Consider the following 136,040-nt stretch of genomic DNA (forward strand, 5'->3'; position numbering starts at 1 on the left):
TACTGAAAAGGATATTCTTGAAAAAGCTGTTTGGATAAAACAACCGGGAAGACAACCGGGAAAAACAGAAACATAAAAAACTGCATTCGTTTTTGAAGAACAACATTCTCCGGAACCAGGAACAGTTCCAGTAGGATCCCATCAACCTTGGCGATCCCGTAAAGGTTTCGGGGGTGAAAGTTCGGCTAGATGAGACTCGACCTCTCTTTTAGCCAATAAAGACAGTCTTTCATCTAGTATCTGTGCTCCTTGACCACTCTGGGGAGATCCTCGCCGGTCCCCTAGGAGATATTTTCCGCTGTGGACCAGAGATTAGGAAACCCCAGTCTGACATAAATTTTTCTCCATCAGCAGGTTTAAACAAGACATGGGTGCGTTCATCTTTCCTTATCAACAGCTTCGTAGGGAAGCCCCACTTATAAGGTATTTTATGATTCCGAAGCAACAGGGTTACCGGAGAGAAGGCCCTCCTTGCTTGTAACGTAGCTTGCGAGAGATCCGCATATAAATGGACACCTCCAAATGGATCTGGTAGGGGCTGCCTTTTCCGCGCAGTGAACATCAAGGCCTCCTTGACATGATAAAAATGAATGCGGGAGATCACGTCGCGTGGTATGTCAGCCGGCAGAGCTTTGGTTTTAGGCAGACGGTGAGCACGATCAATAATCCAATCCGGAGGATGGGTGTCGGGTAATAAGGTATTAATCAGCTTCTGGAGATACCCCTGAAGATCTGCTTGTGCCACCGATTCCGGAATGCCTCGAAACTTAACATTGTTCCGCCTGTTTCGGTCCTCCATATCCGCCATTTTATTTTTCATAGCTTCCACCTCCTCTTCTAACACATAGTGCGCATCCACCAGATCATTATGAGCCTGTGTGAAATCTCCCATCTTGTTTTCCACGTGATCCACTCTAGTACCCAGATCTTCTATGGAAGTATTTAGCTTGGCAGTGATTTTGGCCATATCCTGTTGCAAAGATCCTCTGAGCGCCATTACAATGCCTTTAATAAACTTTTCTGACGCCACCTGATCTGTGGTGGGCAGATTAGATATGGGGTCTCCTTCCCTTGCAGCCTCTTCCTCCAAGACCCCTGGACTCTGTCTGTCAGGGTTTACTATAGGCCCATCTTCCTCCCTTTCCAGCCTCTGATCTTCTGCCCTGTCAGCATGTGGTATTTGCAAAGGGCTAACTGCATGCAACTCATCTCTTTCTCTCTCCTTAGATCTCTGTCTGGGGCACACTGGAGTGTGTGATGACTCACCCAGAGAAGCTGTAGGAGACGCTGGTCCAGAGCTTCTGCCACAAGCGCCGGAATCTCCTGGAGAATTCCCTCCGGCGCCATCTTGGATGTCGTCCCGCCTCATGCTGCGGGTGGAGAAGAAGTCCGTCAGGCGGTTCGGGCTGGTTTTATTGCCCTTCTTCCTGGTCATCATCTCGCCTGCACTCCGGGACTCCGGTATAAGTCAGGTAAGTCGGCTTTCGGTCGCTTATTTAGCGTCACTTAGAGGTCTGAGGACGTAGCTCCGAATCAAGCGTCCGCCACGGTCAGCATCCAGGCCACGCCCCGATTTCTGAACTGTTTGATCGCATACGGGGGGGCGAAAAAAAATTCTAAACTGGAATTGCGGGGGGCCTAAAATCTAATCCGGATTCGTCGGGGTGACGAATGGAAGACTGGCTTTAATACTCGTGATGGGCACTATGAATACTTAGTTATGCTCTTCGGCCTGTGTAACGCCCCCGCAGTATTTCAATAATTTGTCAATGTCATTTTTCGTTATCTCTTTTATGTTTGTGTTGTGGTGTATCTCGATGACATTTTGATTTTTACCCCAGATCCAGTAACTCATCAAAGTCATGTCCGCCAGGTGTTGCTCCGTCTAAGAGAGAATTGCCTTTATGCCAATCTGGAGGAGTGTGTATTTGAGAAGAAGTCTCTATTCTTCCTTGGCTATATCATCTTCGATCAGGGCCTCAAGATGGACCCCCAGAAGGTAAAGGCTGTCCTGGAGTGGCCACGCCCCCAAAGCTTAAGGGCCATGCAACGTTTCCTAGGATTCGCCAACTTCTACCGGCTGTTCATCCCCAACTTCTCATCTTTGACTGCTCCTATCTCCACCCTCACTAAGAAGAGTATGACTGCCAAAATGTGGACTCCGGAGGCTGAAGCAGCATTTGAATTCTTAAAAAAAGCCTTCACGTCTGCCTCCATTCTGTACCATCCTGATGTATCCCTACAGTTTTCGTTAGAGGTGGACGCATCCTCGGTTAATGCTGGTGCACTGTTGTTCCAGAGGATAATTAGGCAAGGCTGTGGTATGTGGCTACTATTCTAAGCTGTTTTCTTCCGCAGATCGCAACTCAAGCTGGCTCTGCAGGAGTGGAGACATCTACTGGAGGGCGCAGTTCATCCTATCCTGATCTTCACGGATCACAAGAATTTGACCTATCTACAGACGGCCCAGCGGTTGAATACTCGTCAAGCCAGGTGGTCATTGCTCTTTGCTCGGTTCCGGTTCAAACTCCACTACCGACCTGCCGACAAGAATGTGAGGGCCGACGCCTTGTCTAGATCTTTTAAAACTCAGGACGCCATGGAATCTCCACGGAATATTATTGACCCATCCTGCATCTTCTCTGTGAATCCCCTGCAAGTTAGAGATATTCCTCCGTGAAGGACTTTTGTGCGTCTGGCTGACTGAGGAAGAATTCTTCACTAGGGTCACAGTTCTAAGCTGCCAGGTCACGTAGGTGCTTGTAAGACCAAGATCTGATCAACCTTCAGGGACTTTCTACAGATTTGGCAACAGACCCGATCTTCTATCCTGTTGGCAGTGGACAGCATGAAGAAACAGGCAGATACAAGAAGACGGGCGCCTACGCAGTTCCTTCCAGGGACTAAAGTCTGGTTGTCTTCTAGGAATATCCGGCTGAAGGTGCCGTTGTACCTCGGACCCTTCAAAATCCTGCTACATATCAACCCTGTATCCTACAAGCTGTGGCTCCCCCCTACCCTCAGGATTCCTAACTCCTTCGACGTCTCCCTGCTGAAACCCGTGGTGCTGAACTGCTACTCCAGGACTCCTAGTTCCGCAGTGGTCCCTGGCGGCTCATCGGGGACTTTCGAAGTAAAGGAGATTCTGGCTACCAAGAAGGTGGGAGGAAGGACATTTTATTTAGTGGATTGGAGGGGGTTCGGCCCAGAAGAGAGGTCTTGGGAGCCAGAGGAGAACATTGATGCTCCTGTCCTCGTGAGGAAGTTTCTCTCCCGCTCTGGTCCCAAGAAGAGGGGGCGTAAGATGGGGGATACTGTAATGTCTATGGCCATGGCCTGTCGTTCTGACTCAAACCTCGACGACCGTGGCCATGGACATCTTACCTGCATGCAGCGTCGTCCTCCTGTAAGGCGCCGGCACTCACTTCCAGACATCGAGACTATCTCCGGCGGGCGCGCACGCCCACACGTGCACGGTCTTAAAGGGCCAGTGCGCGCATTTTGCAGGAAGTCTTCAATCTAGCCCATGAAGCTCTGGGCTATAAAAAGGGCTCTGCCCTCTTGCTCTTTGCCAGAGCGTTATTTGTTACCCATAGTTTGTCATGCTAATGGCCTCCCAGTGTCTTTGTTTCCCAGTGTACCTTGTTCCTGTATCCCGTATCCTGTTTCCGTGTTACCAAGTTCTAGTGTCATGCTGTGCTGTTACCGTGCTGTGCTACAGTCTCGCTTGATTTGCTATGCCTCAGCTGACGTCTTCCCGCCCCCTGGTCCAGGACATGCCTGCCTCGCTACCGTCTACGTTGCCTCAGTTATCCTCACTGAACTATTGAACTCTGTAGTTACCTGTTTGGCCAGCTGTTACCTGTTTGGGTCCACACCCCGCTTTGCGACACTCAGTACATTTATACAGCACCAGAACCAAGTAGAGTACAAAAATACTCCACCAGAACCAAACTCAGTACATAAATACAACACCAGAACCAAGCTCAATACATATATACATCCCCAGAACCAAGCTCAATACATAAATACAGCACCAGAACAAAGCTCAATACATATATCCCCACAACAAAGTTCAGTACATAAATACAATCCCAGAACCAAGCTCAGTACATAAATACACCAGAACAAAACTCAGTACATAAATACAACACCAGAACCAAGCTCAGTACATAAATACAACAGAACCATGCTCAGTACATAAATACAAAACCAGAACTAAGCTCAGTATGTCACGAAGCGGGTTAGTGGACCCACTAGGCCGTACCGCCGTAGCAGGGAGACAGCTGGCCAATCAGGAAACCCCTGCAACACAATGTCCCGCACAAGGGTACCTGGATAGTCCGCAGCTCTGGCACTGATGGAGATGGGTGCAGAAGATAACGCCAAATGTGGCGGATGACACAGGTGCCGCAGGTTGTGCCAGACGTGGCGGATTCCTCCGGCCGTGGCAGATGACACAGGACGTGGCGGATTCCTCCGGACGTGGCAGATGACACAGAACGTGGCGGATTCCTCCGGACGTGGCAGATGACACATGACGTGGCAGATTTCTTTGGACGTGGCAGACTCAATACTAAAGGCACAACATGGGAAACAGGAATAGGAACAAGGCACGGGAAACAACTGGAACGGGAAACACCAAGGGACCATTTGCAAGACAGACTGGGAAAACTAACAACGCTCAGGCAAGGATCAGAAGGCCTGGAGCCTTCTTATAGACCAGGAAATCGTGGCAGTTGATGATGATGACGATTTCCTTTGTGCGCGCGCTGGCCCTTTAAGGTCGGGCACGAGCGTGCGCACGCACCCTACAGGACACAGCAGACCGGAGCGGAAGTGAGCGCTGGCGTCTCCTAGGAAGGAGATGGGGGCCAGCGCTCACGGGTCCATGGTTGCGGGCGTCGGGAGGTGAGTAAACCCGACAGCCCGCGGACATGGACGCTACACAGTACATATATACAACACCAGAACCAAGCTCAGTACATATATATATCAGGGCAATCAAGCTCAAAACATATACACATATATATATATATATATCCATCCAAACAAAGGATAAGCAGCACCGTTTTCCAAATACGTGCAGTCAGGATGTAATATTCCCGTTTGGACACCTGACCAGTGTCCCTAGATACCAAGTACAGTCCTCCAAAATACGAGACAGCACACCTTGATAGTGGAAAAAGTGGATTTATTCACCACATGCGGCGTTTCAGCCCTACTCCATGGGGCCTTTCCCAAGCATAACAAAACATGTGTGAAGTGCACATATAAATGCCCATTTCCTGGGTTTAGATAATTAATACAAATTCCCATAAAACTTTGTATATCAATCATTGACAAGTGAAAAAAACAGTAGTACATATACCTATTAATACAGACATTCTATTCCTTCAAGCTTGTAACAAACATCGTTTGTCATTTCTTGTACATATAGTATAAAGTGCTAATTAAAACAGTGCAGGTGTTTTAAAACAACACTCAAGATTGTATTTACGTTCAAAAGCGACTCACCGTTTCCGGATACCCTCATTGATAGAACGTCCTGTGTTTGATATTGCTAAGTCTTTAGGGCGCATGCGCGGACTCAGTAGATCCGTATACGCCTACCTCATCTCCATCGTGTAACTGAGTCCTGGAACACACAGCGTGACACGCACGTCCCTCACTCATCATGTATCATACGCATGCTCAGTAGAGAATTCCGTACCAGGTAAATATTCTCCAAAATTCATACGGGGAAATCTTTTAATCCCAAACTACCTTTCTTTATCATCTGTGTTATAATGCATACGTTTACTTTAATGGAAATACGTGTTTATACAAATTACCCATAATTCAGGGAAAATCTTTCTTTATCATCTGTGTTATTGTACCTAGGTTTATTTTAATAGAAATACGTGTTTATGCAAATTACCCATAATTTGGGAAAAACTCCATTAAACCAGTCCAGATTATCGTAGTGTGCTGTTTCAAATAAACTTGCAATGTGGAACCCAGTCACAAAAAGTCGCCTAGTCGCGGCATTTATACTATGTCTACCGTTTCTACCTTAGTAACCTATATCACATATCGTTAACCATTGACTGACTCAGGGACATCTATGGAGAAGAAGTAATTCAATGACATATGAATTTATACAGGGAAAACAACCTTTTAGAATTCACACTTTCTCTTTATATATCGAGGGGATCCGTATCAGATGAGTCTTTTAATCTTGGAGATCAAACAATTTCTATCTGTAATAAAAAAGTTAAAGGGAATGTGTTGCCAGCAAAACATGTTTTTTTTTTTTTAGTTAAACAATTAGTGTGTAGGTGATTAAACATGGTTTTAATTTTTTTCACGAGTCAAGAAATATTATAAATTGGATTCAATTTATAATATTTCCCAGCACTGGTCACTAGATGGAGCAATTCCCAAAATTGCAGCATTGCATGTGGTAAAGCAACCACATTGCATTATGCTGCAAAATTGGGAAAAAATCCCTCGCTCTAGTGAGCTCTCAGAATCCCCCCCTCCTTTATCCTGGCTAGTGCCGGGAGAAACGAGGGGTTTGAACGGTCTAACCTAGTACACTGTGTGTCGCCATTTTTTGAGCTAACACACAGTGTAGAAGGTTTACATACACTAGTAAAATACACTGAAACACGAACATACATAGAAATCCCTTACCTGCTCCAGTCGCCGCCGCTCCCTCCGGTCTGTCCGCTCCGTCTGCTGCCGCTGCTCCATGTGCACAAGTCCGGAAGCCGCGACCGGAAGTAGTAATCTTACTGCCCGGCCGCGGCTTCCGGTCCACAGGAAAATGGCGCCGGACGGCGCGCATTTCAAATCGGACTGTGTGGGAGCGGCGCATGCGCCGTTCCCACACACACGGCGTACACCATAGTGGATGGAACGGGCCTCGTTCGCAGTCCCTATGGGACTGGAGCTGCCGTATTCCATGTCTGTATGTGTCGTTAATCGACACATACAGAAATGGAGAAAAAAAATGGCAGCCCCCATAGGGAAGAAAAAGTGTAAAAATAGAAAAAAGTAACACACAAACACACAAATAAATATAAACGTTTTTAATAAAACCCTAACATAAAACTGATATAAAAAAAAAATGTTGGTGACACTGTTCCTTTAAAGTTAGAATACATAACCTATTCTTTAACAATATTTCGCAGAATATGATCATATAAGAAATATGCACATGATGTAAGATCAACCCCAACACCAACATGGAGAAAATTCCCCAGAGCCAGATCTACCATCCCCTAGCCAATCCCCTTCAACTTAAAATCCACATTTAGACCATATGGCCATAGTGTATTCAATTTAAATATCCATTGTAACTCTCGTCTCTTTAATTGAGCTACCCTATCACCCCCTCGTCTTGGTTTCACTATATGGTCAATTATCCTAAAACGCAAATCCTTTTCTGTATGGCCAGCTTCAGAAAAATGTTTGGACACTGGCAAATCTAATCGTTTATTCCTAATTGTAAATCTATGGTTATTCAACCGCATTTTAAACTCCAGTGTCGTCTCCTCTATATAAAGCAGATTACAGGGGCACTGCAACAAATAAATTACATGATCCGACATACAAGTTAAGTAGTGTTTGATTCGAAATTCTTCTGCAGTGAAGGGATGTGTAAACACTTCTCCCTTCAACATATATGCGCAATTCATGCAGTTTAGGCATGGGAAGCAACCAAGTTTTTTTGTTCCCAAGAACGTCTGTCTGGTCTCCCTAATACCACCTACATCAGCTCTTACCAATCTATCTTTGAGATTATACGATCGTTTGTACGACATTAAAGGAGGTAGATCAAACTCTGGAACATACTTCAAGTTACTCTTTAAAATTGGCCAATGTTTTCGTATTATCGCAGCTACACTATTGCTTGTTTCTGTATATGTGGATACAAAAGGTATCCTTTTGCTTTTATCCATTTTGTTGTTCATTTTACTGTTCACTCTCCCAGATGAGAACTCTCTATCTATCTCCATCACCCTATCTCTATAATGTTTCACCAACTTCTTTGGGTAACCCCTAGAAATGAATTTTCCACCCATCTCTTCCAATCTGTTCATGGTTTTATCCTCACCCTCCACTATACGTCTCCTCCTCAAGAACTGGCTATAGGGAAGTGCCCTCACCAGTCGTCTTGGGTGGTTACTCTCAAACTTCAACAGATTATTTCGATCTGTTGGTTTAATGTAGATATCTGTTGTTAATCCCGTGTCACATTTTGTTATAAAGGTATCTAAAAACTGAATGCATGTTGTTGACTGTACCAACGTAAACTTAATATCCATATCTATACCATTCATATATTCATGAAACATATTCAGTTCTGCCATAGTGCCCAGCCAAATGAAGAAGATATCGTCTATGTATCGCCACCGCCTCAGAACATGTCCAAAGTGGTGGGATACATAGACCGACTCTCTCTCCAGTGTTGCCATGTAAATATTGGCATATGTGGGTGCCATATTGGCACCCATTGCCGTCCCCCTCAGCTGTACGTAAAATTGGTCTCTGAATAAAAAATTATTCTGTCTCAGGACAACCTCCAATAGAGAAAGGAGAAAATCAACACACTCAGGTGTATAATTCCCCGTAGAGAGGACTCTGTGTATTGCTGACAAGCCTCTGCTGTGGTCAATCGATGTGTATAAACTAACAAAATCGAATGAACACAACAGGGCTGTCGCGGGAATCTGTATACCTTTGATCTTGGTTAAAAAATCTCCGGTATCACGTATATAGGAGGGCACCTCCATCGTATATTTGTGAAGTATTTTATCTAGGAAAAGTTATATATTACCAAAAATTGACCCAATGCTGGACACTATTGGTCTCCCCGGTGGGTCGACGAGGGACTTATGGATTTTAGGGAGTATATATATGATAGGTGTTATAGGATATTGGACAAATAAGTATTTTCTCAAATTTTCATCAATAATATCATTCATAACCGCTCTGTCAAGCAATCTATCAATGTGTTTCCCTATATTAAACTTAGGGTCATTTATTAACATACCATATACTTGCCGGTCTCGGATTTGTCTCATAATTTCCTCTATATACTTATTCGTGTCCATCACTACAACTGCTCCCCCCTTATCTGCCGATTTAATGGTAATATTTTTATTCCCTCTTAATTGTGTAAGTGCCTCCATCTCAAATGTGGTCATATTTGGATGTTTAAACTTAGATGTCCTCGAATTCACTCTCAAGGTATCCACATCTAATTTAATAGCTGTCATGAAGGTTTCAATAGCTACCACATTGCTGAAGGGGACAAAATCGCTCTTCAGGGAGAGATCAAAATCAGCATGCTTAAGTTCCCTAGGCAACTCGACTCTAGGCTCATGGTTCTGTTCTGCAAACCAAGTTTTTAATTTAATGGTACGGAAAAAAAATTGTAAATCTAATTTTAAATTGAACCAATCAGTTTTACTCGTTGGACAAAAAGACAACCCCTTATCAAGTACAGAAACCTGCGCTTTACCATGAGTATTTTGAGTGAGAGTCCATCTTGCAAAGGGCTTGGGTTCGTGTCGTTATCTGCTTGGGTGTCCTGGGGTGTCTGACGTTTCCGTTGCTTGCAGTGTTTCCTGCCTCCACGTCTGGTTCTTTGTCGGTGGTGTATTGCTGGGATTGTCCCTTCCTCTCCTATGTTCCACCTAAAAAATCACGATCGCGAAGACGATCATCGTTGTTTGTGGAGTAGCTGATACCCCTTGTGTCTTGTCCCCCATCTGGTCCTCTTCGTCTATTTTGAGAGAAATCATTTCCAACATAGCGGCGATAATTTCTCTGTTCCAACTGCCAATTGTAGATGTTTCCATTCATATAATCATCTAGATCTCTCTGCCATTTCTGGCGTTTCGTTTCTTCTAGACCAGAGCGGAACTTGTCCAGATGAGTATTAAGTTTGGTCATATAGTCGTCAAAATCTTGGATAGATAAAGATGTTTTTAGTGTAGTCTCAATATTTACCACTTTCTCTTGTATTGAGTGTAGATCAGTTTGCAAAAACTCGATATTCAATAGGCTCAGCACATATATACAGCACCAGTACAAATACAGCTCAGTACAGAGATAATTTGCAAATTTAGTTAATCCCTGCCATATAAGTTTGTACGGACTAAAACTACAGCTCCCAGTATAGCCAGAATGATGGTAAGGATATGCTGGGAGTTGCAGTTTCACAAAAAAGAACGATACATCATCTTGCTGCAGATCATACAGTGTGTCACGTTTGGTATGTGGACCCACTGGGCCATACCGCCTTGGCGAAGGTCACAGTCTATAGTCTATAGTCTATAGTTTGTATAGTGTACCTGTGGCAGCTTGGACAGTAGGCGAGACAGGCTCAGCTGGGACTAGGCAGCAGGCAGACGTCAGGCTTGGTGTAGCAGGACAGGCATGGTATACAGCACAGCACGACTTCAGCTCAGCACGGCACTTAACCAGGATAGCACGGGATAAAGGATACAGGTACAGGAACGGGGAACACTGGGAACTGGTAAACACTAGGAGACCATTTGCTTTGACAAACTTTGGGTACGACAACAACGCTCAGGCATTGCAGGAATGGACTGGGCCCTTCTTATAGTCCAGGGTGCTCATGGGCTAATTTTGTATTAATTTCAGGTGCGCGAGCTGGCCTACGAGACCCGGCCGGGAGAAGCGGAAGTGAGAACTGGCGTCTCCTGAGGAGGAGATAGAAACCAGCGCTCACAGTTCCATGGCTGCGGGCGTCAGAAGGTGAGTGAGCCTGACGGCCCGCGGCCATGGGCATGACAGTATCCCCCTCTTACGCCCCCTCCTCTTGGGGACAGAACGAGAGAGAAACTTCTTCATGAGGTTAGGGGCATTGAGGTTCTCTTCTGACTCCCAGGACCTCTCTCCAGGACCAAACCCCTTCCAATCCACCAAATAAAAGGTTCTTGCACCCATTCTCTTGGTGTCCAGGATCTCCTTTACCTCAAAAGTCACTGATGAACCGCTGGGAGCCACTGCAGGAGTAGAAGATCACCGGCTTTAGCAGGGAGACATGGAAAGAGTTGGGGATGTTGAGGGTAAGAGGCAGCCAAAGCTTGTAGGAAACAGGGTTGATTTGTTGCAAAATCTCGAAGGGTCCAAGGAACCTGGGAGCAAACTTGTGCGATGGCACCCATAGCTGGATATTGCTAGAGGACAGCCAGACCTTAGTACCTGGAAGGAACTGGGGAGGCTCTCGTTTTCTTGTGTCTGCCTTTATCTTCATGCGGTCGAAGAATAGAAGCAGAATAGAAGATCGAGTCTGCTGCCAGATCTGTAGAAAGTCCCTGAATGCAGAGTCAGCTGCAGGCACCTGGGACGTAGTGGAAACAGGAAGAGGTATACGAGGGTGTTGGCCATAGACAATGAAGAATGGACTCTTAGCGGTGGACTCACTAGTATGGTTATTGTAGGAGAACTCAGCCCAGGGAAGCAGCTTTACTCAGTCATCATGCTGCCTGGAGATAAAGTGTCGTAGATAGTTCTCCATAATTTGGTTTATTCTCTCGACTTGACCTTTGGACTGGGGATGGTAGGCAGAGGAAAAGTCCAACTTCAGACCGAGGAGTACAAAGAGGGCTCTCCTGAACTTTGAGGTGAACTGAACCCCCCTGATCTGACACAATATGTAGAGGCAAGCCGTGCAGACAGAAGATGTGTTGAACAAAGAGATCAGCCAGTCGGAAAGCAGACGGTAGGCTGGTCAGTGGAACGAAATTAGCAATTTTGGAGAATCGGTCCACCACCACCCAGATGGTACTGCAACCAGCAGAGGGAGGCAAGTTTGTGTCAAAGTCCATAGCAATATGTTGCCAAGGGGCATCGGGCACAGGCAACGGCTGGAGCAGGCCCGCCGGTTTGGAGTGGGCAACTTTATTTGCTGCTAACACAGAGCAGGAGGAGACAAAGTCCGTGATGTCTTTGGGCAGCGTGGGCCACCAGAACAGACGAGCAATAAGGTCTCGGGTCTTACGGACACCCACGTGACCTGCCAATTTGGAACTGTGTCCCCAGCGGAGGATTCTTCTTCTGTCTGCCAGATGCACAAAAGTCCTCCCCGGGGGAATGTCTCTAACGTGCAGAGGGTTGAAATGGATGATGCAGGATGGGTTAATGATACTCTGTGGAGACTCCATAGTGTCCTCTGTCTCGAATGACCTAGACAAGGCATCAGCCCTCACATTTTTGTCGGCCGGACGGTAGTGGAGCTCAAACTGGAACCGGGCAAAGAACAGCGACCACCTGGCCTGATGAGGATTCAATCATTGGGCCGTCAGGAGATAAGTGAGGTTTTTGTGGCCCGTAAATATCAAGATGGGATGAACTGCGCCCTCTAATAGAGGTCTCCACACTTCAGAGCCAATTTGATGGCCAGTAACTCCCGATCCCCAATCGCGTAGTTGCGTTCTGCGGAAGAGAAGAGCTTAGAGTAATAGCCACATACCATTGACTTGCCCTTGGAACCACTCTGGAACAGGAGTGAACCAGCACCGACAGATGAGGCGTCCACCTCCAACGAGAACTGTAGAGAAACATCTGGATGATGGAGGATAGGGGCTGACGTGAATGCACTCTTCAGGCTATTAAATGCGGACTCTGCTTCTGGAGTCCACACCTTGGCGTTCATGCCCTTCTTGGTAAGGTTAGCGATAGGAGATGTTAGTGAGAAGTTTGGATTGAACTGTCTGTAGAAATTGGCGAATCCAAGGAAGCGCTATATGGTCCTCAAGCCTTGAGGGCGTGGCCATTCCAGGATGGACTTTACCTTTTCATGATCCATCTTGAGACGTTGATTCGAGATGATATAGCCCAGGAAGGGTAGAGCATCTTTCTCAAATACGCACTTCCCCAACTTGGAGTACAGGCGATTCTCCCCTAACTGCAGCAAAACTTGACGGACATGTCTCTGATGAGTCAATGGATCTGGAGAAAAAAATCAAGATGTCATAAAGATAGACTACAACACAAACATAGAGGAGGTCGCGGAAGATGTCATTAACGAACTCCTGGAACCACGGGAGCATTACACAGGCCGAAGGGCATTACTAGATATTCATAGTGTCCATCACGGGTTTTAAATGCAGTTTTTCATTCGTCACCCTGGCGAATCCGTATTAGGTTGTAAGCCCCACGCAGATCTAGTTTAGAAAAAATCTTGGCACCCCGTATATGATTAAACAGTTCAGAGATCAATGGCAATGGATACCTATTTTTCACCGTGATCTGGTTGAGACCCCGGTAGTCGATGCAAGGACGCAGAGAACCATCCTTTTTCTTGACAAAGAAAAACCCGGCTCCTGCCGGGGAGGAAGGCTTCCGTATGAAGCCCCACTCCAAGTTCTCTTTAACATAGACAGACATGGACAGAGTCTCTGGCAAGGAGAGAGGATATACCCTACCACGGGGAAGGGAAGCCCCAGGAACTAGGTCGATAGGACAGCCATATGCCCGGTGTGGGGGCAGCGTCTCTGCCTCTTTCTTGCTGCAGACGTCAGAAAATGCAGAATAATGACCAGGCAATCCTGCCAAGGACCGAGGCAAACGAGGCTGAGCCAAACAAATCTGTACCAGGCAACGGTTGAGGGTTGAGACACTCGGAGCCCCACTGGAGAACCTCTCCAGAATTCCAGTCCAGGACTGGGGCATGTAATCGGAGCCAAGGCAGACCCATCAGCACTGGGTTGACAGCCTTGGGCAGGACAAAGAATGAGAGGAGCTCAGAGTGGAGGTCTCCCACTTTGAGCCTCAGCGGCTTGGTCACAGCTATAACTGGGTCTAGCAGAGGTAGTCCATTTACAGATGCAACCAACAACGGCCTCTCCAGAGGTGTAGTGGGCAATTGAAGAAGATCCACCAGGTCTCTATGAATGAAATTAGCAGCGGATCCAGAGTACAGATACGCAGATAACCTAAACAAAACCTCACACCAAGAAATGGCGTATGTTGGGGTCCCTTATTGCAAGTAGACAACCTAAAAATGAACCATGAAGGGACATAGCCCTTTGAAGAAATAGTATACTAAATGATATACAAAAGTACAAAAAAATCTTTATTAAATATAATCATCAATAACATATAATGGAAAAAAAATACGCAGATACCTGATGCGTTTTACCCACTAACCCTAGGCTCTGGGGCTATTTGGGGACACAGACGCACATGATGGCCTCCGAGGCCACAGTATAGACAGAGTCCCGAGATGCGTCTCTGTTGTCTCTCCTGGGTAGATAGCTTAAACTGGTCCGTCCTTACCGACTCCTTAGGAGGATCGGCATCTAAGGACAGCAGGGGTTGCTGCAAAGTAGGGACCGGACTAGGGAGTCCTTTCTCCCAACGAGCTTCTTGGAGCCGTTCTTGGATCCTTATAACAATTCGGGCGGCCAGAAGGATGAGGTCATCCAGGGTAGACGGTAGATCTCAGGCGGCAAGCTCGTCCTTAATCTTAGGAGACAGTCCCTGCCAGAATGTAGCCACTAGGGCCTCATTATTCCACAACAGTTCTCCCGCCAGGGTAAAGAAGTGGATGGCATACTCGCCCATGGAGCTGTCTCCTTGGCGTAGGTTTAGCAAGGAGGCGGCTGCAGACGAGAACTCGTCCAGTCTCCTCAAACATGGTGCGAAATGTCCGGAGGAAAAACTGGAAGTCACGGGTCTCTGGTCCTTGTCTCTCCCAGATAGGATTCGCCCATGCAAGGGCCCTGCCAGTGAGGAGAGAGATGATGAAAGCGACCCTTGCACCATCAGACGAAAATGCCCTTGCATACAGGCTGAAGTGGATCTGGCACTGGTTCAAAAATCCATGACAGGTCCCTGCGTCTCCATCATAGAGGTCAGGGAGTGGCAAAGAAAATCGGGGATGAACACTGCCAGGAGGTGTAGTCGAGGATCAACACTGCGAGGAGGTGTAGTAGGATGAACGGCAGCTAGCACCTCCTGCTGACGTGCGATAATGTTCAAGGCCTGGAGGAGTTGGACCTGTCAAGACCGGAGGTCTAGCATATCCGCCCGCATCTCTTGTGACGTTATCTTGGTCTTGGATCGACCAGCGGGGTACCTTGGCCTGAGCGTACTGTCACGGACGGCCCGCGGCCATGGGCATGACACAGTGACTACCGTACTGAGCAGTCATAGGGAGAATAAACATTTACATTTAGTGAGTCTTCGATTCTAGTCATTCTTTTTCTCTTTACTTTTCTATCTGGTCCAGAACTCCATGATGCCTCCTGGCCATGACCCATTTCTGCAGAAATGGGTCAATTTGCTCAATCAGATGTCTTCGGAAGCTCACTTTTTCAAAATTTCTGCACCTATAAACAAAGAGCAAATTCTTGTGATGCCACACTCTATGCCACTAAATATAATTGTATCATATACTGTGTCCCCGAATATAATAGTGCTGCACACTGTGCCCCTGAAAGAATAGTACCATACACTGTACCCCTGATTATAATAGTATCATACACTGTACCCCTGATTATAATAGTACCATACACTGTGCTCCTGAATATAATAGTACCATACGCTGTACCCCTGATTATAATAGTACCATACACTGTGCCCATGAATAAAATTGTGTCAAACACTGTAAAGTAATGCACCACACACAGTGCCCCCTGTAGATCGTGAACCTCATAGAGCCCCCTGTGGATAGTGCCTCATAGAACCCTCTGTAGGTAGTGCCCCTCATAGAGCCCTCTTTAGATAGTGCTCCCAGTAGAGCCCTCTATATAAATAGTTCGCCCCACTGTAGCATTCCCTGTAGATAGTGCCCCCTGTGGCATTCACTGTAGCGTTCCCTGTATAGTGCCCCCTGTAGATAGAGCCCCCTGTGGCGGTCCCTGTACATAGGGCCCCCTTAGGCATTCCCTGTAGATAAGGGCCCCTATATAGTCCCCTGTAGTTAGTGTTCCCTATATTGTCCCCTGTAGTTAGTGTTCCCTACATAGTCCTGTGTAGTTAGTGTTCCCTATATAGTCCCGTGTAGTTAGTTCCCCATATAGTCCCCTGTAGTTACTGTTCCCTATATAGTCCCCTGTAGTTAGTGTTCCCTATAGTCCCCTGTAGTTACTATTCCCTATATAGTTCCCTGTAGTTACTGTTCCCTATATAGTCACCTGTAGTTACTGTTCCCTATATAGTCCCCTGTAGCTAGTGTTCCCTATAGTCCCCTGTAGTTAATGTCCCCTATAGTCCCCTGTAGTTATTGTTACCTATGTATAGTCCCCTGTAGTTAGTGTTCCCTATAGTACCCTGTAGTTCCTGTTCCCTATAAAGTCCCCTGTAGTTACTGTTCCCTATAGTCCCCTGTAGTTAGTGTTCCCTATATAGTCCCCTGTAGATACTGTTCCCTATATAGTCCCCTGTAGTTACTGTTCCCTATATTGTCCCCTGTAGTTAGTGTTCCCTACATAGTCCCATGTAGTTAGTGTTCCCTATATAGTCAACTGTAGTTACTGTTCCCTATATAGTCCCCTGTAGTTAGCGTTCCCTATAGTCACCTGTAGTTCATTCCCTATATAGTCCCCTGTAGTTACTGTTCCCTATATAGTCCCCTGTAGTTAGTGTTCGCTATATAGTCCCCTGTGGTTAGTGTTACCTAAGCATTGTCCCCTGTGGTTACTGTTCCCTATATAGTCCCCTGTAGTTACTGTTCCCTATATAGTCACCTGTAGTTACTGTTCCCTATAGTCCCCTGTAGTTAATGTCCCCTATAGTTACTGTTACCTATGTATAGTCTCCTGTAGTTAGTGTTCCCTATAGTTCCCTGTAGTTCCTGTTCCCTATAAAGTCCCCTGTAGATACTGTTCCCTATATAGTCCCCTGTAGTTACTGTTCCCTATATAGTCCCCTGTAGTTACTGCTCCCTATATAGTCCCCTGTAGTTACTATTCCCTATATAGTCCCATGTAGTTACTGTTCCCCATATAGTCCCCTGTAGTTAGTTCCCTATATAGTCCCCTGCAGTTACTGTTCCCTATAGTCCCCTGTAGTTACAGTTACCTATGTTTTGTCCCCTGTAGTTACTGTTCCCTGTATAGTCCCCTAAAGATAAGGCCCCCAACACTACCCACGGTGGAAGAAAAAAAAAAAATATTATATTCTTACCTGTCCCGTTCCCGCTCCGTCCTCCAGCGGCGCCAGTCCTCCTCCAGCGGAACGATGCAACGGTGCAATGACGTAATCGCGCCGACTGCATCATCACTAAAGCGCGATTTGTATTGCAAGTGATTAGCGGCAGATGAGTTTTAGTAACTGCACTGAGATGACACTCAGCCAGTCAGTTGCGGTCTACGATTTCTAAGCTGCTACTCCTTGTGCTCATCTGAATTCACACAGCGTTACTGCCGATCATACCTTGTTTGCTTCCTGCTGACGCTTTGCTCCACTGCTGGGCTACAATTGTACAGCCCAGCGGAGGAATCCCATTCGTATTGAAGGAATCAAAGATGATCACTTGCAATACAAATCTATGAGCACAGTGTGAATTCCTCTTTGTTCTGGCAATTATTATTATTTATACACAGATAGCCCATACCTTAATTTCTGCACAAAAGGGCTAAATTTGACCCTTGCCTGCAGGAACATACCTACTGTGTATAGATTGAATGGACTCAATGATAAAAATATTCACCTCACTCCAATGTTTATTATCAACCATTGGTGATCTGGAATTACCAACAAACAGCCGGACTGAGGAAATTCAGGGAATCATCTAACAGTATATTACAGGAATCCAATTTTTACTTATACATTACTGAGTATCTTCAATTTATTAGACATCATCTTGTCTCTAGTGCCGAGTGAGGGGACATAGGTACTGTTAATTATTCTCTTACATGGCTCATTTTAATAGATATAGAATTATTACTAAAACTTTTTTATTTTTTGTATCTGTCAATAAACCACACCTGTTTTCCCACTGTCCCTTCCCCATTTTCTACATACATGTTTACCTTGGTGGTGTACACCTAGTGTGGTTCTCTTTGCTCTAAATATTTAAAATTATTTGTGAGAGGACATTCATCTACTACATATCTTAGGTGTATGATTAACCAATTCTAGCAAACAAGTGATAATGATCATCATATGTAGGTTGAAACAGTCATCAAGTGTAACAGAAACAGCTGTGTAGGAGGCTTAAAACTGGGTGAAGAACAGCCAAACATTGCTATAAAGGTGAGGTTGTGGAAGACAGTTTCATGTCACAGGTCCACAATGCAATACTGAGCACAGCAACAAGACACAAGGTAGTTATACTGCATCAGCAAGGTCTCTCCCAAGATTTCAAAGCAGATGTGCTGTATAAGCTCTTTTGAAGAAGCACAAAGAAACGGGTAACGTTGAGGACCGTAGACGCAATTGTCGGCCAAGGAAACCATGCAGTAGATCAAAGACACATCATGCTTACTTCCCTTCAAAATCTTAGGATATCCAGCAGTGCCATCAGCTCAGAACTGACATAAACTAGTGGTACCCAGGTACACCCATCTACTGTTTGGAGAAGTCTGGCCAGAAGTGGTCTTCTTGGAAGAATTGTGGCCAAAAAGCCCTACCATCAACGTGGAAACAAGACCAAGTGACTCAACTATGCATGAAAACATAGGAACTGGGGTGCATAAAAATGGCAGCAGGTCCTCCGGACTGATGAGTCAAAATGTGAACTATTTGGCTGTAACAGAAGGCAGTTTGTTCGCCGAAAGGACAGAGAGTGGTACAATAATGAGTGTTTTCAGGCAACAGTGAAGCATGGTGGAGGTTCCTTGTAAGTTGGGACTGCATTTCATCAAATGGAGTTGAGGATTCGGTTGTGTTCTCAATGCTGAGAAATACAGACAGATACTTATCCATTATGCAATACCATCAGGGAGGCATCTGGCTCAAAATTTATTCTTCAGCAGGACAACGACCACAAACATACAGCCAATGTTATTAAGAACTATCTTCAGCGTAAAGAATAACAAGGAGCCCTGGAAGTGATGATATGGCCCCTACAGAGTCCTGATCTCAACATCATCGAGTCTGCCTGGGATTACATGAAGAGACAGAAGAATTTGAGGAAGCCTACATCCACAGAAGATCTGTGGTTAGTTCTCCAAGATGTTTGGAACAACCTCCCTGCCGAGTTGCTTCAAAGACTGTGCACAAGTTTTGAGGCCGGGTTCCCACGGGTCATATACGCTGCATGAAATCTGTGCAGCCTACCCGACCTAGAACCAGCAGCATCTTCCGTCCGAAAAACTGCACCACATCGTGGTGCGGTTTTTTTAACAGAATATCCGCTGCGGAATACAATGCTGGAAGAAAAAAGTCCATACTTACCTCCTCCCTCTTTTCTGCATGTAGTCCGGCCTCCTAAGATGACCTTGTAGGCCATGTGACGCTGCAGCCTGTGATTGGCTGCAGCGGTCACATGGGATGCAACATCATCCCAAGAGACCGGACTGAAGGAGAAAGTGCTGGGTAAATATGATTTTTATTTTTCCTGAGTTGCGATTTTTGCAGTGTAATTGCAGCGATTCCGCCGCAAAAGTCGCAACACTTGGCTTTCTGTTGCAGGTTTTGCATCCCCATTGAATTCAATGGGGAAAACCTGCAATAGAAAATCGACGAAAACGCAGCATAAATTGACATGCTGCCAATTTAAATTCTGCATCGCAGGTAAATTTATTAACGTTTACGCTACGGTATTTTTTCAAGTATTAAAGCATCCTCATTAGTTTATACTGTGGACAGATAATTTAAACAGTGTTATAAACAGGGTTATATATTACAAAGCAAGTTAAAAAAAAGTCTCTGCAAGGTATATGTCATAGAGATATGTATGCCCTTGTACTAATAGTGTTTGCACAGCGATAATGTAGGGCAGTAATGAACTTAGTCCTATCACTTAAACACTATATGAAGTATTCTGTTCTGTCTTACCCTTCTGCTTATCAACATGCATATACTAACCTGACAAGAGGTCAAACTTCATTTTCCCACCTTGCTGTAAAGAAGGAACATATATGACTGGTGTAGAGAAACCTTTTTAGTGTACTTATTCTTCATTCGCAAGTCTTTATGGGTTAATGTCCATCAGTGTCTTTGAAGCTTGTTTTACACTCATAATAAACAGATGCACAACACCACATAAGAAACACAAGTTTACATAATAATAAGTGATAATGATACCTTATAGTCGTAAGAATATAGAGCGGGCTCACTGGCTGAGCCCGCTTCATACGCCGCGAGTGTCAGCTGTATATTACAGCTAAGATAACTAGGATCCCGGCGGTGTAACTGCTTAGATGCCACGGTCAATAGCGATCATGGCATCTGAGCCATTAGACAGAGGCAGGGATAATTAGGAGATAGCTAAAAGCACAGTACACTATAATACAGTACATTAGTATTGCAGCATATTGTTAAAGTGATCCAATGATCGCATGTTAACCCCTAGGCGCACGAGGACGCAACTGTACGTCCATGCGGCCAGTGTCTTAAGGCACAGGGACGAACAGTTACTGCGTAGTTCCCGGTGCACACTGTCGGCGACAGTGTGCACCGGGAACCGGGAGGCCAGCTGTCCCTGACAGCTGACACTCCACTGTATGCCGATCAGCGGCTTATTTCCGCTGATATCGGCAATTAACCCCTTGATTGGGGTGATTGATTGCAATCACCGCATTCAGGGGTTTCTAGCTCATCGGCAGACCTCACGATAAATCGTGAAGTTTGCAGATGGCTAGCATGGCGATTGGAGGCCAAGTAATGGCCTCCGTGTCTGCCATGTACGGAAGCCTATCAGGATCAGCCTCCTGATAGACTTCCTGTCAGAGTGACAGGACGTCACTGCCGTTCGCGATTCACACTGTCTACGAAATTCTGCAAAAGACCTGTGTGGTATAAATGCTTACTATACCCCTAGAAAAATTCCTTGAGGGGTCTAGTTTCCAAAATGGGGTCACTTTTGGGGGGTTTCCACTATTTTGTTCCTTCCAGGGAGTTGCAATCGCGACATGGCACTGAAAATCAATCCAGCAAAATCTGTGCTCCAAAATCCAAATGGCGCTCCCTCCCTTCTGAGCGCTGCCGTGGGTCCAAACAGCAGTTTATTACCACATATGGGGTATTTCCGTAATCGGGAGAAGATGCTATACAAATGTTGGGGTGAATTTTCTTCTTTATTCCATGTAAATATTAAAAATGTCTATGTTATTTCAGAAAAAAAGTAGATTTTCATTTTCACAGACTAATTCCAATAAATATAGCAAAATACCTGTGGGGTCAAAGTGCTAACTATACCCCTAGATAAATTCCTTGAGGGGTCTAGTTTCCAAAATGGGGTCACTTTTGCGGAGTTTCCACTGTTTTGGCACCACAAGACCTCTTCAAACTCGACATGGCGCCTAAAATATAATTTAAAAATAAGCAGGCCCCAAAATCCACTAGGTGCACCTTTGCTTCTAAGGCCAGTGTTTCAGTCCATTACAGCACTAGGGCCACATGTGGGATATTCCTAAAAACTGCAGGACCTGGGCAATAAATATTGAGTTGTATTTCTCTGTTAAAACCTTCTGTGTTACACAATTTTTTTTATTACAAATGAATTTCAGCAAAAAAAGGAGAAATTTGTAAATTTCCCCTCTACTTTGCTTTATTTCCTGTGAAACGCCTAAAGGGTTAAAATACTTTCCGAATGCTGTTTTGAATACTTTGAGGGGTACAGTTTTTAAAATGGGGTAATTTATTGGGGTATTCTAATATGTAAGGCCCTCAAAACCACTTCAGAACTGAACTGGCCCCTGTAAAAATCGCCATTTGAAATTTTCTTGAAAATGTGACAAATTGCTGCTAAAGTTCTAAGCCATGTAACGTCCTAGAAAAATAAAAGGATGTTCAAAAAACAATGCAAATATAAAGTACACATATGGGAAATGGTAACTAGTGACTATTTTGTGTGGTATTACTATCGGTTTTAAAAGCAGATATATTTAAATTTAGAAAAATGCACATTTTTGCACATTTTCTCTACATTTTGTGTTTTTCACGAATAAATATTGAATTTATCCACCAAATTTTTCCACTATCATAAAGTACAATATGTCACGAGAAAACAATCTCAGAATCGCTTGGATAGGTAAAAGCATTCTGGAGTTATTACCACATAAAGTGACACGTCAGATTTGAAAAAAATCGGCTGTGCCACAAGGCCAAAACCGGCTGCGTCCTAAAGGGGTTAAAGTCCCCTAATGGGATTTAAAAAAAACTTACAATTAGTTAAATAAAGTCTTTAGGTATATATAAAAAAAAAACATTAAATGTAAAAAATAACTTTTTTCCCAATTTTTCCCAGGTAATCTAAACAATAAAAATAAACCCTATTGGTATTGCCACATCCGTAACAATCCAATTTATTATAATATAACGCTATTGATTCTGAGCAGCATTTTTTGGTTACCCTGAATCCCAAAAAAATGGAATAAAGAGTGATTAAAAAAAAAAGTCATATGTACTCCAAAATGGTACCAATAAAAATTACAGCAAGCCCTCCCACAGCTCCATCGACAGAAAGATACTAAGTTATGGGTCTCAGAATATGGTGACACAAAACAAAATTGTATTTTTTAAAAATAGTTTTCATTTTTTTGTTTAAAGTAGGAAAGCTTAAAAAACCTATATAAATTCGGTATTGCCGTAATCGTATTGACTGGCAAAATAAAGTTAACATGCCATTTTTACCGCATGGTGAATATTGTAAAAACAAAACCCAAAAAAACAATGGAGGAGTCACTGTTTTTATTCCATTGGATCCCCAGAAGGAATATTTAAAGGTTTCCCTGTACAATAAATAGTGGCATTAAGAACTACAACTCATTCCACATAATATATTTTATGTCGACAGAATTTTTTTTTTTTTTATGTTGATGATTATGGCTAGAGATGAGCGAACTTATGAAAAGTTCGGTTCGGCAGGTTCGCCGAATTTCATGAAAAAGTTCGATTCGGACCGAACTAGTTCTGACCGAACCTGTAATACAAGAAAGCCCCTAAAAATCGTGTATAACACTGTTTAAAAGCCCTAGAAGCCCTGTATAAACACTCTTAGGTTAGTGTCAAAGTTACGCCAACATGTATGGCTATAGAAAAACGGATGGGACACGGTGATAACTAACAGAAACCACTTCACTTGTGCATGTTGTATGCTTAATGCATTGTTAAAAAAGGTACAAAAATTAACCATTTTTGGCGGCAGATGCCTGACAGGGTTCATACATATAAGGTGGTAAAAGAAGAAGCAATGGCTTTTGACAAGCCCTGAAAAAATTTACCCTTTATGGTGGCAGATGCCTGCCGGGGTTCATCCATACATGGATGTAAAAGCAACAAGCAATGGCTTTTCACAAGCCCTCCAAAAATTTACCCTTTTTATTGTCAGATGCCTGCCGGGGTTCATCCAAACATGGATGTAAAAGCAACAAGCAATGGCTTTTGACAAGCCCTCCAGGCCTGCTTGTACCAGACGGGCGGCAGTGGAGGTGTATTGGTGGTAGTAGCCAACACAGACAGCAAGGGTGGTAGACGGTAGTAGTTGTAGTAGCAGCACATTAAAAAATGAGACTGGACGACAGTCACAGGACAAAGCCCTGTGGTGGGGCAGGCCTCAGGCCTGCTTGTAGCAAACGGCAGTGGAGGTGTATTGATGGTAGTAGAGGTAGCCAACACAGACAGCAAGGGTGGTAGTAGTAGTAGCAGCACATTAAAAAAAAAGAGACTGGACGACAGTCACAGGACAAAGCCCTGTGGTGGGGCAGGCCTCAGGCCTGCTTGTAGCAGACGGCAGTGGAGGTGTATTGGTGGTAGTAGAGGAGGTAGCCAACACAGATAGCAATGGCGGTAGTAGTAGTAGCAGCACATTAAAAAAAAAGAGACTGGACGACAGTCACAGGACAAAGCCCTGTGGTGGGGCAGGCCCGCTTGTAGCAGACGGCACTGGGGGTGGATTGGTGGTAGAAGTAGTAGCAGCACCAACAGCGGCACATTAAAAAAAAGAGTGGACAGGACAGAATCCCGTAGTAGCAGGCGGCAGTAGCAGGCGGCAGCGGCAGCAATGTCAGATCTAATCAGTGGCATCAGGCACAGGGGTTTTAAAATCCTCACCGTTCCACGCTTGATTCATTTTCAGAAACGTGAGATTTTCCAAGCTGTTGGCGGACAATCTTGTTCGCTTAGGGGTGACGAAGCCCCCTGCCGCGCCGAATACCCTCTCTGACGCTACACTGGAGGGTGGACAAGACAGTACACCCATGGCAAACTGGGCCAGTTCTTGCCAATGATCCAATCTGCTGACCCAGAAGTCCATGGGGTCTGGGATCAGCATTTCTGACGGAGAAAGGGCACAGTCCAGGTACGAGTGAACCTGGTTGTTTAGGTGCTGCACCTGGTGATGGTGAACATCCCTTTGGTGACTACGATGTGTGTCAGGTCGGGGTATTGGATGTAAAAATGTTGTCATCATATTTTCCAAACTGAATTGGCTGCTGCTGCTACTGCTACCGCTGCTGCCGCCTATTGGAGAGGTAGCTCTGCCAGAGGCGGTGGAACGATGAGACAGTGGGGAGCGGAGAGTGGCCCCCCGGTCAGACATGCTTGCAGCAGGTGTTTGCCGTTTGAAAGCCGTGACAAGCTGGCTGCATAGCTTCTCTGGATAATAAGCCAATTTTGCCTCCCTCTCGGAAGGCGCAAAAAACTCCCCCATTCTGGCTTTATACCGAGGGTCTAAAAGTGTGGCTATCCAGTACTCATCTCTTTGCTTCATGCTAACAATATAACAGTCAGCGCGCAAGTAACAAAGCATACAGCTCGCCATCCTGGACAGCGTTTCAGAGGGCCCGGTTGGTTCCATCTCCGCCCCATACTGCCATGGTTGTCCATCATCAAGGTCGTCGTCAGACTCGTAATCACCATCACTGTCATGTTGTGAGGCTGCCTCGTCCCCTATCCCTTCCTGTGATTCCATCTCCAAATCCAGCTCCTCTTCAGGTCCTGTTTCCTCATCCACATCCTCCTCCTCCTCAACATCCATAGCCAGATGTGATCCTTCCTCCATCCTTTGCTGAATCATCGATGTGAGCGTTTGCTCCATAATGAATATCAGTGGCATAACATCGTTCATTCCGCTAGCGTCACGGCTCACAAATCGCATGGCCTCTTCAAAGGGCCTCAAAACGCGACATGCGTCTCTAACCAGCTGCCAGTGCCTGAGCTCGAAATTACACTGGCTCCAAACGCTGCCCGTCTGCTGCATCAGGAAATCATTCACGGCTTTCCGCTGTTCGTACAGACGGTCCAACATGTTCAGGGTGGAATTCCAGCGTGTTGGAACGTCGCAAATCAGGCTGTGTTCTGGGAGATTGTTTTGACGCTGCGAGTCCAGGAGGGCGTGCTTAAATGCATACGAACGTCTAAAGCGAACGCAAACCCTCCTGGACATGGCCAGCACACCCTTCAAACCAACATATGACTTTAAGAAGCGTGTTATGACCAGATTGATCACATGTGCCATGCAAGAAGCGTGTGTCAGGTGACCTAGACGCAGTGCAGCCACAACGTTCTTCCCTTTATCAGAGACAACATTGCCCAGTGTGAGTTTCAGAGGAGACAGCCAGCGTGCGATTTCCTGCCCTGTGTGGCTTTTCTTGCGCAGGCTCAGCAGGAGTAAGACAGCGTTGTGGCGCTTCACCTTGCACCTATGAATAGAGGAGGGAGGAGGAGTGGAAGATACGCTGTGTCCTGTCGGGGACGGGAAGACCTCCAAGGAGGAAGGCAAGGAGGAGGAGTAGGGGGATGGTAGGCGCCTGGTGTCCGGAGTTGAACCAGAAAGATACAAGCGTGGAGGTGGTAATGCCTGGCATTGCTGCGGTGGTGCATCGGACTGAAAAATATTGACCCAGTGGGCTGTGAAAGACATGTACTGTCCCTGCCCATAGTTGCTGCTCCACGTGTCGACGGTGGCATGTACCCTGCTGCACACGGATAATTGCAAGGACTGGCACACCTTTTCCTCCACATGCTTGTGCAAGGCAGGGACAGCTGTTTTGGAGAAGTAATTTCGGCTAGGTATTCGCCACCTAGGCTGAGCGCACGCCATCAATTGCTTGAAGCCGGCGGAGTCGACCAGGTGGTACGGCAGCGACTGCACCACCAACAACTTAGCCAGGTGTGAATTAAGCCGCACGACAAGTGGATGACTGGGTATATATTGTTGCTTATTGGACAACGATTCCGTAATGGATAACTGACGGGACGTAGGAGAAGCACTAGATGACAGTGATGATGATGATGACAATGACATGGTGGATAAGGCCTGGCTACTACTTAGATGACAGGGACTCGGAGCAGCAGCAGCGGCAGAGGGGTCTTCATTAGATGTACATGATGATGGTGGGGCATGTCGATTGTCCCACATGGCCTTGTGATGCCGCTCCATGTGTTTACGTAGAGCGGTAGTTCCTACATTGCTACCCTGTCCACGCCTTACTTTCTGCTTGCAGATACGGCACTGTGCCATGTTTTCGTCCTCCGGGAAGGTACAGAAAAATTGCCACATGGCAGAGTACCATAAAGAGGTAGTACCACGTCCACCACCAACACCACTACCACCACCACCCGAGCTTGCCCCTTGTCTGGCAGGCTTTTTTCGGGAGCCTACACCAGCATCAGTGTCACCGTCACCGGCTCCTGAGCTGACCCTACCGCTGCAACGTTTTGCAGATTGACTTCTGCCCCTACCTCGGCTTGGCTGTTTATCACGGCCAGTGCCGCCACTACTACCCTCCTCCTCTGACGCCGTCATCACCTCGTCACCTGGTTCCCACGTCCTGTCTAACACAACATCATCATCATAGCCTTCCTCATCATCCCCGCCACTTCTGTCACTGTGTTGTGAATGTGATGTGACATCATGGCGGGCTCCATGCCCCCCCTCATTACTGCGTCTGCCACCATGGCTACCACCACCAACACCCCCACTACCGCAGCTATGCATCTCGGACAACGCTTCCACCTCCACCACCGCCGCAACACACTCCGTTGGCTGACTCGCGGAAAACAAATCATCATCATCACTATGTTGTTCAGTATCTTCCTTCGCACCCGAGGAGATGTCTCTTAGGGTATGTTCACACGCTAGCTGGCTTTTACGTCTGAAATGACAGCCTGTTTTCAGAAGAAAACAGCTGCGTCGTTTCAGCCGTAAATGCTCCTCCTCGTAATATACGAGGCGTCTTTGACGCTCTTATATCTTGAGCTGCTCTTCATTGAGTTCAATAAAGAACGGCTCAAATTACGTTGCAAAGAAGTGCTCTGCACTTCTTTGCCGAGGCAGTCAATTTACGCGTCGTCGTTTGACAGCTGTCAAACGACGACGCGTAAATTACAGGTCGTCTGCACAATACGTCGGCAAACCCATTCAAATGAATGGGCAGATGTTTGCCGACGTATTGTAGCCCTATTTGCAGACGTAACATGAGGCATAATACGCCTAGTTTACGTCTGAAAATAAGTCGTGTGAACCCAGCCTTAGGACTCTCAGGAAAGATGGCTTCCCGCTAGGAAGGGGGAGCGAAGACATAGATGATGGAATGGAAATGCTAGAAATACCTATATTACTACTGTCACTGTGCCAAGGAACTGTAGAGGATCTGGAATCCAACGAAACCTGGCTTGAAGCCAGATCGTCAGAGTCTTCCTGCTGAGATGACCGCGTGCCAGCCAACCAGTCCACAATGGCCGTATTGTCTAAATTAACCCGCCCACCGGAGGAGATGGACAAGTCTGGCTTGCTGATACTGCTACTACTACCAGCAGGCACATGGCTGCTGCTACTAGTGGAACTGGGCACATGTCTTGTGCCACAAATGCTGGTACTGGGTCTGGCACCAACAGATCCAACATTTGGACTGGAAGAGGAGACGGCATGGGTGTTTTTTCCTCTACCCCGTCCTATCACAACCTTTTTTTTACCAGACATTTCACTGCTGTAGTGCAGCAAGTTGAATCAAAACCCGGGGGATGAGCCCCTTCTAAAAGCGTATTCACACACTGACACTGGCTTGGCAAATGGCAATGAATGAGAATTTCTATCAGCCACTGTGCACTGACTCAGGGAATGCTGGGCGTTGTAGTACTACAAAGCCTGCCTGTATTGCAAGTTGGATGCAACGGAGATGAGCCCCTTATAAAAGCGTATTCACACCACGGCTGAGTAGTGGATGAGCCCCTTCGATTGCTGGATTCCTGCCTTTTAGATTCCTAAAGCTTTCCCATACTGCACAGAGATGCTGTCTCTAAAATGGCCGCTGAGCTCCGTGCATAGACTTTTATTGCAGGCTTGAGCCCGCCCCTATGCTGCCTCCCGATTGGCTGGGAGAGCCGTTTGCAAGGCATTATGGGGTAGCCTGATGTCAGGTGATCTTGTGAAATCCTCCATTTTAGATGTAACATGTGGCAGGCGCCAAAATGTAGCCGGGTTCGGTCAAAACGTGTTCGGCCGAACCCGGTGAAGTTCGGATTCGCTGTGAACCGAACTTTTCCGGAAGTTCGGACCGAAACCGGGTTCGGTTGTCCCGGTTCGCTCATCTCTAATTATGGCTAACAGATAATGAAAACCCAAAATGTAGTGTTTCAGAAAATGAGAATATTATATAAACCCAATTTCAAAAATTATTTTTAATAACGAAATGTTGGCCTACGGAAAAGTATGTACAGTATATGCCCCCAATACTTGGTCGGGACTCCTTTTGCATGAATTCCTGCATCAATGCAGCGTGGCATGGAGGCGATCAGCCTGTGGCACTGCTGAGGTGTTATGGAAGCCCAGGTTGCTTCATCACTGTCTGTGTAAAGGAGCACCTTGTGGATTTTGAGGCCTCATTTTTATTAGGCACCATGCCCGGTTTGAAGAGGTCTTGTACTGCCAAAACAGTTGAAAACCCCCCAAAGTGACCCTATTTGGCAAACTACACCCCTCAGGGAACTTATGGAGGGGTATAGTGGGAATTTAGATGCCACAGGTTTTTTGCTGCATTTTGTGGAATTAGGCTGTGCAATTGAAAATCACATTTTTACTATAAAAGGTACAAATTTTTAATTTTGACAAGGAATAAAGGAGAAAAAGCACCCCAACATTTGTAAAGCAATTTCTCCTGATTACGGCAATACCCCATATGTGGTCATAAACTGCTGGTTGGACAAACAGCAGGGCTCCATGTAGATTTTGCCGGATTCGTTTCTGGGCGCCATGTCGCATTTACAGAGTTTCTGAGGTACAAGTACAGGGGAAACGCCTAAAAAAGACCCCATTTTCGAAATTAGACCCCTTGAGGAATTCATTGTAGTTTTCTTGGGGTGCATGCGACTTTTTGATCAGTTTATCAGTTTTATTCTATTTTTAAGAGGCGTGGTGACTAAAAAACAGCAATTCTACTATAGTTTTTTTATTCCTTTTTTTTACAGCATTCACCGTGCAATATAAATGACATATTCACTTTATTCTGCGGGGCGATACGATTACGGCGATACCAAATGTTTATCGTTTGTTTATGTCTTATGGCGTTTGCACAATAAAATACTTTTTTTTTTAAATAATAAACTTTTTGTGTTGCCTTATTCTAAGAGCCATAACTTTTTTATTTTTCCATCAAGAAAACGGTGCGAGGACTTGTTTTTTGTGTAACGAACTGTAGTTTCAATCAGTACCATTTTTACGTATACGCGACTTTTTGATCTCTTTTTATTCCATTTTTTAGAGGTGACCCAAAAATTGTGATTCTGGTATGGTTTATTATTATTTTCTTTTATGGCGTTCACCGCGCGGGATAGATAAACTAAATAATTTTGTAGTTCAGGCTGTTACGGATGCAGCGATAACAATTATGTATAGTTTATTTATTTGTTTATTTAGTAATTGTTATTAATAATAAAGGACTGATAAGGGAAAAAGGGGGATTTTTACTTTTTTTTTTAAATTCTGTTTTTATTTATTTATTTATCAAAGGTGAATGACAGAGAAATAACACATTTCACAACTCTGGAAAACATAGATATGACATGAGAGCACCAATGTAAATTATTCAGTCATAGAGAACACAAAAGAAAGAAAGGGAACCGGATAGGTGAAGGAAAGAGGGGAGGGAAAGAAGGGTATTAAGGGGGAACTTATCCTCAGGGTCCGCCCCATAATCAGACGTCTCAGCAGAGGAACACGAAAATCCAATAACGCACTATTAGGACATTATATCAAGATACTCCGAAGAATTCTCAAAGCCTACCCACGTAGACCACACACGCATAAACTTATCATGAGTGTCCCGTAGGGAAGCCGTAAGCTCCTCCATCCGGGATTTTTACTTTTTATTACTTTTAAAACTTTTTTTTATTTTTACACAACTTTTTTTTTACTTTGTCCCACTAGGGGACTTGAGGGCAGGAGGCCCTGATCGCAATTCTAATGCACTGCACTACATGCATAGTGCAGTGTATTACTGCTGTCAACTGCTCGCTGACAGCAAGCATAGTGGGTCCTGACTTTGTCAGGACCCACTAGGCTTCCGTAGATGGCATAGCCGGAGGCCATTACTAGGCCTCCTGTTGCAATAGCCACCATCGCTGTCCGCTATCATGTAGAAGGCCCTCGATGGTGGATTAACCACTAAGAAGCCGCGATCGCTATTGAACGCGGCTTCTAAGGGGTTAATCAGCGGGGACACCGCAATCGGTCCCCGCTGAAGGAGCTGCGGCAACTGCTGTACGAGACCGCAGCTGTCACAGCTCCTGTATGTATCGGGAGGACAGCCGAAATGGCCGTTCTTCCCGTGACGTACTATTAGGTCATGGAGCGCGAACTATGCAGTTACCATGACCTAATAGTACGTCCAGGAGCGGGAACGGGTTAAAGTTTATATGGTAAAAACTTTAATAAAGGTCGTGGACAAAATTTATACCACAAATCAGCCCGTTATTCGTTTTATTTATAGTTTAACCCTTTAATGACCAGCCTATTTTAAACCTTAACGAACAAGTTTTTTAAGTTTTTCCATCGTTGCATTCCAAGAGCTATAACTTTTTTATTTTTGGTCTTGTTTTTTGCGGGACAAGTTGTATTTTTTAATAGCACCATATTGGGGTACATATAATTTATTGATTATCTTTTATTAACTTTTTTTGGGGGGGGGGAATAGAAAAAAACCCAGAAATTTTACCACTCTTTTTTGCTTCCTAAATCTACGCCGTTTACCATGTGGTATAAATAACACAATAACTTTATTCAGCGGGTTGTTATGATTGCAACGATACCAAATATGTATAGATTTTGTATGTTTTACTACTTTTACACTGTTTTTAACAGTATTTTTTCAAAATTATTTGTTTTTGTGTCTCCATATTTGAAGAGCCATAACTTTTTTATTGTTCCGCTGATGCAGCTGTATGAGGGCTTTTTTTTTGCGGGACAACTTGTAGTTTTTATTGGTACCATTTTGGAGTAGATGCGACTTTTTGTCACATTTTTTTTAAGGCAGGATTCACAGAAAACAGCAATTTTTCCATTGTATTTTATTTTATTTTTTACGGCATTCACCTTGCGGGTTAAATAATGTAAGAGCTTTAAAGTTGGGGTAGTTACGGACGCGGCGATATCAAATATGTGTAACTTTTTAACTTTATTTCGTTTTTTTTAATAGTAAAGCATTTTGTAAGGTGAAAAAGTGGGGTTTTCATTTATTTTTTTTTATTAACTTTATTAAACTTTTTTTTACTTTTTTACTTTTTTACTAGTCCCACTAGGGGACTTTAATATGCGATCATTCGATTGCTTTTATAATACACTGCAATACTTTTGTATTGCAGTGTATAACTGCCTGTTCGTTTAAAACAGACAGGCATCTGCTAGGCCATGCCTCTGGCATGACCTAGCAGGCATTCACTACAGGCAGACCCGGGGGCCTTTTTTTAGGCCCCCCAGCTGCCATAGAAGACACAGACACTGGGCGATCTTATCGCCGAGTGTCGGTGGGAGAGGGAGCTCCCTCCCTCTCTCCAAAACAACTCAGATGCGGCGCTCGCTATTGAGCGCCGCATCTGAGGGGTTAAACGGGTGAGATCGATACTTATGTCGATCTCACCCTTTCGAGCAGAGATGCCCCCATCCCTCAGCTACCTCTGGTAGCTGAGAGCAGGGAGATTTAACCCCTTCCCGCCAAATCACGTACATTTACGTGATTAAAGCTGGTGGCTTACCGCCTTTTCACGTAACTGTACGTCATGGAGATGAAGCTGGCTCAGGAGCTGAGCCAGCGACATCACCGCCGGGTGACAGCTGTATGTTACAGATGTCACCCTGAGGTATCGGCCAGGACCGGAACTAGCATCCGATCCGGCCGATTAACCCCTCACATGCTGCGTTCAATAGAGATCGCAGCATGTGAGGAGTTTATAGCCACCGGCACCCCAACTGAATCCTCCTATGCCCCATCTTCGGCGGGGCCTAGGAGGCTTCCGGTATCATCGGCAAGATGGCGCCGGCTCAGCTTCCGGCTCAAAAGCTGAGCCGGCGTCATCAGCAGTGGGTGTCCGCTGTATGTTACAGCGGACATCCCGATCTATCGCCAGGAACCGGAGCTAGCTCCGATTCCTGGCATTAACCCCTTCGATGCAGCGATCCATTGTGATCGCTGCATCCTAGAGGTTTGTAGCAAATCGGCAGCCTTGCCACGCGATGGCAAGGCTGGCGACTGCTACTATGGCAACAGGAGCCCTAACAATGGACTCCTGTCTGCCATTACGAAAGCTGATTAGGCCCCACCCAGAGGCGGAGCCTGATCGGCTTGCTGTCAGTGAACAACTGACAGTTCCAATACATTGCACTACATAGGTAGTGCAATGTATTAGAACATCAAACAAACAGTTGGACAATCAAGTTCCCTAGTGGGACTAAAAAAAAGTGTAAAAAAAAAAAAGTGTAAAAAAAGTAAAAATAAAAGTTGTAAAACATACAAAAAAAGTTTCAAGTAATAACAAGTAATAACACAAAACACAATCGCCCTTTTTCCCTTATCAAGTCATTTATTATTGAAAAAATATCGCAGCGACCGTAACGACCTGAACTATAAAAATATTATGTTATTTATCCAGCGCAGTGAACGCCGTAAAAAAAAAACTCAAAAACACTGCCATAATTACTGTTTTTTTGGTCAACGTCTTCCAAAAATTGAAATAAAAAGTGATCAAAAAGTCGCATGTATCCAAAAACGGTACCTATAAAATCTATACCTCGTCTCGCAAAAAACAAACCCTCACACCGCTCCATCGACGAAAAAATTTAAAAGTTATGGCTCTCACAACATCGCGACAGAAGAAATACATTCTCTTTCCAAAAGTAATTTTATTGTGCAAAAAGTTATAAAAAAGTTCTATAAATTAGGTATCGCTGGAATCGTACTGACCCGCAGAATAAAGGTAACATGTAGTTTATAACGTATGGTGAACGCTGTATATAAAAAAAACAAGCTATGGCAGAATTGCTGTTTTTTTGTCACCTTGCCTCCCATAAAAAGGATAACAAGTGATCAAAAAGTTGCATTCCAATATGGTACCAATAAAAGCTACAGCTCGTCCCGTAAAAAAAGAGCCCTCATACCACTACGTCTATGAAAAAATAAAATAAGTTAAGGCTCCAATAATTCAGGAAAGAAAAATATCCGGTTGTGCCGGCCCGAGGGGAACATTTCTTCTGTTTCAAAAGGCGATGTATCAAGGCACTAAAATTAGGGAACCAGGAAGGGGAGAGCCCAAACATATCCGCTGGAAGCGAGGGCGTCCGTATTATACCAGGACAACACTTTCCCGGCAAAATTCCCCAAACTGCAAAGGTGCAGAGTGTGGACCAAAAGGGGGATAAGGAAGGACGCCAGGAATCAGTGCGACACCGGCCTGTGCAGAAAGGATCGATCACAGCGTAACACACATCTATGGATCATTTTATTATATTTTTTACCTTATTATTATACCACCTGACTATGCCCAGATGTACTCTGCCCAGCTCACATATGCCCCACATTATAAACGGAAACAACAGTGATACTCCAAACAAAACTATTACCAAGCAAATTCCACGCTCCAAAAGCCAAATGGCGCTCCCACCGATCTGAGCCCTACAGCATGCCCAAACAGCTGTTTATGTCCACATATATGGCATCGCCATACCCGGGAGAACCCTTTTAACAATTTTTGAGGTGTGTGTCCCCAGTGGCACAAGCTGGGCACGACATATTTGACAATGAATTGGCATATCTAGGGCAAAATTTTAATTTGTACCTTCGGCAGCACAATCATTTATGGAAAAGACACGTGGGGTGAAAATGCTCACTACACCCCTTAATAAATGCCTTGAGGGGTGTAGTTTCCAAAATGGGGTCACTTCTCAGGGGTTTCTTTTATTTCACATCTGAGCCTCTGCAATTGTGAAACAATACTTTATATGTCGCCAAATTAGGCCTCAATTTTACATGGTACTCCTTCACTCCTGAGCCCTGTCGAATGTCCAGGCAAAAGATTAGGGCCACATGTAGGGTGCTTCTAAAACCGGGAAACACCGCATAAAAATTGAGAGCTGTCTTGTTATGGTGGCACAAGCCGGGCACCACATATTGGCGTATCTAAGGAAAAATTCCCATTTTCACTCTCCCACATCGTGTGCACACAAATTTCTGCAAAACACCTGTGGGGTTAACATGCTCACTACACCCCTAGGTGAATACCTTGAGGGTGTTGTTTCCAAAATGGGGTCACTTCTGGGGGGGGACTGTTTTGTTTCCACAGGGACTTTGCAAATGCAACATAGCGACCAGAAACCAAATGCAGCAAAATCTGTACACCAAAAGCAAATGTCGCTCCTTCCCTTCTGAGCCCTGCCGTGTGTCTAAACAGCAGTTTATGACCACGTGTGGGGTATTGCCGTACTCCAGAGAAGTTGCTTTACAAATGTTGGGGTTCTTTTTTTCCTTTATTTGTTGAGAAAATTAAAAATTTTGAGCTAAAGCTACGTCTTATTGAAGAAAAAGGATTTTTTTATTTTCACTGCCCAATTCTAATAAAATCTATGAAACACCTGTGGGGTCAAAATGCTCACTACACCCCTAGATGGATTCCTCAAGAGGTGTAGTTTTCTCAATGGAGTCATTTTTTTGGCGTTTTCACTGTTTTGGTCCCTTAGGGGCTTTGCAAATGCGACATGGCCTCCGCAAACCATTCCTGCTAAATTTGAGCTCCAAAAGCCAAATGGCGCTCTTTTCCTTTTAAGCCCTGCCGTGTGTCCAAACAGCTGTTTATTACCACATGTGGGGTATTGTTTTACTCGGGAGAAATTGCTTTACAAGTGTTGCGGTGCTTTTTCTCCTTTAGTCCTTGTGGAAATTAGAAAAAATTAGCTAAACCTACATTTTCTTTGAAAGAATGTAGATTTTAATTTTCACGGCCTACTTCCAATAATTTCGGAAAAAAACCTGCGGGGTCAAAATGCTCACTAGACCCCTAGATAATTTCCTCAAGGGGTGTAGTTTCCCAAATGGGGTCACTTTTGGTGGATTTCCACTGTTTTAGCACCGAAAGAGCCCTTCAAACCTGACATGGTGCCTAAAATATTTTCTAATAAAAAGGAGGCCCAAAATCCACTGGGTGCTCCTTTGCTTCTGAGGCCTGTGCTTCAGTCAATTACCACACTAGGGCCACATGTGGGGTATTTCTAAAAACTGCAGAATCTGGGCAATAGATATTGAGTTGCGTTTCTCTGGTAAAAACTTCTGTGTTACAAAAAAAATAGATTAAAAATGAATTTCTGCAAAAAAAAAATGAAATTTGAAAATTTCACCTCCACGTTGATTTAATTTCTGTGAAACATTTAAAGGGTTAAGAAACTTTCTAAATGCTGTTTTGAATACTTTGAGGAGTGAAGATTTTAAAATGGGGTGACTTTTTGGCGGTTTCTAATATATAAGGCCCTAAAAGCCGCTTCACAACTGAACTGGCCCCTGTAAAAATAGCCTTTTGAAATTTTCTTGAAAATGTGAGAAATTGCTGCTAAAGTTCTAAGCCTTGTGACGTCATAGAAAAATACAAGGACGTTCAAAAAACAATGCAAATATAAAGTAAACATATGGGGGATGTTAATTAGCAACAATTTTGTGTGGTATAACTGCCTGTCTTACAAGCAGATACATTTACATTTAGAGAAATGCTAATTTTTGCAATTTTTCACAAAATTTGGGTGTTTTTCACTGATAAATATTGAATTTATCGACCAAATTTTTCCACTATCATAAAGTCCAATGTCTCACGAGAAAACAATCTCAGAATCGCTTTGATAGGTAAAAGCATTCCGGAGTTATTACCACATAAAGTGAAATATGTCAGATTTGAAAAAATGGGTTTGGTCCTGAAGGCCAAAATGAGCTTGGTCCTGAAGGGGTTAACGGCTCCCTGCTCTGTTTATTTATTCTAATGCAGCACCGTGAAAAGGTGTATGCATCAGAATAAAGCCCATTAGTGGCCGCCGTGAAAAGGCGTATTGGTGGTCACTAACGGGTTAAGTATGATTTGTAATACCATAACAACACTGCAGACTGGACAAATTATTGAAATACTGATCAGACTCAGTCAAAAGCAGAATAAATAATTACATCCAGTGACTCACATGTGACGTCTTCTCTGATTGGAGTCGTTCACTTTTTCCATCTTCTCCATCTGGCCCGGCGACTTCTTCCAGCTACGACTCATATCTGCAGGGCTTGCAGCACAAAAAAAAAGCAAAAGATGTTTACATTTACATCATGCTGTTTCCACAAAACATTGCCAGATCAGTTGTACGATGTATATCACTAAGACCCAATGGACCCTATAATGGAGTCCTTTGGCTTCCGTTTTGACAGAAAAAATAGCGCTGTATGCAGAACTATTCTTTCTATCCCCTGAAGGAATCTGTACAGATGTGAACGATTCGCGTCCGAGCCCGAGTGCCGGCCGGTAAAATCGGCCATTCTGCCCGGCCGGTTTGCATAAAGTTATGCATCCGTGCCGGGCCGGGCAGATCCGGACAGTGACATCAGCGGCAACTCCTGAAGGGGAATCCCCATGTTCGGGGATTCCGCTTCAGGAGTTTCCCCTGATGTCACTGCCCAGATATGGACAGAGACATCAAGCGCTCTGTCCAGGAGCGGAATCCCCGAACACACGGGGATTCCGCTCCTTCAAGGAGCTAAAGTGCGGCTAGCACATAGCAGAGCGGGGAGATACCTCCCCGCTCTGCTATAGTGGCGTCGCTACAGTAGTAGCAGCAGCAGCTGCTACAGCTGCTAGCGGCGCCATCAAAGGTGTCGCCGGGCCAGGGTGCTTTTAAAACAAGCAGGAGAAGGGAGCCAGCGCAGCGCTCCCTTCCACCTGCTGTACACCCCGGCCCTGCCACACCGTGTACAGCGATGCCATTCGTCAGAATGGCATCAACTCCTCCTCCTCACATGCACTCTGCGCTGTGAGGAGGAGATAGAGCGCAAGAGCCGGAAAACCCGGCCGTCACTCGGGACACATCCCGGTGATGGCCGGGTATTACCCGGCCCCATAGACTTCTATGGGAGCCGGGCGGCCGGGTACCCGGGCGAAAATAGAGCATGTCCTATTTTTTGACGGGCGGTTTTCCCGGCCGTCAAAAAATCGGTCGTGTGAATAGCCCCATTAGGGGTCTATTATTCCTAATGCAGCCGGGTGCCGGCCGATTTATGAACGTCCGGCACCTGGCCGGGAAACCCTGCCGTGTGAATGAGGCCTTAGTCTTGATTTGTCCTCTCCTGTCAGGTTGTTAAAAATTCAATTCAGCTGTTCCTTAATCATGTGTTTGTGGAAAAGTTGGATGATAACAAATATGTCTGCCATTACAGCTGCTGCAGGGTTTGTCATTCATCTTTCCAAGTAACCTGAATGGTAAAAGTGCAATCCTACACAGTATCTCACAAATTACTTTTTAACTGACTTGCTGTTCAGAAATATGAGACTGCTGTTTGAAGCTGTAATAGTGGACATGTCATCCAGATTTCCCATAAATGTGATATGACTAACAACTTGATGCCCAGGGTCTCGGGGTGTACTGCCACAGGGCACAGGATGCTTTTGTGCAGAAGAGCAGTTTACCTCAGCGGCTAAACAACAGGATGTGCCCTTACCCCCAGAGTTAGACTGGATTCACACGAGCGTGTGCCTTTTGCGCACGCAAAAAATGCAGCATTTTGCCTGCGCAAAAGGCACTTAACAGCTCCATGTGTCAGCCCTGTATGATGCGCGGCTGCGTGCTTTTCGCACAGCCGCCATCATTATGACACTCCATTTGGATGTTTGTAAACAGAAAAGCACGTGGTGCTTTTCTGTTTTCATTCATCCTTTTGACTGCTGTTGCGCGAATAACGCTCGTCCCACGGAAGTGCTTCTGTGTGACATACGTGGTTTTCACGCACCAATTGACTTCAATGGGTGCGCGATGCATGAAAAACGCAGAAATAACGGACATGTCGTGACTTTTTCGCCACGGGCTCACGCAGCGTAAAAATCACGCACATGTTTGCACGGCCCCATAGACTAATATAGGTCGGTGCGACGCGAGTGAAAATCACGCGCGTTGCACGGACGTATATCCCGTTCGTCTGAATAAGCCCTTAATTGGCAGCTTCAGAAAGAGTCGTCCCCCGTCCCCCCCCCCTAAAGAGATAGCGTCCTGGGAAAAGGAAAGTGAGTGATGGGTCTGTACTGCAACACAGCAAGGAGCCTCTGTACCAGAGTGCTCGTTTAACACGTTAAATGCCCCCTGTAAACGCTAATATAGTGACTAAATAAGAGAATAAGAAAACTTTTTTGAAATTAGTTTTAATTACTTTTTTAAATACTATAATATTACAAGTCCACCAGTAAAATAGACAGTTATAAACACCAATTATAGGCATCAAAGCAAGAATCCCTTATTACACCACTGTCCCTATGGATGGCGCCACACAGACCCCCCTGTAGATAGTGCCACACACACACACACACACACACACACACACACACACACACCCTGTGGATAGCACCACACAGAGACCCCTGTAGACAGCATCACACACACCCCCTGTAGATAACGCCACACAGCCAACCCTGTAGACAGCATCACACCCCCCTGTAGATAGCGCCACACAGACCCCTGTAGACAGTGCCACACAGCCCTTTCCCTCTTGTAAATATTGTCACACAGCCCCCCCCCCTTGTATATACTGCCACACATGCGTATCAAAAAAATGTAGATACATCTCAAGAAGCATGCCTTGTAGAAAAAGTACATATAGCACATAACAAGGATGTTTTAAAGAAAAGACATTAAAATTATTTTATTACAACATTTAAAGGAACAGTGTCACCCCCAAAATTTTTTTAATATGTTAAAGATGTTAGTGCTTTATTAAAAACGTTTGGATTAATTTGTGTGTTTGTGTGTTACTTCTTTTTATTTTTACACTTTTTCTTCCCTATGGGGGCTGCCATTTTTTTTCCCATTTCTGTATGTGTCGATTAACGACACATACAGACATGGAATACGGCAGCTCCAGTCCCATAGGGACTGCGAACGGGGCCCATTCCATCCACTTTCGCTCCCACACAGTTCAATTTGAGATGCGCGCCGTCCGGCGCCATTTTCCTGTGGACCGGAAGTCGCGGCCGGACAGTAAGATTACTACTTCCGGTCGCGGCTTCCGGACTTGTGCACATGGAGCAGCGGCAGCAGACGGAGCGGATGGACCGGAGGGAGCGGCGGCGACTGGAGCAGGTAAGGGATTTCTATGTATGTTCGTGTTTCAGTGTGTGTTTACTACTGTATGTTAACCTTCTACACTGTGTGTTAGCTCAAAAAATGGCGACACACAGTGTAGGAGGTTAGACCGTTCAAACCCCTCGTTTATCCCGGCACTAGCCAGGATAAAGGAGGGGGGGATTCTGAGAGCTCACTAGAGCGAGGGATTTTTACCCAATTTTGCAGCATAAAGCAATGTGGTTGCTTTACCACATGCAATGCTGCAATTTTGGGAATGGCTCCATCTAGTGACCAGTGCTGGGAAATATTATAAATTGAATCCAATTTATAATATTTCCTGACTCGTGAAAAAAAAAAAAAACATTAGAACAATGTTTAATCACCTATACACTAACTGTTTAATTAAAAAAAAAAAAACATGTTTTGCTGGCAACACATTCCCTTTAATAAAGATCATAATGTTATTAGAAGTGCATTGCAAAAACACTGGAATGTACTTTTAAACGATCCGATTTTAAATAAAATGATCCCTATAAAACCAGGGATAACATTCCGTCGAGGGAGAACTATTAAAAATATATTAGCACCTAGTAGGTTGAAGACGAATATCCCCACCTCTACCCAAGATCATTATTATAAACCAGCAGGGATCCATAAATGTGGGAAAAGAAACTGTTTGTGTTGTTTTAATATTAACAAAGGAAAAACTCAAGTTACATCAAACGTAACACAAGAAATATTTGAAATTGATACTTATATGAACTGTGAAACTGATTATGTAATTTATATGATTGAATGCGAGTGCGGATTGCAATATATTGGAAGAACAACCCAAACACTAAGAAAGAGATTAAATGGTCACCGCTTTAATGCAAAAAACGGTTTTCTCAAACATAGCTTATCAAGGCATTTACTATATAACCATTCATCTGATTTTTCTAAAATAAAAATTTCCCCAATCGAACAAGTAAATGTTAAAACACACAACAGAATCTCTACCCTGAACAAAAGGGAGTCCTTCTGGATATTTAAATTTGGGACCTTGAGCCCAAACGGACTCAATGAAAAAATTGATCAAGTGTAGTTCGAAATATCAAAATGAATGAGGTGGAATTGCATAAACAAATAAAAATAAAAATAGAATTAAGTTTATGTCTGAAATATATATATTTTTTTAAAAAATCTGTACTGTAATTTATGAAAAGTATAGGTAATTTTTTGGACTCCAGGAAAGTGAAGGACTAGCGAACTATATGGAATTATAATAGAACGATCTATTAAAATACAATGACATCTGTATTCAAAATGATAGGATAAGATTGAGTGTGATACACCTACAAAGAACAAATAATAATGGGAACATTTCTCTTCTTAAAATCAAATATATATATATAAAAAAAACAGGAGCGCCCGGCTCCCGACAATTAGATTCAAACGAACAGCAATGAAACTAGAAGCATTTTTACTAGTAACTTAATTATCTTAGTTAGAATAAAGGATAGCATCAAAACTATTAGAAAGAATAAACACAATTATCAAAGAAACTAAGAGTACTAACACTGTCTGTCAGCGGCGAGAATACGCGGACAATGATGATTTTTTTGAAGCATACGGTCACCTGCATATAAACATATATATATATATATATATATATATATATAAAATTAATCTTCTTCTATAATAAAGCTAAGAATATCTATCATTTGGTAGAAAATAGTTGGTTAAAAGGTAGAAAAGAGGAGAAATAGCAATTAAGAGAAAATTAGTGTGAGAAAAAGAAAAAAACATACACACACCTGTGCTGAAACGCCCATGATGAACCTTCACCTTGCCAGTTTAACCTGGAAGTGAAGCATATGATACAAGTATATAAGATGATGTATTGTAACCAAATTTATATGCCTGAGGAAGACCACAGTGCGTGGTTGAAACGCGTTGCAGCAATCTAATTTTATATTGTTTTAATAATAAAATCGTTGAAAATAAACCCTGACGATTTTGTGAAGATACCAGTACAATCTACACCTGAGCGCCCGTTCAGAGGAGCAGCTTTTTCTTCCTAACTGCAATACTGCCACACAGCACTCCCCCCTTGTATATATTGCCACACAGCCACCCCCCCCCCTTGTATATACTGCCACATTGCCCCCTCTCTTGTATATAGTGCCACACAGCCCCCCCCCCCCCCCGTGTATATCCGATGGATAGGTCATCAGTTGTCAGAAGGTGGAAAACGCATGCAACATCAGAGGGGCAAGTAGTTACTGCTAGAGCCAAGAAGGATCACAGGATTTTCTGTATTCTACCTAAATCTGAAAACTTTACTACTAGGAAACGAAGAACAACACAAGATTAAAATCACCGCCATTATTGAAACTATCAAAAGATTTTGGGGCAGATTTATTAGGACTTAAGTTGCATACTCCAGTCCTAACATAAAGAGCGCTGGAGTGACGCATGCCTCTTAATAAATTAGGCGCATCTCTGGCTTTCCGTGTGCCAGAAAAGGATACCAACGCCAGCTATGGTGCAATAAATAATTAATTTTTAGGACCGCTATTGGCAATACCTCTAATGCAAGAACATCAACCATGTAAGAAATAGTTCCCATTAAGTCAGACGCACACTTTTTTTTTTTAAAAAAGGACAAAATTCTCAAAACGTTTTTTGCGCAAATTGCGATTTTTCTATGCCAGAAAACTGGCATTGAGGGCATGATATCTTGCCGTATATGTACCATCCATTATTATCATAATTGTTGTTTTTTTTCTTTTCTGTTCCAGGTATCATGCATTCAATAATATTATGCATTGGATGCAATTCTGAAACAATGGCATGTACCTGGACGTGTGTGCACAAGGCCTAATCTGGGGCCGATTTTTTTCATCCATTGCTATTTTCCATGAAAAGAAGAGGCTGTAACTTTTTTTTCATTAAGGTTTTCTACTACTATTCTGCTCAGAAATGCTATTCATTCGTCCCACAGATTTCATCAACCTCCATATACAAATCAGAGGCACAGAAGAAACCATAGCATTCTATGGTCGTGAGCATGAACCCCCATGTGTGAACCTGGTCTTAATAACACTTGCAGAAAGTATCTGCTGTAACGTGACGTTGGCTTACAATACCTCTAAGGGTATGTTCACACGGCCTATTTACGGACGTAAATCGGGCGTTTTTGCCCCGAATTACGCCCGAAAATAGCGCCTCAATAGCGCTGACAAACATCTGCCCATTGAAAGCAATGGGCAGACGTTCGTCTGTTCACACGAGGCGTATATTTACGCGCCGCTGTCAAATGACGGCACGTAAATAGACGCCCGCATCAAAGAAGTGACCTGTCACTTCTTTGGCCGTAATTGGAGCCGCTATTCATTGACTCCAATGAATAGCAGCGCTAATTACGGCCGTAATTGACGCGGCGTTCAAGCGCCTGCACATGCCGGAACGGCTGAAATTACGGGGATGTTTTCAGGCTGAAACATCCCCGTAATTTCAGCCGTTACGGACCCCCGCCGTGTGAACATACCCTAAAAGGCTTCGTTCGCATCTGCGTCAAGATTCCGTTCCGATGCAGATGTGAATGAAGCCTTTTAACGCAAGCACATCAACCATATAAGCAATAGCATACAGACACACCAACAGGTGAGCAATGAAGTATAGGCACACCAACAAGATGACGTACAGGCACACCAACCATGAAAGCAATGACGTACAGACACACCAACCATGAAAGCAATGACGTACAGACACTCCAATCATGAAAGCAATGACGTACAGACACTCCAATCATGTCTGCAACGCCACAGATTTCGCTTATACGTATATTCCCAAGTACGTGCTGGGCTGCAAGCTGACAGAGTATTATTTCCCGAATGTAAGGAGGCAGGTAATCTGAATATAAGCAGCATATACTATGACGTACAGGAGTTTAAATGAGCTGCATCGCTGATTGCCGCTGTTCATGTTAAAAGCCACGGCTACTGAGTGGTGATTTCAGCGCATGCCCAGTAGCTTCCATACCCACACAAGTTTTGCTGCTGATGCACTCTGCTGTGCTGCGAAAACGGTTTGCGCCGATACTTCTTACTAGACAAGCGACTTCGATATAACCACAGCTTCTTGAGTTTACAGTAGTTGAAAGGTAAGAAGCACTGTAAGGAACCGCTATAGACGTCCACTAAAGGAAACTCACGCATGCGCATATTTTAGAGTATGACGTAATGGAACAGCCTACAGAAGAGAGCTAAAAGCAACTGTTTTGTCCAAGAGCCCGAGTAGCTCGCCGTGATCGTATAGTGGTTAGTACTCTGCGTTGTGGCCGCAGCAACCTCGGTTCGAATCCGAGTCACGGCATTGTGTAATAGCAATGACACGGCAAGTGGGCTTGGTTTTTAATTATTAAATTTTAATTTTATTATTTAATTTATTTTTAATCTTTTTCAGGATGTTTTAGCTGAAATATTTGTGTTGCTGTGGTAATTTAGGGTACTGTAAGGATGAATGCTTGTAACATATATAAATCGTTATTATATTTGATACACTATTTAGAGTAGTGTATAATTATTGCATATGATGTATTTGGGATTTTACACGCGTAACCTTTGAGGAGCGATTCAGTTACAGAATTTAGGTAGCTGGCATGATACAATTGAACACATTTAATGAACTGAAATATATATGACATCATTTTGCTCTGTATGTGAAAAACAGTTTGGCAGGGGGCAGGACTTCGGTGCCCGAGTAGCTCGCCGTGATCGTATAGTGGTTAGTACTCTGTGTTGTGGCCGCAGCAACCTCGGTTCGAATCCGAGTCACGGCATTGTGTGAAAACAATGGCACGGTAAGAGGGCTCATATTTTTGTTACTGATTATGTTTATTTTGGTATGCTATACATTGCTGTTTTAATTAATCAGGAGAATATTTTTACAACAAATCATACAGTATAGTTATGTGGCTGTATGTGTGTCTGGCAGCACATTACTGTGTTACAATACGTGTATATACTGCAGAATTTATTATTTGTATACATATATTTCATATCACATGTATAGTTAGTATATGCAGATGTTACAATGTAGCACAGTCATGTTTTTGCAGACGTTTTGTAGTTCATTCGTCAACTGTTTATAAGCAGGGACACAAGCATTGTATAATACTATTCAGACTTAATTTGAAATGCAGTAATAACTGAAGCTTTCAAAAACGCTTAGAAACAATAATCGTGACGTCACTATAGTGAAAGGCTCAAAAGCAGTGTGATAGGGGCTGGCGTTCAGAGCCTGAGTAGCTCGCCGTGATCGTATAGTGGTTAGTACTCTGCGTTGTGGCCGCAGCAACCTCGGTTCGAATCCGAGTCACGGCATTGTGTAAAAACAATGGCACGGCAAGTGGGCTCGAATTTTTTATTTACTGTTTATTTTTAACTTTACACGTTAAGGAGATTGGTTAAAAAAGTTAAATAGAAACTTTTTTATTTTTTCATGTGGGGTGTTAAACAGTGACCACATTATACATTGAGATAAAGTGTGATGTAAGATTCATATATGCAAATTGTATTTTCCTTTATATAGACAAATGTACTTTACCTACGCTGTTTCCGTAATTCCCATTCACTTCAATGGGAGTTACAGTAAAACCGTAGCACAGCTGTTCCTGGAAAACCGACCATCACTGCCAGTGGCTGTCTTACCAGGTGGGGACAGGGTTGGGGATCCTGATTCTTGAGATAGAAGCAGGGAGCGTCGGAGGACCAGAGGATCCACCGATGGGCCAAGTAAGGCTGGGTTCACACGAGCACATTAACGTCCGTAATGGACGGACCTATTTCGGCCGGAAGTCCCGGACCGAACTCAGTGAAGGGAGCCGGGCTCCTAGCATCATAGTTATGTACGATGCTAGGAGTCCCTGCCTCTCTGCAGGACAACTGTCCCCTACTGTAATCATGTTTTCAGTACGGGACAGTAGTTCCACGGAGAGGCAGGGACTCCTAGCATCGTACATAACTATGATGCTAGGAGCCCGGCTCCCTGCACTGAGTTCGGTCCGGGACTTCTGGCCGAAATATGTCCGTCCATTACGGACGTTAATGTGCTCGAGTGAACCCAGCCTACAGAACTGCTACTCTCTGGTGACGCGATGATGTCACTGCGCCGGACCACGGACAACAGGCAGAGGACAACAGGCAGAGGACCTATCGGCTCGTCGTGGGAACGGAGTCATGTGAGTTGTTTTTTTTTGTTTTTTTTTTAATGAGCGCAAATGGGAAACTAACTTTATGGGGGGGGGGACAAAGGAGGCCTAACAACTATATAGGGACACAAATGGTACCTAACTACTAAAAGGGCTGCACACAGGGGCTCTTACTATTATATTGGGCCCAAAGGGGGCGCTTAATACTATGGGCACAAAGAAGTCCTAAGACCTTAACTGGGGCCAAAGTGGAAGTAACCAATATATAGGGGTACAATAGGGGACCTAACTACTATTTGGGGGCACAAATGGGTCCTAACTACTATATAGGGCACAAAGGGGGGGCTAACTACTATACAGGTGCCAAAGGGGTCCTAACTACTATATGGGGGCCTAAAGAGGGATGAACTACTATATAGGGGGACTAACTAGTATATGGTGTACAAAGCGGACCTAACTATTATATTGGGCATAAAGGTGTACAAACTACTTTATAGTGGCAAAGGGGGGCCTATCTACTATATAGGGGCACAAAGAGGGCCTAAGTACTATACAGGTGCCAGAGAGGTCCCAGCTACTAATTGGGGGCCTAAAGGGAGACTAAATACTATATAGGGGTACTAACTACTATATAGGGGTACAAAAGGTGACATAACTACTATACTATATGCGAGCACAAAGGGGTCCTAACTACTATATAGGGGCACAAAGAGGGCTTAAGTACTATACAGGTGCCAAAGGGGTCCTAACTGCTAATTGGGGGCCTAAAGCGAGACTAAATACTCTATAGGGGTACTAACTACTATATAGGTGTTCAAAGGGGACCTAACTACTATATTGGGCACAAAGGGTTCCTAACTACTACATAGGGGCACAAAGGGGGCCAAACTACTATATAGAGGCCAAAGTGGTCCTAACTACTATATGGGGAACCCAAAGGGGGTGCCAACTACTATATGGGGGCACAAAGTGGACCTAACAGCTTTATAGGGGCACAAAAGGGGCCTATCTAATATATAGGGGCACGAAGGGAGCCTAGCTACTATATAGGGGCACAAAGGGAGCCTAACTACTATATATAGGCACAAAGGGGATTTAACTACTATATGGGGGCCTAAAGGGGGGTGCTAACTTTTATATGGGGGTACAGAGGGTACCTAACTAACAAAGGGGCACAAAGGGGATCTTACTACTATATGGGGGCACAAAGGGGGCCTAATACTATAAGGGGCACAAAGTGGACCTTACTGCTGTACGGGGGCAAAAAGGGGAACATTGCTACTATATGGGAGCACGTACGGAGGCATTCCTTTGTAGGGAGTACAAAAGGTCACTATTACAGTGTGCACCTGGGGGACTATAAATGGCGATTATTTGTGGAGGGTGGGGAAGAGGTGGGAAGAGTGCTGGAAAAGTGAGGAGCCAAAGATGTCATTGCAAATTCTACAGAAGCGAAGGGGGTCTAACTACTATATGGGGCACAAAGGGAGTGCTAACTACTATATATGGGCACAAAGAGGACCTAAGTACTTTATAGGGGCCAAAGTGGTAGTAACCACTATATAGGGGTACAAAGCGGGACCTAACTACTATATAGGGGTACAAAATGGGACCTAACTACTATACTATATGGGGGTACAAAGGGGTCCTAACTACTATATAGGGGCACAAAGAGGGCCTAAGTACTATACAGGCGCCAAAGGGGTCCTAACTACTATTTGGGGGCCTAAAGGGAGACTAAATACTATATAGGGGTACTAACTACTATATAGGTGTACAAAGGGGGCCTAACTACTATATTTGGCACAGAGGAGTCCTAACTACTACATAGGAGCACAAAGGGGGCCAAACTACTATATAGAGGCCAAAGTGGTCCTAACTACTATATGGGGAACCCAAAGGGGGTGCCAACTACTATATAGGGGTACAAAGGGGACCTAAAGACTTTACAGGGGAACAAAAGGGGACTATCTAATATATAGGGGCACAAAGGGAGCCTAACTACTATATAGGGGTATGAAGGGGTGATATCTACTATATAGGGGCACAAAGGGTGCCTAACTACTATATATAGGCACAAAGGGGATCTAACTGTTATATGGGGGCCTAAAGGGGATGCTGACCTCTATATCGGGGCACACAGCGTACCTAACTAACAAAGGGTCACAAAGGGGACCTTACTACTATATGGGGGCACAAAGGGGGCCTAATACTATAGGGGGCACAAAGGGGACCTTACTACTGTATGGGGCAAAAAGAGGAATATCGCTACTGTATGGGAGCACATACGAAGGCATTCCTTTGTAGGGAGTACAAAGGGTCACTATTACAGTGTGCACCTGGGGCACTATAAATGGCGATTATTTGTGGAGGGTGGGGAAGAGGTGGGTAGAGTGCTGGAAAAGTGAGGAGCCAAAGATGTCGTTGCAAATTCTGCAGAAGCGATTCGCAGCTGGAAGAAGTCATCATGGTGTTCTGGGCCAGATGAAGAAGAAAAGAGAAAGTGAATGACTCCAATCTGTGAAGATGTCACCAGCGGGACAGTCCCAGATTCCGGGCGGTGTCCCGCTGTTTCGGGCGGCCGGAGGTAGGTCCCGCTGTCAAACCATCAGCTCCCTGCTTCAGAATTAGTTCATAGAGGAGGAGCAGAGAGAGCTCCTCCGCTTGCCGAGAACTCCCCAGGCACAGCGCTACTGTGCTAGGGGAAGCAATTGACGTTACTGTCCATATATGGACAGTGACGTCAGTGGCTACTCCTGGAGCGGCATCCCCGGCCAGAGTCGGCAACGGGGATTCTGCTGAAGGAGTAGCCACTGACGTCACTGTCCTTATATGGTCAGCACCGTCAAGGGCTTCCCCAAGCACTGCGCTTAACCCCTTTTGACCTTCCTGACAGAGCCTCATTTTTCAAATCTGACATGTTTCACTTTATGTGGTAAGAACTTCGGAATGCTTTCACCTATCCAAGCGATTCTGATATTGTTTTCTCATGACACATTGGACTTTAATTGTGAAAAACACCAAAATTTTGTGAAAAATTGCAAAAATTAGCCTTTTTCAAAATTTAAATGTATCTGCTTGTAAGACAGGCAGTTATACCACACAAAATTGTTGGTAATTAACATCCCCCATATGTCTACTTTAGATCTGCATCGCTTTTTGAATATAGTTTTATTTTTCTAAGACGACACAAGGTTCAGAACTTTAGCTGCAATTTCTCACATTTTCAAGAAAATTTCAAAAGGCTATTTTTACATGGGACAGTTGTGAAGTGGATTTGAGGGCTTTATATATTAGAAACCCTGAATAATCACGCCATTTTAAAAACTTCACCCTCAAAGTATTCAAAACAGCATTTAGAAAGTTTCTTAACCCTTTAGATGTTTCACATGAATTAAAGCAAAGTAGAGGTGAAATTGCCAAATTTCCATTTTTTTTTGTTGCAGAAATTCATTTTTAATCCATTGGTTTTGTAACACAGAAGGTTTTACCAGAGAAATGCAACTCAATATTTATTGCCCAGAGAGTGGCCCTAGTGTGCTAATGGACTGAAGCACTGGCCTAATAAGCAATGGAGTACCTAGTGGATCTTGGGGCCTCCTTTTTATTAGAAAATATTTTATGCACCATGTCAGAATTGAAGGGCTCTTTCGGTGCCAAAACAGTGGAAATCCCCTAAAAGTGACCCCCATTTGGGAAACTGGACCCCTCAAGAAAATTATCTAGGGGTATAGTGAGTATTTTCATCCCACAGGTTTATTGCAGAAATTATTGGAAGTAGGCCATGAAAATTATAATCGACATTCTTTCAAAGAAAATGTAGGTTTAGCTAATTTTTTTCTCATTTTCACAAGGACTAAAGGAGAAAAAGCACCACAACATTTGTAAAGCAATTCCTCCTGATTAAAACAACACCCCACATGTAGTCCTAAATGGCTGTTTGGACACACGGCAGGGCTTAGAAGGGAAAGAGTGCCATTTGGCTTTTGGAGCTCAAATTTAGCAGGAATGGTTTGTTGAGGCCATGTCACATTTGCAAAGCCCCCGAAGAGACAAAACAGCAGTGGAAACCTCCCACAAGTGACCCCATTTTGGAAACTACACCCCTCAAGGTATTCACCTAGGGGTGTAGTGAGCATTTTGACACCACAGATGTTTCATAGATTTTATTAGGATTGGGCAGTGAAAATAAAAAAATCCTTTTTCTTCAATAAGACGTAGCTTTAGCTCAATTGTTTTCATTTTCTCAATAAATAAAGGAAAAAAAGAACCACAATGTTTGTAAAGCAATTTCTCCTGAGTACGGCAATACCCGATATGTGGTCATAAACTGCTGTTTGGCACACGGCAGGGCTCAGAAGGGAAGGAGCGTAATTTGGCTTTTGGAGTGCAGATTTTGCTGGATTGGTTTCTGGGCACTATGTCGCATTTGCAAAGCCCCTGTGGGACCAAAACAATGGAAACCCCCCACAAGTGACCCCATTATGGAAACTACACCCCTCAAGGTATTCACCTAGGGGTGTAGCGAGCGTTTTAACCCCGCAGGTGTTTTGCAGAAATTAGTGCGCACTCGATGTTGTGAAAATTTTATTTTTTCCATACATATGCCAATATGTGGTGCCCAGCTTGTGCCACCATAACAAGACAGCTCTCTAATTATTATGCTGTGTTTCCCGGTTTTAGAAACACTCTACATGTGGCCCTAATCTTTTGCCAGGACAGGGCTCAGGAATGAGAGAGTACCATGCGAAATTGAGGCCTAATTTGGGAATTTACACAGTATTGGTTCACAAATTGCAGAGGCTCTGATGTGAAATAATGAAAGAAACCACTGAGAAGTGACCCCATTTTGGAAAATACACCCCTCAAGGCATTTATTAAGGGGTTGTAAACACATGAGAAAAACGGAGTCATACACTATTTAATATAATTATGAAAAATATCAAAATCTTTATTAATACAAAAATACTGGATAAAATCACATAATGAAGAGGATCCCATACATATAGAACTATACAAAGGCTAGACAATCAATATCAGAGTTGTATACAATATAATGATGTGTTCCATATGGGCAAATAGTAAGCAAAACCAAGAGTATAAGCTAAAAAGTTAGCAATTTATAATGTATATCCACATAGGGAGAATGGTAGTCAGTGATTACGGTATCAAAGCAGCAAAATCACGCTGCTAGAGTTGAATGTCCGAACGTACAATAGTGAAAACACTAGTGACAAAAGATGGAAAAAATTACACCATTACTTCCTATAGTAGCTTACCCATATGTACTGAGATGTCAGAAGAGCCCAAGTATAGCGCCCTGCCCCTACTCGCGTTTCGCGTTTAATCGCTTTTTCAAGAGGTACTGACGATTATGTTCAAGTGTATGTCTTTTAAACACAGGTAAGGATGTCATGTGATGTTAGGTTGGCCAATAACCATCCCGGTCAACGGCGCGTCAACCATGTGTAGTGGTGGTTGAGGTATATTGACGATCTCCTTATTATCTGGCAGGGGACCAAATTTGAATTAACCAAGTTTAGGCTGGGTTCACACGACCTATTTTCAGACGTAAACGAGGCGTATTATGCCTCGTTTTACGTCTGAAAATAGGGCTCCAATACGTCGGCAAACATCTGCCCATTCAGTTGAATGGGTTTGCCGACGTATTGTGCAGACGACCTGTAATTTACGCGTCGTCGTTTGACAGCTGTCAAACGACGACGCGTAAATGGACTGCCTCGGCAAAGAAGTGCAGGACACTTCTTTGCCACGTAATTTGAGCTGTTCTTCATTGAACTCAATGAAGCACAGCTCAAGATTTACGAGCGTCTCAGACGGCTCGCAAAATGCGAGGAGGAGCATTTACGTGTGAAACGAGGCAGCTGTTAACAGTCTGTCTTTTCACACGTAAATGCCTCTCATCGTGTGAACATACCCTTATGCAGCAGCTAAATATTAACGAATTTAACATCAGATTAACACACAATTATGAGAAACAGAGAATTGATTTATTAGATGTTACTATCGAGGTAGACGGAGCGAGACAATTACAGACGGATGTCTTCCGCAAGAAAACGTCTGTAAACTCGTTGCTGCATGCTACATCAGCACATATTCAATCCACGATTAGAGCTGTCCCGGTTGGTCAATTCCTCAGGATGAGGCGAATCTGCTCGTCCGATGTAAAGTTTGAGAGTCAGTCAAGCGACTTAAAAACTAGATTTCTTGAGAGAGGCTATAGCCACAGAAATGTCAAACGTGGCTATAGACGAGCCAAAGCCACAGAACGTAAAACATTATTACATCCTAGTAATCGCAAAGATAATGGAAATAATTCAATCAGATTAATATCCACATTTAACAATCAGTGGCAGGCGATGAGGTCCGTACTAACAAGACATTGACCCATCCTACAAACGGAACCCATCTTGGTGACAAGTCTATCCCAAACGCCTTTAATGACAGCTAGAAGAAGTAGGAATTTAAAGGATATGCTTGTAAAAAGCCATCATTTGGCTAAACAGCAAAATCCTTTTGGGTTAAGTGGTCCAATGCGGGGATGTTACCCATGTGGGGACTGTGTGGCATGCGCTAACATAGTCTGCACAACCTCGTTTGAATCAGTGGGAGATAGGAGACAATTCGAAATTAGACCTTATATATCTTGCAGCACCACATGTGTCATATATTATACCACCTGTGGTTGTGACAAGGTATATGTTGGCTTAACTTCACGCCAACTACGTATTCGGACCCGCGAGCATGTACGAGATATTATTGCTGCTGAAGAAGTCAAAGACCTGACACTTCTCAATACTGTACGAAAACATTTCAAACTATTCCATGAATGTGATCCGAAAATATTTGAAGTCCGAGGGATCGATAAAATAAACTGTGGCATTTGAGGAGATGTGAGGAATTTGCTTGCCTGAAGAGAGTGTAGATGGATAATAACTCGAGGGACAATGGTACATTTGGGTCTCAATGAGAAGTTAAGTTTTGCCGCATATTTGTAGTCCCTTTCTGTCATTTTTTAACTTTTATTTATGTACTAATTTCTGTGTTTATGTTCAGTTTTATTCCACAGATTCCACAAGTATGTCCTAATGAAAATGTGCCAGGATGTCAGGCAAAAAAAATCTTTGGCCAAAAAACCGCATGATTTTGTCATATCTCTGGGTAATTTGCCCTTGAGATTTATGATATTGATTAATAATATGGCGATATGCCATATATATAAACCTGTCTTTACTATACATTTTTGTATTTTATACTCTGTATTGTGTTTATTTTTTTATTTTTGCATAATTTATGTTGGTTTAAACTTTATCACCTATGTGAGCCTTTTTTTTTTTATGCTCACCGTCATGTATTAATAATTTAATCAATTTATTACACATATGTCAACAAATAGAACATGGCATAACAAGTATTTTCATTACTATTATATGTTTATTTTTATAATCTTTATTCACTTTCTTTGAATGTAATATATTTTTTTCACAATTTATTTGTGCTGCATATATAATATTTTCTTTTTTTGCACTATTGTGTTCTTTCTATTTTTGCAACAAAGTTCATGATTCTCACTGGTGATTAGATAATTGCACGTATGCAATCTAATATAACATTATCCACATGGGTAGTATGGCAGGTTTCTATTGACAGTGGGAAAAATTTGCCTTCCAAATAAGCATTGTCTAGATTTAATAAACATAACACTTCACTTCATGCTCCGCCTCCATGGTGACGCATCCCGGAGTTGGCGCATGCGCAGTTAGTGCCCGGATGACTCGAGGTGGCAGTCTCGCGATATGCCGATTGATCGCGCACGCGCCGTTGACCAGGATGGTTATTGGCCAACCTAACATCACATGACATCCTTACCTGTGTTTAAAAGCCATACACTTGAACATAATCTTCAGTACCCCTTGAGAAAGCAATTAAACGCGAAACGCGCGTCAGGGCGGGGCGCTATACCTGGGCTCATCTGACATCTCAGCCCATATGGGTAAGCTGCATCTATAGGAAGTAATGGTGTAATTTTTTCCATCTTTTGTCACTAGTGTTTTCACTATTGTACGATTGGACATTCAACTCTAGCAGTGTGATTTTGCTGCTTTGATACCGTAATCACTTGATACCGTAATCACAGACTACCATTCTCCCTATGGGAATATACATTATAAATTGCTAACTTTTTAGCTTATACTCTTGGTTTTGCCGACAATTTGCCCATATGGAACACATCATTATGTTGAATACAACTCTGATATTGATTGTCTAGCCTTTGTATAGCTCTATATGTATGGGACCCTCTTCATTATGTCATTTTATCCAGTAATTTTGTATTAATAAAGATTTTAATACAAATAAAGATTTTGATATTTGTCATAATTATATTCAATAGTGTATGATTCCTTTTTTCTCATACGTTTACAATTGATTATGTGGAGTTTCTATTGTTACGATTTAACATACTTTGGAGGTGGTAAAAACTTTTTTTATAGAATATAACCTAGGCAAAGCGTTACCTGCTCTAGGAGCAATTTGTTTATGGTGTTTCATTTGTTAAGGGTTGTAGTGAGCATTTTCACCCCACAGGTCTTTTTGCTTGATAGCAGTTTTGTTTGGAGTTTTACTGGTATTTCAGTTTATAATGTGGGTCATATGTAAGCTGGACAGAGTATATTAGGGGCATAGTCAGGTGGTATTATAATGGGGTAAACAATAAAATAATCCATAAATATTTTTTACGCTGTGAAGCAATCCTTTCTACACAGGCCGGTGTTGCACCGATAAATGTCCTTTCTTATCTCCCATTTGGTCCACACTCCGCACCTTTGCAGTTTGAGGAATTTTGCTGGGAAGTGTTGTCCTGGTATAATATGGGCACCCTTGCTTCCAGCAGATATAGTTGGGTCCTCCCCTTCCTGGTTCCCTAATTTTAGGGCCTTGATAAATCGCCACTTGAAAAAGAAGAAATGTTCCCCTCAGGCCGGCACAACTGCATATTTTTCTTTCCTGACTTATTGGAGCCTTAACTAATTTTATTTTTTCATAGACGTAGTGGCATGAGGGCTGTTTTTTTGCGGGACGAGCTGTAGTTATTATTGGTACCATTTTGGGGTATATGTGACTTTTTGATCACTTGTTATTCTTTTTTTTGGGAGGCAAGTTAATAAAAAAAAACAGCAATTCTGCCATAGTTTTTTTTCATACAGCGTTCACCACGCGTCATAAATTACAAGTTACCTTCATTCTGCGGGTCAGTACGATTACAGTTGATACCTAATTTATAGAACTTTTTTATGTTTTACAACTTTTTGCACAATAAAATTACTTTTGTAAAAAGAATGTATTTTTTCTGTCGCCAAGTTGTAAGAGCCATAACTTTTTAATTTTTTAGTCGACGGAGCTGTATGAGGGCTTGCTTTTTTTCATTTTCTCAATAAATAAAGGAAAAAAGAACCACAACGTTTGTAAAGCAATTTCTCCTGAGTACGGCAATACCCGATATGTAGTCATGAACTGCTGTTTGGGCACACGGCGGGGCTCAGAAGGGAAGGAGCGCCAGTTGGCTTTTGGAGTGCAGATTTTGCTGGATTGGTTTCTGGGCACTATGTCGCATTTGCAAAGCCCCTGTGGGACCAAAACAGTGGAAACCCCCCACAAGTGACCCCATTTGCGTGACGAGCTATAGTTTTTATAGGTACCATTTTTGGATACATGCGACTTCTTGATCACTTTTTATTTACATTTTTGGAAGACAAAGTGACCAAAAAAAACCCAATTCTGGCATTATTTTTTAGGTTGTTTTTTACGGTGTTCACTGCGAGGGATAAATAATATTATATTTTTATAATTCAGGTCGTTACGGACACGGCAATACTAAATATCTATGGTTTTATTTATTTTTTTCAATAATAAATGACTTGATCAGGGAAAAAGGGCGATCGTTTTTTATGTTATTACTTGAAACATTTATTTTTACAACTTTTATTTTTGCTTGTTTTTACACTTTTTTTTACACTTTTCTTTAGTCCCACTAAGGGACTTGAAGGTCCAACTGTTTGATTGATGTTCTAATACATTGAACTACCTATTACTACCTCAGTTATTCACTGACTGCAAGCCGATCGGGGCCTAATCGGCTTCCGCAATGGCAGACAGGAGGCCATTGTTAGGCCTCCTGTTGGCATAGTAGCAGTTGGCAGCCTTGCCATCGCATGGCAGGCTGCCGATTAGCTTCAAACCACTTTGATGCAGCTATCGCATTGGATCGCTGCATCGAAGGGGTTAATGGCAGGAATCGGAACTAGCTCCGGTTCCTGCCGATACATTGGGTTGTCCGCTGTAATATACAGCGGACACCCACTGCTGATGACGCTGGCTCAGCTTCTGAGCCGGAAGCTGAGCCGGCGCCATCTTGCTGTTGGTACCGGAAGCCTTTGAGGCCCTGCTGCCGAGTGGGGCATAGAAGGCTTCCGTTGCTGGCAGACTGGGAGGTAAGTATTAGGCCTCCGATCGCCTTTGCAGCCACCAGCAACCCAGCGATCACGTTGCTGAGGTGTCGGTGGCTAAAAATACCTCACATGCTGCGATCTCTATTGAACACAGCATCTAATGGGTTAATCGGCCAGATCGGATGCTAGCTCCGGTCCTGGCCGATACCTCGGGGTGCCAGCTGTAACATAGCCGGCGGTGATGGTGCGGGCTCAGCTCCTGAGCCCGCAATATCACCGCGACGTAATGGTACTGCGCTTTGCGGGAATCGCTGCCCAACAGCGCAGTATATATACGGCGGATGACGGGAAGGGGTTGAAGTAGCGCTCTGCCGATGGTTCCCTGCTTCAGAATTAGTGGCAACTCCTTGAGCGGAATCCCCGTTGCCGATGATTTGGCTGGGGATTCCACTCCTAGAGGAAACCCCTGAGGTCACTGTCCATATATGGATATTGACGTCAGTGGCTCCTCCAAGAGCAGAATCCCTGGCCAGAGTCGACAACGGGGATTCCGCTCACGGAGTAGACACTGACGTCACTGTCCATATATGGACAGTGACATCAGGGATTCCCTCCAGGAGCGGAATCCCCGGCCTATGCTCTGGCTGGGGATTCCGCTCCTAGAGGGTCCCAATGGCGCTATCTACAGGGGGTCTGCGCTATCTTCAAGGGGGTGTGGCACTATCTACATGGACACTGTGGCACTATATAGGGTCACTATCTACAGGGGACACTGTGGCGCTATGTACATGGGCACTGTCTACATGGGCACTGTGTTACTATCTACAAGGGCACTGGCACAAGGGGCAGCTAAGGGGGCATTATACTGTATGGGGTCAGCTATGTAGAATTATGCTGTATGGGAGAATTTGTTTGGCCATTATACTGCATGAGGGCGTCTGTATGGGCATTATACTGCATGGGAGAATCTGTGTGGGCATTATACTGTATGGGGCCATCTGTGTTGGCTTTATACTGTATGGATGCATCTATGGGGCATTATACTGTATGATGGCAGCTATATTATGTGGGGGCAGCTATTTGGTATTATACTGTGTGGGAGGCACTATGGGAGCATGATACTGTGTGGGCTGAGATGTATGGGCAGGGATTGGGTGGGATTAGAGGCGTGGTTTAAAAGAAAAAAAAATTGTCCCTCTTTGTGAGGTCAAATAGTTCAGGTGTTTGGATGCCTATAGAGGACGACAAACAGACATGCACTATAATGGCTGATAACGGAGAACAACAGCAAGGTTTGTACATTCACAAAAACCTTCCTGAACACCCGATGTACCTGTGTGCCAAATTTGGGGTCAAATGGTTCTGTCCTCTATATGCGTTTAGATGCCTATAAAGGACAGACAGACATTCGCTTTTATAATATAGAATAGCCGAGTTCCCCGGCTTCACACTGGTCTATTTGTTTGTTGTTTGTGTGTGTGTTTAAAAACTTAATTTCCTACTGATATGAAGCCGACATATCTAATAAAGTGCAGGGTTCCTTTTTAGAGGCATGACTGGTCTGAAAGGGGTTAAATTTATGAGAATGCGGAAATCCACGGGCTTGGTTTTGTTGAGAGATTTCAGCAGCTCGAGCAGCAGCCATGCGCTTTGCCACAGGAGTCTTTAGTCTTAGTGCAGGTTCCTTTTTGGAGGCATGACTGGTATGAAAGGGTTTCAAATTATAAGAATGCTTAAATCCAGTATAGGTACAGTTCGTTTACAGTGAGTAAAACGTAGAATAAAGAAAAATGGCTTGGTTGTTATGGAAACCTGGTCTAAAATTGTGTTTATGTGCGTGAGGCTAAGGCTGGGTTCACACAACCTATTTTCAGACGTAATGCAGGCGTTTTATGCCTCGAATTACGTCTGAAAAAACGTCTCCAATACGTCAGCAAACATCTGCCCATTACTTTCAATGGGCTTTAAGGCTGGGTTCACACAACCTATTTTCAGGCGTAAACTGACTATCGCCCTGCATGTAAGTTCCATTTTCTAGGACTAGAGTGTACCTTAACTAGAATAGCGGTATCACCACTTCTCTCCTTATGTGCACAAAGAAATTGTCACCAATATGAACTAGTTATCTTTATGCTCTGCAGTAGATCATTACTGTGCCTAAAATACTGTTAATTTTATTGTGTTAGTACATATCTGATTAACTCTTTGGCGACATGCCACGTACAAATAAGTGGCAGCCAGGAAGGGGGAAGTATGGAGCGGGCTCTTGGGTTTAGCGCGCTCCATACTGAGCAGATGTCGGCTGCATGTTACAGTCGACACTTCACTGCACTGCAACGGGTGAGCGCAGCATCTAAGCCCTTAGAAAAAGGGGGCGGCCTACTCAACTGCCCATTGGTGTTGATGGTTGTCATAGCAGTCTGGGGGCCTAATGAAGGCCCCCATGAATGCCATCTTTGTGCACCTAGTAGCAGGGCTTTGTGCACCTAGAAGCTGGGCTTAATAGGAGCCTGTAAAAATCACAACATATTGCAAAACATTAGTATTGCAGTATATTGTGCAAGAGATACAACGTTTACTGGTTCAAATTCCCTAGGGGGATTAATAAAAGCCATAATAGACAGTTAAATAAATAGAAATTATGTACAAAAAAAATTAAGTATTAAAAGTCCCAAAACCGCCCTTTTCCCATTTTACCCCCAAAGTATTATTAAAAAAAATTAAAAAGTTAACATAACTGGTATCGCCGCATACGTAAAAGTCTGATTTATCCGAATATAACGTTACGTAACACACATGGTAAGCGCTGTAAAAAAAAACAAACGCCAGAATTGCTGAACCTGTCACCTAATTAAACTGCCCTCTCTCAGATCAACATGCCTGCTGTTTTGTACAGTGCATCTCCTATGTATGAATATGGTGTAATTTGGCTAAGGCTGGGTTCACGCCTGCGTTGTGCTCTTCCGCTCCATCAGAGGAGCAGAACAAGGGCACAGAACCAACTTTTTCGTTGAACACCGGAACCCGCCAGTTGCCGATGGAACCTATTGACTTTAATAGGTTCCGTCGGCTCGTGCGTGATTTTACCGAACACAATAGAGCAGCATGCTGCACTATTGTCTCCGGTAAACCTTGCCGGATCCGTGACGGAGGCCTCTAACGGAGCCTCCGATGCAGATGTGAACAGCGCCTTACATTTTATTAGTTGCACCACACAGTGCACGCTGTGAGCCTGGAGTCCTTAGCTGCTCATTGACAGCCTTCTCCTTATACACATACACAGCAATAGGGAGAAAGCGATCAATTACTGCTGGGGTTTTCTTTTGCTTTCCTCTGGATCAAACAGCCAGGTCTTGGAAAGGTTCAACTAGAGAATGTATCCTTTGGCAATCTATGTAACTACTATAATCTTTTCTAATAATATGTCTTATGATAGTGTAATATCATATGGAAGTTTCATTTGCTTGTAACGTCTCTGTTATTGCTAAAAAAATAAAATAAATGTATCGTCATGACATGGATGTTTTTAGTCCATGGCCCTCAAAATTTTACTTTGAGCATACAGGATCAAGGATACCCCACGAGGTGAGATTTTGAATGGAGCCCCAGATCGATGTCGATTGACAGTCATTTTGTATGTCTTCCATTTTCTTACTATTGCACCAACAGTTGTCTCCTTCTCACCCAGCGTCTTACTTATGGTTTTGTAGCCCATTCCAGCCTTGTGCAGGTCTATGATCTTGTCCCTGACATCCTTAGAAAGCTCTTTGGTCTTGCCCATGTTGTAGAGGTTAGAGTCAGACTGATTAATGGAGTCTGTGGACAGGAGTCTTTTATACAGGTGACCATTTAAGACAGCTGTCTTTAATGCAGGCACCAAGTTGATTTGGAGCGTGTAACTGGTCTGGAGGAGGCTGAACTCTTAATGGTTGGTAGGGGATAAAATACTTATTTCTCTGTGCACAATGCAAATAAATATATATCATTTTGACAATGTGATTTTCTTTTTTTTTTTTTAATATAATCTATCTCTCACTGGTAAAATTAACCTAGCCTAAAAATTCTAGACTGTTCATGTCTTTGACAGTGGGCAAACTTACAAAATCAGCAAGGGATCAAATACTTATTTCCTTCACTGTATCTTTTTTTGGAAAATGAGGAATGCAACCGCTGACCGGCAGAATAGCGTACCATTTTAATATGAAATGTTGGAGAATGTAAAACAATGTTCATTTTATTTGTAACTGTTTCTTCCAAACTTCTTTATTTTAGCATTTTTTACAGTTTTATCCTCAACAGAGGAAAGGTGCAAAAAGCACCAGAGAACAAAAGAAAGACAAAACATATATACAGGGCCTAATCATATATCAGCTTAAAAAACTTGGGGAGGGAAGACAAAAAGCAAGAAGGGGAAAAAGGGGGAGGGAGGGGGAACAACCCACCTCAAAAGAAAGCTAATATTGTTTCTTAAAAGTAATAATAAAAAAAAATAAAGAAAATAAAACTGTCATGGGTGTCTGGCAGAGAATAGTAGAGAGCCAGTAGCCAAAGAATCTCCATGTCCGTTGAAACCATCTTCTGCCGAGGAGTCCTACTGTTGTGACCAAATAGCCCCGCATCTCGAAACTTTATCTTCTAAAGTCGCTATAATACGTTCAAAACCCAGAATATCTCTGAACTTTAGAATAGTTTTCTGAAAGAGGATTGATTGAGACTTTCAACTTATAACAATAGTCCACCTTGCAGTGGAGAGATAATGAACTCTTTAATATACTCTATTTTAAACAAAAGTGTCATGTACATGGGCAGCAAACACAAACACATCCAATAACGATCTATCAATACAGGAGGGGGCAATAAATAATACAGAGCCACACAAGACATAACATTTCTTCAGGAACATGTTTTTTTCAGTAACAAAGATCAAAACTGATAGGTTTGCACATTTTTGTCACGAAAGGTTATCACTAAACATTTGAGATTATGACATTTTCTTAGGCAGGATCATCATCCGCCAGCGTATACCCATTCTAGAACGTACTCATCACGCGAACGTTGGTGGTTCTTTACGCCATAGCTGTCATATAAGAATTTAAAGGTGCTTAAAGCTGAGCAGTGTTTGTTGAGGTTCCTGTGTCTTTTTCTGTGGGAATACATCTACTATCTGGAGACCGTAAAACGTTGATCAGTAATTGGTGCAAAACGTCCTTATTTAAAGGGCAAGAACTGGAATGGCAGGCATTTAGCTTCCTGTTTAGTATCAGTGTCGGGTTATTAATCAGGGTATATGCTAAATGCCATTTTGTCCTTCTTTGTTTATTCCTGCAGTCCTGGAGCACATCTGAAAAATAAAATAATTACATGTATAATTAAATGAGATTATTGCCTGTCCCTGGAACATTGCGATTCGACAGGGTGGAGGATAGCGTCATCCTTCTGAAGATTAGCAAGTGGGAAGCGCTTTTTATTTGCTCCTTAAAGGGAATGTGTTGCCAGAAAAACATGTTGTTTTTTTTTAAATTAAACATTTAGTGTGTGGGTGATTAAACATTGTTCAAATTTTTTTTATTTTTTTCACGAGACAGGAAATATTATAAATTAATTCTAATTTATAATACTACCCATTTTTGGTCACTAGATGGAGCTATTCCCAAAATTGCAGCTTTGCAAAATTGGGTAAAAAGCCCTCGCTCTAGTGAGCTCTCAGCATCCCCCCCTCCTTTATCCTGGCTAGTGCCGGGATAAACGAGGGGTTTGAACGGTGTAACCTCCTACACTGTGTGTCGCCATTTTTTGAGCTAACACACAGTGTAGTAGGTTTACATACAGTAGTAAACACACACAAACACGAACATACATTGAAATCTCTTACCTGCTCCTGCCGCCGCGGCTCCCTCCGGCCCGTCTGCTCCGTTTGCTGCCGCTGGTCCAAGTGCACAAATCCGGAAGCCGCGACCGGAAGTAGTAATATTACTGTCCGGCCGCGACTTCCGGTCCACAGGAAAATGGCGCCGGACGGCGCCAATTTCGAATTGGACTGTGTGGGAGCGGCGCATGCGCAGTTCCCACACAGACGCCGTACACTGAAGTCAATGGGACGGGAGCCGTTCGCAGTCCCTATGGGACTGTGGCTGCCGTATTCCATGTCTGTATGTGTCGTTAATCGACACATACAGAAATGGAACAAAAAATGGCAGCCCCCATAGGGAAGAAAAAGTGTAAAAATAAGAAAAAGTAAAACACAAACACACAAATGAATATAAACGTTTTTAATAAAGCACTAACATCTTTAACATATAAAAAAATAATTTGTGATGACACTGTTCCTTTAACAATATATACAGTAATTCTTGCCCGAGTATCAGATTGGACCATCTACTCGAGTCTGAATTTAAATATGCACTACTATACAATAGTAAATACATTCAAATTACTTAAAACTGCATTTAAATGGAAATAGTCTAACAAATGTGATATTTTAATTCTCTCTCTTTTTGGTGCAGCACTCCACTTACATGTTAACTGAACCATTGCACCATTACATATAGTTTAGGACACACACTTGATGAAGTTATATACAGATGTAGCAAACTTAATTAACGTGTTAAATACACAGTATGTACTGGTTGGGTGGGGACCATCAGTGGACGGACATTTTCAGGTCCCTCCAAAGATGTTCGATTGGGTTCAAGTCAGGGCTCTGGCTGGGCCACTCAAGGAGATTCACAGAGTTGTCCCTAAGCCACTCCTGTGTTGTCTTGACTGTGTGCTTATGGTCATTGTCTTGTTGGAAGGTGAACCTTCGGCCCAGTCTGAGGTCCAGAGCACTCTGGATCAGGTTTTCATTAAGAATATCTCTGTACTTTGCTCTATTCATCTTCTCCTCAACTCTGACCAGTCTCCGTGTCCCAGCTGCTGACAAACACCCCCACAGCATGATGCTGCTGCCACCACCATGCTTAACTGTAGGGATGGTATTGGGCAGGTGATGAGAAGTGCCTGGTTTCCTCCAGATATGATGCTTCGAAATGAGGCCAAAAAGTTCAATCTTGGTATCATCAGACCACAGAATATTGTTTCCCACAGTCTGAGGTTCTTTCGTCCCCAATTACTTAGCTTGGTGAGGCAGCCAGCTCTAGGAGGAGTCCAGCTGTTCCAAACTTCTTTTATTTAAGACTTATGGAGGCCACTGTGCTCTTGGGAACTTTCGGTGCAACAGAAATTTTTTTTGTACCCTTCTCCAGATCTTTGCCCCCACACAATGCTGTCTCTGAGCTCTACAGGAGGTTATTTTCTCCTTGTGGCTTTGTTTTTGCTCTGATTCCGATGGTCAGCTGTGAAACCTTATATAGACAAGGGTATGTCTTTCCAAATCATGCCCAATCAAATTAATTTACACAAGAGGACTTCAATCAAAGTGCAGAAACATTTCAAAGATGATCTAGAAAAATCGGGGGCCCCAAGAGCTAAATTTCAAGTTTTATAGCAAAGGGTCTGAATAACTTATGTCCATGCGAAATTTGAATTTTTCCATTTTTAATGAATTTTCCCAAATTTCTAAATCTGTTTTCACTTTGTCATGGGGTATTGAGTGCAGAATAATGGGGAAAACATGATTATTATTATTTTTATTTTAGCACAGGGTCCCCACATAATAAAATGTTCCAAATGCACTGTACTACATATAAGAGTTCAGAAGCACTGTTACATTTTTAGCTGGAGGTACCCTTTAAAGAGACTCTGTCACCACATTATAAGTGTCCTTTCTCCTATATAAGGAGATCGGCGCTGTAATGTAGGTGACAGTAATGCTTTTTATTTAAAAAAACTATATTTTTTTCACAACGTTAGGAGCGATTAAAGTTTATGCTAATGAGCTTTCTTAATGCCCAAGTGGGCGTTGTACAGAGGAGTGCATGACGCTGACCAATCAGCATCATGCACTCCTCTCCATTCATTTACACTGCACTAGCGATATAGATATATCGCTATGTGCAGCCTCATACACAAGCCCTAACATTACTAGTGTCCTGATAATGAATACACATGAAATCCAGCCTGGACGTCATGTGTACTCAGAATCCTGACACTTCTGACTCTTTTCTGTGAGATTCCAGCAACGGATACGAAATCTCGTTTAGCTCCGAGATCTCGCGAGATTTCGTATCCGTTGCTGGAATCTCACAGAAAAGAGTCAGAAGTGTCAGGATTCTGAGTACACATGACCTCCAGGCTGGATTTCATGTGTATTCATTATCAGGACACTAGTAATGTTAGGGCTTGTGTATGAGGCTGCACATAGCGATATATCTATATTGCTAGTGCAGTGTAAATGAATGGAGAGGAGTGCATGATGCTGATTGGTCAGCGTCATGCACTCCTCTGTACAACGCACACTTTGTCGAAAGTAAAAGTACGCCCACTTGGGCATTAAGAATGCTCATTAGCATAAACTTAAATCGCTCCTAACTTTGTGAAAAAAGATCGTTTTTTTTAAATAAAAAGCATTACTGTCACCTACATTACAGCGCCCATCTCCTTATGTAGGAGACAGGGCACTTATAATGTGGTGACAGAGTCTCTTTAAGTATTCACAATTTTCAATGTAGACTTAAGTAATGATGGTTGCACTATAATATCTGTCTTATCTTTTTTTTTTAATTAGGCCTTTAACACAGGGTATGGGTCCTTTTACACTGCCGGACGTGGGCCTTGTAAACGAGCACCAATCAACAAGATAGCTCGTTGATCGGCACTCGCTTGCTCCTTTCACAAGGGTCAATGAATGGGGACGAGCAAACTTTACAATGATCGCTCTTCCCCATACATTTCTATCCTGTCGGCAGCACATCTCCCTGTTTATACAGAAAGATGTGCTGCCGACAAAGATAATATTTCATGCTCGTTAATCAGCTGATCGTTGCCCTGTTTACACAGGGCAATGATCAGGAAAGAGCGTTCATAGGAATGCTCGTTTGCCCGATAATTGGCTCGTGTAAAAGGGTCTTACATTTCATTACCCAACAAAAACAGTCCCTAGGCGTTTTACATATAATAAAATAGTAATGCCATATAATGGGGCAGAATACCTGGACTCATGTAGTGTTTTCTTGACTTGGTTTCTTGTGTGAGCATGTGGCAGAAGGACAGAACAAGGGGATGAGTATGATACAGGTCTACTTGAAGCATTCCAATCCATGTATTGTGTCCTATAATGTAAGAGAGAATTTAATAATCATTAGTCGATGTCAAAAGTGCCCTCCAGAGGTCATCACGTCTGTTTGATTAATCTTTAAATTCTAAATATTTCATATATATATATATATATATATATATAGTGCGTTCGGAAAGTCTTCAGGCCCTAAAAGGACCCGCAGACTGTGAGAAACAAAATTCTATGGTCTGATAAAACCAAGATTGAACTTCTTGGCCTCAATTCTAAGCGTCCGGTCAGGAGGAAACCAGGCACTGCTCAACACCTGCCCAATATTCTTAATGACATATTATTAATGAAATCCTGATGCAGAGTGATCTGCATCTCAGACTAAGCCAAAGATTCACCTTCCAAAAGGACAATGACCCTAAGCACACAGCCAAGACAACACAGAAGTGGCTTAGAAACAACTCAGTGAATATCCTTGTGTCAGGGCCGATGTTAGGGGGGGGGAGCAAACTGTCCAATTGCCCAGAGCCACCATCCTCTCAGGACCCCCTGCCCACTATAGCAGCCATAGCGGCTGATACGGGGCCCGTACCGCCCGGCACATAATCCAGCACATAACATTTATGGGCAGGGTGGCACGACCCTCTCAAGCCCGGTGGCATTGCTAGCACCTGGTGCTAGTGATTGCCCCATTCAATTGTATCTGCATCCTCGGGATACAGATACAATATAATAATATAGGCTGCAGAACCACGTTAAGCCTGAAGTATATAAACACTGACAGAATCCCTGCACAGGCAAGCGTGATGACGTCACTTCATCATGCTGGCCTACGCAAGAGTTCCGTCTGGAGGCTGAGGAGTGCTCCTTCCAGTGCATAAAAAGGGGCCAGGTAAGTAGAATTTTTTTGGGGGCGGTGTATCTAAAACGGTGGCAATATCTACAAGGGAAGCTGTGTGTGGCACTATCTACAAGGGGGCTGTGTATTTGGAACTATATACAAGGAGGGCTGGTTATTTGGCACGATCTACAAGCAGGGCTGTGTATTTGGCACTATCTAGAGGGGGCTATGTGTGGCGCTATCTAGAGGGGGTTGTGTGTGCCGCTATCTACAGGGGGCATTATTACTATGTCGGGGCACAAAGAGGGCACGGTTACTAAGGAGCCACTTTTATTGTGTAGTGCACTAAGGGATTATTATTACCATCTGGGGCACTGTGGATTACGAGTTTGTTTAGAGGATGGGGTATAGGTGGGGAGGATACGGAAAAAGCAAGAAACCAACATGTCTGTGTATCATATTCTGCAGAGAAGAGTCGTGGCCAGATGAAAAAAAAAAAGGGAAAGTGAACGAATAATCAGAGAAAACATCACCTGTGAGTCACTGAATATAAATGTACTGTAATCACGTATATCGTCTGCAGAGCTCCAGTGTATAACTGGCATCTACCACTATATGGTCACTACACATGGTGGTAATATTGGTCTTTGTATAGTGGTTTTTATGCAGTAACAGTATGGTGGTATTATTCAATCACTATGTGGTTATGGTGTGGCGGTATTATTCAGTATCAGTATGGGGGTATTATTCAGTAACAGTATGGTGGTATTATTCAGTCACTATGTGGTTATGGTGTGGCGGTATTATTCAGTAACAGTACAGGGGGTATTATTCAGTCACTATATGGTTATGGTGTGGCGGTATTATTTGAACCTTGTGTTATTATTGGTAATATTGGTCTTATAATAATAGTGAGTTGTATTCAGTAACAGTATGCAGGTAATATTTAATCTGGTATAGTGGTATGATTTAATAACTGTACATGCATCATTTTTTGTGTGAGAGGGGGGAAACATGCTTTAGGGCTTGCAACACTCCTGGAAGCGCTAGACATCAGCGATGCAGTTCTCTGTACCCTGCATTCTGAATTGACTGCATTAATTCAGCATTTGGAGCCCCACTTTAAACTTTGCCCAGGGCCACACTTTGTCTAAAACTGGCCCTGCCTTGAGTGACCCAGCCAGAGCCCTGACTTGAACCCAATCGAACAACTCTGGAAAGACCTGAAAATGGCTGTCCACCGACGCCCCCATCCAACCTGACAGAGGTTGAGAGGATTTGCAGAGAAGAATGGCAGAAAATCCCCAAATCCAGGTGTGCAAAACTTGTGTCGCCATACCCAAGAAGACTGGAGGCTGTTATCTCTGCCAAAGGTGCTTCAACTAAGTACTGAGTAAAAGGTATGAATACTTACGTCAATGCAATATTTTAGTTTTTCCTTTTCAATAAATTAGCAAAAGATTACTAATATTCTGTTTTCACTTTGTCATTATGGGATATTGAGTGCAGAATGATGGGGACATTTTTATTTGATTTTAGCACAAGGCCTCAACATAACAAAATGTAAAGAAATTGAAAGGGTATATATTTCACACCTTAGAAAAAAACAATAGGATTAAGATATGGGTAGTAGTTTGAGTTCATATTAGGAGTACAAAGCAAGAAAGTTGGGTAATTCTTTGGGATCACAACACTTGATTCAGAGACATTTCAATGTAAAGATCACGATTACTCACCCATATCAGCACCCTCATATCCTTTTGGAAACAGTGGACGGTCAATCCTTGCTAGCAACCAGCTCCCCAGGAATACATTAAAGAAGACTCTGAGCAAACATGCACCAAACCCAAGAATAGCAGAGTAGAACATGAAAAAATAGCTGAAATTCTGAAATCCTCTCCTAGGAAGAAAACCAAGCGTCAAGTAGAGAATTGTGCACTCTTAAAAGGGTTTTCCCGGATTAGAGAAAAAAGGGGTCTGCTGTTTTTCCAGATCCAATCTTGTCCGCTCTGTCTATTATTGCAGCTCAGACCCATTAAAGTGAACGCAATAGTAAGCACAGCCCATGGACAAGAGTACCTCTGTTTCTGGAAAAAGAGCAGACCCTTTTTCTATAACCCTGGACAACCCCTTTAATGTGAGATTGTGAAAGTTCCTTCAGCTACCCCATGGTTCCAAATATTTTTGCACACTATTCATGAATGATGGGAGAGGAAACCTGCTGGTCTTGCCTAGTAAGTCCACAAATTAGTTACATTTGAAAAAAAAAAAAATTGAAGTCACCAGATTTAAAAATTCATTTGGGACAAAAAAAAGTTAAACATTATGTGCACTGATATTTATCAAATTTGGATCAGACTAATGTCGGACATTAATTATATGTCACATAATATCTTGCAACTAAATAAACATGGAATACTATAAATGATTTCTAAGCAAAATGAAGTGCAGAAGTAACAAGACACCCTTGGATGAAGCTTAACAGTAGAACTTCAGGTAAAAAAAAAATTAAATCTAAGTTTATTGCTTCCAAATATTTCAAAATTCAACTATTCAGAAGTAATAGGCAACAAGGTGTTGTCTAAGTGGATGGAGAAATCTTGTTCTTGTAAGTCATTAGCATGTCTCAAATAAATGTATTATTATATGTAAGTGTTGTATATCATAAACAAGGCATAAATAGTACACACATTCTTAGTGTTCTCCCGTTTCTTGAGAAATACAGACAAACCCATTGAATGAAATATTAGCATAAACAGAATATATTTAATAAAAGGAATCACTTGTTATTGACGTTAAGGCAATACATAATCTCACTACTCGAACTTTTGAAACACAAGCACAGCCCTTAGTGCCAAATAGTCTATCTACCTAAGGTAGATGTATCGATATCACAAAGGTTGTGTTGCGTCCACGGCCGAGGACCACCGTTCCTACTCAACCCTCGGCGGCCACGGCCATTGATCTGTGAGTGCTGGCCGGCATCTCCTTCCTAGGAGATGCCAGCACTCACTTCCGCTCCGCTCGGCTGTGTCCCAAAGGGTGTGTGCGCATGCTATTGCCCAGCCTTAAAGGGCCAGCACGCACACATGAATTCTATTACAAATTAGCCCTAATCACTCTGGACTATAAAAGGGGCCCTGCCCTTTCACTCCCTGCCTGAGCGGTTTGTATTGCTCATGTTAGTCTTAGCAAATGGTCCCTCCATGTTATCCTGTTCCCAAGAGTTCCCCTGCCCTACTACCTGTTCCTGTATCCTGTGCTGTGTTGGTTCCTGAACCCTATTGAGTGTTGGAGTCGTGTTCTGCCAACGGTCACGCCTGCTGTCGTACACCATGTCTGGTGTCATCTGCCACGCCTGATATCCTCCGCCATGTGGGGCATCCTCTGCCGTCAAAGTTCCATCTGTGCCTGGCCACTGCGACTGTCTGGACTACTGAGGTACCCTTGTGCTGGACTTTGTATTGTTTGGGTACTCTGTTTGGCCAGCTGCCTCCACGCTACGGCGGTGCGGCCTAGTGGGTCCACATACCCACAGATCATGACAGTACGCTCAGGCCATGGACCCTGCTGGTCAACTCAAGACCACGACGACGTAACAAGCCATGCAGGCAGAGATGCTTGACCTCCGGTCACGACAGGACCAACTCCTCCAGGCAGTGATCATTATTGTGCATCGGAAGGAAATGCAAGCTGCAACCTTCCCGGTACCTGCTTCTATTGCTCCTCCTACTACACCTCCTGGCAGTACAGATTCGCTATTCTCTCTGCCACTGCCTCCCCATTACGACGGAGACGCGAGGACCTGCAGGGGATTTCTGAAGCAGTGTCAGATCCATTTCAGTCTACATGCCAGTGCATTTCCTTCTGATGGTGCAAGGATCGCATTCATAGTTTCTCTCCTTACTGACAAGGCCCTGGCATGCGCGAACCCCATCTAGGAACATCAGGGACCATAGACCCGTGACCTACGGTGTTTCCGACAGACTTTTTTTGCATTCTATTTAAGGAACCTGGGCGAATCTCTTCAGGAGCTGCATTCCTGCTGAGCCTTCGCCAAATAGACACACCATTCAGCTCCGTCCCCTTGCAGCAGAGCTGATCAGGAACGAAGAGGCATTAGTGACTAGATTCTGGCAAGGTCTTTCCTCCGAGCTTGCCGCTTGAGACCTACCCTCTACTCTAGATGACCTCATCCTTCTAACCACCCAGATTGACATGAGGATCCAGGAACAGTCTCCAGAGATTCAACAGGTCAAGAGATCGCCCAGGCTCGCTCCTACATTCCAGCAACCCCTGCTGCCCTCATCAGGTGTCCAATCAGAGGAGCCTACGCAAATAGACCATCTCAAGTTGCCTGTCCAGCAGAAGCAGTGCAGACGCACTTCAGGACTCTGTCTGTATTGCGGCCTCGGAGGCCATTTTGTGAGTCTTTGTTCCCAAAAGCCTAAAAAGCTCCAGAGCCTAGGATTGGTTGGAGAGACAACCCTAAAAGGAAAAGGACTAAATAATAAACTTTCTCGCAAATTGTCCATTCCGTGACCATAGTGTACGGTGAAAAGACGCACTGCGTCTCTGCCTACCTGGACTCTGGGTCAGTGGCAAACATCATCCAACAGGACTTAGTGGATCAGCTCCAGTTGCCGACGGTTCCCTTGTAGACACCCCTGGCTGTTGTCTCGGTGAATGGACTTCCTCAGTACGACCCCATCATGTCCGGGACTAAGCCACTAAAGCTCCAAGTGGGAGCACTTCATACCGAGCAGATTAACTTTCTTGTTTTGCCCAAAGCCATCAATCCGGTGTTGCTGGGTCTGCCTTGGCTCCGGCTTCATGCTCCAGTCCTGGACTGGAATTTCGGAGAAATTCTCCAATGGGGCTCCAAATGTCGCCACCGCTGCCTGCAACAGGTTCTGCCTCCTATGTCCAAGTCGTTGACAGGACTACCTACTCATTTTGCACAGTTTGCAGACGTCTTTGGCAAGAAGGAGGCTGAGAGACTTACCCCACACCGGGCATATGACTGTCTGATTGAACTGGCTCCCGATGCCTCACCTCCCTGTGGTCGCATATACCCCCTCTCCTTGCCAGAGACTCAGTCCATGTCAGCCTATATCAAGGAGAATCTGGGGAGGGGTTTCATACGAAAATCCTCCTCCCCGGCCGGTGCCGGGTTCTTCTTTGTGAAGAAAAAAGATGGATCTCTTCGACCCTGCATTGACTACCATGGTCTCAACCAGATCACGGGCAAAAACAAATACCCTTTGCCACTGATCTCAGAATTATTTGATCGCTTACGAGGAGCCAAGATTTTCTTTAAGCTAGACTTGCGTGGGGCCTACAACCTAATCCGTCAAGGTGACGAGTGGAAGTCGGCATTTAACACTCGAGACGGGCACTATGAATACCTGGTGATGCCCTTTGGCCTGTGTAACGCTCCCGTGGTCTTCCATTAATTTTTCAATGGTATCTTCCGAGACCTCTATGTCTGCGTTGTAGTCTATCTGGATGACATTTTGATTTTCTCAACAGATCAGACGACACATCGGAGACACGTCCGTCAAGTTTTGCTGCGATTAGGGGGGAATCGCCTATATGCCAAGTTGGAGAAACGTACCTTTGAAAAGGATTATTTGCCCTTCCTGGGCTAGATCATCTCTGATCAGGGTCTCAAGATGGATCCTGAGAAAGTAAAGTCCGTCCTGGAGTGGCCACGTCCTAAGGGCTATACAGCGTTTTGTGGGATTCGCTAACTTCTACCGGCAATTTATCCTAAATTTCTCTTCACTGACAGCTCCCATCTCTACCCTTACTAAAAAAAAATATGAACGCCAAGGGGTGGATTCAAGAGGCAGAATCAGCATTTAATAGCCTTAAGAGTGCCTTCACTTCAGCCTCGATCCTGCATCATCCTGACATGTCTCGACAGTTCTCGTTGGAGGTGGATGCTTCCTTTGTTGGTGCAGGTGAACTTCTGTTCCAGCGGAGCTCCAAAGTAAAGGCAGTAGTATGTGGATATTACTCAAGACATTTTTTCCCCCTGCAGAGCGCAACTATTCTATTGGGGATCGGGAGCTACTGGCCATCAAATTGGCTCTGGAGGAGTGGAGACATCTGCTAGAGGGCGCAGCTCACCAAATACTGATATACACCGACCACAAGAACCTCACCTATCTGCAGTCGGCTCAATGGCTAAACCCCCGTCAAGCCAGGTGGTCGCTGTTCTTCACCTGTTTCCAATTTGTGCTCCACTACCGTCCCGCTGACAAAAATGTGAGGGCCAATGCCCTGTCCAGGTTGTTTGAAACAGAGGACACGATGGAGTCCCCTTAAAGTATCATAGACCCATCCTGCATTCTCACTGCCAATCCTTTGCAAGTTAGAGACATCCCTCCGGGGAGGACTTTTGTTCGGTTGGCAAACAAGAGAAGAGTTCTCCGCTGGGGACAAACCTCTAAACTGGCTGGGCACGCTGGGTGGTGGTGGACCGTTTCTCGAAGATGGCACATTTTATCCCGCTGACCAGCCTTCCGTCTGCTCCTCGACTGGCAAATCTCTTTATCCAGCACATCTTCCACTTGCATGGCTTGCCCCTACACACCGTGTCTGATTGTGGGGTTCAGTTCACCTCGAAATTCTGGAGAACCCTCTGTAAACTCATGGATGTGAAATTGTACTTTTCCTCAGCCTATCACCACCAGTCCAATGGTCAAGTCGAAAGGATTAACCAGATCATGGAGAATTATCTCCACCACTTCATATCCATGCAGCATGATGACTGGATACAGCTTCTTCCATGGGCCGAGTTCTCATACAATAATCAAACAAGCCCCCACTTCCACACCATTCTACATTGTGTACGGTCAACATCCTAGAATCCCTCTTCCTGTGTCAGCTACATCTCAGGTACCCGCTGCTGACTGTGCATTTGGGGACTTTCTGCAAATCTGGCAACAGACCCGGTCCGCTACTATGCAAGCAGTTGATCGCATGAAGTGAAAAGCGGATATAAGAAGAGAGCCGCCTCAGTATCTTCCAGGTACCAAAGTCTAGCTGTACTCATGGAATATCCGTTTAAAGGGGCCTTTGTACAAGTTTGCTCCCAGGTTCCTCGGACCCTTTGAGATACTACAACAGATAAACCCGGTCTCCTATAAGCTTCGGCATCCTCCTACCCTCAGAATCCCCAACTCCTTTCATGTGTCTCTCCTGAAACCAGTGGCCCTGAACCGCTACAGTAAGACTCCTAGTCCCTCAGCTGCTCCCAGCGGTTCATCTGATGTTTTTGAGGCAAAGGAGATCCTGGACTGCAAGAGGGTAGGAGGAAGGACTTTCTATTTGGTGGACTGGAGAGGGTTTGGTCCTGAGGAGAGGTCCTGGGAGCCAGAAGAGAACCTTAATGCCCCTACCCTAATTAAGACATTTCTCTCTCGCTCTGGTCCCAAGAGGAGGGGGCGTAAAATGGGGGGGGGGATACTGTAGTGTCCACGGCCATGGACCGCCGTTCCTACTTCCTGCTGTGTTGGTCCCTGAGCCCTATCGGGATTTAGACTCATGTTCTGCAATGTCTGGTGTCATCTGCCACGCCTGATATCCTCCGCCACGTGTGGCATCCTCTGCCATCAAAGTTCCATCTGTGCCTAGCCACTGCAACTATCTGCACTATTAAGGTACCCTTTTGCTGGACTTTGTATTGTTTGGGTAGTCTGTTTGGCCAGCTGCCTCCCCGCTACAGCGGTTCGGCCTAGTGGGTCCACGTACCCATAGATCGTGACAGGTTGTAGCGGTATTGTAAAAGAAATTGCAGTTGCTCAACTTGATGGAAACAGGTCTGGAACTACACGTTTTTAGTAGCCATTCGAAGGGCTGCCTTATGCAATCTCAAATGAGTATATCAGCATGTATTTCATATTAACGCGCTGTTGAGCTGCAAATAATATGTATAGTGAACATAGTGTTAAAACTTTAAGACATCTTTAACAAAAAGGAGCCTTTCATTATACTCACAAATTGTAGAGAAAAATAGCGCTTTAAACAGTAAAACACGTGGCACGACATTCAAAATTTGCCTTGTCTACTTCTTCCGGGGCATGTCCGGGCGATACCGCAACAGTGATTGAGATACATCTACCCCAGGTAAAAGGAAAGACACTATTTTGCAATAGGTGCTGTGTTTGTGAAACCAAACATTGAGCAGTGGGATTACATAACGCTTTTATTCTACATTGTGAGAACATTTGCTGACTTGTACCCCCCGTTAATGTCACCTGCTACGTTGCGTTATTTACTAATCCTTGATTGTGCAGATCTTAAATTTACCTGTTATTGATGGCCAATGGCTTATTTTTATTGTTTGGTGAGATTTTATCTTGTAGGAAAAGGAATTGAGCTGCCAAGATCTGAGCGACAATCACAGCAATCATGATGACTATTCCCAACCTACAACACATATGACACATAGCTATAAACACCAGCACCATTCAAGGACATCAGTATTGTAATACATCCCTGAACCCACTAGTTACATGTTAAATGGAATTAACCTAAACACAGTTTTTAATGTTAAGAACAATCATGAGAATCTAAACATTTAATCACATATAATTCTTGTACACCAGATATCACGAAGTGGCCTTTTGATAGAATTGTATGATGGATACAAATCTGGTTGTACTATTCAGCTTCGAGGATTCAGTTATTTGTGCCCAAATGAGCAACTCCATCTGCAGAAATACAGCTCCAGACCTTCAGGGCTTGCTCCACTTTTGGCTGCAGACACTCTTCAAATCTAGTATGGATTTCCTTCACTATATTTCTGGTTCTCAACCTGGTCCTCCTTCTTTGTGCTCTGTCAAGAGCTTGGACAGCATATCTGGTCTAAAATAAAATCTATTTTTGGGAGGTATCTTGCTAATGCAAGATGACCGCCTTGTGCCACATTTCATTAAAAATTGAACTTTATTCTAACTAATACAGGCAGATGGTATTTTAGTTTCTTCAGATCATTATCTAGAATTCATGGGAAAAACTCATCAAAATGTGTTTAGTAGGGTTCTTACACTGTATAACCGAAGATCTGAAGAATGACCATCCCTTTCCCCTCTTTGATTGGGATGTCTAACCAGAATGTAATAATCAGACTTATCAAGAAGAACATGATGTGTAGTAGGAAGTATCCTAAAAAAAACACATAGAAGATACATGAAATGGTGCATTTCTGTGCACATAGAGCAATGGGTATCATTGAATGTCAGATGCAATGCAGTGTGTATACATTTTTTATTACAGGTTTTATATATATATATATATATATATATATATATATATATATATATATATATATATACATACATACACCAGCATGTGTGACTAGAACAAGTGATTATTATAATATGGTATTATAGATTTTTTTTTTAGCAAAACCTAATGACGAGTCACCACCTTTGCCTTTGATAAATCATAGTTATAAGTATTTCCTCAATGGCTCCCTGGGTGGAATGTATCATCGACTCCACTAAATCTTTCCTTAACAATATGTACTTTTACATATACTTTTGAATACTAAAATGTTCATTGATAATTTAATGTAACAAACAGTACAAAAATCTTTTTTTACCTACCCCACAACAAATATGCAATCTGATTCCCTGTATATCGGATACTGGCTGCCTGAAATAGAAGCACAATAAATAAATGGAAGAAACGTGTTAATGTGTGCATTTTCTATATTTTCAAGGCAGTATCCATAGTACTTATCTAGGCATTCCATGCAATCCATCCCAAAAACTTTTTCAAGACTCCCACTTGTAGAGGGACTCATTCGGATAATAGGAGCAGTATATCCAAGTTTGACAACTCCAAGCACATCAGTTACTACATTTATCTATATGCTACGTACATAGTGCAGTAAAAATCAGGTACCAGTGCCACTACCAATGCCAGTATAACCAGTATTATTGGATCTACATAACATAAAATACAATAAAGAAAAATTTTAGTCAGTTCCAGTGCCGGTCATTTGGTTTCTTTAAAACTTCTGAGTGACCTGAACAGTTTGTACATTTTTCACTAGTAAAACCAATAAATCCCATTAACAGTTAACAGATAGGAAGACAAATCTAGATTTTAAGAATTCCTGTTTGTTGCCCATTTCACCATTTCCTTGGTTTTCTATTTTATTAGTAAGTCAACTGATAAAAGGAAAACTACAGTCAAAAATTGAAAGTAGGAAATAATTTAGTGCTAGTAGTTAATACCTACACATTGCTTACACACACATTATATATATATATATATATATATATATATATATATATATATATATATATATATACACACATACATACATACATACATACACACACGGTTAGGTCCGGAATGTTTTGGACAGGGACACAATCTTCATGTTTTGGGCTCTGCATGCCACCACATTGGATTTGAAATGAAACAACTGAGATGTAATTGAAGTGTAGACTTTCATGTTTAATTCAAGGAGTTTATATCCTGTAAAACGTTTAGGAATTGCAACCATTTTCCTACACAGCCTCCTCATTTCAGGGGCTCAAAAGTAATTGGACAAATTAACATTACCATAAATAAAAGGTGTTTTTCTTTAATACTTTGTAGAGAATTCTTTGCAGGCAATGACTGCATGAAGTCTGGAACCCATGGACATCGCCAAACGCTGGGTTTCCTCCTTTGTGATGCTTTGCCCGGCCTTTACTGCAGCTGTCTTCAGTTGTTGCTTGTTTGTGGGTCTTTCTGCCTTAAGATTTGTCTTAAGCAAGTGAAATGCATGCTCGATTGGGTTGAGATCTGGTGATTGACTTGGCCATTGCAGAATATTCCACTTCTTTGCCTTAAACTCCTGGGTTGCTTGCACAGTAGGTTTTTGGTCATTGTCCATCTGTACTGTGAAGCGAAGTCCAATCAACCTTGCTGCATTTGGTTGAATCTGAGCAGAAAGTATATCCCTGAACACTTCAGAATTCATCCGGCTGCTTCTGTCTTCAGTCACATCATCAATAAACACTAGTGACTCAGTGCCTTTGGCAGCCATGCATGCCCATGTCATCACACTGCCTCCACCATGTTCTACGGAGGATGTGGTGTGCTTTGGATCATGAGCCGTTCCAAGCCTTCTCCATACTTTCTTCCTCCCATCATTCTGGTACAGATTGATCTTAGTTTCATCTGTCCAAAGAATGCTGTTCCAGAACTGGGCTGGCTTCTTTAGATGTTGTTTGGCAAAGTCTAATCTGGCCTTTCTATTTTTGAGGTTGATTAATGGTTTGCACCTTGTGGTGAACCCTCTGTATTTGCTCTCATGAAGTCTTCTCTTTACGGTAGACTTGGATACTGATACACCTACTTCCAGGAGAGTGTTCTTCATTGGGTAGATATTGTAAAGGGAATTTTCTTCACCATGGAAAGGATTCTGCGATCATCCACCACTGTTGCCTTCCGTGCACGTCCAGGCCTTTTGGAGTTCATAAGATCACCAGTGCTCTCTTTTATTTATTTTTTTTTTCAAGAATGTACCAAACTGTTAATTTGGCCACTCCTAACATTTGTGCTATCTCTCTGATGGATTTCTTCATTTTTTTCAGCCTATCGATGGTCTGTTTCACTTGCACTGAGAGCTCCTTTCACCTCATGTTGCGGGTTCACAGCAACAGCTTCCAAATGCAAATGCCACACCTGGAATCAACTCCAGACCTTTTACCTGCTTAATTGATGATGGATTAATGAGGGAATAACCCATGCAACCCATTAAATATCTTTTAAGATAATAGTCCAATTACGTTTGGTCCCTTGAAAAAGAGGCAGCTACATATTAAAGAGCTGTAATTCCTAAACCCTTCCTCAAATTAGGATGTGAATACCCTCAAATTAAAGCTGAGAGTCTGCACTTTAAGCCCATATTGATTATATAACTATATATTCAATATGTTTTGGTAAACAGCTAAAATGCCAAAACTTGTATCACTGTCCAAATAATTCTGGACCGAACTGTATTTATATTTACGTTATATATACACGTGATGATTGGAGTTCTTCTTAAAGGTGACTAGTACTTCTGTCTGCAGAACTGCATCCACATAAAGTAGTGATGTAGATGGTGGTCACACATGGTCATCTTCGAACACAGCTATACGAATATTTTAGTGTGTCCCTAAAGCAACGCCACAGCTAATGCGGATTCATTTATAAAATAAGGATCCTTATTAGATCTGATTGGAGGATGACCAGCAAACGCTCTTATTGTGCCATCTATGTGATCACCTTTCAACTCGCCAGACTAATGGTACGGTGGTCAGTTTGCTGGTCTGGATGCTCCAGGTACAAAGAACTATAAATGACTAACATTTAGCATAGTGATGTGTGTCACAAACAAGAGAGAAAACGTATGTAGGAAAAAATTATTGTGATTGAAAATATTGATTGCCTACTAAAAAAAAAATCTGATGAGCTGCTTCCTGTGTGGGCAGAATAAACAAGCTTTAACTAGGTGTGTTTGTGCACACACTGAAACCATGCTGCTTCAGAAACAATTTTTCAATGAAAATTACAATTGCATTTGTCCCTTATCTCTATAATGGTTTTGTTGCACAAGAACCTGTTCTACGAAAGCTCATGATTGTAACACTACAAATTACGAGCATTGCTGATATTGTGGAGGATCATAGCATTACCAGGACAACAGCAGGACGATCCGCACTTGAGATCTCTGAGCCGCCTTTATAAAGTTTCTTTATTTCTTTTCTAAAACAAACATGAAAACGTTGGCAGTGATTTTTCTAAAGGCTACAAAACAATATTAGGCCTAGTTCACACTGAATTTTTCTGTGTGAACTGGGCCTTAGAGTGCGTCTTCATTTACTGCTTCTCCTATCATATTTTACTTATATTGTGTCCTCATGTAATTAAAGAGAACCTTTCACCTCCCCAAACATGTGCAGCTGAGTGCAGCATGTTATAGAAAATGCTTCACAAACCCTGTCTCACGTAAAATAATTTTTCTAACTCCCTCCGTTATTTACATATCGGTGCCGTTATATTTGGCGCCCGATATGTAAATAAGCCCCTGAACAGTCAATGGGGCGTTTCTAACTAACTAAAAGGCAAGGGGGCGTGATGTCTTCGCTCTGACACTGTCCAATCAGATGATGACAGTGTCAGGGCGGCTAGCGCTGTGTTCTCTCCCGCGAGAACACACATAGACTTGGTTGTGCTGCAGGTAGATTAGGCGCGCACGGCTGTTCGCGTGCACATCGACGGATGTAAGTAGATCTCGTCTTTCTCCTCGTCTCTGCTTCTTCTCCTCGTCTCTTCTCGTTTCGTGGCGGCGGGAGTGGTGACGTCGAAGTGCGAGCGAACGGGCGTGCGCACGCTATCTGCAGCACAAACATGTAAAATCACATTAAAATCCACAAATGAACTATTTAGGATAGCTTGGAATAACCAGAGCCATGTACAGATGTAAATGGTTGCAATATGTTAGCTGAGAAGTTGCTGTGATAGCCTCTGCACCAACTTCCCCACAAAATAATGCTTTTTGCCCTGGCAACATAGTAAATGCAAAATAATCTATTTTTTTATATTTCAGAAAGTGGATTTTTAAGGTTGTTTATTTATATCTACACAACACTTAGGATACCCCCACTCGTAAATATGGCTACAGCAATGGTAATCGTACTTCTTTATGAGAAACTAGCATCAATAGTGGTGGACACAAGATAAGAATTAGGATACCTGTAGCTTGAGAGCACATGCAGGACATAGATAACACTTGTGAAGGCAGAAGGGAAGGTCGAATAAAACCAGCACTCTGTAGAAATACGATCACAAGATAAGTATTGCTGCACGTTACTACTAGCACAACTACAAAAAGTCAAACTGGCAGATAATAACATTCGGTAACTAACCTCGTAACAGTAGTAACACCCCTTTTGTTTGGTTAGAAAAGGAAAGGTTAACGGTTTGTAGTATCCAACTGTCCAGGCCTTTCACAGCTTTGGGCGAGTAGAATAAATCTACAAGGAAAAACTTGCATGACAAAAAGAATATGATTAGTTGTACCGAGTAGAACATTGGCCATAGGTTGACTACAAAATGCCACCTTCCGATTTACAATATTTTTTTCCTTCTTTGGCATGTTCTTTCTCCTGAATCTCAGACTATCCCCTTTATTACACCGCGCCATTCTGAAATAACAATTACCAGCAATATAGATGGGCACAGTTTGTATGTAACATACATTATACAAACAGATCAAACACAACACCGATGTCACTATCATCCTGGTGGGGAACTTAAAATGTGAATCCCATGCATAAATCTTCCATCTGTGGGAAGGATGCTGCTCATTCCTACATAGGAAGAAAAAAAAAAGATATTTGGGAATCCAGCACATTTTAGAGGATAGACATGTAACGAAATGCCTGAGGCTAGATTCCATTGTATTCTAATGTGCGCTGCACCACTGCTCATAAATATCAAGAAGATGCTACTGAATAGTTATACAATTACATCAGTACAGGGTGACTATAGACACCAAGGGGGAGATTTATCAAAGTGGTGCAAAGTAAAAGTGGAGTAGTTGCTCATAGCAACCAGATTTCACCTCTCATTTTATGGAGACCATTTGGAAAATTAAAGCTGAAATCATATTGGTTACTATGTCTAACGTTTTCACTTTTTGACTGATGGATGCATACTTTAAAAATGCCTTCTACCAAATGGAGACTGTAAAAAGGGAGCCTGTGTGTTTTTGATGGCTCTCCGATTCTGGTTTGTCTGGGAATGCTGCTACACCAAAGCCCACAATATCATGTATAATAGTTATTTGATGAAAACCGGGTTCCTCTGACACATTTCTAGATAATATATATTCTAAATAACTTTTATTCTTTTAATGAAGAAACTTTAAGGTACCCATAAATATGAGAAGGATGTTCCAGACTAAAATCAGTCAATGCTCAGGTCCAATTCTGGACATGAATGCACTTTTTCACTGTGGAGACCATCAGAAGATCATTTTAGCACAAGTTGAGGATATTAGCCAGACTTTCTACATGCACACTCACATTTCAGTAGATTTTAAGAGATGTCTGACATAGTTGGTCAAGTGCTGCGGTAACAGAGGTTCCTCTTCCTCCTATGATGAGACCATTTACAAACCACATGTTTGACATACGAAAACAGAATATGATAAATGTTTGTAGAAAACCTGACATAAGAGAAGTGAGGATGGAGGGAGCAGACCTACTAAAGACATAACTTTCAAACTACCTTTCTTTCCATCTGTCTGTAAAGCGAGAGAGCTGCCACTATCAATAGTTGTAAAAATCTTCCCACCAGGAACAGGCAGCACGCTAGAGATGGAACTGGTGTGAAGATGAGTATGATGGAGTCCTGCAACGGAGATAACGCTCTGTGTTTAATGAACCATTATGAAGTGCATGCAATAAAAGTTAAATGCTATTTCACAGATCATTGTCTAATCAGATAATAATATATTCCTTCTGTATGATGGTTTGTTTCTATGGGATCATGACTTTGGTGACACTGACTACACATAAAGAGTGGAGAAAACTCACTTGAGCTAATCTCTGACATCGAAGAATATCTGCCAGTTGCACACAAAACCTGCAAAGATATTAACATAATGCATTTGTTTTCAGCTTTTCATACTGTAAGACAGACATATACACATAATAACATCTTAACAAACCTTGCCAGGACATAGTAACAATGCAAAAACAACAACAGTAGTTACTGTGGTATATAAATAAAATGTCCTTCAATAGCTAAAATGAAAAAAGAAAAACCTTTCTCCACCTTGTTTGTTGGGGCTGGTTCATGTCTCCTCAAGCCCTAATCCCAAAATATTATGGCCTGATCCTTGTTCAACACTCCTTTGCATCACTTACAGACAAAGATGGCAGTATAACCCATGTATTGGATCCCCTCAACCTCCCTGATGTGTCCACCTTAGCTTGGCTGTTCTGTAGGCAGGCTTCATATCACCCACAGTGGTTGTCTCCATGGCATGAATACCCTTGGCTAGTTAGACCACTTGGACACAAAACCTGTACTAGAACTAGCATGTCCACCATTATAATTTGTATAATGATCTTGTTTTAAGCATCTGATCAATTTGATACAAGTGAAATTCCAGTGAGTAAGTAAATTTCTTTATCGTTATATTCTTATATTATGGGAATCTTGCTTACCTTTATATTAGTTAGCATTCTATAAAGTCTCATTCGAAAGTGACTGAGAAATTGTTGGTCACAATTTTTTTTGCGTTACTATACTAGGCCAAATTTTAGCAGTTATAATAGACTTCGTGATCACTTACCAGCAAAGGGAGTAGCAGAATCCTAGGGTTGAACCTATAAGTCTGTGGTCTGTTGATAAGCAGGCAAAGAAAGGATAATAATCCATCCCAACCTCCAACGCAGAGAGAAGATAGACTAGAGCTAAGGAGACATTGGTAGAGAGAGGTTGAAAATAATGCACTGTACTATATACATACAAATAATTGAAGATGCTGACTTTTCTAATAGAGCCTTAAAGGGAAACTGTCACCAGCATTTCACCTATTGAACTTTACTTACCCCTCACTGGCCGCTGCTATCAAAAGTTAATTGCCGTTATCCCCTCTCCTAAACTCCTCCTCTGACTGTAAATAACGGTCTGCAAACATTTTGCGCCTTTTATCGTAATAATCCGGTGTCCTGTTGTACGAACATACCAGAATAGGACATCAATGCGCAAGCTCAGGATTTTGTGTAGCGAGGAGCTGTCAATCAAATGTAAGGTGGCGGGGTAATCTCGGAAAGACGTGAGGAATGAAAATAGGACTCTTTTCAAAACGAAGATTTGACTCTTTTCTGCTCATTAGCATACGGTGTGGGAACACTAAAAAACTGAATACTAAAGCTAAAGAGCCGTCTAAGAAGATAATTATAGGTTATATAGAAATGATTTTTCACCCACTACCACCTGGTATAGCCAGTTTAATAGGTGAAATGCTGGTGACAGGTTCCCTTTAAGGATTAATCACCCATACATTTTATTTATGAACTTAGACAATTATTTATGTGGTGAGTTGACAAAGACATTTAAAGGGGGTCAGGGGCGTAGCTAAAGGGCCCCAATGCAAAGGTACTTCCTCGGGTTCTGTCGGAGGTTGATCTCAATGGTGACGGAAACGGAACGGGTAACGGAACCCTGTCACAACGGTGACAAACAAACCTTTAGCAATGTTTCTGTCACCATTGAGATCAATGGTGAGGGAAACGGAAGCGGAGGCTTCAGTTTGCCTTTCCGTTGAGGGGTTACCCGTCGGAAACCTCCGACGGATCCCCTCAATGGAAGGGCAAAGGTGATGTGAACACAGCCTAACACATATGGTAGGCTTAGATACAGGGCCCATGTGGATGTGTGATACTGTTTGTTGGACCCTGTATTTAAGCCTACCACATGGTAGGCTTAAAGGGGTTGTCCAGTCCCTCAGGATAGGCCATCAATAGCTGATGGGTCGGGGTCCGACTCCCGGGATCCCCGCCAATCAGCTGTTTTGAAGGGGGAGCAGCGCTCGTACAAGCGCTGCTTCCCCTTCATTTCCTTTACTTGCTCATACTGTGAATCGCTGACACGTCTGTGTCGGCGATTCACAGTGTGAGAAAGTGACCGCAAAGAAGGGGAAATAGTGCTCGTACGAGCGCTGCACCCCCTTCAAAACAGCTGATTGGCGGGGGTCCTGGGATTCGGACTCCGACCTATCAGCACCAGCAGACAGTGGTATTAAACGTACCCTTCTCTTCTGCCGCAGTGGTCCTGACTCCATCCAGGGTCGGGATGTTATGCGCTGCACACAGCGCTGTGACATCAGGACCTCCGCTGTGCTCCGGAACGAGGAAGGTAAGTACTGTCAGTTTCTATAGTAACGGGTGCCCGTGTAGTTTATTACATAGGCCCCAGTTACTATAGTAACTTTTCATTGATATGGTGCGGGGGGCCGCAGACCCCCCTGGCTTCGGGCCCTTGTCGCAATTGCGACCCCTATAGTTACGCCACTGAAGGGGGTTAGGTATCTTCCAAGTCACTTTTAATCGATTACATAGTTGAGAAGGTTGAAAAAAGTTACAGGTCCATAAAGTCCAACCTATAATCCTACCATGTTAATCCAGAAGTAGGCAAAAACCCCATGAGACAAATTGCAATTGCCTCATTAGGGGAAAAATTCCTCCCTGACTTCAAATATGGAATTCAGAATAAATCCCTAAATGAACATCCCATCTCAAGATTAAAGATTCTAGTTCTCATAACTTGTAGTATTACATTTTTCAAGAAAAGCTTCAAGGCCCTTCTTGAATTTGTTCACAGAATCAACCATCACAACATCCTGTGGCAGTTCCATAGTCTCACTGCTCTCACAGTAAAGAATCCCCACCTGTGATGGTGGTGAAACCTCCTTTCCTCGAGATGCAGAGAATGCCCCCTGTCATGGTTACAGGCTTAAGTGTAAAAAAGGTAGACAGATTTCTGTACTGTCCAGTTATATATTTGTACATTGTAATTAGATCGCCCCTAAGCCATCTTTTTACTAAAAACTACCCCCAAGTTTGATAACCTTTCTTGGTACTGCAATCCACCCATTCCCTTAATTGCCTTAGTCGCCCTCCTTTGCACCCACCTGTCCTTATACATAGGTGCCCAAAATTGTACACAATATTCTATGTGTGGTCTGTCATGTGATTTGTACAGAGGCAAAACGATATTCTTGTCATGTACATCAATGCCTCTTTTGAAGGCATCCCATGATATTATTTACCTTGGCAGCAGCTGCCTGGCACTGGTTGCTAAAGTTACGTTTACTGTCCACCAGTATCAAAGTTTTTTTCAGTGTCAGTTTTACGCAGTGTTTTACTATTTAATACATAACAGTAGAATGTATTTACTCGGTCCAAGTGCATAAACTTACATTAGTCCACATTAAACTTCATTTGCCATTTCTCTGCCCATGCCTTTAGCTATCCATCCGTAACAATATATTATCCTCCTCAACGTAGATTAGTTTACAGAGATTAAATAATGAAATTATACTCTGTAAACCCTCTGCAAAATCATTAATAAACATATATAGATTTTTTTTATTTTTAAAAAGAGTACCCAATACTGACCCCTGCGGAACCCCACTGGTTACTGCGACCCAATCTGAGGATGTACCATTAATAACCACCCCCTGTTTTCTATCACTGAGCCAGTTGTTAACCCAATTACACATATTTTCTTCAAGTCTCAGCATTTTCATGTTACACACAAGGACTTAAAGAAGTACACATACCTTTGGCCCAGGTTGGTGCCGTGAAGTCAAAGTAATTTGAATACTCATCGAAGAACAGGAGAAAAATTGTTGTAGCGGTTGCTCCACACGCAGCCCCGTAAGACCATCTGTTTGAGTAACTGCTTATGAAATTCACCGGCCTAAAACATAAAGCATACTTACAAGACATCCTCCTCTAATAACTCATAACACGCATTGACATTAATGAATAACAACGCACTATGGCCAAAAGAAGGAGTAAAAAAAAAACCTACACAACAATGCCAAATCTCTTGCTAAGTGGTATTTTTTCTATAGTTTTTTCGTGTTTTGCGTGTCGTTGTAGATAGGATAATGTAATTGTAATTAGAACCTAAAAAACATAAAAACAGGTTACAGAAGTATTTTTTTATATTTAGATTTGTCATTTTTATATGTTTGCTCTAGAGAATGTGTTTAATAGAGCAAGGCTTCAAATTAGAATATCATATCTATGGTTTTAATAAAGAATTAGGTTACATGGTATAGAATATAAAAATAATTTTAATTAGAGAAATGAATTGTATATTGTGTACGATAATTGGTTAAGATCATTTCTATTTACTGTATGATGTAATTGTTTAGCATTCCTGTTAATAGAGAAGTTGAATTGCATGTTATTGGGAGAATTAGAGATTATACAGATGACCGCTAATGTCTATGGCCACCTAAAAAAATCCTCCTATCATAAAAAATGAATGCATTTTGTTAGAATATAACTTATGATCGATGTGGGTTTGACCTCTGAAACCCCTGCTGAACACCTGACTTAGAGAAAGAAGCTCCTTTGGCTGCAATGCTGCTGACCACCGTTGTGCTGGGGGCAGTAACACACAATAGGGCTGTCTTGCAGTTCTCTGCCCAGTATGTGCCCAGGAGCTTCTGTGTAGGGAAAGTCTTTGAAGGAGCGACAGCATTTAAGCAACCCTGCAAGCCCCTATATTGTGAGGATTGTTGAGGGTCAGATGGACTTCCACCAATCGGGAAATTATTGCACGTTCCAAGCAACATTCCATCACTTTTTATCTAAAGTGAATGTCCGTTGATCTTTTAAAACCCTTTAACTTTTAGATACAATATTCTTTGCTGTTCAATTTCATAATATACTGTATCTTTATAGGAGTAGGCGCTCAATTTTTCTTATACAGATAAAGTTCCAATTCTGACTTACTGCAGCCACCACTAGGCTTTGTGCTAATTTATTATTAAAGAGACTCTGTCACCAGATTATAAGTGCCCTATCTCCTACATAATCGAATCGGCGCTGTAATGTAGGTAACAGCAGTGGTTTTTATTTTGAAAAACTATCATTTTTGAGCAAGTTATTAGCAATTTTAGATTTATGCTAATTAGTTTCTTAATGACCAACTGCGCGTGTTTTTACTTTTTACCAACTGGGCGTTGTACAGAGGAGTGTATGACGCTGACCGATCAGTGACCAATCAGTGACCAATCAGCATCATACACTTCTTATTCTTCCAGCTCAGCTTCTTGCACTGCACAATCACGCTGTAACAATGGGCTGGAACAATGAGAAGTGTATGATGCTGATTGGTCACTGATTGGGCAGCTTGATACACTCCTCTGAACAACGCCCAGTTGGTAAAAAGTAAAAACACGCCCAGTGTCTATTAAGAAATGAATTAGCATAAATCAAAAATTGCTCATAACGTGCTCAAAAATGATAGTTTTTCAAAATAAAAACCACTGCTGTTATCTACATTACAGCGCCGATCACATTATGTAGGAGATAGGGCACTTCTAATATGGTGACCGAGCCTCTTTAAATACCATGTACTAAGTAGACCTCACTGTATTCAATTCAAGGTGACCCAGGTAGCGTGCTAACTCTTATGTGATATAAACCTGAAATGCAGTATGGGTGCGGAGCATGTGACACACAATGGTCTTTTACATTGACTTACCGCAGGGATCAGTGAATAGTGGACAAAGAGGTCCATTCGAAAATATTTGAAACAAGTGCCCAAGGTTTGCATTTTGGTGTCATTAGAGGTGGTCAAGCTTAAGGAGAAAAAGAATTGTACATATTAAATGTAGTAATTTGTAACGTGTCATATTAATGTCCAATTATTCATCTGCAGCAATATTTTTTATAGCTTCATCAACTAGAAATAAAAAAGATAAAAGCTTAAACATGAGACTTATGAGACTAATCTGATGATACGTCCAGAACTTGCAGTCTAATTAATTCCAATTGGAAGTTTTTGTAACAATTTTAAGGCTGTTCATCGCACATAAAGATTGCAGATAGTGTATATCCTATACAAGTTTTGAAATATTTTTACAGTGACACCTTTACCCAGGGGCGTAGCTAAAGGCTCATGGGCCCTGATGCAAAAGTTCTTCTTGGGCCCCCCCAAAATTCTCTTTATGACCTTTCAGCTGCATCGCTGCAGCACTAGCAGCCAGGGGCAATAGCAATATTACATAAAGTGGCTCAGCAAACTGTATTACATATGATAGGATTAGATAAATGGCTCAGAAGAAAGTATCACGCACAATAGTTTTACATACAGAGCCCAGCAGACCGTATTACACACGATACGCATAGCAACAGGGCCCAGCGGACAGTATTACACATAATTAACTTAGATACAGGGCCCAGCATCACACATGGTTGGCTTAGATACAGTCAGGGCCGTATTTAGAGTTGATGCTGCCCTAGACACTTTGTGCTGATGCCCCCTATAACTCCCGAAGATACGGAAACCGCGTAGCTTGCTCCAGTGCTGCACACAGGAAAGGTAAGTTTAATAATTGTTCTGCGTTCTTATGTCTTAATTTATTTTTAGTGTGTTTTTTTTACAGGTTTGGTTGCTGGACTACTTCTGATTCGAGGACTACTTAGATTCCGACAGTTTTTATTATTCTCAATAAAAGAGTTAATGAGGGTTGTGATTTTTTTTATTTCAATAAAATAATTTTTTCTAAACTTTATTACTACTGTCTTAGTAATGGCCACTGGCTGATTGACAGCGTCCATTAGTAAGGCGAGGATCAGTGTTAGCAGGTGAAAACGTTAACACTAACCCCTCATTATTACCCCGGTACCAGGGGTGCCCGGAAGATACAGTACCATCTGTAGTGATGGTCAGGTACTGTGGCAGCTGCAGGCTGGTGTTATTAGGCTAGGAAAGGCCAAAAACCCGTGGTCCTTCCTACCCTGGTAATGCGAACCTGTGCTATGTTGTATCTGGCTGGTTATGAAAAATAGGGAGGACCCCACATGTTTTTTTTAAAATAAATAATTGGAACAAAAACAATGGGAGAATAACCCGACATCGCATCCAGCCGCGAGATCATGCTCTGCTGCGACTAAAGCTGGACATGAATGAAGAGTCAGCGTCATACACTTTTCTTTACAACGCCTCCTTGGTTAAAGTAAAAAAAAAAACGCCCAGTTGGGCGGTTACAAAAAATTTGCATAAGGGTATGTTCACACGTCTTAACAAAATATGTCTGAAATTACGGAGCTGTTTTCAGGCGAAAACAGCTCCTGTATTTCAGACATATTTTGAAAGTGCACGCGTTTTTTGAGGCGTCCATTACGGACGTAATCGGAGCTGTTTTTCAATGGAGTCAATGAAAAACGGCTCCAATTACGTCCGAAGATGTGACATGCACTTCTTTGAGGCGGGCGTCTTTTTACGCGCCGTCTTTTGACAGCGACGCGTAAAATTACACCTCGTCTGAACAGAATATCGTAAGACCCATTTGCAAGCAATGGGCAGATGTTTGCAGACGTATTGGAGCCGTCTTTTCAGGCGTAATTCGAGGCGTAAAACTCCCGAATTACGTCTGAAAATAGGCCGTGTGAACATACCCTAAGGGGGAATTTACACGAGCATGTGCGTTTTGCACACGCAAAAAACGCGGCGTTTTGCGTGCACCAAAAGCACTTAACAGCTCCGTGTCATCGCATAGGATGTGTGGCTGCGTGATTTTCGCGCAGCCGCCATCATTATGACACTTCGTTTGGATGTTTGTAAACAGAAAAGCATATGGTGCTTTTCTGTTTTCAATCATACTTTTAACTGCTGTTGCGCGAATCACGCGCGTCCCACGGAAGTGCTTCCGTGTTGTGCGCGTGATTTTCACGCACCCATTGACTTCAATGGGTGCGTGATGCGCGAAAAACGCAGAAATATAGGACCTGTCGTGAGTTTTACGCAGCGGAGTCATGCAGCACAAAAATCACTGACAGTCTGCGCTGCCCCATACACTAATATAGGTCCGTGCGAGGCGCGTGAAAATCATGCGCGTTGCACGGACGTATATCACGTTCATGTAAATCCGCCCTAAATGTTAAAATGATCATAACTTTGTCACTAATAAACGTTTTAAAAAAAAAACAAAAACAACAACACAGTAGTTATCTACAACACAGAGCCTATTAGATTAGGTAGGAGATTGGGAAGTATGAAACTGGTGACAGAGCCTTTTTAAAAGGGTTTCCAAATCTTCCACAGAATATGCCATAAATGACTGATAGATGCAGGTCCCGGCTCTGGGTCCTGCCCAAATCTCGAGATCAGAGGTCCCCGAACTCATCTAGTGAGGCAGCGGCTGGCCGTATTCAGGCGGGTAATCAGTTGCAAGGTGGCCTAGAATTATGGAAACAGCCTACTTTGCTGAGCTACGCTGTTTCCGTAACTCACACAAAACCTAATGGAAGCTATGCATAGTGAGCTGCGCGGTTTCCGGAACTTGGGTACTACGGAAACAGTGTAGCTCGTGGTGCTATGGTATTTCCGTAAATCCTATTCAATTCTAGGGTTTATCTTTCCAAATAATCTTGTTCCAGAACTATTTTAGATGTTTTTTGTTTTTTTAAGTCTAATCTTGCCTCTCTGTTCTTAAGATAAACCCTCTGTATTTCAATTCCCGAAAGCATCTCTCGATTGTAGATTTTGACAATGATACATCTACCTCCTCGAGAGCAAAAGTTTTATTGGTTAGATACGATTTTTTTGTATTAAAAAACAAAAAGATTTCATACACACACACACAAGAAATGGTTCGAATTTAGGGTTTACACAGCTTATTTTTTCGGGCCATAAACGGCGCAAAAAACTGCTGAATATACAGAAGCTGAATGCCTCCAAACATCTGCACATTGATTTTAATGGGAAAAACGGTGTTTCGTTTCCGAATGGCCGTTTCTTTACACAGCCGTTTGAAAAAACGGCACATAAAGAAACCCCCCGTAAAAAGAAGTGCATGTCACTTCTTGAGCTGTTTTTGGAGTCGTTTTTCATTATGTCACTAGAAAAACAGCTCTAAAAACAGCAAAAAAGAATAAAAAAACGTTTGATGCTTAAAAAACAGCTGAAAATCAGAGGCTGTTTTTCCTTAAAAAACAGCTCCGTATTTTACAGCCGTTTTTTGTTTAGTATTTGAACATACCCTAACAGCCTACATTATATTTGTGCAAGCGTTACACAGACAGAACATAAGAAAAGACAATCATGGACTGTGAAGTTAACCCATTCACGCTCAGTGACGTATTATTCCATCATGGTAACCATAGCGGTCGCGCTCCATGACGGAATAGTACGTCACGGGAGGAACGACCATTTTGGCCATCCTCCCGACACATACAGGTGTTGTGACAGCTGCTGTCTCGTACAGCAGTTGCCACAGCTCCTACAGCGGGAACCGATCGCGGTTTCCCCGCTGATTAACCCTTTAGAAGCCGCGTTCAATAGCAATCGCGGCTTCTTAGGGGTTAAACTACCATCGTCGGCCCGCTACACGATAGCGCCCGGCAATGGTGGCTATGGCAACCGGACGCCTAATAATGGCATCCGACTATGCCATAGACGGAAGCCTAGTGGGTCCTGACAACGTCAGGACCCACTATGCTTGCGGTCAGCGAGTAGATGACTGCTCTAATACACTGCACTACGCATGTAGTGCAGTGTATTAGAATAGCGATCAGGGCCCCCTGCCCTCAAGTCCCCTAGTGGGACCAAGTAAAAAAGTGTTAAAGTAAAAAAAAGTTGTGTAAAAATAAGAAAATAAAAGTTTTAAAAGTAATAAAAAGTAAAAATCCCCCTTTGGCCTTATCAGTCCTTTATTATTAATAAAAAAACAGATAAACAAATAAACTATACATAAGTGGTATTGCCGCGTCCGTAACAACCTGAACTATAAAATTATTTCGTTATCTATCCCGCATGTGAACGCCATAAAATAAAATAATAATAAACCGTACCAGACTCACAATTTTTTGGTCACTTCACCTCCCAAAAAATGCAATATAAAGAGATCAAAAAGTCGCATGTACCTAAAAATGGTTCTGATCTAAACTACAGTTCGTTACGCAAAAAACAAGTCCTCGCACGGCTTTCTTGATGGAAAAATAAAAAAGTTATAGCTATAGCTTATAATAAGGCAACACAAAAAGTAAATGATTTTTTATAAAAAAGGATTTTATTGTGCAAATGCCATAAGACATAAACAAACCTATAAACATCTGGTATCGCCGTAATCGTATCGCCCCGCAGAATAAAGTGAATATGTCATTTATAGCGCACGGTGAATGCTGTAAAAAAAAAAAAAAAAAAAAAAAAGGGGTTTCCCCTGTTCTGGTACCTCAGAAGCTCTGAAAATGCAACATGGTGTCCAGAAACCAATCCATCAAAATCTACATGGAGCCCTGCTGATTGTCCATCCTGCAGTGTATGACCACATATGGGGTATCGCCGTAATCAGGAGAAATTGCTATACAAATGTTGGGGTGCTTTTTCTCCTTGTCAAAATTAAAGATTCGTAACTTTTATTGGAAAAATTTGATTTTCAATTGCACAGCCTAATTTCACAAATTGCAGCAAAAAAAACTGTGGGATCTAAATGCCCACTATACCCCTCGATAAGTTCCCTGAGGGGTGTAGTTTGCCAAATAGGGTCACTTTTGGGGGTTTTCATCTGTTTTGGCACCACAAGAACACTTCAAACCGGACATGGTGCGTAATAAAAAGGAGGCCTCAAAATCCACTTGGTGCTCCTTTGCTTCGGAGGCATGTGCTTCAGTGCATTACTGCACTAGTGCCACATGTGGGATATTTCTAAAAACTGAAGAATCTCGGCAATAAGAATTGACTTGCGTTTCTCTTGTAAAACCTTCTGTTTTACAGAAAAAAATGGAATAAAAAAAGGATTTTCTGACCAAAAAATTTAATTTGTAAATTTCACCTCTACTTTGATTTAAAATCCTGTGAAACACCTAAAGGGTTCATAAACTTTCTAAATGCTGTTTCGAATACTTTGAGGGGTCTAGTTTATAAAATGTGGTGTTTTATGGGTGTTTCTAATTTATAAGCCCCTGAAAGCCACTTCAGAACTGAACTGTTATTCAAAATATGAGAAATTGCTGCTTATGTTCTAAACTGTGTAACGTCCTACAAAAAAAAACAAACAATGTTCAAAAAATGATGCCAACATAAAGTAGACATATTGGAAATATGAACTAGTCACTATTTTGTGTAGTATTACGATCAGTCTTACAAGCAGATGCATTTAAATTCAGAAAAATGCAATTTATTTAAAATTTTCTCTAAATTTTACTATTTTTCACAAATAAACACTGAATATATCGACCAAATTTGACCACTAACATAAAGCCCAATGTGTCACGAGTAGAGATGAGCGAACTTATGAAAAGTTTAGTTCGGCTGGTTCGCCGAATTTCATGAAAAAGTTAGATTCGGACCGAACTAGTTCTGACCGAACCTTTAATTCAAGAAAGCCCCTAAAAATCGTGTATAACACTGTTTAAAAGCCCTAGAAGCCCTGTATAACACTCTTAGGTCACCCATGAGTTTATCCAAGTACTTTTGAGCTGTCTTTAAGGCAAAGTTAGTGTCAAAGTTACGCCAACATGTATGGCTATAGGAAAACGGATGGGACACGGTGATAACTAACAGAAACCACTGCACTTGTGCATGTTGTATGCTTAATGTATTGTTAAAAAAGGTACAAAAATTAACAATTTTTGGCGGCAGATGCCTGCCAGGGTTCATACATATAAGGTGGTAAAAGAAGAAGCAATGGCTTTTGACAAGCCCTCAAAAAATGTACCATTTATGGTGGCAGATGCCTGCCGGGGTTCATCCATACATGGATGTAAAAGCAACAAGCAATGGCTTTTCACAAGCCCTCCAAAAATTTACCCTTTTTATTGGCAGATGCCTGCCTGGGTTCATCCATACATGGATGTAAAAGCAACAAGCAATGGCTTTTCACAAGCCCTCCAAAAATTTACCCTTTTTATTGGCAGATGCCTGCCGGGGTTACATAGTTACATAGTTACATAGTTAGTACGGCTGAAAAAAGACACATGTCCATCAAGTTCAACCAAGGGAAGGGAAAAGGGAAGGAAAAATTTCTACACATAGGAGCTAATATTTTTTTGTTCTAGGAAATTATCTAACCCTTTTTTAAAGCCATCTACTGTCCCTGCTGTGACCAGCTCCTGCGGTAGGCTATTCCATAAATTCACAGTTCTCACTGTAAAGAAGCCTTGTCGCCTCTGCAGCTTGAACCTTTTTTTCTCCAGACGGAGGGAGTGCCCCCTTGTTTTTTGAGGGGGTTTTACAAGGAACAGGATTTCACCATATTTTTTGTATGTGCCATTAATATATTTATATAAGTTAATCATGTCCCCCCTTAGTCTTCTTTTTTCAAGGCTAAATAGGTTTAATTCTTTCAATCTTTCCTCATAACTTAAATTCTCCATGCCCCTTATTAGATTCGTTGCTCTTCTTTGTATTTTTTCCAACTCCAGGGCATCCTTTCTATGAACTGGAGCCCAGAACTGAACTGCATATTCTAGATGAGGCCTCACTAATGCTTTGTAAAGTGGCAATATTACATCTCTGTCCCGCGAGTCCATGCCTCTTTTAATACACGACAATATCTTGCTGGCCTTTGAAGCAGCTGATTGACACTGCATGCTGTTATTGAGTTTATGATTTACAAGTACACCCAGATCCTTCTCAACAAGTGAATCCGCCAGTGTAGCGCCCCCTAGGACATATGATGCATGCAGGTTGTTGGTACCAAGATGCATAACTTTACATTTATCTACATTAAACTTCATTTGCCAAGTGGACGCCCAAACACTTAGTTTGTTTAAATCTGCCTGTAATTCATGAACATCTTCCATAGTCTGAACTATATTACATAGCTTGGTGTCATCTGCAAAAATAGAAATAGTGCTATTAATCCCTTCCTCTATATCATTAATAAATAAGTTGAATAATAGTGGTCCCAGCACTGAACCCTGGGGTACACCACTTATAACCGGGGACCATTCAGAGAAGGAATCATTGACCACAACCCTCTGGATACGGTCCTTGAGCCAATTCTCAATCCAATTACAAACTATATTTTCTAAACCTATAGTCCTTAATTTACCCATTAGGCGTCTATGGGGGACAGTGTCAAATGCCTTTGCAAAGTCCAAAAACACTAAATCCACAGCGGCCCCTCTGTCTAGACTTCTGCTCACCTCTTCATAAAAACAGATTAGGTTAGTTTGACAACTTCTGTCCTTAGTAAAACCGTGCTGGCTGTCACTTATAATGCTATTTATTGTCACATAATCCTGTATATAGTCCCTCAATAGCCCCTCAAACATTTTCCCCACAATTGATGTTAAGCTTACTGGTCTATAATTACCCGGGGAAGACCTAGAGCCCTTTTTGAAAATAGGCACCACATTTGCCCTGCGCCAGTCCCTAGGCACTATACCAGTCACTAGAGATTCTCTGAATATTATGAAAAGGGGGACAGAAATAACTGAACTAAGCTCTTTAAGAATTCTAGGGTGTAACCCATCTGGTCCCGGAGCCTTGTGCACATTTATTTTATTTAATTTAGCTTGGACCATATCTACATTCATCCAATTCAGTATATCAACTGATATATTAACAGCACTGGCACCGACTACATCAGCTGCTCTTGGATGGATGTAAAAGCAACAAGCAATGGCTTTTCACAAGCCCTGCAGGCCTGCTTGTAGCAGACGGCAGTGGAGGTGTATTGGCGGTAGTAGAGGTAGCCAACGGACAGCACGGGTGGTGGTAGTAGTAGTAGTAGTAGCAGCAGCAGCACATTAAAACTGACTGGACAGTCACAGACAAAGCCCTGTGGTGGGGCAGGCCTGCTTGTAGCAGACGGCAGTGGAGGTGTATTGGTGGTAGTAGAGGTAGCCAACGGACAGCAAGGGTGGTGGTAGTACTAGTAGCAGCACATTAAAAGAGACTGGACAGTCACAGGACAAAGCCCTGTGGTGGGGCAGGCCTGCTTGTAGCAGACGGCAGTGGAGGTGTATTGGCGGTAGTAGAGGTAGCCAACGGACAGCACGGGTGGTGGTAGTAGTAGTAGTAGCAGCAGCAGCACATTAAAACAGACTGGACAGTCACAGACAAAGCCCTGTGGTGGGGCAGGCCTCAGGCCTGCTTGTAACAGACGGCAGTGGAGGTGTATTGGTGGTAGTAGAGGTAGCCAAAGGACAGCAAGGGTGGTGGTAGTAGTAGTAGTAGCAGCACATTAAAAGACACTGGACAGTCACAGGACAAAGCCCTGTGGTGGGGCTGGCCTCAGGCCTGCTTGTAGCAGACGGCACTGGGGGTGGATAGGTGGTAGAAGTAGTAGCAGCACCAACAGCGGCACATTAAAAAAAAGAGTGGACAGGACAGAATCCCATAGTAGCAGGCGGCAGTAGCAGGCGGCAGCGGCGGCAGCAGCAGAATTGTCAGATCTAATCAGTGGCATCAGGCACAGGGGTTTTAAAATCCTCACCGATCCACGCTTGATTCATTTTCAGAAACGTGAGATTTTCCAAGCTGTTGGCGGACAATCTTGTTCGCTTAGAGGTGACGAAGCCCCCTGCCGCACTGAATACCCTCTCTGATGCTACACTGGAGGGTGGACAAGACAGTACACCCATGGCAAACTGGGCCAGTTCTTGCCAATGATCCAATCTGCTGACCCAGAAGTCCATGGGGTCTGGGATCAGGATTTCTGACGGAGAAAGAGCACAGTCCAGGTACGAGTGAACCTGGTTGTTTAGGTGCTGGTGATGGTGAACATCCCTTTGGTGACTACGATGTGTGTCAGGTCGGGGTATTGGATGTAAAAATGTTGTCATCATATTTTCCAAACTGAATTGGCTGCTGCTGCTGCCGCCGCCTATTGCAGAGGTAGCTCTGTCAGAGGCGGTGGAACGATGAGACAGTTGGGAGCGGAGAGTGGCCCCCCAATCAGACATGCTTGCAGCAGGTGTTTGCCGTTTGAAAGCCGTGACAAGCTCGCTGCATAGCTTCTCTCGATAATAAGCCAATTTTGCCTCCCTCTCGGAAGACGCAAAAAACTCCCCCATTCTGGCTTTATACCGAGGGTCTAAAAGTGTGGCTATCCAGTACTCATCTCTTTGCTTCATACTAACAATGCGACAGTCAGCGCGCAAGTAACGAAGCATACAGCTCGCCATCCTGGCCAGCGTTTCAGAGGGCCCGGTTGGTTCCATCTCCGCCCCATACTGCCATGGTTGTCCATCATCAAGGTCGTCATCAGACTCGTCATCACCATCACTGTCATGTTGTGCGGCTGCCTCGTCCTCTATCCCTTCCTGTGATTCCATCTCCAAATCCAGCTCCTCTTCAGGTCCTGTTTCCTCATCCTCATCCTCCTCCTCCGCCTCCTCAACATCCATAGCCAGATGTGATCCTTCCTCCATCCTTTGCTGAATCATCGCTGTGAGCGTTTGCTCCATAATGAATATCAGCGGCATAACATCGTTCATTCCGCTAGCGTCACGGCTCACAAATCGTGTGACCTCTTCAAAGGGCCTCAAAACGCGACATGCGTCTCTAACCAGCTGCCAGTGCCTGAGCTCGAAATTACACTGGCTCCAAACGCTGCCCGTCTGCTGCATCAGGAAATCATTCACGGCTTTCCGCTGTTCGTACAGACGGTCCAACATGTGCAGGGTGGAATTCCAGCGTGTTGGAACGTCGCAAATCAGGCTGTGTTCTGGAGATTGTTTTGACGCTGCAAGTCCAGGACGGCGTGCTTAAATGCATACGAACGTCTAAAGCGAACGCAAACCCTCCTGGACATGGCCAGCACACCCTTCAAACCAACATATGACTTTAAGAACCGTGTTATGACCAGATTGATCACATGTGCCATGCAAGGAGCGTGACAGGTGACCTAGACGCAGTGCAGCCACAACGTTCTTCCCGTTATCAGAGACAACATTGCCCAGTGTGAGTTTCAGAGACAGCCAGTGTGCGATTTCCTCCTTGATGCACAGCAGCAGCTCCTGCCCTGTGTGGCTTTTCTCGCCCAGGCTCAGCAGGTGTAAGACAGCGTTGTTGCGCTTCACCTTGCACCTATGAAAAGAGGAGGGAGGAGTGGAAGATACGCTGTGTCCTGTCGGGGACGGGAAGACCTCCATTGAGGAGGGCAAGGAGGAGGAAGAGGAGTAGGAGGAGGAGGATGGTAGGCGCCTGGTGTCCAGAGTTGAATCAGAAAGATACAAGCGTGGAGGTGGTAATGCCTGGCATTGCTGCGGTGGTGCATCGGACTGCAAAATATTGACCCAGTGGGCCGTGAAAGACATGTACTTTGCTGCTCCACGTGTCGACGGTGGCATGTACCCTGCTGCACACGGATAATTGCAAGGACTGGCACACCTTTTCCTCCACATGCTTGTGCAAGGCAGGGATAGCTGTCTTGGAGAAGTAATGGCGGCTAGGTATTCGCCACCTAGGCTGAGCGCACGCCATCAATTGCTTGAAGCCGGCAGAGTCGACCAGGTGGTACGGCAGCGACTGCACCACCAACAACTTAGCCAGGTGTGAATTAAGCCGCACGACAAGTGGATGACTGGGTATATATTGTTGCTTATTGGACAACGATTCTGTAATGGATAACTGACGAGACGTAGAAGGAGCACTAGATGACAGTGATGATGATGACAACGAGATGGTGGATAATGCCTGGCTACTACTTAGATGACAGGGACTCAGAGCAGCAGCAGCGGCAGAGGGGTCTTCATTAGATGTACATGATGGTGGGGCATGTCGATTGTCCCACATGGCCGTGTGATGCCGCTCCATGTGTTTACGTAGAGCGGTAGTTCCTACATTGCTGCCCTGCCCACGCCTTACTTTCTGCTTGCAGATACGGCACTGTGCCATGTTTTCGTCCTCCGGGAAGGTACAGAAAAATTGCCACACGGCAAGGTACCGTAAAGAGGTAGTACCACGCCCACCACCACCACCCGAGCTTGCCCCTTGTCTGGCAGGCTTTTTTTGGGAGCCTACACCAGTAGCAGTAGTGTCGCCGTCACCGGCTCCTGAGCTGACCCTACCGCTGCAACGTTTTGCAGATTTACTTCTGCCCCGGTCAGGTCCGTATTTCACACCGAATAACCACCTCTGTAAATTGAAAGCTGAAGGCATGCCTGGAGAGAAGTACACCACACAAATGTCTGAGGTACAGCTTCAATGTCAGCCAGGAGGAACTGAACTTTATTCAGAACAAAGAAACACACACAGAGAAGACACATGCCCCTCCCTATAGATGTGGGACTTGCTTGAATCCCATTGGCTCTCCTGCTGTAAGTCTTCCTATACATTCTTCTGCACACTCCTCTTTGCATTCCAGGGGGCAGTGTCTTCCATATGTGTGTCCGACATGAACAAAGAACTTGTTATATATATCAGTATATTACACAAAGAACTGAAATGTATATACATATGTGTGAGGATAATATTTTTCAAACAATATACATAGTATTGATCCCTCACACCCCTACCTCGGCTTGGCTGTTTATCACTGCCAGTGCCGCCACTACTACCCTCCTGCTCTGACGCCGTCATCACCTCGTCACCTGGTTCCCACGTCCTGTCTAAAACAACATCATCATAGCCCTCCTCATCATCCCCGCCACTTCTGTCACTGTGTTGTGAATGTGATGTGACATCATGGCGGGCTCCATGCCCCCCTCATTACTGCGTCTGCCACCACGGCTACCACCAACACCCCCATTACCACAGCTATGCGTCTCGGACACCGCTTCCACCTCCACCACCGCCGCAACACACTCCGTTGGCTGACTCGCGGAAAACAAATCATCATCACTATGTTGTTCATTATCTTCCTTCTCACCCGAGGAGATGTCTCTTAGGACTCTCAGGAAAGATGGCTTCCAGCTAGGAAGGGGGAGTGAAGACATAGATGATGGAATGGAAACGCTAGAAATACCCATATTACTACGGTCACTGTGCCAAGGAACTGTAGAGGATCTGGAATCCAACGAAACCTGGCTTGAAGCCAGATCGTCAGAGTCTTCCTGTTGAGATGACCGCGAGCCAGCCAACCAGTCCACAATGGCCGTATTGTCTAAAGTAACCCGCCCAGCGGAGGAGATGGACAAGTCTGGCTTGCTGATACTGCGACTACTACTACTACTACCAGCAGGCACATGGCTGCTGCTACTAGTAGAACTGGGCACATGTCTTGTGCCACAAATGCTGGTACTGGGTCTGGCACCAACAGATCCAACATTTGGACTAGAAGAGGACATGGCATGGGTGTTTTTTCCTCTACCCCGTCCTTTCACAACCTTTTTTTTACCAGACATTTCACTGTTGTGCTGGAGTGCAGCAAGTTGAATCAAAACCCCTTCCCCTACTAGAGGAATGAGGCCCTTATAAAATATTATTGGACTGGCTGAAAATGAGTGACTGTGAATAGGTGGCAGTCAGTGTATGCTGTGACTTGTATAATAGCACCAAAGGCACCGGCTGTACTTAATTAGCACGTTGAATTAAACCCTTAGACAGAAATGAGGCCCTTTTAAATTGTTATTCGGACTGGCGGAAAATCAGTGACTCACAAGGTGCCAGTCAGTCGAGGAATGCTGGGCGTTATAGTACTACAATGGCTGCCTGGAATGCAAGTTGGATGTTAACCCATGCAACGGGGATGAGCCCCTTCTAAAAGCTTATTCACACACTGGCTTGGCAAATGGCAATGAATGAGAATTTCTATCAGCCACTGTGCACTCAGGGAATGCTGGGCGTTGTAGTACTACAAAGGCTGCCTGGATTGCAAGTTGGATTGTTAACCCATGCAATGGGGATGAGCCCCTTCTAAAAGCTTATTCACACACTGGCTTGGCAAATGGCAATGAATGAGAATTTATATCAGCCACGGTGCACTCAGGGAATGCTGGGCGTTGTAGTACTACAGCTGACTGCCTGGATTGCAAGTTGGATTGTTAACCCATGCAACGGGGATGAGCCCCTTATAAAAGCTTATTCACACACTGGCTTGGCAAATGGAAAATTTTTTTTATGCAATTTGGATGTTGATTGTTGAGAGTAGAGTAGACTCCCGCTGTAGTAGATAGCCCCTTCGATTGCTGGATTCCTGGCTTTTAGATTCCTAAAGCTTTCCCTTACTGCACAGAGATGCTATCCCTACAGCTCCTGTCTCTAAAATGGCCACTGAGCTCCGTGCATAGACTTTTATTGCAGGCTTGAGCCTGCCCCTATGCTGCGTCCTGATTGGCTGGGAGAGCCGTTTGCAAGGCATTATGGGGTAGCCTGATGTCAGGTGATATTTTGAAATCCTCCATTTTACATCTAACAAGTGGCAGGCGCCAAATTGTAGCCGGGTTCGGCCGAACCCGGTGAAGTTCGGATTCGCTGCGAACCGAACTTTTCACGATGTTCGGACCGAAACCGGCTTCTGTTGTCCCGGTTCGCTCATCTCTAGTCACGAGAAAACAATCTCTGAATCGCTTGGAAAGGTTTAAGCATTCAGAAGTTACCACATAAAGTGAAATATGTCAGATCTAAAAACTAGGCTGCGTCCTTAAGGGGTTAATAATATAATTTTCCTTTTCTTCTAATTAACTCGCCCAGGCCCTATATGGACAAAGTAAACAATTAGTGCGCAGTCACATGCCACAGATTTTGTTGCAAAAAATCAGTTTCATTTATCTGAATGGAACTTGCAGAAATCCCTACACCTTCTACAAAAACAACCCCATTCATATAAATCAAACTGATTTTCAGTCACAGAAATTTCTGCATCAAAATGGCAGTATTCGGGTCAAAACATAGAAGAGGTGCAAATGTTTTCATTATAATTTTTTCTATATAGTTTCCATTCCTGGTTTTAGTCTGCAAATACTGATACAAAATATTGACCAAAAATACCTTTATGTGAAAGCAGTCTAATTCTTTTTTATTTTTATATAACCCCCTTGGCGACATGTCCGTACTATTACGTTGCTGTTTCCAAGGTCTTAAGGCAAAGCAACGTAATAGTATGTGAGGATGATGGTGCGGGCTCAGAAGACACCCAGCTGAATGGCGAGGACCGGCGCTAGCCTCTGACCTGGCCGTTTAACCACTTAAATGCAGTGCTCAAAAGCGAGCGCTGCATTTATGGGGTTTTACCAGCAGATCGGAACCCAGCGATGTAATTGCGGGTTTCCGATAGCTGCTTTGGCAGACCGGAGGCCTAACAGTGGCACATGGCTACGGTCGTGTGCATGAGGCCTAAAGGGGGGTTTTACACAGGACGATTATCGGGCAGACGAGTGTTCATATAACCTGCTGCTGAGCAGCTGACTAAGGGGGAGGGGTTAGCTGGTCCCAGGTGCTATAAATCAGGCCTCAGTACTCTGTAGAGCCTGCTCTGTGGCTTGAAAAAACAAGTGGGTTGTAGATCAAGTGGAGTTCCAAAAACCGGAGTTCCGAAAAGAGGAGTTAAAGTCCCAGTAAGTGCTCTTCTACTTCTTTTTCTTTTTGATTAACAACTGTTCGCTGTTTTTTTTTGTAACTTGGATAATGGATAGCAAGATTGGAGGTTTTCTTCAGTGCACAGTTTGCCATATGTATGCACGACTGGAGCCGGAGTTCCAGGGTGAATATCTCGGTGGCAGATGTGAGCATGTTGGTCACCTGGAAGCTCGTATTAGAGATCTGGAGGAGCAGAATGCAACACTGAGGAGGATAGACAATCTTGAGCTGAGCTTGCTGCTCACGGAGCATGCAGTTATTGGGTTAGAACTGGAGGGTGAAGACATGGGTGAGCAGGATCAGGTAAGTAGCTGGGTTAATGTAGTTAGGGGCAGTCGAAAGGGGTCAAAGAAAAGGAAGGCCGATCCGGTTTCTGACATTCCAGGCAAAATTGCCAAGTTGGGTGATGATGCGAGGGTGTCAGTCTCAGAAAAGGCAGCCCTAGTGGATACTGATCTCCCTAACAGCCGGGAGAACAGCCCAGCTAGTAGTCGGCGGGATGGTAATGCAGGTAAGCCAAGACAATTGATAGTCGTAGGGGATTCTATAATCAGGAAGACGGATAGAATAATTTGTCGCCAAGACCACCTCAACCGAATGGTTTGCTGTCTCCCTGGTGCTAGGGTTCGGCATGTGGTGGAACGGGTGGACAAATTGCTGGGAGGGGCTGGTGATGATCCAGCTGTCGTGGTCCATGTCGCTACCAACGACAGAATAAATGGTAGGTGGAGGAGCCTTAAGAATAATTTTAAAGAACTAGGCTACAAGCTGAAGGGAAGGACCTCCAAAGTAGTATTCTCAGGAATACTGCCTGTGCCATGCGCATCACAGGAAAGATAGCGGGAGCTCAGGGTGTTAAATGCATGGCTGAAGTCTTGGTGTAGAGGAGAAGGATTTGGGTTCCTAGAGCACTGGGCTGACTTTTCATTGGGGTACAAACTGTATTCTGCAGATGATTTGCATCTAAATGGAAGGGGGTCCGCTGTGCTGGGGGAGAGAATTCTAGCTGGGGTGGTGGAGTATTTAAACTAGGGCTGAGGAGGGAGGTCAATGTAGGAAAAAAAAAAAAAGGGGTAGCCAGGTTAGAGAGGGGTCAGACTATATTGGTGGGGGGGAGAAACAGAATGTGGGGAGAGGACTAGACAACAAGATAAGGAGATCCTTTCGTTACAAAACATCAGTGTAAATAAAAAGGCCCAATTAATGTCAAATCACATTTCTGATAATAAAAGTGAAAAACTGACAGGCAAGTTAAAATGTATGTTCACAAATGCCAGAAGTCTAGCAAGCAAAATGGGGGAGCTGGAGGCCTTGATACTGGAAGAAAATATAGATATAGTTTGTGTTGCTGAAACATGGCTGGACTCTTCACATGACTGGGCTGTAAATCTACAGGGTTTTACACTTTTTCGGAAAGACAGGAAAAAATAGGAAAGGTAGTGGTGTATGTCAGAAATGATATGAAGGCGAGTGTGAAAGAGACAATAGTGGGTGAATACTGTGAGGAGGTTGAAACCTTGTGGGTGGAACTAGAAAGGGAGGTAAACACTGAAAAAATTACTTTTGGTGTAATCTATAGACCCCCCAATATAACTGAGGAGATGGAAGTTCAGCTATATAAACAGATGGAGCGGGCTGCACAGGCGGGTACTGTAGTCATAATGGGAGATTTTAATTTCCGGGATATTAATTGGTGTCATGGTTCAGCTTCAACTGCAAAGGGGAGACATTTCCTCAACCTGTTGCAGGAAAATTTTATGGGCCAGTTTGTGGAAGACCCGACTAGAGGTGAAGCTCTTTTGGATCTGGTAATTTCTAATAATGCAGATCTTGTTGGGAATGTCAATGTTCGTGAAAACCTCGGTAACAGTGATCATAATATAGTTACATTTTACCTATACTGTAAAAAACAAACCCAGGCTGGGAGGGCAAAAACATTTAATTTTAAGAAAGCCAATTTCTCCAGGATGAGGGCTGCAATTCAGGATATGGACTGGGAAGAACTAATGTCAAATAATGGAACAAATGATAAATGGGAGATTTTCAAATCTACTTTGGGTTATTATAGTGCAAAATTTATTCCTATAGGTAACAAGTATAAACGACTCAAATTAAACCCCACATGGCTTACACCTTCTGTGAAAGGGGCAATACACGACAAAAAAAGGGCATTTAAAAAATAAAAATCTGAGGGTACAGCTGTAGCATTTGTAAAATATAAAGAGCTTAATAAAATCTGTAAAAATGTAATAAAATTAGCAAAAATACATAATGAAAGGCAGGTGGCCAAGGATAGTAAAACAAATCCCAAAAAATTCTTCAAGTATATAAATGCTAAAAAGCCAAGGTCTGAACATGTAGGACCCCTAGATAATGGTAATGGGGAGTTGATCACAGGGGATCAAGAGAAGGCAGAGTTACTAAATGGGTTCTTTAGCTCTGTATATACAACAGAAGAAAGAGCAGCTGATGTAGCCGGTGCCAGTACTGTTAATATATCAGTTGATATACTGAATTGGATGAATGTAGATATGGTCCAAGCTAAATTAAATAAAATAAATGTGCACAAGGCCCCGGGACCAGATGGGTTACACCCTAGAATTCTTAAAGAGCTTAGTTCAGTTATTTCTGTCCCCCTTTTCATAATATTCAGAGAATCTCTAGTGACTGGTATAGTGCCAACGGACTGGCGCAGCACAAATGTGGCGCCTATTTTCAAAAAGGGCTCTAGGTCTTCCCCGGGTAATTATAGACCAGTAAGCTTAACATCCATCGTGGGGAAAATGTTTGAGGGGCTATTGAGGGACTATATACAGGATTATGTGACAATAAATAGCATTATAAGTGACAGCCAGCACGGTTTTACTAAGGACAGAAGTTGTCAAACTAACCTAATCTGTTTTTATGAAGAGGTGAGCAGAAGTCTAGACAGAGGGGCCGCTGTGGATTTAGTGTTTTTTGGACTTTGCAAAGGCATTTGACACTGTCCCGCATAGACGCCTAGTGGGTAAATTAAGGACTATAGGTTTAGAAAATATAGTTTGTAATTGGATTGAGAATTGGCTCAAGGACCGTATCCAGAGAGTTGTGGTCAATGATTCCTACTCTGAATGGTCCCCGGTAATAAGTGGTGTACCCCAGGGTTCAGTGCTGGGACCACTATTATTCAACTTATTTATTAATGATATAGAAGATGGGATTAATAGCACTATTTCTATTTTTGCAGATGACACCAAGCTATGTAATATAGTTCAGTCTATGGAAGATGTTCATGAATTGCAGGCAGATTTAAACAAACTAAGTGTTTGGGCGTCCACTTGGCAGATGAAGTTTAATGTAGATAAATGTAAAGTTATGCATCTGGGTACCAGCAATCTGCATGCATCATATGTCCTAGGGGGAGCTACACTGGCGGATTCACTTGTTGAGAAGGATCTGGGTGTTCTTGTAAATCATAAACTCAATAACAGCATGCAATGTCAATCAGCTGCTTCAAAGGCCAGCAGCATATTATCGTGTATTAAAAGAGGCATGGACTCACGGGACAGGGATGTAATATTGTCACTTTACAAAGCATTAGTGAGGCCTCATCTAGAATATGCAGTTCAGTTCTGGGCTCCAGTTCATAGAAAGGATGCCCTGGAGTTGGAAAAAATACAAAGAAGAGCAACGAAGCTAATTAGGGGCATGGAGAATTTAAGTTATGAGGAAAGATTGAAAGAATTAAACCTATTTAGCCTTGAAAAAAAGACGACTAAGGGGGGACATGATTAACTTATATAAATATATTAATGGCACATACAAAAAATATGGTGAAATCCTGTTCCTTGTAAAACCCCCTCAAAAAACAAGGGGGCACTACCTCCGTCTGGAGAAAAAAAGGTTCAAGCTGCAGAGGCGACAAGGCTTCTTTACCGTGAGAACTGTGAATCTATGGAATAGCCTACCGCAGGAGCTGGTCACAGCAAGGACAGTAGATGGCTTTAAAAAAGGGTTAGATAATTTCCTAGAACAAAAAAATATTAGCTCCTATGTGTAGAAATGTTTCCTTCCCTTTTCCCGTCCCTTGGTTGAACTTGATGGACATGTGTCTTTTTTCAGCCGTACTAACTATGTAACTATGTAACCCTCGTTGCCGATAAACAGGGGGACAATGAGCAGATGACCGAGCAAATGCTCGATCAACTGCTGATCTTATCCTTTTTAAAAAGTGAAATATCGTTATCGGCAGCACATCCCCTGTGTAAACAGGGAGACGCGCTGTCGACATGATAACGTATGGGGACGAGCGATCGGAGAAACGACCACTCTTCCCCATCTATAGCTCCATGTGACCGCAGCAAATTATCGCAGATCAACGATGTCTCGTTGATCGGCGCTCGCTGCACCGGCTGCTTATTGGCCAGTGTAAAAGGGCCTTTACTCTCAGATTCTAGACCAGACCAATTCGCACATTCAATCACTCACACACTCTAATCACATTCACCTCAAAAACGTCTCCAGAATCCACCCTTTTCTTACGGATTCACCCTGGTCTTGACTACTATAGCGCATTACTAATCAGTCTTGACATCAATGGGAGGCAGAGAAAGCGTATTTCGCGGCGTTTTATGCCCGCGGCGCTCAATGGCCATGGGCAAAAAACACAGCGAATATCGGCGTGCAGGGAGAGGAAAATCTGCCTCAAACTTCCAAACGGAATTTTGAGGCAGAGATTCCACCTGCAAAAAACTGTGTGAACATAGCCTAATGCAGCAGCCAGGCTCATCTTTCTGACCAACCGCTACACCAACACCTCTACCCTGTGCCAGTCCCTGCACTGGTTGCCCATCCCCTTCAGAATAAAATTCAAACTTATTACTCTCACCCACAAAACTCTCCACAGTGCTGCACCTCCTTACGTCTCATTCCTCATCTCTGTCTACCACCCTACCCGTGCTCTATGTTCTGCCAACGATCTAAGATTAACATCCTCCATAACCCCAACCTCCTACTCATAAGACTTTTCTCGTGCTGCACCAGTCCTCTGGAATGCGCTACCCCGGACGATCAATTACCAGCATTCACAGTTTTTAGCATGCCCGGAAAACACATCTTTTTAGACAGGCCTATAACATTCCCTAAAAGAACTACTTTCCCTTTTACATTAGTCATGAGAACTTGACCCCCTCATTCAGCAGTACCCCCCAAATTGTCACTATTTAATGTCTGATATTGTCTTTACATGTTCCCTCTGAATTGTAAAGTGCTACGGAATATGTTGGAACTACAGTATATAAATAAAAACTATCATTATTATTATTAGAACAAGAAAGAAACTAGCCAAGAGGTGGAACTAGCCATTTGAATGTGTGATCCACTGAAGGTGAATCTGAGAAAGTTCTTCTTTTCTTAAACCCCATAAAGAGGCACATTTTTATTGCCAACCTGCTAGCGGGTCTGAAGCAGTGAGATATTTGGGTATTTATTGGGCCTCTTAAAAAATACTGATCTTTCATAGTGTCACCATCTTATTTTATGTTTTATTGCGGTTTTAAACAAACACATCACATCAGTACAGTAGGGACGTTCATCCTCTCCTTGTACTTCCAATATTGCCCGCAGAAGCGTGAAAAAGAAAGCCGCCATTGTCCTGCAATTTACACAGAGAACCTCTTCTGATGAGCTTTAATGCAGGATATTGCTAGTAAAGAGGGTAATTAACTTTAGATAAAACTTTACGCTTGGGAAAAACTAGTCGGTTTCTAGTAACAACTCCTACGTGACGCAGTCTGTTTTAATGGCTTGTCTCGTGAACAAAACTTTGTTTATCTTCATGCCAATCTATTTTAACTGTTTTACTACTGGATTGAATGAGGAACCAGCAATCGTTTTAATACAGATTTCAGAGATTCATGGTTGGATACATTACATGTTGAGAAGAACATTAGTTTAGGTGATACAGAACATTGTTCCCATGTGTCATTCTGAGCACAAGGCTCAAGGAAATTAATATCTCTTATTTATTTTTATTTTTTTAATATTTAATTATTTATTTTTTTTGCAGAAAATGCACGTACGCCCATGACCGTACGACATTAGGGGAAGAATGTTATGTGTTAATGAACATCTATTTGAACTCAGAAATGGTGTCGTCCATATATTGCTGCACATGTATAAGGGGTACATCACATTGGTACAGTAGATGACAACCTTGCTGGACGTTCATATAGTTACGTGAAACAATTCCGATAAGCTAATGATTTGCAATCACTGACCCCTGGTAATTGTTATGGTCATTACGTGTTTACACCACTACAACTATCATATATTAGGGAAAATACCATACACATATTTGATCATAGCACCAGTACAGTCAAAGTATAACCATGTGCATTTTACATGTACTAGTTACAAGCACAAAATTAATAATTACAATTTTAATACATTAAAGGCGTAGTCTGGTTTCAGCAAGCTCTACAAGTTTTCAATATACTTTGTGTGTCAATTTCTCACTGTAGTCAAGCTCTCTGCTTGCTTTCAGGAACCTTCATTGTTTACTCTCAGGGGATAAAAATCAGTCCTGGTCATGGGATGATCACACCGATGCTGGGATCATTAGGGTATGTGTACACAGCAACGCCAAATACGCCTGAAATTACGGAGCTGTTTTCAGGAGGAAACAGCTCCTGAATTTCAGACGTTTTTATATGTGCACGCGTTTTTCGCGCCGTCTTTTACTGACGTAATTGGAGCTGGTTTTCATTGGAGTCCATAAAAAACGGCTCCAATTACGTCCCAAGAAGTGTCCTGCACTTCTTTGCCGCGGACGCAATTTTACGCGCCGTCTTTTGACAGCGAGGCGTACAATGACAGCTCGTCTGCACAGATCATCATAAGACCCATTGCAAGCAAAGGGCAAATGTTTGCCGACGTATTGGAGCGTATTTCAGGCGTAATTCGAGGTGTAAAACACCTCCATTACGTCTGAAAAGAGGTTGTGTGTACATACCCTTAGAAAACACTGCTCTGATACACATTCTGTAACTGATCAGACCTGCACCTGTGTTTCCATCACATGATACGGACAGATTTATGTCCACTGAGAGTAAACAATAAAGCCGGGCTCCCACGTAGCATAAACGCTGTGGAATTGCCGCAATGGAGATTCCACAGCATTTACAGTAGAAGCAAAGTGGATGAGATTTAGAAAATGGGAAAAAACCACGTGGGGAAAAAAAAACCACAAAAAAACGCAGCGAAAAAGTTCATAAATTGACCTGCAGTGCAGATTTTAAATTCGCAGCATGTCAATTTATGCTGCGTTTTCGTTGCTTTTATGTTGCAGGTTTTCCCAATTGAATTTAATGGTGATGTAAAACCCGCAACAGCATTATCCCAGGAGGCCGGACAACGAAGGGATGCGTCGCCATGAGTACAGCCCGGGGTAAGTATGAACTTTTTTTTTTTTTTTCAGTGTGGGGTGGTTTTTCAAATGAAATGTGCTGTGGGCTCTAGGTCTGATATGCTGCGTAGTTTTACACAGCATATCTGACCCATGGGAACCTGGCCTTAATGCTCCTATTGAATGACAGCTAGCCTACATCTTGAAAACCAAAAATGTTAAAACTTAATTAAAACAAAGAATAACATACTTGCTGAAACAGTAATACCTCTTTAATAATAAATTGTCATCAATGATAAACAATACTCATAGTTTAGCATTGATCATCTTGTACAATTACACTGTGAGATTATCGATAAATTTACCTTAAATCGCTAGATTCGGAATGATAATCTGTATGAGTAAACTGGAATTTATATAGCCTACTGGGCAATTTACTAGGCCTTATTGTCTAGATAAATAAAGGCAAAACTAAGACCTTGATATATATTATTAAAGAGGCTCTGTCACCAGATTTTGCAACCCCTATCTGCTATTGCAGCAGATAGGCGCTGCAATGTAGATTACAGTAATGTTTTTATTTTTAAAAAACGAGCATTTTTGGCCAAGTTATGACCATTTTTGTATTTATGCAAATGAGGCTTGCAAAAGTACAACTGGGCATGTTGAAAAGTAAAAGTACAACTGGGCGTGTATTATGTGCGTACATCGGGGCGTTTTTACTTCTTTTACTAGCTGGGCGTTCTGACGAGAAGTATCATCCACTTCTCTTCAGAACGCCCAGCTTCTGGCAGATCACGCTGTGACGTCACTTCCCCAGGTCCTGCATCGTGTCAGACGAGCGAGGACACATCGGCACCAGAGGCTACAGTTGATTCTGCAGCAGCATCAGCGTTTGCAGGTAAGTAGCTACCTGCAAATGCCGATGCTGCTGCAGAATCATCTGTAGCCTCTGGTGCCGATGTGTCCTCGCTCGTCTGACACGATGCAGGACCTGGGGAAGTGACGTCACAGCGTGATCTGCCAGAAGCTGGGCGTTCTGAAGAGAAGTGGATGATACTTCTCGTCAGAACGCCCAGCTAGTAAAAGAAGTAAAAACGCCCCGATGTACGCACATAATACACGCCCAGTTGTACTTTTACTTTTCAACACGCCCAGTTGGACTTTTGCAAGCCTCATTTGCATAAATACAAAAATGGTCATAAATTGGCCAAAAATGCTCGTTTTTTAAAAATAAAAACGTTACTGTAATCTACATTGCAGCGCCTATCTGCTGCAATAGCAGATAGGGGTTGCAAAATCTGGTGACAGATCCTCTTTAAGTAATCCCCGATACGACTTTTTACTGAGGCCACTACGGGGGTATTAAGATGAGTACGCCTTTTCACGGTGGATCAGGTTAAGCCCGGGGGAGCGGGTGCTTGGCTGTCTGATGACAGCTGGGCTCCTTCTTTAAAGACCGCGCTGCGACTGTGGCATCTAAGGGATTCACAAAGGGAGGGGGCTCAGTCTGTCACCCATCGATGGCTCACGAATGCAATCACGGTTCGTTGATGGGTTTCCATGGCAACTGGGTGGGACTAAAAAAAAGGTCCATAGGCCTGCCATGAGAGGCAGTAATGCTTTAGTATACCAAAGCATTATAGAGGCGATCGGCAGATTGCATAATAAAGTCCCCTAGTGGAAGTAAAAAGAATAATCAATTCATGTAAAATAAATTTCATGAAAAGCACACATATATGGTCAAGCTGGGATTGTAATGATCCAAACAATAAATTGAACACATTATTTAAACCACATGGTAAATGGCATAAACAAAATATGCAATCAATAAATCCCATGTACCCCCACAACATGGTACCAATGAAAACTACATGTCATCCTGCAAAAAACAAGTCTTATATGGCTACATCGACAGAAAAATAAAAGTTATGGCTCTTTGAATATGACGACGTAATAACAAATTTGAAAGAAAAAGGTTTTTTATTGTTTAAAAGTAGTAAAAATATATATATTTGGTATCTTTGTAATTGTACCCAACCATAGAAAAAAAGTAACATGTTATTTATGCGACACGGGGAACGGCGTAAATTTAAAATGCAAAAAACAATGATGGGATTGCTTTTTTTTTTTTCATTCCACCCCAAAAATGGAATACAAGTTAATCAATAAATGATGTGTACCCCAAATAGTGCCATTGAAAAATACATCTCATTCCACAAAAAAAACAAGACATCACACAGCGATGTCAAAGGCAAAATAAAAAAAATTATGGCCGTTGGAATGTGACGATGAAAAAAAATTTAAAATATTGCATTGTCATTTAGGGCCAAAACAGGCTGGTTATAAGGGGTTAATGTACTGATGGAGTGTGAGATGTATGTGTATTTATGATAGCGGTGCTAGATTTGATTTACCAAGAAAAAAAGAGAACTCATATTTGTAGGTATAAATGATACTATGATTATATACGATTTATATAAAGACACATGGACACAGCATGTTTCTTATGTTAGATTTACTGGATTTGATCTCATTAGAACCTAGGCAATGTAACATACACCGCTCTCACTTGGATGGTCTGCTATGTAGACAAAGGAGAACAGTTAAAATATTCACAATACAACTGTACGTAATTTACTATTCTTCGTTCTACATCAAATAAAACTGCACCAACAATTCTTAATACAGTCCACATAATATCATCTTGTTTTGGGATAAATGCAGAACACATCATATGGAGTAAGAACCAGTCATCTTCAGCACGGAGCGTCATCTCATAGAGCATACAGGGAAGGCTCCTGCTCTTTCCTAACCCTCTTTACTCAACCTGTCCAAGTAATATACACTAAAACTGAATAAATTTAGTCTATGTAACATCTGGAAGGTTCCATCACAATACCAATGTATACGTCATTCACAAAACTCTACTCACATTTCATAGGTAGGAACAGACTCCATGGGTCTTCTTAGGTGGCTGCTGCAGTAATGGGCTATAAGGTGTAAGGTGTGCCTGCAATATGCTTCCAGCCAGGTGAAAAGTAAAGGACAGGGAATGTGTTATCAGCCAGAACCAATGGAAACATTCAGGATTGGCACTTTTTACGTGTGCCTCACATGTGCTTAGTGTCTTCTGGTGGTAAGATTAATCAAGTAATATAAAGTAACTCAAATAATAAATTTATGTAACAGATCGACAAAGCTAACAAGCCATAGGAAAGGAGCAGGTGTATCTAGAACACATATAACCCACTCCACCCCTTAAACTGTTCATAGACATAAAGGCAAAAGATCTCATGTTGCTTCCATCATTATGTTAAGGCTGGATTCACACGAACGTGGCGTTTTTGCGCACACGCAAAAACGCGGCATTTTGCGTGCGCAAAAACCACTTACCAGCTCCGTGTGGCAGCAGCATATGATGCGCGGCTGCGTGCTTTTCGCGCAGCCGCCATCATTATGTCACTCCATTTGGATGTTTGTAAACAGAAAAGCACATGGTGCTTTTCTGTTTACATTCATCCTTTTGACAGCTGTTGCGCGAATCACGCAGCTCGCACGGAAGTGCTTCCGTGCGGCATGCGTGGTTTTCACGCACCCATTGACTTCAATGGGTGTGTGATTTGCGCAAAACGCTGAAAGAACGGACATGTCGTGACTTTTTTTCAGCGAACTCATGCTGAGTAAAAATCACACATATGTCTGCACGGTCCCATAGACTAATATAGGTCCGTGCGACGCGCGTGCAAATCACGCGCGTTGCACGGACGTTTTTCCCGTTCGTCTAAATAAAGCCTAACTTTGAAGACAATCAGTGGCTGCAACATACTTCTACCAGAAAGAAAAATAATTTTTCCAATGTATCATTCCCCCAAGGTCAGCCATTGAAAGAGTCTGTCAGCGTTCATAGATCTAGATTATCAACAGGATCTATAAAAAAAATATCTGATGTATATAAGCTTTAGCAACCCCTCTCGTCTATTATTGTAGTTTTACCGAATAGATGCATATGGCTATAAAATGCTTTATCTGTATTCCTCCTAAACTGTTGCTAGGTTGAACTAAGTACTACAACCTATAAGTTGACCCCAGTACTACAACCTGTTGTGAACTGTAAACCCATAATTTTTTCGGCGCAGATTTTCAAGCGGAAACCACGTTGGAATCAGTGCCGAGAAATGGCCCAAATTGCCCCCGATTGATTTCAGTTGAAAGTCCATAAATCTATTGCAGTGTTTAAAAAAAAAAAGTGACGTGTTTCGAGACCGGACCGGTCTCTCACTCAGGCTAAAAACAAAAATCACATGACCAGTCCCGTCTTGAAGTGCGTCACTATTTTTTAAACACTGCAATAAATATATTGACTTTCAAATTGCAAAAATCTTATTTTGTTCATGTGATATCATCCACTCGATAAATCGAGAAAAGACTGCTACAAAAGATTTACTAAGAGGTACAGCGCCAAGAACGGATTTCTTTTTCTCCTTTCTCTTACAACGGAACTCTAGGGGTCCCCGTACGAATCCCGGCCTGCAGTCCTCTTCATATAGATATACGCATCGGTACGTTGTGCTCCTCAAGCACAACTCAAGCACCCCTAGGCCTGTTTTCAGAAATCCTTTGGATGATGCACTATGTGAGCCATGTATTTTTTTTTTTGTCTTCTTTTAAACAGTTACCACTTCGAAGGCATGGAGAGAGTATATAGTGTGCATTTTAAGAAGGTATGCAATGCATAGGGATAGAAATATACCTCAAAATAGCTTTAGAGCACCCGTCAGCTCTCCCTCCTTTTATAATGTGCCACAGTTCAAGAGAACTCCCCTTAAAGCGGCTCTGTCACCAGATTATCAAATCCCTATCTCCTATTGAATGTGATGGGCGCTGCAATGTAGATAACAGCAAAGTTGTTTTTTTTATTTTTTAAAAACGATCATTTTTGCCCAAGTTATGAGCAATTTTATATTTATGCAAATTAGCTTTTCAATGGACAACTGGGCGTGTTTTCTCGTTTTACCAACTGGGCGTTTTGAAAAAACGAACAAACAACAACTTTGCTGTTATCTACATTGCAGCGCCCATCATATTCAATAGGAGATAGGGATTTGATAATCTGGTGACAGAGCCGCTTTAAATGTGGTCCCTAATAGATGCTAATAGCAGCCATTTTAGTGCCCCTTTCCCTATCTTATGGTCACAGTAATTTTACTATCTCTGTAATTCTGGCATTCTATCAGCCAGTAAGCTAATGCCAAGCAGAACTTCAATTTTCCCAAAGATAAGCGTGCAGTGATGGTCTTCAATGTAATTCTGTATTTGTGATTGGAATTTATTGGGAGTGTTCTCGTTCCCTTTACAAATAAAAAAAATTACTCAATAGATGGCAACATTGGGAAACTTCTTTTAAACTAAAGTTTCCCCATTAGAATGATCCATTAGGGAGTTCTTCACACTATCAGGCAGTTTCTGTTTGCTATGTAGTCTGTACAATGTTATCACCTGTTTGCAGAAAGAACGGATATGCATAACTTTAGAGCACTAAGCACATTTCTATATTTATTCTTCTATTAAGGGGAAAAAATACAGCACTGGTTTGTTTGACTAATTGAATGACTTAAAACACCTTTTCACAAAAGTCAAAACAGGATTGATAAATTCAGAAAAAACTACAAAGGAAACATGTTACAAAGTGTTGTAAATGGCATGTTCACCAAAGACGAATGTGGTATTCATGTTTACATTGTGGAACACGTGCTACCCATGTTACTAGAAAGGCAGCACAAACGCTACAATCAGTACTTACGGGGCCACTATTCCATTGTAAAACATGCACATTTAAGAAGAATTTTTCATCCTACAGCATGTACTGTATTTAAAGCTTAGACTCGCCTATGTTTATGCTAGGGGACTGCCTAGGCAGAAATTACATAATATAATAATCTTTCACGGTTCAATAATTTCACCTACAATGGTCCTTCCTCGACCATTTAAGGCTGTGTTCACACAGAGTTTTTTGCAGGAGGAAAATTCTGCCTCAAAATTCCGTTTGGGATTTTGAGGCAGATTTTTACCTTCCTGCACGGCGTTTGCCACGATTTTCGGAGCGTTTTTTCGCTCGCGCCCATTGAGTGCTACGGGCAAAAACCTCAGAGAAATATGCTTTCTCTGCCTCCCATTGATGTCAATGGGAGGTCAGAGGCGTAACCGCGCGAAGATAGGGCATGTCCCTTCTTTCTCCCACGAGGCGTTTTTACCGTTCGCGGGAGAAAACCGCCTCCGCCTCCCATTGAAATCAATGGGAGGCATTTTTGGACGGTTTTTGACGAGTTTTGCGGAGCGGTTTCCGCGCCAAAAACCTCATCAAAATACTCTGTGTGAACACAGCCTAAGGCTATGTTCACACGGAGTATTTTGGGGGAGGAATATCTGCCTCAAAGCTCCAAACGGAATTTTGAGGCAGATATTCGTCCCCCAAAATACTCCGTGTGAATAGCAATTATCGCGCCGTTTTTCGCCCGCGGCCATTGAGCGCCGCGGGCATAAAACACGCTTTCTCCTGCCTCCCATTGAAGTCAATGGGAGGTCGGAGGCGGAAGCGCCCGAAGATAGGGCATGTCGCTTCTTTTTCCCGCGAGGCAGTTTTACTGCTCGCGGGAAAAAGACGCCGACGCCTCCCATTGAAATCAATGGGAGGCGTTCTCGGGCCGTTTCTGCCGAGTTTTGCGACGCGGTTTCCGCGTCAAAAAACTCGGCAAAAGACCCCGTGTGAACATAGCCTAAGAGAGAGAGAATCTTGCTCTACAACGGTGCTAGTATTTTAGCTGGAACAAACCATAATGTGCTAGTTTACACCATATCTCTAGTCAGAAGTTACATAGTTACATAGTTACATAGTTAGTACGGCTGAAAAAAGACACATGTCCATCAAGTTCAACCAAGGGAAGGGAAAAGGGAAGGAAAAATTTCTACACATAGGAGCTAATATTTTTTTGTTCTAGGAAATTATCTAACCCTTTTTTAAAGCCATCTACTGTCCCTGCTGTGACCAGCTCCTGCGGTAGGCTATTCCATAATTTCACAGTTCTCACTGTAAAGAAGCCTTGTCGCCTCTGCAGCTTGAACCTTTTTTTCTCCAGACGGAGGGAGTGCCCCCTTGTTTTTTGAGGGGGTTTTACAAGGAACAGAATTTCACCATATTTTTTGTATGTGCCATTAATATATTTATATAAGTTAATCATGTCCCCCCTTAGTCTTCTTTTTTCAAGGCTAAATAGGTTTAATTCTTTCAATCTTTCCTCATAACTTAAATTCTCCATGCCCCTTATTAGCTTCGTTGCTCTTCTTTGTATTTTTTCCAACTCCAGGGCATCCTTTCTATGAACTGGAGCCCAGAACTGAACTGCATATTCTAGATGAGGCCTCACTAATGCTTTGTAAAGTGGCATTATTACATCCCTGTCCCGCGAGTCCATGCCTCTTTTAATACACGACAATATCCTGCTGGCCTTTGAAGCAGCTGATTGACACTGCATGCTGTTATTGAGTTTATGATTTACAAGTACACCCAGATCCTTCTCAACAAGTGAATCTGCCAGTGTAGCGCCCCCTAGGACATATGATGCATGCAGGTTGTTGGTACCAAGATGCATAACTTTACATTTATCTACATTAAACTTCATTTGCCAAGTGGACGCCCAAACACTTAGTTTGTTTAAATCTGCCTGTAATTCATGAACATCTTCCATAGTCTGAACTATATTACATAGCTTGGTGTCATCTGCAAAAATAGAAATAGTGCTATTAATCCCTTCCTCTATATCATTAATAAATAAGTTGAATAATAGTGGTCCCAGCACTGAACCCTGGGGTACACCACTTATAACCGGGGACCATTCAGAGAAGGAATCATTGACCACAACCCTCTGGATACGGTCCTTGAGCCAATTCTCAATCCAATTACAAACTATATTTTCTAAACCTATAGTCCTTAATTTACCCATTAGGCGTCTATGGGGGACAGTGTCAAATGCCTTTGCAAAGTCCAAAAACACTAAATCCACAGCGGCCCCTCTGTCTAGACTTCTGCTCACCTCTTCATAAAAACAGATTAGGTTAGTTTGACAACTTCTGTCCTTAGTAAAACCGTGCTGGCTGTCACTTATAATGCTATTTATTGTCACATAATCCTGTATATAGTCCCTCAATAGCCCCTCAAACATTTTCCCCACGATGGATGTTAAGCTTACTGGTCTATAATTACCCGGGGAAGACCTAGAGCCCTTTTTGAAAATAGGCACCACATTTGCCCTGCGCCAGTCCCTTGGCACTATACCAGTCACTAGAGATTCTCTGAATATTATGAAAAGGGGGACAGAAATAACTGAACTAAGCTCTTTAAGAATTCTAGGGTGTAACCCATCTGGTCCCGGAGCCTTGTGCACATTTATTTTATTTAATTTAGCTTGGACCATCTCTACATTCATCCAATTCAGTATATCAACTGATATATTAACAGCACTGGCACCGGCTACATCAGCTGCTCTTTCTTCTGTTGTATATACAGAACTAAAGAACCCATTTAGTAACTCTGCCTTCTCTTGATCCCCTGTGATCAACTCCCCATTACCATTATCTAGGGGTCCTACATGTTCAGACCTTGGCTTTTTTGCATTTATATGCTTGAAGAATTTTTTAGCATTTGTTTTACTATCCTTGGCCACCTGCCTTTCATTTTGTATTTTTGCTAATTTTATTACATTTTTACAGATTTTATTAAGCTCTTTATATTTTACAAAGGCTACAGCTGTACCCTCAGATTTGTATTTTTTAAATGCCCTTTTTTTGTCATGTATTGCCCCTTTCACAGAAGGTGTAAGCCATGTGGGGTTTAATTTGAGTCGTTTATACTTATTACCTGTAGGAATAAATTTTGCACTATAATAACTCAAAGTAGATTTGAAAATCTCCCATTTATCATTTGTTCCATTATTTGACATTAGTTCTTCCCAGTCTATATCCTGAATTGCAGCCCTCATCCTGGGGAAATTGGCTTTCTTAAAATTAAATGTTTTTGCCCTCCCAGCCTGCGTTTGTTTTTTACAGTATAGGTAAAATGTAACTATATTATGATCACTGTTACCGAGGTTTTCACGAACATTGACATTCCCAACAAGATCTGCATTATTAGAAATGACCAGATCCAACAGAGCTTCACCTCTAGTCGGGTCTTCCACAAACTGGCCCATAAAATTTTCCTGCAACAGGTTGAGGAAATGTCTCCCCTTTGCAGTTGAAGCCGAACCATGACACCAATTAATATCCCGGAAATTAAAATCTCCCATTATCACTACAGTACCCGCCTGTGCAGCCCGCTCCATCTGTTTATATATCTGACCTTCCATCTCCTCAGTTATATTGGGGGGTCTATAGATTACACCAAAAGTAATTTTTTCAGTGTTTACCTCCCTTTCTAGTTCCACCCACAAGGTTTCAACCTCCTCACAGTCTTCACCCACTATTGTCTCTTTCACACTCGCCTTCATATCACTTCTCACATACAGACATACACCACCACCTTTCCTATTTGTCCTGTCTTTACGAAAAAGTGTAAAACCCTGTAGATTTACAGCCCAGTCATGTGAAGAGTCCAGCCATGTTTCAGCAACACCAACTAGATCTATATTTTCTTCCAGTATCAAGGCCTCCAGCTCCCCCATTTTGCTTGCTAGACTTCTGGCATTTGTGAACATACATTTTAACTTGCCTGTCAGTTTTTCACTTTTATTATCAGAAATGTGATTTGACATTAATCGGGCCTTTTTATTTACACTCATGTTTTGTAACGAAAGGATCTCCTTATCTTGTTGTCTAGTCCTCTCCCCACATTCTGTTTCTCCCCCCACCAATATAGTCTGACCCCTCTCTAACCTGGCTACCCCTTTTTTTTCTACATTGACCTCCCTCCTCAGCCCTAGTTTAAATACTCCGCCACCCCAGCTAGAATTCTCTCCCCCAGCACAGCGGACCCCCTTCCATTTAGGTGCAAATCATCTGCAGAATACAGTTTGTACCCCAATGAAAAGTCAGCCCAGTGCTCTAGGAACCCAAATCCTTCTCCTCTACACCAAGACTTCAGCCATGCATTTAACTCCCTAAGCTCCCGCTGTCTTTCCTGTGATGCGCATGGCACAGGCAGTATTCCTGAGAATACAACCTTGGAGGTCCTTCCCTTCAGCTTGTAGCCTAGTTCTTTAAAATTATTCTTAAGGCTCCTCCACCTACCATTTATTCTGTCGTTGGTACCGACATGGACCACGACAGCTGGATCATCACCAGCCCCTCCCAGCAATTTGTCCACCCGTTCCACCACATGCCGAACCCTGGCACCAGGGAGACAGCAAACCATTCGGTTGAGGCGGTCTTGGCGACAAATTATTCTATCCGTCTTCCTGATTATAGAATCCCCTACAACTATCAATTGTCTTGGCTTACCTGCATTACCATCCCGCCGACTACTAGCTGGGCTGTTCTCCCGGCTGTTAGGGAGATCAGTATCCACTAGGGCTGCCTTTTCTGAGACTGACACCCTCGCATCATCACCCAACCTGGCAATTTTGCTTGGAATGCCAGAAACCGGATCGGCCTTCCTTGTCTTTGACCCCTTTCTACTGCCCCTAACTACATTAACCCAGCTACTTACCTGATCCTGCTCACCCATGTCTTCACCCTCCAGTTCTAACCCACTAACTGCATGCTCTGTGAGCAGCAAGCTCCGCTCAAAATTGTCTATCCTCCTCAGTGTTGCATTTTGCGCCTCCAGATCTCTAATGCGAGCTTCCAGGTGAACAACATGCTCACATCTGCCACAGAGATATTCACCCTGGAACTCCGGCTCCAGTCGTGTATACATATGACAAACTGTGCACTGAAGAAAACCTCCAATCTTGCTATCCATTATCCAAGTTACACCAAAACAGCGAACAATTGTCAAAGAAAAAGAAGAGTACTTACTGGGGCTTCAACTCCTCTTTTAACTCCGGTTTTAGAACTCCACTTAGTTCACAAGCCACTTAAACCACCAAGCTCAGAAAGAGCAAGCTCAAAATGAGGTCTGCTGACTAATTTATACCACCTGTGTCCAGTTAACCCCTTTCCCCTCGTCAGCTGCTCAGCTGGAACGAATCTGCAAGGGAAAAAATTTACAATTTACAATTTTTTTTTTAAAATTGTGTGAGTTTTACATTGCATTCACAAACTGGGCAATGATGTCGGAGAGTGCCCAAAGGCCACATAAGAAGTCACCTGTGTTATAAACGGGTCATGGTAGGTGGGGGTAGCTTTATAGAGGTTGTCCCACCATAACTTATCACCTATCCACAAGATAGGTGAGCAGTGTTTCAGCCGGTGTATAGGTGGGACAACTTTTAGTTACGCTTCTTTTCCCAGTAATCCCGGTTTCTCATACAATGTATTGTAATGCATATTATTACTACTTGTTTTATTTTGTTGTTTTCGATTTTAATTTAGGTATTTTTTCTTACTTTGGGGGTAACATTTTAAGGGTATGTTTACACAGAGTTTTTTTGCAGGCAGAAAAATCGGCCTCAAAATTCCTTCAGGAATCACGGGGAAAAAAACGCCTCCACCTTCCTTTGCGATCAATGGAAGGAGATTTCGGAAGTTATTTGGCGTGATTTCCACGTCAAAAACAGCACAAAAAACCTGTGTGAACTAAAATTTGAATTTTGTACTCGTCATAAAATCCTTTTCTCTTTGCATTCAATGGATGGACACAGCCCCTGGGTATAGGCCCTGACACTACCACAAATAGGAATTTCCTCTATAGGAATCTATTTGAACATAGATATGTAGGTAAGGGATAAGTATCGAGTAGAGGGTAGTAATATGAAAATAAAAGTTTAGATATATCTTAAGGCCTTGTTCACACAGAGTTTCTTGCAGGTGGAAAAATCTGCCGCAAAATTCCTTCAGGAATTTTGAGGCAGATCTTGTCCTGCCTGCACTCTCTTTGCCGTATTTTTTGCAGTGTTATTCACTGCGTTTTTCAGCCACGGCCTTTGAGAACTGCGGGCAAAAAACTTAGCGAAAACGGCTTTCTCTGCCTCCCATTAATGTCAATGGGAGTTCAGAGACGGAAACACCAGTAGAAAGGGCATGACTTCTTTTTCCCACGAGCGTTTTTTTACGCTTGCAGGAAAAACCGCCTCCGCCTCCTATTGAAATCAATGAAAGGAGTTTTCTGACTTTTTTTGCGCGGTTTCCAGGTCAAAAAATGCACCAAAAAAGTGTGAACCTACTATGTCAATGAGAAAGAAAAAAATACCCATCAGGAGCTGGCGTGTGGTGCCTGTTGGGAAATAATGGGGTGAATGGTTCCCTTATGTATAGCCATCCCACATAAATGAATATTGGTTTAAACCCCCTATTCTTGGCAAAACTTATAACACAGAGTTGTGGACATTTAGAGTGTGTCCAACTAATTTGGGATGTGGGATACTTCGCTCAGGTCCAAAACACTTGACATATTATATAGAGTGTACAGTGTGTAACAAACAAATTGGTTTATTAAACGGTTTATTATACTGCATTTTGATGCAGTGTTATGAGTTACATAACTGGATTACCAGCAGTGCTGTACAATTTCTCCCAGTCACTGCTGGTAAAATGAAGCTATTAGATGCATTAAAGGGGTTTACCAGTCCCTAAAAATTCAAGACATAGGCCATTAATATCAGATTGTCCAGGGTCCGACTGCTGGGACCCCGCCGTTCAGCTGTTTTGTAAGGGGCCACAGCGCTTGTACAAGCACCGCTTCCCCTTCATTCGGGCCACTGCTCATATTGTGAATCGCCGACACAGAGGATAGGCCATCAATTTTTAGGGCCTGGAAAACCCTTTTAAGCTAGGGCTGTTTGCCTTCTTGTAATTGTGGAGGCAGGTGTTATGCTTGTTAACCTCCCAAATCACTGGCACGGGACGCCTGCCACCAGTGAAGCAAAGACACTAAGGGCTTTCTTGAGGGCAAGAATTTTAACCAGATAGAATGCCGCAGTGCAATAGAAGTGCACCATGGGTATATGCCCCTACCACTACAAGACAGACACTTAAAAAAAAAACAAAAAAAAAAAAAACACAACTAAAAATAAGTCACAAGGGGAGAGAACAAAACCTGGACCGCAAATCCACTTGGTTATACTTGATCTAATGCAGCTCAGCAAAACATGAGGCTCTTAGTTTACATTTTGATCAAACTGTATAAGCCCACTTGCCACTTCACGGCGACCTCTTAAGTGGGTCGCTACTCTACCAAGTGCAATACGGCATGTCAACACAGTACCTGTAGTGGGAGCAACCCAAGAGACTAGCAGCTCCCATGCTGCCAGTCTATGCCACCTTGGCTCTGGGCCACGTCCCCCCACAGATACAGCACTACAGCAACAAAGACCATCACACACACCACAAAAAAAAGTGAAAAGATGGGTACGGTGAAAAACCCCAGTACCACCTGGTAAAACAAGAGCAATACACAAAGAAAAAAAACAGGATGGGACCTGTGTCCACTGAATTTAAAGAGACTCTGTCACCACATTATAAGTGCCCTGTCTCCTACATAAGGAGATGGGCTCTGCAATGTAGGTGACAGTAATGCTTTTTATTTTAAAAAAACGATCTTTTTTCACAAAGTTAGGAGCGATTTAAGTTTATGCTAATGAGCTTTCTTAATGCCCAAGTGGGCGTACTTTTACTTTCGACCAAGTGGGCGTTGTACAGAGGAGTGCATGACGCTGACCAATCAGCATCATGCACTCCTCTCCATTCATTTACACTGCACTAGCGATATAGATATATCGCTATGTGCAGCCTCATACACAAGCGCTAACATACATCCTGGGAGCAGGCATTCAGCGCAGATCGGGTCAGACTTGCCGCACGGGATATTTGCTTGCACCCAGTGCAATTCAAAGTGTGCGATAATCCGGGGGGTGGGTTAGGCTTTTCCCCTTGTAGACATGAGGTGAAATGGAAGGAGCCCTGAATAAAATATAGCAGACAGGCTAGTCTACCTGACCCTTGGAACTGTGTCCACAAGCCAACGATGCAGAGGGGATGCTGCCGTTGCTGCTTGAATAAGCTGCCAGGATGCTTTGCTGGAAAAAAAAAAAAAATAATCACTGCTGCTGCTGAGAGATATCAGACTCTGGAGGAGCATGAAGAAGGAAGATAAGCCGAGCCCACTTTGCAAGGTGATTGAAAGCCAAGAGCATGTGACTAGAGCCCGCCCTTTTGACCAATGAAAAGCAGATAATGCCAGAGACTGAAGGAAAGGGAGCATGACTAAACACGGCCTAGGCCTGCCGCGAACAGTGCACCCCTGGCGCGACGGAAGAACAGAGGCGCCGAAAAACTGAAGGGGGAACTGTCAAATAGACATGTGGAGCTCTGGAGGCTGTATCCTTGCAGTAGAGGTAAAGGCGAACTCAGACAACAGCCCAGGACAGCAACATAGAAACAAACAGCCCAGCAGCAGCAAAAACGCAGCATCCCAGGGGGAATCTCAAAGGGGGACCACATGGTGAGACGCCTGAGGGGGAAATGTAGAACTCACCCATCTGGCGTATTGAGGTGCATGGCTGGTCACACCTTCGGTGGTCTCACAGTGAATGGTGGGTCAACCGGCATTCCCGCCACCGCTGTGGCCACTGGGGACTGGGTGACCTAAAAGGTGGGGAAAAGATTACACCCAGCACCTGAAGGGGGGTACAACTAATGTGGCATACATTGCGCTCTAGTCGACTGCTATTGTTTCCGTGAAAAAAAAAAAGGAAATCTTGCGGAATGGAGAAACGGAAACCATTAGCAATGGAAGCATTACCATTGGAATCAATGCTACGGTTTCCGTTTGCCTTTCCGTTGATGGGTTCCTCCGACTGAAAGGTCAGACGGAATCCATCAACTGAAACCGAAAGTTGATGTGAACACACCCTTAGGCCTTATTCACACGAACGTCGAATACGTCCGCGTGACGGCCGTTAAAACAACACGGACCTATGCAATTCAATGGGGCCATTCAGACAGTGTTTTTCACACAGCGTGTTTCCGTTGCGTGAAACTCACTGCATGTCCTATTCTTGTGCGTTTTTTATGGATCATGCACCCATTGAAGTCAACGAGTGCGTGAAAATCACGTACAGCACATGGACGCAGTTCCGTGTGCTGTCCGTGATTCACGCCACAGTTCCAGGAAATACAAAGAATAAATAAATTAAAAATAAAGAAATGTGCCCCATCACTGACAGGAACTGATGCCACACGGAACAAACACTGCTGGCACGCAGAACTGCAACGCATGAAAAAGGTGTCAGTTTTTTGCGGAAACAATATGTAAATGCTCGTGTGATTCTAGCCTTAGAAGGAGAAAAAAATAAAATCAGGAATTTAAATTAGAAACCCATAGCAAGCAGAATATAGACAAAAATATTAGTAAACATAGTGATAATGATGAACTTACGGATACTCATACGAATGGCTTATTTACACAACCAAAGTATACCTCCGTGTAACGGCTGTTAAAACAGCGGCCGTCACACGGACGCATGTATTTCAATAAGGCCGTTCACATGGCCGTTGTTTTAACAGGCCGTGTGAAGGGTCCGTGGAAAAATAGGACGTCCTATTTTCTTCAGTTTTCACGGATCCCTCAATAGACTCAAGTCTATGAGGTATTTGTGAAAACGGGTCTCGCACGGGTGCTACTTGGACGTGAAAAAGCCCTTAAAACGGTTATTTCATACGAGAAGAGGATGACGAGAATTCAACATATTCTCGTAGATATTTACTCTTGATTGGACACAAGACCTGTAAATAAATGTTGTTTTTTTAAATCAGATTTATCAGTTTCAAGAAGGGATGATTATTGGCAGGGCCGGCGTCAGCACCCGGCGAACTCGGGCAAGTGCCGGGGCCCACTACACTCAGGGGGGCCCACTCGGCTGCCGAATGCTGATGCAGCCGCCATGGCTCTAGTCATGGCTGCTGTCCTGGCTTGCCTTGGGAGTCCAGGGGCACGGGATGGGCCGGTGCCCCCCGGACCGGTCCCCCAGTAAACTTTTAGGGCCGTTCTCCATATTTTTTTCCCTACCCTCTCCACCGCCTCGGTGGCACTATTCCTTTCATATCCCTTATCTAGCAGGCGTACCGCGATAGGCACGTCTGCTAGAACACACCCCTCCTCTCCCCTGATGCTACCTGCACTGCCAGAGCGGAGCAGGAGCGCCAGAGAGTAGAGACTGAGGTGAGTGCTGTCTTAAAACCGCTCACTGCACTCAGCCTCCGGCCCCTTATTAAATTATAAAAGACCTCGCTGGCCGATGCTAGGGATTGGGGGGGATTTGGGCTGTTTGCGTGGTGGGAGTTTCGCGGTTAGCAAGGAGGGGGGTTTGACTGTTAGCAAGCATAGTTTTGGCTGTTAGCAGGGCGAGATTTTGGCTGTTAGCAAGGGGAGGGGTGATTTTGGCTGCTAGCAAGGGGAGGATTTGGGCTGTTAGCAAGGGGGGGGGGGGGTTTGGCTGTTTGTAAGGGGGGGGGGGGGTTTGGCTGTTAGCAAGGGGGGATTTTGACTGTTTGCAAGGGGGGATTTTGGCTGTTTGCAAAGGGGGGTCTAAGCATCTTGCTGAATACAAAGGGCTCTATGGGGAGGCTTATCTGCAAGGGGGGTGTCTGAGCATCTATGACTGCTCAGAGCCCGCAGCAGTCAGACCCCCACACTTGCAGTATACTTCTTCCCCATAGAGCCCTCAGTCAGATGTTCAGACCCAGGGCCGGTATTAGCACCCGCTGCCCTTTGGGGGGCTCACTTGGCCGCCGGGTGCTTCCTTATGCTGCCATCATGGCTCCTCCAGGAACGGAATCCCCGGCCAGAGCGTTGCCGACCCTCTTGCTGGGGATTTCGCTCTTGGAGGAGCCCCTGACATCACTGTCCATGTATGTGTTTGGCAACGCTCTTGCCGGGGATTCCACTGTTAGAGGGAGCCCCAATGGCGCTATCTACAGGGGGTGTGTGTGGCATTATCTACAGATGTGCTTGTGACATTATCCACAGGGGGTTGTGTGGCATTATCTACAGGGGGCTGTGTGTTTACTATTATCTACAGGGCGTGTGTGGCATTATCTACAGAGGGCACTGTATATATGGGGGCCTAAACTGGGGGCATAAACAAGGCCTAATTTTTATATGGGGCACAAACTGCCATTTTACTGCAGCTTTAAGTGAGTTCCCCCACAAAGGGGCCCACTAAGTCTGTGTTGCCCAAGGGCCCACATAAACCTGAAGCCGGCCCTGATTATTGGCTTTCGGGCCAAGGGTGGTAGTATTTCTCAAAAAGGCATGTTTGTGAACTGTTCTCGTGCTGCTGTGGCGAAAGCGTATCGCGAGTGGACAAATGGCACCATTGGGAATAACACACGTGGAAACTGCGGACCACCACGTGCCATCGTTGTGAACAGGACACGTCAGCTAAAAAGGTTCGCGAGGGCCAAACGACACGCTACAGTGGAGCAGCTCACCATGAAAATCAACCAGTGGGCTACCAGACGTTTGTCCAAACCAGTTCAGCAAAATAGGGATCTGATGGATGGTCTCTGCTCCTATGCTAACAAAGGTGCATTAGAAGAAAAAAAAAAAAAGGCTTCAATTTGCACGTCAGTATCGGATTTGGACCACCGATGATTGGCGAAGGGTTGCTTTCTCCAAAGAGTCACATTTTCTGCTTCATCGAACAGATGGACGTTGGTGTGTCAGACGAGAAACCTCAGAGAACAATCACACGGCAACCATTGCTAGAAGACCAGAAGCTGGTGGCGGCAGCATTATGGTCTGGGGAATTTTTTCATGGCATTCTCTGGCCCCACTCATCCATATGGAAGGCACCTTGAACCGATTTGTCTTCCCTGGGGCAGATGGACTCTTCCAGCAAGACAATGCGATATGTCACAGGGCTAGAAATGTCCAACAGTGGTAGGAAGAACATTACAGACTTCCAAGTACTTTCCTGGCCCCCTAATTCGCCAGACTTGAACCCAATTGAGTAGGACCACCTCGATAGTCTTGTTCGCTCTATCGATCCTCCCTTCGGCAAATGTGTGATGCACTGCAGTCAGCATGGCGCCAGATACCTCAGACAACCTACCAGCACATTATTGAGTAACTCCCAGAATGTCTAATTTCAGCAACGTCATTAAGCCCTCCTGGTTGTACGCAGGACAATTTATAAATCCGGAATTTTTCCCGTTGTATTTTTGAAAATCTATTCGGTACGTTGGCTGGTATTTGCTCAATGGGGGTAACAGACAGGTTTCCAAAATTACAAATGTGTACTGAAGCACAACGGCGTGACAGTGTTTTTGGAAACCGCAGTTAATATTTTAACTAAGTTTGTTTACTATACATTGCAATTGCTGTATGGTTCTGCCAATGTACAGTAAATTACAGGGGCATTGTAATAGGTACACAACGTAATCACCATCATAGTTCAGGAAGGTTTTGATTGGAAAAGTTTCGAAGGTTGCAGTGGCTGTATAGGTATTAGTTGTGTGTCTAATATTAGTGTAACATAGGCATCTCGAGTGGCCACAGCAGTATAATCCAGAGATAGTGGGGAACATCTTAAGTAATTTTGGCTTCGTTTCACAAAGTCTACTGGGGGCTAATAAATTCCATAACGTTTAAGTGATCTCCGATGGGTGATTTGTGGCATATTGGGCAAAAACCTTTAAATGATAACTAAACTTTCAGAAAACTTCTGACATGTCGGAAGTATGGCGGCCTGTTAGGTCTCGCCCAGAGGCGGGGCTTAAAAGGCTTCCGGCCGCAGATGAAAGATGGCGGCGGGCTCAGAAGCTGAGCCTGCGCCATCAGCCTGAAGGATGTCAGCTGTATGTTACAGCTAACATCCTGCGGTAACGGCAGGGAACGGAGCTAGCTCCGCTCCCTGCCATTAACACCTTAGATACCACGATCAAAAGCGATCGCGGCATCTTAGTTGTTTCCAGGAGATCGGCATCGCTGTGATGTGGTCGCACGGATGGCGATTGTTACTATGGAAACCAGAGGCCTACAGTGGCTTCCTTGTCTCCCACGTACGGAAGCCTATTAGGTCCCGCCCGGAGGCGGAGCCTAATAGGCTTGCTGTCAGTGAATAGTTGACAGCTCTAATGCATTGCATTACGTGGGTAGTGCAATGTATTAGAATATAAATGAGAGGTGCAGGTCTTCAAGTCCCCTAGTGGGACAAAAACAAAGTTAGAAAAAAGTTCAAAGTTAAAAACTGACTTTTGCTATAACAACTCTTATTATAGGAAAAAAAATGAAACGTTAAAAAAGTAAACATATTTGGTATCACCCCGTTCGCAACAATCCAAACGATAAAACTGTAATGTTATTTTTCCCGCATAAAAATAAAATAGAAATGCCAGAATCACTATTTTTTTGGTCACCATCCCCAAAAAGTCGCACCTACCCCAAAATATTACCAATAAAAAACAAGTCCTTACACAGCCTCGTCAACGCAAAAATTAAACAAAGTTATGGCTCTCAGAATTTGGGGACACAAAAAATAAATTATTTTTCAAAAAAGGGATGTTTTTGTGCAAACGCTGTAAAACATAAAAAAAAATATACATATGGTATCGCCGTAATCGTACCGACCCGCAGAATAAAGTAAAATATCATTTATAGCGCACGGTGAACACTGTAAAAAAACAAACAAAAACTGTCAGGATTGCTGGTTTTTGGTCACCTTGCTTGCCAAAAAAATTGAATAAAAAGTGATAAAAAAAAAAATTGCGTGTACCCCAAAAATGGTACCAAATGAAAACTACAGATTGTCCCGCAACAAATAAGCCCTCTCAGCTCCGGTGGAGAAAAAATAAAGCTCTGTCTCTCAGAATATGCGGACGAAAAAAGTGTTCAAAAAGCGGATAATATTGGGCACCAATTATCAGTGCGACACTGGCCACACATCTGCGGATTATTTATTTACCGCATTATTATACCGTCATGTACTCCGCACAGATTACACATGCTCCCACATTATAAACTGAAATACCAGCAAAACGCCAAACAGAACAACTGCCAAGCAAAATCTGCGCGCCAAATGTCGCTCCCTCCTTTCTGAACCCTGCAGCATGCCCAAAAAGCAGTTTATGTCCACTTACATGGCATCACATACCCGGGAGAACTGGCTTAACAGTTTGAGATATTTGTCTTCAGTGGCACAACATATTGTGCAATAAATTGGCATATCAGTGGAAAATTGCAATTTTCACTTTGCACAATCTGCTGGGCACGAATTTCTAATGTAAAATCACCTGTGGGGTGAAAATGCTCACTACGCCCCTTAAAATGCCCTAAGGGGTGTGGTTTCCAATATGGGGGTCACTACTTGGGGGTTTGTTTTACTATTTGACTTCCGAGCTCTGCAATTGTGGGCCAATGCTGTGAAAATCACCAAAATAGACCTGAAATGCGCATGCTCATTTGTCCAGGCAAATGATAAATGCCATGCAGTTTCCAAAATGGGGTCACTTCTTGGGGCTTCCACCGTACTCTGATACCACAGGGGTTTTGCATATGCAACATGGTGGCCAAAAACCAATACAGCAAAATCTGCATGCCAAATAGCGCTCCTGCCATTCTGAGCCCTGCCATGTGTCACATATGGGGTATTGCCGTAATCGGGAGAAATTGCTTTTCAAATGTTGGGGTGCTTTTTCTCCAGTATCACTTGCGAAAATTTCAATAAATTCTGCAAAAGACCTGTGGGGTCTAAATGCTCACTATACCTCTAGATAGGTTCCTTGAGGGGTATAGTTTCCCAAATGGAGCCACTTTGGGGGGGGGGGGGGGGGTTTCCACTGTTTTGGTCTCTCATGGGCTATGCAAATGAAACATAGCACCTAAAAAACGATCAAGCATAATTTGAGCTCCAAAAGACAAATGGCCCTCCTTCCCTTCTGAGCCCTGCCGTGGGTCCAAAGAGCAGTTTATTACCACATATGGGGTATTGCCGTACTCAGAAGAGTTTGGTTTCCAAATGTTGGGGTTCTTTTTCTCCATTGTGATAATGGAAAAATCTGAGCTAAAATGACTTATTAGAAAAAAAACGTAGATTTTCATTTTTAGAGCCTAATTACACTAAATTCAGCAAAATGCCCACTATACCCCTTGATAAATTCCTTGAGGGGTGTAGTTTGCAAAATGGTGTCTTTTTTGGGGTGTTTTCTTTGTTTTTGCCCCACAAGACCTTTTCAAATCTGACATGGTGCCTAAAATACATTCTAATAAAAATAAGGCCCCAAAATCCACTAGGTGCTCTGTTGTTTCGAAGGCTGGTGTTTCCATCCAGCAGCACGCTAGGGCCACATGTGGGATATTTCTAAAAACAGCAGAATCTGGGCATATAAATATTGAGTAGCGTTTCTCTGGTAAAACCTTCCGTGTTAGGCCTTATTCACACGGACGTATAATACGTCCGTGCTACGCACGTGATTTTCACGAGCGTCGCACGGACCTATGTAACGGAATAGGGACCGTTCAGAGGGTCAGTGAATTTCACGCAGCAGACCTAAGTCCGCTGCGTGAAACTCAGGACATGTCCTATATTTGGGCGTGTTTCGCGCAGCATGCACCCATTGAAGTCAATGGGTGCATGCAAATCGCGCTCGGCACATGGAAGCACTTCCGGGTGCTGCGCGTGATTCGCGCAATAGCAGTAAAAACAATGAATGAAGACAGAAAAGCACCACGTGCTTTTCTGTTTGTAAACATAGAACCAGAGTGTCGTCATGACGACGGCTGCGCGAAAATCACGCAGTCGCGCACCATATGCGGATGACACACTGACCTTTTGCGCATGCAAAATGCAGTGTTTTTTGCGTGCGCAAAACGCACACGCTCGTGTGAATCCTGCCTTACAGAAAAAAATTGATCAATACTGATTTTTTACAAAAAAAAAAAAAAAAAGGACATTTGTAAATTTCACCTTTAATTTGCTTTAATTCCTGTGAAACGCCTAAAGGGTTAAGAAACTTTCTAAATGCTGTTTTGAATACTTTGACGGGATCAGTATTTAAAATGGGGTGATTGATAGGGGTTTTATAGTATAGAAGGCCCTCAAAACCAGTTCAAAACGGAACCGGTTCCTAAAATAAGGTTTTTTACATTTTCTTGGAAATATGAGCAATTGCTGCTAAAGTTCTAAGCCTTGTAACGTCCTAGAAAAATATAAGGACGTTCAAAAAACAATGCAAACATAAAGTAGACACATGGGAAATGTAAACTAGTAACTATTTTGTGTGGTATTACTATTTTTCTCTAAATTTTGTTGTTTTTCATAAACACTGAATGTGTCAACCAAATTTTACCACTAACTTAAAGTCCAATATGTCACGAGAAAACAATCTCAGAATCGCTTGAAAAAATAAAAAGCATTTCAAAGTTATCACCACTTCAAGTGATATGTCAGATTTGAAAATAATAGTCTGGTCCTTAAGCCCTTAATGACTGCCGATAAGCCTTTTCACAGCGGTCATTAATGGGCTTTATTCAACAACGTCGCCATTCCACGGCGCTGCATTAGAATAAAGTAAACAGAGCAGGGAGCCGTCAAATCTCCCTGCTCTCAGCTGCCAGAGGTGGCTGAGGGGCGTCCCTGCTCGACCGGGTGAGATCGATATTAGTATTGATCTCACCCGTTTAACCCCTCAGATGCGGTGCTCAATAGCGTGCACCGCATCTGAGTGGTTTTGGAGAGAGGGAGGGAGCTCCCTCTCATCCCACTGACACCCGGCGATAAGATCGCCGAGTGCCTGTGTCTCCAATGGCAGCCGGGGGCCTAATAAAGGCCCCCAGGTCTGCCCGTAGTAAATGCCTGCTAGGTCATGCCGGAGGCATGTCCTAGCAGATGCCTGTCCGTTTTAAACGGACAGGCAGTAATACACTGCAATACGGAGTATTGCAGTGTATTAGAATAGCGATTGGAGGATCGCATAGTGAAGTACCCTAGTGGGACTAGTATAAAAGTAAAAAAAAGTTGAATAAAGTTAATATAAAAAAAAAAGTGAAAAAAAAAATATGAAAAACCTACTTTTTTCCCTTGCAAAATGCTTTACTATTAAAAAAAACACAAAGCAAAAAAGTTACACATATTTGGTATCGCCGCGTCCGTAACAACCCCAACTATAAAACGGTTACATTATTTAACCAGCACGGTGAACGCCGTAAAAAATTAAAATAAACAATGGAAAAATTGCTGTTTTCGGTTAATCCTGACTTTAAAAAAAATGTGATAAAAAGTGATCAAAAAGTTGCATTTACTCCAAAATGGTACCAAAAAAAAGCTCTCATACAACTGAATCGGCAGAACAATAAAAAAAGTAATGGCACTTCAAATATGGGGACGCAAGAACAAATCATTTTGAAAAATAAGTGTTTTTACTGTGTTAGTAAAACATACAAATTCTATACAAATTTGGTATCTTTATTCAACGGGTTGTTACGATTGCAAAGTTGTGTTTTTTTTTTGCACCATAAATCTACGTCGTTTACTGTGTGGTATAAATTACGAGTGGTGAAATTTCAGGTTTTCTTCTATCCACCCCCCCCCAAAAAAGTTACTAAAAGTTAATGAATAAATTATATGTACCCCAAAATGGTGCTATTAAAAAGTACAACTTGTCCCGCAAAAAACAAGACCTTATACAGCTGTGTCGACGCAAAAATAAAGTTCTAGCTCTTCGAATGTGACAATGAAAAAAATGTAAAAAATGGCTTGGTCATTAGGGCCCAGAATGCAAGCAGGGGGAAGGGGTTAAGGCCAAAACAGGCTTAGACACTAAGGGGTTAAAATATGGAGACACAAAAACAAAAAATTTTGAAAAAAAAAAAAAAGTATTTTTACTGTGTAAAAGTAGTAAAATATACAAAATCTATATAAATTCGGTATCGCCACAATCGTAATGACCCACTGAATAAAGCGATTACGTTATTCATACCACAGTAAACGGCGTAAATTTAAGACGCAAAAAAGTGGCGAAAACTTATTTTTTCCATTACCCCCTCACCGCATCACCTTGTTCATATGGTGTTCCGGTTCGTACGTAATTACGGACCCATTCACTTCTGACCGGTCCGTAGAAAGCCTCTGCAAAAGATAGGACGTCCTATTTTTTTTTTATTTTACGGACTGTGCTCCCATACTTTAGAATGGGAGCACGGTCTGAAAACGCGGGTGGCTGTCCGCTACCGGCCATGCCCGTAATCACGGACCACAATTACGGGCAAGGTCATGTGCAGGCGGCCTGACTCAGCGGTTGTTTATCTACACTCTGAGTCCATCACACTGCCGATCTTCCCTAATACTTTTATTTTTTACCGGATTATGTTTTTTTTACTATCAACAGTATTTACCGTGTAACCTACTGTCACGGCCGCGGACCACCGCCATTCCTCACATCGCGACGGCTGTGACCACAGACCTCCGGTATCCTACCAGCGTCTCCCTTCTAGGAGACACCAGCACACGCAGCCGTCCTGCTCTGCCCTGAACTCTAGGGTGCGCGCGAGGTCCCGGCCTTAAAGGGCCAGCGCGTGCACACGTTAATCTTCCCTGACCAATCTCCAGATTACCCTGGACTATAAAAAGGGCCCTGCCTTTCCACTCCGTGCCTGAGTGTTGTTGTTTTATTCCCATGTTAGTCTTAGCAAAAGGTCCCTTAGTTGTATCCTGTTCCCAGATCCTGCTTCCTGCATCCCATGCAGTGTTTGTTTCTGTGCCTTATCTAGTGTTGGAGTCGTGTGGTGTCATCTGCCATGTCTGCGGTCATATACCACATTTGGTATCATCCGCCACATCTGGCATTATCTGCCACATAAAATTCCATCTGTGCCAAAGCCTATGCTTCTGTCTGGACCCTTACAGGTACTCTTGTGCTAAAGACTTTGCATAGACTGTGATTTGGCCAGATGCCACTCCGCTACAGCCGAGCGGCCTAGTGGGTCCACATACCCCTAGATTGTGACACCTAAGGTATACGGTTCATTTATTCTTTTGTATATTATATACATTTAGATTTTTGTGATGTATGATTGGACCTTAGCCTGTCCATCACATTTACAATATGACCTCACATGACATCAGAATGAAGTTTCATTTCTCGCTGTTCATTTAAAAAGAAAATTACATAATTAAACAGATGTTTTTTTTTTCTGTAAACTTAATGGCCTGGCCATCAGGTGAGCGCATCAGCCACTAATCTACCTTATCTCCGTAAACTGCTTTGGTGACATGCACCATGTGGCGCTGTGTCTCTCTCCTTTCTCTTCCTCTAGATATTTTATTTTAAGGCCAAGGGGAGGTCAGCCTGTAGGGTCTGTGCTTACCATACATGTGCTAGGTATCCCAAATCTACTGTGTGAAGCTCTAGTAAGGCCCCATGCACACGACCATAAAAACGCCCGTAATTACGGGCACCTTCCCGTTTGCTTATGGGAAGGTGCCCGGGACACCGGACCCCTATTTACAGGCACGGGTCCGTAAATACGGGTTAAAAAAACGTGTGACAAAATACACGTATTTACGCGAGTGAAAAAATACGGTCATGTGCATGGGGCCTTAGAGCAGTTTTCAGGATAGGCAGGAGATGCCAAAGAATAAACTAGCTCTGTGTCCATGAACAGAGGCCAGAGATGTGAGGCAGTAGCAGAGCAGGAGCGGAGAGGGCCAACCATTGGTGCCTCCCCCATCTTATAGCAGTTACAAAAGCCAAC

The 136,040-nt window shown here is 43.2% G+C and overlaps 1 protein-coding gene and 3 non-coding genes across 4 annotated transcripts; 3 read left to right on the plus strand and 1 right to left on the minus strand.

Annotated features, from left to right (window-relative positions):
• Positions 1-44,197: 44,197 nt before the first annotated feature.
• TRNAH-GUG (transfer RNA histidin (anticodon GUG)) lies at positions 44,198-44,269 on the plus strand. Its single transcript has one exon. It is a non-coding gene; the product is annotated as a tRNA-His (tRNA).
• A 394-nt stretch (positions 44,270-44,663) lies between these two features.
• TRNAH-GUG (transfer RNA histidin (anticodon GUG)) lies at positions 44,664-44,735 on the plus strand. Its single transcript has one exon. It is a non-coding gene; the product is annotated as a tRNA-His (tRNA).
• Positions 44,736-45,207: 472 nt separating this feature from the next.
• On the plus strand, positions 45,208-45,279 carry TRNAH-GUG (transfer RNA histidin (anticodon GUG)). Its single transcript has one exon. It is a non-coding gene; the product is annotated as a tRNA-His (tRNA).
• A 15,548-nt stretch (positions 45,280-60,827) lies between these two features.
• LOC142748027 (stimulated by retinoic acid gene 6 protein-like) lies at positions 60,828-121,337 on the minus strand. The gene is made up of 18 exons (XM_075855142.1): positions 121,208-121,337; positions 87,883-87,979; positions 86,194-86,291; positions 85,940-86,079; positions 82,946-83,066; positions 82,182-82,230; positions 81,874-81,996; positions 81,669-81,739; positions 80,840-80,951; positions 80,508-80,628; positions 80,335-80,410; positions 79,275-79,344; positions 76,200-76,248; positions 75,639-75,756; positions 74,899-75,018; positions 68,316-68,479; positions 65,665-65,784; positions 60,828-61,916 (listed from the first exon to the last, which is right to left on the minus strand). The coding sequence occupies exons 2-18, from the start codon at positions 87,952-87,954 to the stop codon at positions 61,678-61,680; spliced, it is 1,863 nt and encodes a 620-aa protein (XP_075711257.1). The 5' UTR covers positions 87,955-87,979; positions 121,208-121,337; the 3' UTR covers positions 60,828-61,677.
• Between the last annotated feature and the right edge of the window lie 14,703 nt (positions 121,338-136,040).

Source organism: Rhinoderma darwinii, chromosome 3 (assembly GCF_050947455.1).
Source record: "Rhinoderma darwinii isolate aRhiDar2 chromosome 3, aRhiDar2.hap1, whole genome shotgun sequence".
In the NCBI taxonomy this organism is placed as follows: Eukaryota; Metazoa; Chordata; class Amphibia; order Anura; family Rhinodermatidae; genus Rhinoderma; species Rhinoderma darwinii.

Bases quoted from the DNA above. Each gene is read 5' to 3' on its own strand.
- LOC142748027 (XM_075855142.1), bottom strand. From the start codon at position 87,954: ATGCAAACCTTGGGCACTTGTTTCAAATATTTTCGAATGGACCTCTTT. The intron at 68,480-74,898 runs GTAAATTTAAGA...TTTTCTTCCTAG, and splicing joins CCATTGGCCATCAATAACAG to GAGAGGATTTCAGAATTTCA. The intron at 65,785-68,315 runs GTGAGTAATCGT...CTTACATTATAG, and splicing joins ATATGAGGGTGCTGATATGG to GACACAATACATGGATTGGA.